Genomic DNA, 122,818 nt, shown 5'->3' with positions numbered 1-122,818 from the left:
TAGCTGGAAACACACTAGTGTATACCACCCATGTGTATGAGCAGCAGTCCATCTTCCAAAAAATAACTACTCACAAAGTTTAATTTCTTTACTTTTTTTCTGATTGCACCAAGTCACCTCTTTAAGTCTCCAAAACTTAACACTGAGCTATTTTCAGGACAATGTATCTTCTCCCAAACTGTCCTTTGCTTTTCTCAATCCAGTTGTTGAGAGAACCCTTTGAGCTCCAGAATGCTTAAGGACTCTCTCCCTAATGGTTTAATGGTATGGAGAAGCGGGAACTCACCTAAAAATAAGCCATGGGGAAGTACACCAGATGTCACCAGTATGGATTCTTGGAGAGGAGACTATTGATTTGGGGTGGCTCTTGTTTTCTCTGTTTGGCAGATCTGCCCCAGATGTGAGCTGTGCCTTTGGAGCACTGTGCATTAGAGCAGAGAAGGGTAGGGTCATGAGCACTATACATGGCCTCCAGGAGGCTTGGGTCTGAACACCCGGGACCCTCTCACCCAAGCGCCTGCATGGCGACCAGAGAACCCAGTGTTAACTAACAATAACTTTGTGTTTGGAGGTCTCAGGGCCCTTACCTTAAGTCAGAATCCTGGAGGCCTATCTGGGGAGAGTCCCATTATTGGGGAGTAGAGGACCCAGTGCCATCAAAGGCAAGGCTGAGCTTATGCACTACTATGTCCCTGCGTCTAGCCTAGCAGTTGTGCATCCACACTGAACACCATGAGGAAGAGCCTAGCTAGCTGTCAGGGTCTCTCCCCAACCACCTGCCCAGGCCTAGGCTGGACATAGAAATATCCATCAATAAGCTCACTTCCTTCAGGTTCCAGATCTATAACACTGGGGATTTTGCTGGGAAGCAAATCTGACCTGAAAGGGCAGCTGGTGGTATGTCTGGGTGGCTAGTGACACATATACTTTCCACTCAGGGGGTGCTCCTGGGGTCCTGGGATTGAGTCCTGCAGCAGGCTCCCCAGTGGAGCCTACTTCTCCCTCTGCTTATGTTTCTGTCTCTCTCTGTATCTCTCATGGGTATATTATGAAATTAAATAAGGAAAGGGCAGGTTGCTTGAAAGATAGCTGTTGCCCAGGTTTCTGCAGCTTGTACCCCACTCATGCTTCTAGCACCACTCATCTCCCATGTCTGCATTTCTTCAGAATATTGGAGAACCAAGCCTCTGAGGGACAGGGAGGAGGGGGAGGCAAATGAGCCAGATAGAAGTCCACCCTTTGCAGTGTGAATTCCACCACAGAGCCTGAAGAGCGATGCTTCTGTATTTCCAACCTGGCCTATCCTGCCATGTTCATCCTCACTGCCATGGGAACCAGTCAGAGCATCATATCCTGGTTGTCACTGGAGACCATCCTGGCCTGAAATCAGGAGGGAAAACATTCTTGTCCTTGCATCATTGTAAGGAGGACATGAGCCTGTCTTAACTTCTGCCTTGCTTGACCTCATATAGAGAAAGTCTCCTTCCTCTGTGCCCCATCCCTTGGCCTTCTTCCTCAGGTTCAGGTGTATGTTGCTCACCAGGTCCTCGATGGAATATCTGGGGAGATGCCCAAAATCCAGCCTAGCCCTGGGAACTCTGCTTGGGGATCCCAGGGTGCTGCTACAATAGACCCACTCCTCCCACCACATATGGTCAGACACACAGCATTCCACTCACACTGCCTTCCCTGAGGTTTTGCCCCAGGTTTGGCGAGTGTGAGAACCCATGGATCTAATGTAACTTGAGAAGGAGGCTCTGGGCCCATTTCTCTGCAAACCTGGAACAGGTGGATTCCCCCTGACACCTACGGTTCTTCTGCTTCCCCCTTGTTTTCCTCCTGTAACCCTCGTCTGTCTTCTGCGTGTTTTATAAACAAAGCCTCTGTTCTTTTTCTTTCACATAATTCACAAGAATGCCCTTGCATATAATCCAGCGTGGAGAGAGTGGATGTGGTAGAGTGTCCAAGACCAATCATCAAGGACATATGGGGCTCAAACGGATCCCTGGAAAGAAATATTTTTCTCATGTGCTCTCTTGGCCTCCGTAGGGAGACACCAGGAGCTATGGACTCATTCCAGGGAGACTCCCTCCATCAGTCTTGGGAACAGCAATGACCATAGAAGCAAGTAACCTCTGCCCTCTGGCTGCAGTTTATTGGAGCAGATGTAGTCAGGTGACCCAGCACAGCCTCAACTCAATGGTTGTGCTAGGCCATTCAGAATTGGGGGGTCCACATTCTAGAGGCTCCTATTTCTGGAGCATTTTCTAAATTTTGGGAATGACACCAAGTAACTTGGTGTCCATCTCATCCTCACAACAGGTTAGTGTGATCATTGTTATCCCCATTTATATACAAGCAAAAAGGCCAGGAATTATAAGGGTCAAGATGAAGGTTACACAGTGAGGAAGTAGCAGGGATGAGGTTCAGTTATGTGTATGTCTGACCAGAGACTGTGATCTTAACCACCACGTGGTGCTGCCTTTCTTACTGGGCTCCACATCTCCCTAGACCACCCCAGTACCCCATACCCCAATATTCAAGTCTTTCCACAACAACATGCAATTCTCCAAATGCATCATGCTGGTGGTCGCATCTGAGCTCCTTGTGTGTTTTTCCTTCTGCTTTTGTGTCCTCCCTGGCTCTGTAACCTCAGATATGTCAGTCCTTACTCCATTTCATGGACCTAAGTTTCCTTGTGTGCAGAATGGGAAACACACGGATTGTCACACACAAAACACACTTTGTGGACCTCACAAAGTCCACATCAGGTGCAATTGATGACTGTGAGAGCAGTTGGTAGACTTTCCATTCTGGTAGCACATCAGTGAGTGCAGTACAAAACTGGACAACTAAAAAAAAAAAAAACTGGACAACTGAGGTCCCAGACAAGAAAGATAAAATGGGCTGCTGTGTTGAACTAGTAGCACGGTACTTACCTGTAGTGTAGTGTCAGAAATAAGCTTTATAAAACTAAAAAAAAAAAAAAAGAGCAAGGGATGCCGGGGTTGCTCAGCAGTTGAGCATCTATCTTTGATTCAGGGTGTGATCCTGGAGTCCCAGTATCGAATGCCCCATAGGGAAATTTTTTTCTGTTCTATTTAGTCTATTAGTCTATTGTATTTATTCTCTAATCTATTGTTACAAAATCATCCAGTATGTGAGAGATTTAAAAACTGAATTTATATAATTTACAAATAGTCATAGTTGTGAAGAAGAGTACAGGGGACAGACTTCCACGTCCATTAAAAAAGAGAGAGGGTGAAAGGAATATGATCAGTGGAATGGTAATAGTGCTCTATGGGGACACATGGTATCTATGTTTGGGGTGAGTGCATTTTCAATAAACATAAGTGACAATTACAGGAGGTACACCTAAAACTAATGTAACCTAGTGGGTCATCTTCACCTGAATTAAAATCAGTAATATGTGGTCAGGAGGGTGGCTCCTTTGGATCAGCAACTACCTTTGGCTCAGGTCATGTTCCCAGGATCCTGAGTTACATACTACTATGCATGTGTCAAAACATTCCCTAATGCAGAGCAGTCCTTAATATGAGTGGTCAATGTTGATAATATCTTTACACCAGTTTGTTAAATGTGATAAATGCTCCACACAGGTGTAGGTGTGAATAATTGTGGAGATTATGTGCCAAGGCATAGGGTGATAGGGTTATTTTAATATTATATGCTGCATTATGACATCACCCTAACCGCAATGTCAGTAACACGGTCTATTTATTAAAATACAATAAGAGGTTTATTTGCAAACATTTAACACGGATTAAGTATGCAAATGTTAGCTTCACAACACCTACCATTATGTCTGACCAACATAGAGTTCTTTACTATTTTGGGTATAAACTAATGACTGACCATTTAAATTAAGATTTTCAAACAAAAAATATAAAGAATATGGCTTGGTATATTTGTCTTTATAATAGCACCCTGAGCAAAATTGCATAATGGTTCTTTTTTTCTGTAAAGAAAGCAAAAGAGAAAGTGTAAGGAGGAGAGGGGCAGAGGGAAAGGAAGAGAGAATACCAAGCAGGCTCCATGCTGAATATGGGTTAATATGATGACCTTGAGATCATGACCAGAGGTGAAAACCAGGAGGAGGAAATTTAACTGACATAAACACCTAGATGCCCCAATGACAATATTTCTTGAGTCAATTTAATGAATGAATTTTCATTGTATCTTCCATTGATGTCTTTTATGGGTGAATTTTTCTGTTTCTGAAAACTTGAAATATTTTTGCTTACTTCTCAGTTCAGATGTATCCAGCTGGTTTCATAAATAGTTTTGGGTTTTGGTTTTTAACTCTAGATCCTGGGAAATGGATGACCATAGTAAGAGCTGTTGATATCTTTATGTGAGAAGACCATCCAAAAAGAGTGATAAGATTATCAAAATTCAAAATTTGATTCCAATACTGGTCATTTGCCTTGCAGAGAAACCTGAGTCACAGTGGGGTGCAGAAAATCTTCAGAGAAGCCATATTCTTAAAGTATCCAACTGAGAGTCTAAACAGATAAAGTAAAAAATAATAATAATAAAAAAATAAACAGATAAAGCCACGATGAAAAAACATGGAGTCCCCCCTCTAATATTTAAAAAGATCTGTTATATAATCTAGTAATCTGAGTTTTGGCAAATATGTCTCAAAGAGTTGAAATCTGACTGTCACAGAGTTATCTGCACATGATCTGCAACATCATTCACAACACCCAAGAAAAAAAGAAAGGATTTCACTTCCATTGATGAACAAAAGGATAAAAAAATTAGTCTATCTCCACAAGGAAATATTATTTCTTATCACACTTTCCCACTAAAGTGGTAAATATTATCCCACTTTAAAAGGAAGGAAATCACAATAATAATGATAACATGGATGGGCCTGGAGGCCCTTATATTAAGAGGAATAAGCAGGTAGTGTGAGACAAATACTGAATGATACTTATGTTCCTAACCTAGGAAAGCCAATACACGGCATAAGAGAAAAGAGTAGGAGCCTGAAGGAGGGACAAAGGGGGAAATGTTGCAGGTAGGGTCCAAAGTTTCAGTGATACAAATTCAATGTGTTCTGAAATTCCATCTGCAGACAAGGGCCTGTGATAAGCAACACTGTATTATATGTTTGAAAATCATGAAGAGATTAGATGATATCAAATGCACTTAATGTCAGAAAACAAGAAAATAGCTAGCAGACACTATGTGGGGACATACCTTTCTTTAGGTGAGACAATATAGAAAGACAGAACAACACAGTCTTTGAGAGCACAAGACATGATGTTGATTATGCCAAGAGTTACATAACTGATGAATAAGGGGACTGAGACATGACGTGAGTTGGATCGCAGTGGAGAGAGGTCTGTGAATTGCCTAAGGTCCCAAAGATCATGCTCTGCACGCCTGAACCAAGGGCTGCCTCAGTCTCTTTCTCAAATCCTCCTGCCCTAAGTTCTCTGTGCATGACATTTCATAACATGGAGATGGCCTGAGCGAATAGTAAAGTACAAATCCTATCTAAATCATCCAATCCTGGTTTCAATCCCTGACCAAAAACACAAAGCAGTTGTCCCCAAGTCAAGCTCTGGAATGGCAATGGGAACCCAAAATGTGGTCAACCTCCTCAAGCATTCATACTGCCAGTTGTCTCAAGTGGAGCCTTCCTGGACACCAGGGGACTAGCCCCAATTACAAGTGGACTGCTCACAAGGTGATTCAGAACCCGGGAGCTTCCAAGCATACTGTCCCATGAGGGCTCTGCCAAGACGCAGCTTCCCTTAAACTAACCAGCCATGATGAACAGTTATTGTTAATTCATGTCATTCAGGCATGTTTTAGGTCTCAGGTTGAATGTATTTTCAGACATATTACCATATGTGTCCGATACTGTTTTTTTTCTTAATAAGGCACCATGCCCAACATAGACAAGGGCACATGACTCTAGATCAAGAGTCGCATTCTTCATCAATGAGCCATCCAGGCACTCGCCATTCTGATTCCAATTCTTAGTATTTTTGGGCCACATCCTGAAGTCAGACCGTGCCATGACACTGATTGGCCAGGCATTGATCAGCATTGTATCTCACCTGTACAAGTGAATGGCAAAGGTGTGATGATAGCAAGCTAACCATAAACTGGCCCTTTTGTCTATCTTTCATTGTCCCAGGAGTAGGCTTACAGGATTTCAGCATTACTAGCCTCACCATACAGACAAAGCCATCATGAAAGAAACTCCTCAATTCTGAGCAGATTGAGGTCATGTGCTGAGGGACAGCTCAACAATGACAGACTTCTCTTCCTGACCAGGGTTTCTAATGGTGCCTCCAAACCCTCAGAATCTGCAAACCAAACCATGGCTTGAATTGACACTATCATAGCTTTAAACGGACCATAATAATGCTTTGAACTGACCAGATCTGTGACTTAGGACTGACCAGGCTTCTGTGCACGTTCCTATTAGTGACTATGGAAAGATCTCTCCCACTACAGCTCAAGAGCTTCCCTGAGCTATATAACTACTGAAATGACCTCATAATGGTGAAAATTTTGGGATTTCCCTTGGCACAGGTTGTTCCTGATATACACACAGAAGCTAAAGCTCCTTTACACAGTAACCAATAATCCTATGACTGAGTAATCACTGCAATGTAATTCAATAATAAAAGTATGAGATTTCACACTACAAGCTTGGATTCATATCCTAGCTCCTGAATTCAGAGTTCATGAAACTCATTACTGTGCCTCTATTTATCCACCTGAGGAGGATGGAGTCAACAAAACATTACATATGTGTTTGATGAGCATTGAATGAATAAATGTATGGATAGTGATCACGAAGTCTAAGTAGAAGCTAAATATCATGTCTGAGATCTCACATTTCACAACTTCCAGAGCTGGATTAAAATCTAAGAATATGACTTCCCAGACTATTGTCTTTTACGCAAAGTGGCTTTGCCTAAATACAAGTATTTTACCTTAAAACAATGTATTATTGACAGAATTAAGGTCTCAAAAAATAAAGAAAGGGAAATTGTTTGCTACCTCCCCAAATATACTCTTGGGACCCTTGATCAAAATATACATGACTATCCTGTAGAACGTTCCAATTCTTGAGTCATGATCAGCACATCAAATGTGATGAATAGTAGTTGCAGGAAAGTAGACTCACTAGTATCAAGTCCTGTGTTTTAAAACCTATGAAACAATGTCATTATGCATTATTTATTCCTCACTCACATATACGTGCTTCAAAACTGTGCCTGAGACCTTGACATGTCCTAGAATAAACCATAGCTTAGCTTTGGACAGAGTTCTGGAGGGCAGTTCAGGAGAACTGCGTAATACTTTACATAAAAACCACTCTAATGAACTCTCCTGTTTTCTACTGGCCTTCCAAATGTAAATACTTGCCATTCTCCACTTCTGTAAGATGTCCTTTCTCTACTCATATGTGTACATCACCTATTTTTTAGTATGACTAATAAATGTTTACATGTTTATCTCTTAATCATTAATTTATTAACCAATTATCCAATCTTCAGTGCAAATAGAAAGACTGACTATTTGCAGCATAATCGAGAAAACTATCACTATACTCTCACCATGCTTACACCTGAAGAGGGGAGGAATTATTTGATTAGGGTTAGGATAAAATTGATATCTCTATAAAGTCTTATTTTGGATAATGCCCAAAGTGTAAAAGGAAATGTGTATTAGAGGACATACATTGAAACATAGACACACATATTCACAGAGTGACTTTTGGGCAACCATTCAGATGAAGGTAGCAACATGTCCCTGCAAATACAGAATTTGATCCCCAATTTGGGAGAAACAGTAAGGAAGACATTGTGAACCATTGATAAAACAATGACAAATATCCTCCATATCAACCTTTCTGGATTCACACTGAATTATTAAAATGAATAAATTGAATATATAAATTTGGACACTAACAAATCCTGAAAATAAACATAACCATATTTCCCCCTGTGAGGATCTTTGTAGTGACAAATGAGGGATGCAAGATATAATAGTGAGTAAGACATTTTTTTTTAAATGGAGGCCAAATTTTCAAGGCAACTAGTTTGGTAGAATAATCAAAAATAGAAATGAGGGACTAGAACAAATGAAAACACATAGGTAAAGTCCCCATGACAATACAGGGAGAGGAAACTTCAAACAATGAGAAAAAAAGTTTGAGAAACAGTTAAGTATCCAGTTAGTAACAAAGAGCATTCAGAAGATCTTTATGAACATACCTTCACAGCAGTAACAATTGAGTTTGCCTATTTTCAAATAAGTTAGGTAGAGAGCGGAGAACTCCCTCAATATCAACTTTGATCTACTAAGCTCAAGGGTGTCATTTGGAAAGAGAGGCACAGGTATATTTCTTGTCACCTTGGCAATGTGTGACATCATAGTCCTTTCATAGTGAATGCAGCTGCACAGCAACCAACTTCTGCTGTCTAGACGGGGGTGTATCTGGGGAGACAAGGGAGGTATTTCAGAGCAATTACTTTGTATCAGAAGCTTTTGTAGGACCCTCCAAACTATTTTCCAGAGTGGCTGTTTCAAGTTTCATTCCCATCAGTGTCATCCTTGTCATCGTTAGCTGTAAATTTAGCCATTCTCACCAGTGTGATTTGGTGCCTCATTGTGTTTTTTTTTTTTAAGATTTTATTTATTTATTTATTTATTTATTTATTTATTTATTTATTTATTATCATTTGTTTGTTTTTGTTTGTTTATGAGAGACACAAGAGAGATCGGGAGAGCACAGACACAGGCAGAGGGAGAAGGAGGCTCCACAGAGGGAGCCCAACATGAGACTGTATCCTGAGTCTCCAGAATCACACACCCTGAGCTGAAGGCAGTGCTAAACTGCTGAGCCACAGGCGCTGCCCTCATGGTGGTTTTGATTTTTATTTTACTGTTTACAAGTGAGGGAGGACATTGTTTCACATGCCTTTTGACCACATATCGTCCTCTTCCAAAAAATGCCTGCTCGTATGCTCTGCTTATTTCTCAGGTGATATTAAAATATGTCATTAAAGTTTTAAAAAGAAGAGTTGATAAAACAAGAAAATAGGTGAGATTGTAATAAACTAAAAAATAAAGGACAATTTTATCTTGAAAAAACAAACAAACAAACAAACAAACAAACAATAAACAAACGAATCAAGAATGGAAAACCTTGAGTTGCTATGCAATGTTCCCCCTGGCTGGAGTTTTCTGTTATTTCCATCAGGAAATGTTCTGGTCACCTGTTCTTCCAAATGATGCCCCAAGGAAGGTCCTGCTGCACAGATTCTCAAGGGTCTCTGCCTGGGTGGTGTTGCCCTAACCTTGTCAGGAGGCCAGGCACATTATAAGCTGTTTGTTCCTTAAAACCCCTTATGCCTTTTTTCGGTCTGAGTGGAAAGAAGGCCACACCTCCATCTCCAGGCCTGGAGATGTGTGATGTGGTGATTAACAAACCTGCAGTCTCCGATGGTGCCTGCCTACCCCAATTGTCCCCTAGGGTATCTGGCGGGGGGGACACTGAAATGAGCAATGTTTAGGTTTCCTCAGAGTCTTAGCCACTCTTCTCACCTCCTCTTCCTGGATGAAGGGAAGTTTTGTCCCTTTCTGTGCTTGCTGGGCACCGTAAGTGAACATTCAATCAGCCCAATGGATACCTGCTCTGCCTAAGAGGAAGATGTAGGCTGTGTTCCAGTCCCTTGTATGGACCCAACATGGACTGCAGTTCAGGCCCAGCCTGGGAACCTGGTTGACGGCACCACAAGCTAAGCATGCTCCAACTCTTGCTGATCTAAACCAATTGCCCTGAACCAATACATGGGAACTCTGTTGGCTCAGGCACCCAGTCCTTCTGGCCTCCAGGAAATTGAGACCCCACTCAATTACCTGTGGTTCCTTTCCTTTTTACCAATGAGCTCTTTCAGCCAGGGAAGTCTATTGAGGAGCAGATTTCTAAAGTACCATATTTTGAACTTCAGTGTTCTTTAACTATCCTGCAGCTGGCTAACACATGAACCCACCCCCAACCTGCCCATTATTCTCCCATATATCACTTATGTTTTATTTCTCCATACTCCACCATGCATGTTTTCAACTTTTTATTTGCAGAGACAGCCGTTCTTGCTTATATCTCAGCTTGAATTCAATGTTGTTTGGGATGGCTTGAAAGTTATGTAGGTAAATTTAGGGGACAAGCTGACAGGAATTATACTCCACAATCTTACATCCCTTTGAAAATTAGATTTTTAATGGACCTAATCCAAACTGATTCAGGAGGTTAGCCTATGAAACTGGCTTTCTTTCATTTTTTTTTAAAAAAATATTTATTTATTTATATTTATGAAAGACTCCCAGGGAGGGAGAAAGAGGCAGAGACACAGGAGGAGGGAGAAGCAGGCTCCATTCTGGGGGCCTGATGTGGGACTTGATCCCGGGACTCCAGGTTCATGCCCTGGGCCAAAGGCAGGAGCCAAACTGCTGAGCCACCCAGGGATCCCCTGAAACTGGCTTTCCCCCAAGGTATTCCAGTATGTTTTGCAAATAAATTCAGCTTTATTTAGGATTACTGAAACTAGAGACAGCTAAGCAGTCACTCTTAAAGGAATGAAAAAGAAACTTCAATTTAAACCATACAAAGAAATACTATTCTGTAATAAAAAGCAATTAAGCTCCTAGAGAGCCTATGTGTTTCAGTGTGTTAAGCTTCTGACTCTTGATTATGCCTCAGGTTCATGACCTCTGGTTCATGAGATCAGGCTTCGTGACAGCCATGTGCTGTGCCTGGAGCCTGCTTAAGATCCTCTCTCTCTCTTCCTCTGCTTTCCCCATACATTGCAGTCTATCCCTCTAAAAATATTAATATAAAAATATTTGACCTATTAAGCCACAAAAAGACATGGATGAATGTTAAATAATAGATAAAATTGAAAAATGTAGGGACTTCAAAAACAACAACACTTTTTATGGCTCCATTTCTGAAAAAAGATCTATATGGATGACAAAAGCTAAATGGTTGCTAAGATTTCTACAGAAAGTGCAACAGCATGAATAGTTGAATAATGGGAATTAAGGCAGTGAAACTACAATGCACATGGTGCATGAATGATATTCATTTGTCAAACCCTGCACTATTGGCACAATACAGAGCTGACCTTCATAGAAATGGTAGGCTTCAATGAAAAACAAAATCACTCCACTGATTTCTTCTTCATGACAAATGTTCCACAATGATGCAAGTTTTAATAATTGTGGCAAATCTGTGCCAGGGAATAGGGATATAGGGATACAGTTTATACTACTTGTTCAAGTATTCTGAGTTATTCTAAATAATAAATTATATTCACTAGAAAGTAATGGCCTCAATTTTTGCTAAGATTTAACAACCAACTAATACTCAAATGGTGGCTGCAAAATATCTATCATGGAATGAGATCAAATATGAGTTGGAAATTAAATTTTACTAGTGTGGTTATAAACTAATGAATCGTCATAAAATTAAAATATACACACATGAAACAAAAATAAGATGCCTTGTTCTGTTGCTCTTAATTATGCCATACTGAGTAAACTAGGATAATAATTCATTTTATTATGTTTAAGACAGGAAGAGAGAGAAGGAAAAGAGGAAGGGCAGAAGGAAAAAGAGAACATCTTAGCAGCTGCCATAGCCAATACGGAGTCCGACATAGGACTGGATTTCAAGACCCGTAGATCATGACCTGAGTAAAAATCAATAAACACTTAACTGACAAAGCCATCCAGGTACCCCTTGAATAATTAATCTTGAATCAACTAACTGAATGAATCTCCACGGAATCTTCAATTGAATCATTTGTATAGTATGTCCTTTGTTATCGCAAGATACAGAATTCCTTGGCCCACATCCCCAAGGAGATAACAGATCTCTTTGAACTTTAGGAATGTTGTCCCAAAAAGTGGAGTTTCACTTACAATCTGTCAAGTATCCTGTGGGGTCTTAAGTAGCTAACTGAGTACAGAGCATGATACATCCTAAGTGTATTAGGACTCTGGACTTGCAGTTGTCACCAAATTTCAAACAGCTCTGGTAAATATTGTGTTCTACATACACAGTCTGGAAAATTTGGGACTGACCAGATCGCTTCTCTGTCTCATCCACACTAGGAACCTAAATAGCAAAAATGGTGTTTGACCTTCTTATCATCCATCTCTTGCTCTCCCTCCCTCTCCTTCCACCACTCACCCCAATTCCAAATCGTCTTTTTTCTTAATGCCTCATCTTTTCAGGCCCTCTCCCCTGTATCATGGGAGTATGGTGCCACTTCTCAGCTCCCCAGTGTAAAATTTCTTGTACACCCTTCCTTCAGGGCATCCCATGTCACAGGTTGGGCTATTTTAATGGTGGTTGTTTGTTGTCAAGATAGAACAGTCAAGGACTGTCTAAGGGACAAATAATACTCTGACTAGGAAAATAATGAGAGGAATTATTGGTTGCCTCTTTAGGATGCTTGCTCAAGGTACTGTTATGAATTTCTACTAGTAGGAAAATCTAGATTATCTGCTGGTATCCTTGGAGGGTTGCTGATAACTTCACAACAGAGTCCAAGTTTATCTGTAGTCAGTCCATTGCCAATTTGTGACTTCCATTCACAGTCCCTGATGGTCCTTTTCTCACTTGCGAGGGGTTGACATATTCAGAGAAAACAAGAGATCCCATGCTTTGCTGCTGCACATGGTCTAGTCATCTTCATATTCAACTGAAGTATAAGATCTTCTTGACCATTCATGTCATGTGAGAACATCTCTATTAAAACTGTTAAGTCTCCATATAGAAGACAAAGGATCAGGGCTATGACCATTATGAAATTAAACAAACAAAAAGAAAAGTTAAGAATGAAAAAAATTTACCTCATACTGGGGAACTGCATTTTCTCAACCTAGACCAATATATTTGTTCCTGGAAGCCATGAAAATCAGCCTGAAAAAAAATCAACCTGAAAGCTAGACAGGTTATTCCTATGGCACTGCACATCCTGTTCTGCCCTGTGATTTTATTGGTCCCAGAAGAGAAGGTGTTAACAATGATAGATATGACACTACGCACCCATTAAGAAATCTAGGGCAATGTGACAGTCCGTCACTATTCATGACAATAGGATTTGATGGATCCATATTCCATGTCGGACATATATTGTATCATCAGTAACATGTGACCAATTACCAAAATTGGAGGTCGCTGGTATACAGGCTTTCCGATTTGTGCAATCTTCACACATGGGAATATTTTTCCAATCTTTGGCATAATGGGTAATTCCCCTGAGTACTGTGCCTTAAAAAAAAATTGTGGTCTTATTTGGGAACTCACATATAAGTTGGAAATTCCAGCGTTGGTGATTCATTTCATTAGATGAAATCCACACTTCCCTGAGGGATTTACCACGAGTTTCCCTAGTGGATGACATGTCCAGCAGTCAGAAAGACAGGGAGTCATGGCACCTGTTTGGCTATGTTCTGACCTAACAATGATTATAATTAGCATAAAAAGTATAAGAGAAGATAAGGAGTGAAAGGGGAGATCTGGGTGAAGGGCCAAAAGGGATCTGTGGAAAGAGAAGAATTATTTTTACTGAGTGGATAGAAAACGGAGAAAGATTTAGATAAGAATCTTGGACATTATCTTGGGTGGAAGCTGCCCACTATCTATCATCATTTGCCTATCTTAGAAGTCTTGTATCAACTGCCTTTTCCAAAGACTGACTGTTTCAAAAGATCTCTGAGGAGGTTGAGAGCCTTATTATTTTGTCTAATTCTGAAATTTTTTTTTAATTTATTTTTTATTGGTGTTCAATTTACTAACATACAGAATAACCCCCAGTGCCCATCACCCATTCACTCCCACCCCCCGCCCTCCTCCCCTTCTACCACCCCTAGTTCGTTTCCCAGAGTTAGCAGTCTTTACGTTCTGTCTCCCTTTCTGATATTTCCCACACATTTCTTCCCCCTTCCCTTATATTCCCTTTCACTATTATTTATATTCCCCAAATGAATGAGAACATATAATGTTTGTCCTTCTTCGACTGACTTACTTCACTCAGCATAATACCCTCCAGTTCCATCCACGTTGAAGCAAATGGTGGGTATTTGTCATTTCTAATAGCTGAGTAATATTCCATTGTATACATAAACCACATCTTCTTTATCCATTCATCTTTCGTTGGACACCGAGGCTCCTTCCACAGTTTGGCTATCGTGGCCATTGCTGCTATAAACATCGGGGTGCAGGGGTCCCGGCGTTTCATTGCATTTGTATCATTGGGGTAAATCCCCAACAGTGCAATTGCTGGGTCGTAGGGCAGGTCTATTTTTAACTGTTTGAGGAACCTCCACACAGTTTTCCAGAGTGGCTGCACCAGTTCACATTCCCACCAACAGTGTATGAGGGTTCCCTTTTCTCCGCATCCTCTCCAACATTTGTTGTTTCCTGCCTTGTTAATTTTCCCCATTCTCACTGGTGTGAGGTGGTATCTCATGGTGGTTTTGATTTGTATTTCCCTGATGGCAAGTGATGCAGAGCATTTTCTCATGTGCATGTTGGCCATGTCTATGTCTTCCTCTGTGAGATTTCTGTTCATGTCTTTTGCCCATTTCATGATTGGATTGTTTGTTTCTTTGGTGTTGAGTTTGATAAGTTCTTTATAGATCTTGGAAACCAGCTCTTTATCTGATACGTCATTTGCAAATATCTTCTCCCATTCTGTAGGTTGTCTTTGAGTTTTGTTGACTGTATCCTTTGCTGTGCAAAAGCTTCTTATCTTGATGAAGTCCCAATAGTTCATTTTTGCTTTTGTTTCTTTTGCCTTCGTGGATGTATCTTGCAAGAAGTTACTGTGGCCGAGCTCAAAAAGGGTGTTGCCTGTGTTCTTCTCTAGGATTTTGATGGAATCTTGTCTCACATTTAGATATTTCATCCATTTTGAGTTTATCTTTGTGTATGGTGCAAGAGAGTGGTCTAGTTTCATTCTTCTGCATGTGGATGTCCAATTTTCCCAGCACCATTTATTGAAGAGACTGTCTTTCTTCCAATGGATAGTCTTTCCTCCTTTATCGAATATTAGTTGCCCATAAAGTTCAGGGTCCACTTCTGGATTCTCTATTCTGTTCCACTGATCTATGTGTCTGTTTTTGTGCCAGTACCACACTGTCTTGATGACCACAGCTTTGTAGTACAACCTGAAATCTGGCATTGTGATGCCCCCAGAAATGGTTTTCTTTTTTAAAATTCCCCTGGCTATTCGGGGTCTTTTCTGATTCCACACAAATCTTAAAATAATTTGTTCTAACTCTCTGAAGAAAGTCCATGGTATTTTGATAGGGATTGGATTAAACGTGTATATTGCCCTGGGTAACATTGACATTTTCACAATATTAATTCTGCCAATCCATGAGCATGGAATATTTTTCCATCTTTTTGTGTCTTCCTCAATTTTTTTCAGAAGTGTTCTATAGTTTTGAGGGTATAGATCCTTTACATCTTTGGTTAGGTTTATTCCTAGGTATCTTATGCTTTTGGGTGCAATTGTAAATGGGATTGACTCCTTAATTTCTCTTTCTTCAGTCTCATTGTTAGTGTATAGAAATGCCACTGACTTCTGGGCATTGATTTTGTATCCTGCCACGCTACCGAATTGCTGTATGAGTTCTAGCAATCTTGGGGTGGAGACTTTTGGGTTTTCTATGTAGAGTATCATGTCATCAGCGAAGAGGGAGAGTTTGACTTCTTCTTTGCCAATTTGAATGCCTTTAATGTCTTTTTGTTGTCTGATTGCTGAGGCTAGGACTTCCAGTACTATGTTGAACAGCAGTGGTGAGAGTGGACATCCCTGTCTTGTTCCTGATCTTAGGGGAAAGGCTCCCAGTGCTTCCCCATTGAGAATGATATTTGCTGTGGGCTTTTCATAGATGGCTTTTAAGATGTCGAGGAATGTTCCCTCTATCCCTACACTCTGAAGAGTTTTGATCAGGAATGGATGCTGTATTTTGTCAAATGCTTTCTCTGCATCCAATGAGAGGATCATATGGTTCTTGGTTTTTCTCTTGCTGATATGATGAATCACATTGATTGTTTTACGGGTGTTGAACCAGCCTTGTGTCCCAGGGATAAATCCTACTTGGTCATGGTGAATAATTTTCTTAATGTACTGTTGGATCCTATTGGCCAGTATCTTGTTGAGAATTTTTGCATCCATGTTCCTCAGGTATATTGGTCTGTAATTCTCCTTTTTGGTGGGGTCTTTGTCTGGTTTCAGAATTAAGGTGATGCTGGCCTCATAGAACGAATTTGGAAGTACTCCATCTCTTTCTATCTTTCCAAACAGCTTTAGGAGAATAGGTATGGTTTCTTCTTTAAACGTTTGATAAAATTCCCCTGGGAAGCCATCTGGCCCTGGACTCTTGTGTCTTGGGAGGTTTTTGATGACTGCTTCAATTTCCTCCCTGGTTATTGGCCTGTTCATGTTTTCTATTTCTTCCTGTTCCAGTTTTGGTAGTTTGTGGCTTTCCAGGAATGCGTCCATTTCTTCTAGATTGCCTAATTTATTGGCGTATAGCTGTTCATAATATGTTTTTAAAATCGTTTGTATTTCCTTGGTGTTGGTAGTGATCTCTCCTTTCTCATTCATGATTTTATTAATTTGAGTCTTCTCTCTCTTCTTTTTAATAAGGCTGGCTAATGGTTTATCTATCTTATTAATTCTTTCAAAGAACCAACTCCTGGTTCTGTTGATCTGTTCCACAGTTCTTCTGGTCTCGATTTGGTTGAGTTCTGCTCTAATCTTTATTAACTCCCTTCTTCTCCTGGGTGTAGGATCTATTTGCTGTTTTTTCTCTAGCTCCTTTATGTGTAAGGTTAGCTTTTGTATTTGAGTTCTTTCCAGTTTTTGAATGGATGCTTGTATTGCGATGTATTTCCCCCTTAGGACTGCTTTTGCTGCATCCCAAAGATTTTGAACGGTTGTATCTTCATTCTCATTAGTTTCCATGAATCTTTTTAATTCTTCCTTAATTTCCTGGTTGACCCTTTTATCTTTTAGCAGGATGGTCCTTAACCTCCACGTGTTTGAGGTCCTTCCAAACTTCTTGTTGTGATTTAGTTCTAATTTCAAGGCATTATGGTCTGAGAATATGCAGGGGACGATCCCAATCTTTTGGTATCGGTTCAGACCCGATTTGTGACCCAATATGTGGTCTATTCTGGAGAAAGTTCCATGTGCGCTTGAGAAGAATGTGTATTCAGTTGAGTTTGGATGTAAAGTTCTGTAGATATCTGTGAAATCCATCTGGTCCAGTGTATCATTTAAAGCTCTCGTTTCTTTGGAGATGTTGTGCTTAGAAGACCTATTGAGTATAGAAAGAGCTAGATTGAAGTCACCAAGTATAAGTGTATTATTATCTAAGTATTTCTTCACTTTGGTTAATAATTGATTGATATATTTGGCAGCTCCCACATTCGGGGCATATATATTGAGGATTGTTAAGTCCTCTTGTTGAATAGATCCTTTAAGTATGATATAGTGTCCCTCTTCATCTCTCACTACAGTCTTTGGGGTAAATTTTAGTTTATCTGATATAAGGATGGCTACCCCTGCTTTCTTTTGAGGACCATTCGAATGGTAAATGGTTCTCCAACCTTTTATTTTCAGGCTGTAGGTGTCCTTCTGTCTAAAATGAGTCTCTTGTAGACAGCAAATAGATGGGTCCTGCTTTTTTATCCAGTCTGAAACCCTGCGCCTTTTGATGGGGTCATTAAGCCCGTTCACATTCAGAGTTACTATTGAGAGATAGGAGTTTAGTGTCATCATGATATCTATTCAGTCCTTGTTTTTGTGGACTGTTCCACTGAACTTCTTCTTAAAGGGGAATTTTAAGAGTCCCCCTTAAAATTTCTTGCAGAGCTGGTTTGGAGGTCACATATTCTTTTAGTTGCTGCCTGTCTTGGAAGCTCTTTATCTCTCCTTCCATTTTGAATGAGAGCCTTGCTGGATAAAGGATTCTTGGTTGCATGTTCTTCTCATTTAGGACCCTGAATATATCCTGCCAGCCCTTTCTGGCCTGCCAGGTCTCTGTGGAGAGGTCAGCTGTTACCCTAATACTCCTCCCCATAAAAGTCAGGGATTTCTTGTCTCTTGCTGCTTTAAGGATCTTCTCCTTATCTTTGGAATTTGCAAGCTTCACTATTAAATGTCGAGGTGTTGAACGGTTTTTATTGATTTTAGGGGGGGATCTCTCTATTTCCTGGATCTGAATGCCTGTTTCCCTTCCCAGATTAGGAAAGTTTTCAGCTAGAATTTGTTCAAATACATATTCTGGCCCTCTGTCCCTTTCGGCACCCTCGGGAACACCAATTAAACGTAGGTTTTTCTTCCTCAGGCTGTCGTTTATTTCCCTTATTCTATCCTCATGGTCTTTTAATTGTTTGTCTCTTTTTTCCTCAGTTTCCCTCTTTGCTATCAACTTGTCTTCTATGTCACTCACTCGTTCTTCCACCTCGTTAACCCTCGACGTTAGGACTTCTAGTTTGGATTGCATCTCATTCAATTGATTTTTAATTTCTGCCTGATTAGCTCTAAATTCTGCAGTCATGAAGTCTCTTGAGTCCTTTATACTTTTTTCTAGAGCCACCAGTAGCTGTATAATAGTGCTTCTGAATTGGCTTTCTGACATTGAATTGTAATCCAGATTTTGTAACTCTGTGGGAGAGAGGACTGTTTCTGATTCTTTCTTTTGAGGTGAGGTTTTCCTTCTAGTCATTTTGCTCAGTGCAGAGTGGCCAAAAGCAAGTTGTATTGGGAAAAAGAGAATAGAGAGGAGAGAAAGAAGGAAAGAAAAGAGAAAGAGAAAAAAAGGGGAAGAAAAAAAAACGGAAAAAAAAAGAAGAAAAAGAGAAAGAAAAAGAAAGGAGAAAAAAAAGGGGGTGGGGGAAGGAAACAAATCAAAAAGCAAAACGAAACAAAACAAAACAAAAACAAAAACAAAAACAAAAAAAAAAAGGAACCACCGGGGAGTATCTTCTGATCCTTAAAAGTCCCTTGGCTTCTCCTGGAAGTTGTCAGTCTAGCTGGTGTTCTGGGGGAGGAGCCTGCTGTGCTGATTTTCAGGTGTGAGCACTTGGGGGAGCTGCTGTGCCCCTGCCTGGTGCAGGGCTCAGTGGGGGTTGTTTACCCCGTGAGGCCGCAGGAGGATCAGCCCCAGTGGCGGGGCAGCTCTGGAAACCTGGATTCAGCTCCGGCAGGAACTCCGTCTGCAGGGCCTGGAGGCTCCGGGGCGGGGCCGCTGATCTGCTCAGCTCGGGGCAGGAGCGTCCTCGCTGTCCTGGGCCCTCCCGGCCTCTGCCTGTCCCGGGGGAGGCGGGATCCTGGGCTGTGTCCCGGCGCCCTGTGCTCCGGGGCCTGCGCTGTTGGATTCGCGCTCCCGGGCCACGCAACCCCCTCCGCGGAGCTGCCGCCCGAGCCCCCCCGAGCTGCTCCTGGAACCGCGCAGCCCCCTCCGCACGGAGCCTCTTCCTCTGCCTGAGCCCCTCCGAGCTGCTCCCGGGGCCCCGCAGCCCCCTCCGCGGAGCCGCCCCCGAGCCCCTCCAAGCTGCTCCGGTCCCGCCGGGTCCCGCCGTGCGCGCTGCAGCCCTTAGGGAGCTCGGCGCACTCTCCTGGGCGCGCAGTTGCTCTGTTACTGTCTCAGGGAACCCGAGGGCATCCTCGCCCTCCTGGGTCCTGCTCCACCTCCCCGGGAGCCCCCTTCCGCCCGGGAAGGTTGGTGCAGCTCCTGCTCCTCCGGGATGGGGCTCTCCTGTCCTGGGGACACTCGCCCCGGCCTCAGCCCGGCTCCTCGCGGGGCCCCTCCCCCTTGGAGGCCTTTGTTTCTTTACTTCTTTTTCCCCGTCTTCCTACCTTGATAGAAGCGTGAACTCTTCTCACTGTTGCATTCCAGGTGTTCTCTCTTTAATTCTCAGGCCGAATTCATAGATTTTCAGGATGATTGGAAGGTTTTCTAGGTAATTTGGTGGAGACAGGTGATTTGGGGACCCTACTCTTCCGCCATCTTGCCCCTTCCCTAATTCTGAATTTTTTAAAAATGTAATTAAAGGTGGAATTTCCAAGAATTTTATTGCTTTGTTTTAAATAGGCATGACAAGTTCCCTTTCAGTGATGTGTCAGGGTAGTTTTTGATATTTGTCTCTTCCTTCAGAAACATCTCCTGTTGAGGAGTAGGGAGAGGCTGCTGGGACTATTTGCAGAACATTTGCCTTAACTTGGTGGTGAAAAATGTGGGTAATATCCTAAGAGTTCTTTAAAATGATACCATATTTGCATGTAGTAAGGTAGTGTCTTCAAGTCTGAGTGCTGAAATTCCTAGACTTATGTATCTTCCAACTCCTAATTTACAATAAAAGAACCACTATGGGACAGCTCAGGTGGCTCAGCGGGTTAGTGCTGCCTTCAGTCCAGGGTGTAATCCTGGACACCTGGGATACCTGAGTCTCGCATTGGGCTCCCGGCATGGAGCCCACTACTCCCACTGCCTGTGTTTCTGGCTGTCTCTCTCTCTCTCTCTCACCCTGTGACTGTCATAATAAAAAAAATAAACTCTTTTAGAAAAAGAATCAGTATGTACTGAAGTGAATGTACTGGATAGCCGTCCTTGCTACTGTCAGTTTGCACGAAGGGAACTCACAAGTTTTTGAAATTTTGCCTATTTTAATGGGTCTAAAAATAATTTCCTCTCTTTAAATAAGTTATGTCACGATTAATGAGTTATTTAGCAAAACTGTAATTTCCTTTGAATGTCTATATTTCTTTCTGTGTTGTTTGGGAGCAAATATGTGGATCCTTATTACTTTTTTTTTTCTTGTTCTCTGGACAAAGCAGATGAAGGTCCACTTATTGTATAAGAAAAGAATGACAGGATTGCCTGGGTGGCTCAGTAGTTCACTGGTTGAGCATCTGCCTTTAGCTTAGTTCATGATCACGGGATCCCACATTAGGCTACCTAGAGGGACCCAGCCTCTCCTTTTGCCTATGTCAATGTCTCTGTCTCTCTCATGGATAAATAAATAAGATCTTTAAACATGAAAACAACTGAATTACAAGGGAACCTTAAATTATTTTAAGTCTTGACTAGGCCCAGGGGAAAACCAAAGGGGCCTTCGGTAAACTCCTAGGCCATGATTGTCCAGGAACACCTTTGTGCTGTTCTGGAGAGAGGGAAATGGATTAACCCTCTGATCCAAAGACAAATGGAGAAACGAGACCAAATATTCAGTATAGCGAAGCAAGTAGCTTTGGAAGAATTGATAACAGTTCAGCATCCTGGTGAGGACCTACCAGGAAGAAAAAGTAAATTGTTGATGATCCTGAGGTCTTGAACAAATCACTATCTTTCTTCATTTGGTGCCTTTCCTAACAATACAAAAATGGTACTAGCACAAGTGGAAGGTATATGAAATCTTATTTAAAAGGCTTTTAATTACAAGTCTGATCCTTATTTTCCACATCATAAGTTATTGGGGAAGTTTAGGTAATTGTTATGTTGGATGGCTCTTATCATTTCTATGTTGTGCTTTGTGCTCTGATTCTTTTACTTATGTAGATGTGATTTGTAGCCTGGGAATGTCAGGTACACTGCCAAATCCTTGTGAAAGTTATGTGTTCCCTTCAATGGAGGAGGCAAAATCATATGCAGAGCAGATATATATCAGTTATGAATAGACCCATGGGACCTCAAGTCATTGTCCTCGTGGTGTACATTCAATAATACAATTAAATTTGCAAAGTCTCTCCAAAGTAAATCTGCAGGGCAGGAGACACACAGAATCATAGAATAGTTGTTTCAGTTCAGGGGTCACAGGGTATGGTGACACAGGGGTGATTCAAGGAAAATCTGTGTGCTATTTGATACCTACAACTTACAGGATATATCTACTCCAAAGATGAGCATGAGAAACACGGATAGCATTCAGAAACAACTAGGAGTACCAGGATTTACCAGAAATTGGATGGGAATGACTGTTTATTTCTAGATAATTTATCTTAAATCCATAAGCCAACAGAGGAATCTGAGTGCTTCCTCTTTCCTTGTAACACCTTCATTTCTTTGAAATGGAGGATTTTTCTAAGTGTTGGTGTTCTTTTGCCAGGAAGACGTATCTTTTCTTCAGTATTTATTTTGTTTTCACTGTTTACAGATGACCTGGGTACTTCAATTGGGGTGTGGTACACCAAGATGTGTCACCTGCAGGCCCTTCCAATGCTCCTCTTGTCTCCTTTTTGTAATAAAGACCTTTGCAAATGTTCTATGAGTGTCTTGTGGTCCACGTAAGGGCTCCATTTCCATTTTTATATATGTTTATAAGTAAAGTCTGCAGTTTTGATTTTAGCTCAGTTGACTGCAGGAGATGAAAGAATTGCTATTTCAAGAGCACCTCTCTTTACTCATGAATGAAATGGAAAGCCATTTCCTAGTCTGCCTAGAATTTTTATGCCTGATTATTTAATTAGTTTGCTTTGTATTTTTTTAATTTTGCATGACTGTAGTAAGATACTGCCTTTTTGGAAGTAGTGCATTTTCAGGATATATCCACGTATAAATTAAAAAGGTGGTTTTATAATCTAATGGAGTTTATAAGAAATTCTGACCCCTTCCTCTATGACTTCTTCTTCCTTTATATAAGATCCTAATTTTGTTTTAGGAAAGCAATGTGGTCACCTGAAATATGAACTGACACATGAGTACATTTACTAAGTGCCATGGTTTATTTGGTCTTTAGATGATGGCAAGGGGGAATTCTTTGCTTGGGTTTGCGAGCTGCTTAAATATGGCCCAATATGAGTGGGCACTTCTATTCCTAATCGTGTGTGGGTCCAATACAGGACTGGATTCCAGAACCTGAGTTGATGTACTGAGACAGAGTCAGATGTTAAATTTCCTGAGACACACAGACCTCCAGGAAGGGTCCTGTTCAAAGAATTGGACTTAAAACCCTGACACAGTAGGGTCAAAAGAAGGATGAGAAGTCTGTAGAGGCTGGAATAGGAGAGAAAAGGAAGGAACATGAAAGGGGCCCACTTAGAGCAAGCTCAGCCAATGGCCACTACCTGGCAGTCCTTATTCTTAGCTGCTTATGAAGATACTGAGACCCACAGACAGTGGAACCTTGTGTGGCTTATATTTTATCCATTAAACCACCTAATCTACAGCCAAGTAACCACTTTCCTAATTAATTTATAGTAAGTGCTCATCAAGGGTTCTTCAGTTGAAGGGAAGCCATCTGCAGGCAGAGCTGCCATGTGACAGATGGTTTGGAATGTCATGGATTCTGAATCAGTCTGGAAGATGGGCAGACCACTCACTGGTCTTGGTCACTGAGAGTTGTCAGCTGGTCCCCAGAAGAACTCTATGGGAGAGAGCTGGTAGTGTGAATGCTGGGGAGGCTGGCAACAGGCTGGCAACAGTTGTGAATGCTGGGGAGGCTGGCAACAGCTTGTCTGGCCATTCTAAGAGGTTTTATTTGGGTAGGTGCATGGTGGTTTTGGTCAGCATGTGAGGTGGAACCTGAGTTAGATTTCACCTTCTTTTTGCTCACAGACCTCCCCCAGGATATTGATATCTCCCACAGTGAACCTAGTGCAGGAGGATTTGATGGAGAGACCGACAGAGATCAAGGCTCAGGGGTATTTGGTGTGAACTCAGGTGCCTCAGGGACATGTCAGGTGTTATGAGAACCTTCTTCAAACCGAAACACTTCCATTCTTCCTCTGGGACCCACCAGCCATCAGTTTGTTAACACTTGGTAAGTCACCCACATCATGCTCTTAATGAATCTGTTTTTCCATCATTCTCTATTTTTCAGCTAATAGAAGGTTTTGCTCACACAGTTTCTGCTAGAGCTGCTCTTGTTCAATTTAGGCACCACACCTTTGGAAATATTATCCCAATGACTTTCAGAAATAGTGTGAGCCCTTGTTTAATCAAGAGATCTATGTGGTAAAGAGGCCTTCCTGAACATGTTTAATTTCCTATCCCCAACTTTTTCTCTATATTTCTTTCCCCAAGGGACTGTTTGAATTTCTCCTTCTTTGTCTTTGAGTATTTGAGATTCCAAATACACATGACACCATGCAGTATTTGTCATACAACTCCTGGTTTATTTCATTTAACATAATGGCTTCCAGGGCCATCCATGTTGTCAACAATGTTAAGATTTCCTTCCATGAAGCAGAATAATATCCCACTGCATGCATAGACTCCATTTTCTTTATCCATTTGATCATTAGTAGACATGAGTTTCTTTCTGTAATATTACCTTTTGTGATTAGCACAGAGGAACATGCACAGATATCTGTCTAAAGTTCAGATTTCAATTTTGGGACGTGTTTACCAAAAGTCATTATATTGATGTATACAGAAGTTGATTTTTTAATTTTTTTGAGGGAATTCCATATTTTATGTCCTAGTAACTGCATCAATTTACATTCTCTCTTGGATATTTTAGGTATAGAGCAATTCTGTGTCCTATGTAAAGCCCCAGTGAATCAGATTCCCTGAATCAGGTGGCTCTGCTAGGAAAACAATTAGGAATGGGATCAAACTTTTGAGCTCAGTAAGGTTATCAGTCCTTCTTTTGGTGTTCTGACATTAAGCTGTCAACATATCATTCTATTTCAGTCCATTTCAATGAGTCTATATTCCAGAGCCTCCAAAAGAAACACATAGCCAAAGCTGTAAATCTATGTACCTACTCAGGTGAGCCAGAATATTTCATCTGGGAAAGCAAAAAGACATCGAATAAATGGCCCAATTGAAGGTATTATGGAAAGTCAATCATGGATTCAAATATCACTCTTCTAGGGACACCTGGTTGATTCAGTCATTCAAGTGTCCAACTCTTGATTTTGCACTAGATCATATTCTCATTTCCATGAGAGGTAGCTTTGGCCATAGATTTGTATTGCATATGGAATCTGTAAAGATTCTCTTCCCCCTTTCCTCTCCACCTCCAGTTATCACGCTCTCTCTTTCTCCGTGGCTCAAAAAAAAAAAAAAAAAAGAAGCATTACTCAAGTTTACTCAGTTTCTCATTCTTAGAAGAAAATTATTAAGCCATATTCATTTTGTTTTACATGTGAAAATTCAAATTAACTACTGAGACATTGTCTATAATGAGAATAGTCCATTTGCATTCTCAAATCAAGGTCAGTAAATTTTGTAAGGAATGATTTATTTATTTATTCATTTATCTATTTATTTAAGGGAGAGAAAAGAAAAGGGATGGAAAGAGAGAGGCATGAGAAGGGAGAAGGTTAGAAGGAGAAATAGGCTACCCAAGAGGAAGGAGTACAAAATGGAGCGAATCCTAAACATGGGATCATGCCTTGTCCCCATGGTGTACAAATAAGTGACTGTCTCCACTAATACTTCACAATGTGATTCATCATATCAGCAGAGAAAAAACAAGAAACATATGCTTCTCTCAATAGTTGAAGAGAAAGCATTTGACAAAATACAGCATCCATTCCTGGTCAAAATTATTCAGAGTGTAGGAATAGAGGGAACATTCCTCAACATATTAAAAGCCATCTATGGAAAGCCCACAGCAAATATCATTCTCAATGGGGAAGCACTGGGAGCCTTTCCCCTAAAATCAGGAGCAAGAACAAGACAGGGATGTCCACTCTCACCACTGCTATTCAACATAGTACTGGAAGTCCTAGCCTCAGCAATCAGACAACAAAAAGAAATAAAAGGCAATCAAATTGTCAAAGAAGAAGTCAAACTCTCCCTCTTCACCAATGACATGATACTCTACTTAAAAAACCAAAAAGACTCCACCCCAAGATTGCTAGAACTCCTACAGCAATTTGGCAGTGTGGCAGGATAGAAAATCAACAACCAGAAGTCAGTGGCATTTCTATACACTAACAATGAAACAGAAGAAAGAGAAGTTAAAGAGTCAATCCCATTTACAATTGCACCCAAAAGCATAAGATACCTAGGAATAAATATAACCAAAGAGTTAAACGATCTATACCCTAAAAACTACAGAACACTTTGGAAAGAAATTGAAGAAGGCACAAAGGGATGGAAAAATATTCCATGCTCATGGGTTGGAAGAATTAATATTGTGAAAATGTCACTGTTACCCATGTCAATTTATGGGTTTAATGCAATCCCTATCAAAATACCATGGACTTTCTTCAGAGAGTTGGAACAAATTATTTTAAGATTTGTGTGAAATCAGAAAAGACCCCGAATAGTCAAGGGAATTTTAAAAGAGAAAACCATAGCTGAGGGCATCACAATGCCAGATTTCAGGTTGTACTATAAAGCTGTGGTCATCAAGACAGTGTGGTACTGGCACAAAAACAGACACATAGATCAATGGAACAGAATAGAGAATCCAGGAGTGGACCCTCAACTTTATGGTCAACTAATATTTGACAAAGGAGGAAAGAGTATCCAGTGGAAAAAAGACAGTCTCTTCAAATGGTGATGGGAAAATTGGTCATCCACATGAAGAAGAATGAAACCACTCTCTTTCACCATACACAAAGATAAACTCAAAATGGATGAAAGATCTAAATGTGAGGCAAGATTCCATCAAAATCCTAGAGGAGAACACTGGCAACACCCTTTTTGAACTCGGTCACAGTAACTTCTTGCTAGATACATGCACAAAAGCAAAAGAAACAAAAGCAAAAATGAACTATTGGGACTTCATCAAGATAAGATGTTTTTGCACAGCAAAGGATACAGTCAACAAAACTAGAAGACAACCTACAGAATGGGAGAAGATATTTGCAAATGATGTATCAGATAAAGGGCGAGTTTCCAAGATCTATAAAGAACTTATTAAACTCAACAGCAAAGAAACAAACAGTCCAGTCATTAAATGGGCAAAAAACATGAACAGAAATCTCACAGAGGAAGACAGACGTGGCGAACAAACACGTGAAAAACTGCTCCGCATCACTTGCCATCAGGGAAATACAAATCAAATCACAATGAGGTACCACCTCACACAGGTGAGAATAGGGAAAATTAACAGCAGGAAACCACAAATGTTGGAGCAGATGTAGAGAAAGGGGAACACTCCTGCTCTCTTGGTGGGTATGTGAACTGGTGCAGCCACTCTGGAAAACTGTGTGGAGGTTTCCAAAGAATTTAAAATAGATCTGCTCTACCACCCAGCAATTGCACTGTTGGGGATTTACTCCAAAGATACAGATGCAATGAAATGCCTGGACACCTGCACCCTGATGATTGTAGCAGCAATGTACACAATAGCCAAACTGTGGAAGGAGCCTCGGTGTCCATTGAAAGATGAATGGATAAAGAAGACGTGGTTTATGTGTATTATTGAATATTACACAGCCATTAGGAAAGACAAATACCCACCATTTGCTTAGACGTGGATGGAACTGGAGGTTATGCTGAGTGAGATAAGTCAATCAGAGAAGGACAAACATTATTAGGTCTCATTCATTTGGGGAATATTAAAAATAGTGAAAAGAAATAAAGGGGAAATGAAAAAGAATGAGTGGGAACTATCAGGGAGGGAGACAGAACATGAGAGATTCCTAACTGGGAAATGAACTTGGGGTGGTGAAAGGGGAGGTGGTTGGGGGTTGGGGGTGACTGGGTGTCAGACACTGAGGGGGGCACTTGATGGGATGAGCACTGGGTGTTATTCTATATGTTGGCAAATTGAACACCAATAAAAAGTAAACATAATAAAAAATACCTTAAAAATGAAATGTGATCATTAAAAATAGTTATTTTTAAACTAATATTTGGATGTTAATCTAGGTAAAACACTAGCAAATATAAGTCTCTTACTGTTTTTAATCAATAGTTGGTACCACCTAGAATAAAAGTGATCTTTACTATTCTGAATGACTTTAGGAAGCCAGATGAAATGCAGTGTCTGAGATAATGATGCCAAAGTATGTGAAAGGACACCTGGAGGAAGTTGTTTGTCCCGAAGGATGTGTCTCTCCAGTCCATTCAGGATGATGACTACAACATTCCTCAAACAAGCAGGAGAAACTGCTGTTTAGAGAAAGTAACCCATCACACTCTTTATAACCAGCTTCGGTGTTGCCAAAGGGAGCATCCTCTCAAATATGTTAATTGTTGGCAAGAGGCAAACAGCCCTCCTCCCAGCAGGACTATGTTGTATTTCACCTCAAAAGGACAGTGTCTGAATTTCATCAGAATTTGTGTGGAAAGGAAGCAAGAAAGCAACACTTGTTTCAGTCAAAGATACTCAAGCTCCCTTTGACATTATATATTTGATCTTCTGTGTTGTTCTTGATGAACACTTACATTCAGAAAGGATCATAGGGTGCTTTTGAAAGGACGCAGAGTACCCATCAGTACGTTGGTCATGCTGCTCAGTAATAACTCAGATGGGGGTGCCTGAGCTTGTCAGTCAGTTTAGAGTCTGCCTTTGTTTTAGATCAGGCTGTCTGGGACCTGAAATATAGCCTACCAAGGATTTCCTTTCTCAGTGAGTGTTTTTTTTTTCCTGTCCAACTATCCTTCTTACCTCTCCTGCTCACTGCCCGCTTACCTCTCCAGCTCACTGTCTCTCAAATACATAAAGAAGTATTTTAATAAAATTAAAGAATAATCTGGGGCTGTGAATCACTATGAATAGAGGGCTACTGAACATGATGCATTTGCTTACCAAGCATGGGCTAAACTGCCACAGTTGGAACACTCATCATGTTAGGACTATAAAACATCCTGTACTATGAGATTTTGTATTTTTGAAACCCGAGTTACATCTCTCAAGTTCACTGAATGAGCAACACGAATACCTTAACTCAAGAAGGAATAAATGCATGTGAGAAAAAATTCCACTACCACACAGCTTATAATCTCCCCTTCAAACCCCCATGAAAATGGTCCACACACCTATGAAATACATTGTTCCTTATCATATCTGAATTCCCTCCAAAAGGGAAAAGAAGTCCAATTTCTAATTCAGGAAAACAGGCAAACATTCCATAGAAGAAATTGGAGACTCCTTCATTGATTTCATGAGGGAAATTCTTGCACCAAACACTTGGCAATATTTAGGAGGATGCAGATTACTTGTCAATGCATTGGATGTGGTGTTCAGGAATTACTGAGATATCACTGTTTATATGGATAAATAATAAGACTGTATTGTAGTGAGTTACTAATAAGCATCATATGAGGGTGTGGGGGGCCATCCTTCTTGGTGGATAAAATACCTTCAGTTCAGGCCAAGGTCCCAGTGTTCCAGGATCCATCCCATATTTGGGGACCTGCTCAGCTCGAAATGTGCTTCACCCTTACCCTCTGCCCTTCTCTTTTCTTATGATCTCCCTGTCTCAAATAATTAAATAAAATTTTCCATAAAAGTTAATGACAACTTCAAGGAGACTGGCATACTGCATGAATAGAACTGATCTGCACATCCATTCCATTGATGAGTTCCCATAACTCATGCAGCTTATTGTGAAACCCAACTAAAAGTTCCTACCCTCTGGACATCTGGCAAAATCATTTCTGTGTCTGTAGATCCACATATACTTTCCTGTCTTTTGTAATTTTTTTCACTTGAATTTACCCATAATCTTGGTAGGTTTGTTTCAGTGCTAGAAATTATTCTTTTGTTCTATTTAGTATAGTACTCTACTGTATTTATTCACTAATCAGGTTTTTTTTTAAAAAGATTTTATTTATTTATTCATGAGAGGCACACAGAGAGAGGCAAAGAATAAGAAGAGGGTGAAGCAGGCTACCTTCAGGAACACTGTTGCAAGACATAATCCTAGGACCATGGTATCATGACCCGAGCCAAAGGCAGAGACACTCAACCACTGAGACACCCAGGTGCACCACTATTGAATTTGGATGAAAATACTCCATCTGGGAGAAATTCAGCTACTGGAACCTTACCATTTGCCAATAGCTATAGCAGTGAAAATGTTTGGGAGGGACAGGCTTCCCATTATCCATTAAAGATGTCATAGAAATCAAAAGTACTGCATAGGGATTATGATCAATCGAATTGTAATAGTGCTCTATAGGGAAATATGGTATAAACACTTGTGGTGTGCACAGTAAAGTATATAATACCACACAGTATTATGGTATTATATAGGTTATATATAATATATGTAGTACACATGAAAATAATGTAACCTTGTGTGTCATCTCAATTTCAATTAAAAGTAGTAATAATGTGGACATCTGGCTGGTTCCTTTGGGCATCTACTTTGGGCTCTTGTCCTGATCTAGGGTCCATTATGTATCCAGTGTCTTTGGGTACATAATGGCATGAATTTGTCAAAACACACATGAATGCATAACACGGAGCAGTCATTAATATATGTGGTCAACTTCAGTGATAATGTCTCTACCCTGGCTTGTTCTTTGCGATAAAATTTCCACAATAAATTAGGTGTGTATGATCATAGGAGTTGTGTATCAAGGGATAGGTTGATATGGAAATTTTTAAATGATATCTGGCATTATGATATCAATTTAACCGTAATCTCAGTAATAACACTCTTTATTAAAATATAATCAGAGATCTTACTTTGTTAGTATTTTACACAAACTAGGGTCAAATATTAGCTGCACAAAACCTCCCTTATAATCTGATCAAATTTGGGTGGTAAAATCAGATTTACCCTTTTGGGTATACACTAATGACTGATCATTTAAGTTAAGAATTTCACATGTGAAACAAATAATACAGCTTAGTATAATTCTTTGCACTATGGTGTCCTGATCACAGTAGAAGAATGATTCCTTTATCTTTTTGTAAAGAGAGTAAAAGAGAAAGTTAAGTAGGAGGGAGGTAGAGGAAAAGGAAGAGAGAATATTAGGGAAGCTCCACCATCAGCATGTAGCCCAACCTAGGATAATCTGATAACCTGAGGTCATGACCTGAGATGAATCCAGGAGACAGACACATATCTGAATGATCCAACTCTGTGCCCTGGAATAAGTTTTCTTGATTCAACTTAAGGAATGAATTTCCATGTTACTTTCTTTTTTTTTTCCACATTACTTTCAATTGACTCTTACTGGTTGTATTTTGGTTTTACCCCAAGCATTAAGTCGTTTGGTTCAGGGTTGTGTCCCCATAGATCCACTTTGTTTACACAGCATGGAGTTAGGACAGGAACACGCAGTTGTTGTAAAAGAAGTTATGGGGGCAAATGCCTGAAAATTTCATGAGTCTGTGATTCAGATCTACAAAACTGGGAAAACACTCACCCTGTAATAAATCTGCTATGAAAGGGGAAGAAAAATCTTGAAAGTAGAGGAAAAGGAGACATTAACCATAATAGAATATGAGTTCCAAGGACCATGAGTTCTCAGAGAAGAGAGGTCAAAAGACACAGCAATGGTGACACATAGTGTAGAAAGAAAACATCTCTAAACCAAGGTCATTATGTTCAGGTAAGATAGCATTAAAGAATGCAGCCAAAAGGAAAATGAGAATTAAAACAACAAGTCAGCAGACAAGCAGGTGTAAAAACTGGAAGAATCAATCACTGGTAATGTATATATTTAATTATTTCATTTTTAAAAAGTAGATATTTTTATCGACATTCATATTTATTATTTTTATTTTATATTTATATATTTATTTTTAATGGTGTTCAATTTGCCTACATATAGAATATCAACCGGTGCCCACCCCATCAAGTGTCCCGCTCAGTGCACATCACCCAGTCATCCCCACCCCGGCCCACCTCCCTTCCAACACCGCTAGTTCATTTCCCAGATTTAGGAGACTCTCATGTTCTGTGTCCCTTTCTGATATTTACCACTCTATTTTTCTCATTTCCCCTTTATTCCTTTCACTATTTTTTATATTCCCCAAGTGAATCAGACCTTATAATATTTGTTCTTCTCCTATTGACTTATTTCACTCAGCATAACACATTCCAGTTTCTTCCATGTCGAAACAAATGGTGGGTATTTGTCGATTCCAATGGCTGAGTATTATTCCATTGAATACATAAACCACATCTTCTTTATCAATTTATCTTTCGATGGACACCGAGTCTTCTTCCACAGTCTGGATATTCTGGACATTGCTGCTATAAACATTGGGGTGCTGGTGTCCTGGTGTTTCATTGCATCTGTACCTTTGGGGTAAATCCCAAAGTGCAATTGTTGGGTCATAGGACAGATCTACTTTTAACACTTTGAGGACCCTCCACACAGTTTTCCAGAGTGGTTGCACCAGTTCACATTCCCACCAACAGAACAAGAGGGTTCTCCTTTCTCCACATCCTCTCCAACATTTGTTGTTTGGTGCCTTGGTAATTTTCTCCATTCCACTGGTGTGAGGTGGTATCTCATTAAGGTTTTGATTTGTATTTAACTGATGGCAAGTGATGCAGAGCATTTTCTATGAGCTTATTGGCCATGTCTATGTCTTCCTCTGTGAGATTACTGTTCCTGTCTTTTGCCCATTTCAAGATTGGATTGTTTGCTTCTTTGCTGTTCAGTATAATAAGTTCTTTATAGATCTTGAATACTAGTCCTTTACTGATACGTCATTTGCAAATATCTTCTCCCATTCTGTAGGTTGTCTTTTAGTTTTGTTGACTGTATCCTATGCTGTGCAAAAGCTTCTTATCTTGACAAAGTCCAAATAGTTCATTTTTGTTTCTTTTGCCTTCGTGGATGTATCTTGCAAGAAGTTACTGTGGATGAGTTCAAAAAGGGTGTTGCCCATGTTCTCCTCTAGGATTTTGATGGAATCTTGTCTCCCATTTAGATCTTTCATCAGTTTTGAGTTTATCTTTGTGTATGGTGAAAGAGAGTGGTCTAGTTTCATTCTTCTGCATGTGGATGTCCAATTTTCCCAGCACCATTTATTGAAGAGACTGTCTTTCTTCTAGTGGATAGTCTTTCCTCCTTTAACGAATATTAGTTGACCATAAAGTTGAGGGTCCACTTCTGGATTCTTTATTCTGTTCCATTGATCTATGTGTCTGTTTTTGTGCCAGTACCACACTGTCTTTTTTTAGGGTAGATCCTTTCCTTCTTTGGTTGGGTTTATTCCTAGGTATCTTATGCTTTTGGGTGCAATATCACCCAAAATTGTAAATGGGATTCACTCCTTAATTCCTCTTTCTTCAGTCTAATTGTTAGTGTATAGAAATGCCACTGACTTCTCACCATTGATTTTGTATCCTGCCACGTGACCAAATTGCTGTCTGAGTTCTAGCAATCTTGGTGTGGAGGCTTTTGGGTTTTCTAAGTAGAGTATCATGTCATTAGTGAAGAGGGAGAGTTTGACTTCTTTCCCAGTTTGAATGCCTTTAATGTCTTTTTGTTGTCTGATTGCTGAGGCAATCACTTCCAGTAATATGTTGAATAGCAGTGGTGAGAGTGGACATCCCTGTCTTGTTCCTGATCTTAGGGGAAAGGCTCCCAGTGCTTCCCCATTGAGAATGATATTTGCTGTGGGCTCTTCGCAGATGGCTTTTATTATGTTGAGGAATGTTCCCTCTAACCCTACACTCTGAAGAGTTTTGGTCAGGAATGGACGCTGTATTTTGTCAAATGCTTTCTCTGCATCTATTGAGAGGATCATATGGTTCTTGGTTTTTCTCTTGATGATATGATGAATCACATTGATTGTTTCACGACTGTTGAACCAGCCTTGTGTTCTGGGAATAAATCTTACTTGGTCATGGTGAATAATTTTCTTAATGTACTGTTGGATCCTATTGACTAGTATCTTGTAGAGAATTTTTGCATCCATGTTCATCAGGGATATTGGTCTGTAATTCTCCATTTTTGGTGGGGTCTTTTCTGGGTTTGGAATTAAGGTGATGCTGCCTAATAGAACAATTTTGGAAGTATTCCATCTCTTTCTATCTTTCCAAACACCGTTAGTAGAAAAGGTATGGTTTCTTCTTTAAATGTTTGATAGAATTCCCCTAGGAAGCCATCTGACCCTGGACTTTTGTGCCTTGGGAAGTTTTTGATGACTGCTTCAATTCCCCCCCCCCGCCCCCCCGGTTATTGACCTGTTCAGGTTTTTTATTTCATCCTGTTCCAGTTTGGGTTTTGTAGCTTTCCAGAAATGTGTCCATTTCTTCTAGATTGCCTAATTTATTGGCTTGAGGTTGTTCATAATATGTTTTTAAAACCATTTGTATTTCCTTGCTGTTGGTAGTGATCTTTCCTTTCTCATTCATGAAATTATTAATTTGAGTCATCTCTCTCTTCTTTTTAATAAGGCTGGCTAATGTTTTATCTATCTAATTAATTCTTTCAAAGAACCAAACCCTGGCTTTGTTGATCTGTTCCACAGTTCTTCTGGTTCCGATTTTGTTGAGTTCTGCTCGAATCTTTATTTACTCTCTTCTTCTGCTGGGTGTAGGATCTATTTGCTGTTTTTTCTCTAGCTCCTTTATGTGTAAGGTTAGCTTTTGCATTTGAGTTCTTTCCAGTTTTTGAAACGATGATTGTATTGCAATGTATTTCTCCCTTTGGACTACTTTTGCTGCATCCCAAGTATTTTAAATGGTTGTATCTTCATTCTCATTAGTTTCCATGAATCTTTTTAATTCTTCCTTAATTTCCTGGTTGACCCTTTCATCTTTTAGCAGGATGGTCCTTAACCTCCACGTGTTTGAGGTCCTTCCAAGTTTCTTGTTGTGATTTAGTTCTAATTTCAAGGCATTATGGTATGAGAATATGCAGGGAATGATCCCAGTCTTTCGGTATCAGTTCAGACCTGTTTTGTGACCCAGTGTGTGGTCTATTCTGGAAAAAGTTCCATGTGCACTTTAAAAGAATGTGTATTCAGTTGAGTTTGGATGTACAGTTCGGTAGATATCTGTGTAATCCATCTGGTCCAGTGTATCATTTAAAGCTCTCATTTCTTTGGAGATGTTGTGCTTAGAAGACCTATTGAGTATAGAAAGAGCTAGATTGAAGTCACCAAGTATAAGTGTATTATTATCTAAGTATTTCTTCACTTTGGTTAATAATTGATTTATATATTTGGCAGCTCCCACAATTGAGGCATGTATATTGAGGATTGTTAAGTCCTCTTGTTGGATAGATCCTTTAATATGACATAGTGTCCCTCTTCATCTCTCTCTACAGTCTTCGGGGTAAAGTTTAGATTTTCTGATATAAGGATGGCTACCCCTGCTTTCTTTTGAGGACTATTTGAATGGCAAATGGTTCTCTAACCTTTTATTTTCAGGCTGTAGGTGTCCTTCTGTGTAATTGAGTCTCTTGTAGACAGCAAATAGATGGGTCTTGCTTTTTTATCCAGTCTGAAACACTGCACCTTCTGATGGGGTCATTAAGCCCGTTCACGTTCAGAGTTACTACTGACAGATATGAGTTTATTCTCATCATGATATCTATTCAGTCCTTGTTTTTGTGGATTGTTCCACTGAACTTCTTCTTAAAGGGGAATTTTAAGAGTCCCCTTAAAATTTCTTGCAGAGCTTGTTTGGAGGTCACATATTCTTTCAGTTCCTGCCTGTCTTGGAAGCTCTTTATCTGTCCTTCTATACTGAATGAGAGCCTTGCTGGATAAAGTATTCTTGGTTGCATGTTTTTCTCATTTAGGACCCTGAATATATCCTGCCTGCCCATTTCTGGCCTGCAGGTCTCTGTGGAGAGGTCTACTGTTACCTTATCTCCTCCCCATAAAACTCAGGGATTTCTTGTCTCTTGCTGGTTTAAGGATCTTCCCTTTATCTTTGGAATTTGCAAGCTTAACTATTAAATGTCAACATGTTGAACGGTTTTCGTTGATTTTAGGGGGGGATCTCTCTATTTCCTGGGTCTGAATGCCTGTTTCCCTTCCCAGATTAGGAAAGTTTTCAGCTATGATTTGTCCAAATACGTATTCTGGACTTCTCTCCCTTTCGGTGCCCTCGGGAACCCCAATTAAACGTAGGTTTTTCTTCCTGAAGCTGTCGTTTATTTCCCTTAATCTATCTTCATGATCTTTTAATTGTTTGTCTCTTTTTTCCTCAGTTTCCCTCTTTGCCATCAGCTTGTCTTCTATATCACTCACTCATTCTTCCACCTTGTTAACCCTCATCGTTAGGACTTCTAGTTTGGATTGCATCTCATTCAATTGATTTTAATTTCTGCCTGATTAGATCTAAATTCTGCAGTCATGAAGTCTCTTGAGTCCTTTATGCTTTTTTCTAGAGCCACCAGTAACTGTATGATAATGCTTCTGGTTTGGCTTTCTGACATTGAATTGTATTCCAGATTTTGTAACTGTGTGGGAGAGAGGACTGTTTCTGATTCTTTCGTTTGAGGTGAGGTTTTCCTTCTAGTCTATTTGCTGAGTGCCATGTGGCTGAAAACACGTTGAATTTCTCTCAATAAAAAGAGAGAAAATAAATGAGGAATGAAAAATGAAAACAGAAAGAATAAAGGAAGAAAAAAGGAGGAAAAAGGATAAAAAGAGAGAAGAAAAAGAAAAAAATTGAAAAAAGGGGGGAGCAAACAGAAATCAAAAACCAAAAAAACAAAACAAAACAAAAAAAACGAGGGGGAGTATCCTCTGATATCCTCTGGTTTTGTATCCTGTAAGTCACCTGAATTCCCCTGGAACTTTCCATTGCTGCTTGGTCAATAATTTGTTTTTTCCCTGTTCATCTAGCTTGTCTTCTGGAGGTGTGGCCTGCTGTGGTGATATTTAGGTGTTAGCACTTTGGGGAGCTGCTCAGCTCCATGCCTTTTGCCGGGCTCAGTGAATGATATTTAAGCTGTTTATGCGGTGAGGCCATACTGAGCCTCTGTGGGGGTTGTTTTTCTTGTGAGGCCCCAGGAGGAACAAGCACAGTGGCGGCAGGCAGCTCAGGAGCCCTGGATTCAGCTCCTGAGTAACTATGGAGCCCTCAGTCTGCAGAGGCCTGGATGGTCCAGGAGCGCAGCCGCTGATCTGTTCAACTTGGGGCAAGAGTGTCCTTGCTGTCCTGTGCCCTCTGGGCCTCTGCCTTTCCCAGGGGGTAGCGCCAGATCATGGGCTGTGTAGCTGGTGCCCTGTGCCCTGGGGCCTGTGCTGTTGGAGTCACGCTCTCAGCTGCGCAGCCCCCTCCCCACAGAGTCTCTGCTGGAGCTGCCTCTGAGCTGTTCCTGGGTCGCACAGCCCCCTCCCCGCTGAGCCGCCACCTGAGCCACCTCCAACCTGCTCCCAGGTCCAGCCAGGCACATGCTGCAGCCCTTTAGGGAGCTCAACCATGGGTTGTGGTGCACTCTACCCAGGGCGTAGGTACTCTATTAGTGCCCCTGAGAGCCTGAGGGCATCCCTGCCCCTCTTGGGATCCTGCTCCAACTTCCGGGGAGTGCCTTTCCATCTGGAAAGATTGGTAAACTCCTGCTTCCACAGGCAGGGCTTTCCTCTCCTGGGGACACTTGCCCCGGCCATAGCCTGGCTCCTCATGGGCCCCTCCCACTTGGATGCCTTTTGATTCTTTATTTCTTTTTTTCCCTTCTTCCTACCTTGATAGAAACGTGAACTCTTCTCACTGACCTCAGCTGTTCTCTCTTTAAATCTCAGGCCGAATTCATAGGTTTTCAGGATGATTTGAAGGCTTTCTAGGTAATTTGGTGGGGACAGGTGACTTGGGGACCCTACTCTTTCACCATCTTGCCCTCACTCTCTAATTTTTCCAATTCTGCAGTATGGGAGTACCAGGAGACCTCTTTGCTTTTTTTATGAGCCCCCTTTAGATTTAAAATTGGGTCTCTGAATTTTAATTCTGACATGTACTGTAATAAATATTCCTTAGGTTTGTGGCGGAGAGTTTTACTTCTGGTTCTTTTTGCTTTTGTCAATTCTTTTTCTCCTCTTTTTGTGTAGTGCAGAATGGGTATATGAGTGAGCAGAGTCAAAAATATCAACCAGGACCTATGTAAAGAACACCCAGATAGGGGAGGCCTGGTGGCACAGTGGTTTAGCACTGCCTGTAGCCTAGGGTGTGATCCTGGAGACCCCGGATCGAGTCCCACATTGGGCTCTCTGTATGGTGCCTCCTTCTCCCTCTGCCTGTGTCTCTGCCTCTCTCTATATATCTCTATGAATAAATAAATAAAATCTTAAAAAAAAGAACACCCAGATAATTCCGAAGATGTCTAGGACTGGAAAATAATGGAAAAGAGAAACAAAGCCAAAGGAAACAGAAAGACCACAAAAGTGAAAAACAAATTTAAACAATAGTATATCTTAAAAAACAAATGGTGGGGAGGCCATGGTGCATGGGAGAGAATTTAATCTCACAGAGTGGACCTAGAGGTTGATCTTTTCCATTTTGAGTATATGTTGTTTTATATTATAGTAGGTGTTAAATCCATATTTATATAAATCAGCAAAACTTAAATAGAGAATTAACAGCAACCAGAAAGGCAGAACCAAGATAAATAGAGGGGTGGAATTGAAAGTTAGAGAGAAGGTCAACCCATAGAATAAAAAACACAGGACTCCACATGGCTCTGAGTGTATTTTGGTAGGTATGTTAGAAGGTGCTAACTTATACAAATAATAAATGATCAAGACACCCAAACCCATAACTCATATATCTACAAAAATCAATTAGGTACATTGATCATAATTCGAAGATGGGTACTTGTAGAAATATGAAATACAGAAAGGAAAATCTTAAAACAAAGATTTGTTGTAATATTATAGTTAAGGCAGGAAGAGAGAAAAAATATTGGAGAGTTTTAATCTGAGAGGAATTGAATTATAACGACACATCTTTGAGGTCTCTGTACTATATTCCCTCAGCCCTGGAGTTTTCCAGTGCTATTCAGTAAACTTGCTCTTCCCCTGTTCTTCCAGCTGTCCATCTGGGGAGGGGCCTACTGCAGTGATTCTCATGTGCCTGTGCCTAGGGGCAGATGCCCAGTCCGTTGCCAGGTGGCAGGTTCACCATAGAGCTGTTTGTCCTCTGCCTGTTTCTCTAGCTCTTGTTCGAAGGATTCCTTCATTCCTGAGAGGCTGCAACTCTCAAAGATGAAAGAAAAAAAGAAAAGAATGGCTGTGGCTGGCCACATTTCCAACCCTCAAGCTAGGAGTGCTCCCTGTGTACTGAACTGAAGGCTCCAAGTGCACACTGGCTTAGACCTTCTAGAGTCCAGCATGGGGGCACCGATTTTTCAAACTGAAGGGTGCCTAGCAGCAGGAGAGCTTTCACTGCCTTGAGCCTTCCAGCTTCCACTTGTCCCAGAGGGAAGGGAGGATAGCCTACCTCTGTCTGCTCTGGTGCCCTGTGAGCAACCCCTATCTCCTCAGAGTGAACAAAACCAACAGTGTCTTTTTCCAATCCCCGGACTGGATGGTTTCCTTAGGAGTCAAATGTATATGGATCTTATACAGCCACCTGTGATTGTTCTGTAGAGAGATGTGGGTAATGTATGGGCCCAAACATTCCCTTCCACTCTGTAGCCTTCCAAGCTGAGGACACAGCCCCTAAATGAGTCACTCTCACATCCCATTTTAAAAAATGTATTCTTTTGCCTTCGAAGGCAAAAGAAACAAAAGCAAAAATGAACTATTGGGACTTCATCAAGATAAGAAGCTTTTGCACAGCAAAGGATACAGTCAACAAAACTCAAAGACAACCTACAGAATGGGAGAAGATATTTGCAAATGACATATCAGATAAAGGGCTAGTTTCCAAGATCTATAAAGAACCTATTAAACTCAACACCAAAGAAACAAACAATCCAATCATGAAATGGGCAAAAGACATGAACAGAAATCTCACAGAGGAAGACATAGACATGGCCAACACGCACATGAGAAAATGCTCTGCATCACTTGCCATCAGGGAAATACAAATCAAAACCACAATGAGATACCACCTCACACCAGTGAGAATGGGGAAAATTAACAAGGCAGGAAACAACAAATGTTGGAGAGGATGCGGAGAAAAGGGAACCCTCTTACACTGTTGGTGGGAATGTGAACTGGTGCAGCCACTCTGGAAAACTGTGTGGCTCAGTTAAAAATATACCTGCCCTACGACACAGCAATTGCACTGTTGGGGATTTACCCCAAAGATACAAATGCAATGAAACGCCGGGACCCTTGCACCCCGATGTTTATAGCAGCAATGTCCACAATAGCCAAACTGTGGAAGGAGCCTCGGTGTCCAACGAAAGATGAATGGATAAAGAAGATGTGGTTTATGTATACAATGGAATATTACTCAGCTATTAGAAATGACAAATACCCACCATTTGCTTCAACGTGGATGGAACTGGAGGGTATTATGCTGAGTGAAGTAAGTCAGTCGGAGAAGGACAAACATTATATGTTCTCATTCATTTGGGGAATATAAATAATAGTGAAAGGGAATATAAGGGAAGGGAGAAGAAATGTGTGGGAAATATGAGAAAGGGAGACAGAACGTAAAGACTGCTAACTCTGGGAAACGAACTAGGGGTGGTAGAAGGGGAGAAGGGCGGGGGTGGGAGTGAATGGGTGACGGGCACTGGGGGTTATTCTGTATGTTAGTAAATTGAACACCAATAAAAAATAAATATGCTATTTAGAGTAAAAAAAAATAAATTAAAAAAAATAAATAAAAAAATAAAAAAAATAAAAAATGTATTCTTGAAACTGATGATGCCCATGCTTAAAATGCAACATCTTCATCACACACTACCTCCTCCTTTCAGTAATTTCTTGGTTTGGTCATCACCCCAAATTGGAATGCCTTGAGCAGCCCAGGTCTCAGAGCTGCTCTGTGTTGTCCAAATTTATTATTTCCTTTAGAGGGAAGTCTGAGCTTAGTTTGACCTTGAAATCTGACACATCACCCTGGGTCCTTTTAGATACTAGCGATAATTATGAGCAAGGGATTGCATACATACTATTTCCTTATTATTCAACCTTTCTTACACTTTTCCACTAGCCCAGCTCTGTAGGATTTGGTCCCATCACTCCAAATTCTTTTACTCTACTTTTCATTTTAACTTTGGATGTATGCAAATGACTGAGACACAGCCACTTGTCAGTACCATCTAAGACATTCAGACCACCCAGGAATCAAATATATGTCATACCCACAATCTCATCCCTACTTCTCCTAAACCCATGCGTCAGTGAGCCAGTCCTTGAGCATCCCCGATTTCTGACATGAAGTATTCTGCTGTCTCCCTCTATCTTGACATTCTCATCTAGTTTCTTATTTTGAACACTGTGTTAGCATGAGACTCCAGATGATAAGGGCAAAGGCCCCAGAATATGGTCCTGATAACAGGCATCTGATGCATTGTGGGGATGCCACCCACAGTCTCTGACAGGTTGGCTATATATTCATGGGTTCCTCAAGTTCAGTTCTTCCTAGAACTAATTTATGGAACTAAGGAAAATGCTCTATTTATACTGTCAATGGTATTACAAAGACACATCCAGGTGTGCCCTTGGAGGGTTTCCAACCCTTCTTCTCTCTACAGGACAGTTAGGCTCATGTTACAAGCACCTCTTCCTATACTTGTTCTTTCCCTTACTAGGGGCCCAGGACAAGACACCTCACTGGCATTGAATGGGCAGATTGATCACTTAGGAGACCCATAGGTTTTTGAATCAATGTGCAAGGAACCAAAGGGAGAGACAAAAAAGAATCTGCACTATACTACAGGCATATATGTCAAAATTCATCGAGTTATAAACCTTAATTAAGTGCATTATACTGTCTACCATGTCCACCCCAGAAATCCTAGGAATAGAATACTGTCACATCTCAGAGATATGCACAGTGTTCAAAATGGACAAACTGGAATTTCACTATCCTTTTCCAATGCGGAAGAACGGATTATTTTACCATGAAAATGGGTAGAGTCGGCACTGGCAGAGGACTTGCAACTAGGAACAGGGAAACTATAACAACCCATGGGCAAGCGGGAAGAAAAGAAAAGAGGATCTCTCCCTTAAGGAGGAACTGGGTGTAGGGTGTAGGCAGGCTGTTGGAAATCAAAACCCATTGGATTGACTTGGGAGTTTCAGGTGTAGTGGCCTTTCATTCGCTCAGTCGTCATAATGGATCATTGTCTAGACTGTTGACATGGTAGGAAAACATTTTTCTTCCTGCTGATAGACTTCTTTTTCTTCCTTCTGGGTCTTCAAAAGGGTGAAAGGAGAGGTTCTTCTCTGGCCCACTAATTCCAACTCAAGTGTGGTTTCCTTTTGTCAGATACCCATATTCTTACCATTTCACTAAGCACTCCTTGGGATAATAAAATTCCAGGTTAAATCAGTCTGTATTTTCCCCCCAGTGCAGTATAGTTGATTACATCACAACAAAGACACGGGCTGTATTTATTGGACTTATGTGAAAACCAAGCCTGTGAGTGGTTACAAATAATGCCAAGGTGCTCGACCAGCAGAAGGAGAGTCAGTCTGTGGGATGAGGACATTTAACCACAATTGGAGGCACAACTTCCACATCTCTACACTCTGCTGGGAGACCCTAATTTTCTACATTGGTCTTGGTATCAGGAATAATCTTTTTTTTTTGGTATTTTTTTAAATTGTAGTTCAATTTGCCAACATATAACACCCAGTGTTCATCCTGTCACAATCCCCCCTCCATGCACTTCACCCGGTCTCCGCATCTCACCCGCCTACTTCCCCTTCCACTACTCCTTGTTCCTTTCCCAAACTTATAAGCCTCTCATGCTTTATCACCCTCTCAGATTCTTCCCAATGCTTTTCTCTTCTCTCACCTTGATAACTTTCATTATTTTTTTATATTCCTCATATGAGTGAAACCATATGATGATTATCCTTCTTTGATTGACAAAATTCACTCAGCATAATACCCTCTGGTTCCATCCACGTTGAAGAAAATGTTTGTATTCATCCTTTCTGATGGCTGAGTAATATTGATTGTATACATAGACCACATCTTCTTTATCCATTCATCTTTCAATGGACACCTACGCTTCTTCCACAGTTTGGTTCATGTGGATATTGCTGCTGGACACATTGGAATTCAGGTGTCTTGCCATTTCACTTCACCTGTTTAGTTGGGTAAATCCTCAGCAGTGCAATTGCTGGGTCATAGGGCAGCTCTATTTTTAACTATGAAGAAACTCCACACATTTTCCCAGAGTGGCTGCCCCAGTTCACATTCCCACCAACAGTGCAAGAGGGTTCCCCTTTCTCCACATCCTCCCCATGTTATTGGTATTTCCTGTCCTTTTATTTTTCATTGTTCTCACTAGTTTGAGGTAGTATCTCATTGTGGTTTGGATTTGAATTTCCCTGATGACCAGTAATGAGGAGCAGTATCTCATGTGCTTGTTGGCCATGTCTATGCCTTCCTCTGTGATATTTCTGTTCATGTGTCTTGCCCATTTCATGATTGGATTGTTTGTATCTTGAGTGTTGAGTTTAACAAGTTCTTTATAGATCTTGAATACTAGCCTCTTATTTCATATGCCATTGGCAAATATCTCCTTCCATTCTGTAGGTTATCTTTTAGTTTTGTTGACTGTTTCTTTTGCAGTGCAGAAGCTTCTTACCTTGATGAAGTCCAAGTAGTTCATTTTAGCTTTTGATTCCTTTGCCTTCATAGATGTATCTTGCAAGAAGTTTCTGTGGCCAAGTTCAAAAGAGTTTTGCTTGTGTTGTCCAAAGGATTCTGATTGATTGTTTCACTTTTAGATCACATGTCCATTTTGAGTTTATCTTTCCATAACGTGTAAGAGAATGGTCTAGTTTCATTCTTCAGCACGTGGCTCTCCAATTTTTCCAGCACCATTTGTGGAAGAGACTGTCTTTACCAGTCTCTTCCAAAGAAAGACAGTCTTTCTTGCCTTGTCGGATATTAGTGACCCATCGAATACAAGGAACATTTCTGGGTTCTCTATTCTGCTCCCTTGATTTCTTTGTCTACATTTTTGCCAGTATCACCCTGTCTTAATGATCACAGCTTTGTAGTAAAGCTGGAAATCCGGCAGTCCGATGTCCTCCAGCTCTGGTTTTCTTTCAATATTGCCCTGGCTATTCGGTGTGTTTTCTGATTCTACACAAATCTTAAGATTATATGTTCCAAGTCTATGAAGAAAATCCATGGTATTTTGAATGCGATTGCATTGAATATGTACAATGCCATAGGTAGCAAAGTCATTTTTAAAATATTAATTATTACAATTCATGAACGTGGAATATTTTTCCATCTCTTTGTATCTTCCTGCATTTCCTTCAGAATGGTCTGTAGTGTTTAGGGTGTAGAATTTTACTTCATTGCTGAGGTCTATACCTAGGTGCCTTAGGCTTTTAGGTACAATTGCAAATGGGATTGACTCCTTAATTTCTCTTTCTTCGGTCTCATTGTTAGTGTACAAAAATGCTACTGATTTCTGGACATTGATTTTGTATCCTGCCACAGTGCCGAATTGCTGCATGATATCTAGCAATCTTGGGGTGGAGTCTTTTGGGGTTTCTGTGTACAGTACCATGTCATTTGTAAAGAGAGAGAGTTTGACTTCTTCTTTGCCACTTTGTATGCCATATATTTCTGTTTGCTGAGGATTGCTGAGGCTAGGACTTCTAGTACTATGCTGAATAGAGTGGTAAGAGTGGACATCATGGTCCTGTTCCTAATCTTAGGTAGAGCCTCCAAGTGTTTCCCCATTGAGAATGATATTTGCTGTGGGATTTTCATATATGGCTTTTAAGATGCTGAGGAATGTTCCCTAAATCCCTATACCCTGAAGAGTATAGATCAGGAATGATGTACATTGTCAAATGTTTTTCACAAATTATTGACAGGATCATGTCATTCTTGTTTTTTCTCTTGTTGATATGATCTATCACGTTGATAGTTTTACGAGTGTTGATCCAGCCTTGCATACAGGGGATAAATCTCACTTGGTCATGGTGAACAATCTTCATAATGTACTGTTGGATCCTATTAGCTAGTATCTTGCTGAGAATTTTTGTATCTTTCTTCATCAGGGATATTGGTCTAGAATTCTTTTGGGTGGAGTCTTTGTCTAGTTTTGGAATTAAGGTGATGCAAACTTCATAGAACGATTGTGGAAGTATTCCATCTCTTTCTATCTTTCCGAACAGCTTTAGTAGAATAGGTATTGTTTCTTCTTTAAACGTTTGATAGAATTCTCTTGGGATGCTATCCGCCCCTGGACTATTGTGTCTTGGGAGGTTTTTTTATTATTGCCTCAGTAATAATGCCTTCGCTGGTTATTGTTCTGTCCAGGTTTTCTATTGCTTCCTGTTCCATTTTTGTGCTTCTCCATAAATGCATCCAATACTACTAGATTGCCTAATTTATTGGCATATAGCTGCTCATAATATCGTTAAAATAATTTGTTTTCCCTTGGTATTGTTTGTGATCTCTCTTTCATTCATGATTTTATTAATTTGAGTCTTTTCTCCTTTCTTTTTTAATAATGCTAGTTAATGGTTCATGTATTTATTATCTTTCAAAAACAAACTCCTCAGTTTGTTTATCTGTTCTACAAGACTTCTGGTCTCTATTTCATTGAGTTCTACTCAAATCTTTATTATATGTCATCTTCTGCTTTGTATGGGTTTTATTTGCTGTTCTTTCTCCAGTTCCTTTAGGTGCGAGGTTAATTTGTGTACTTAAATTTTTCCAGGTTTTTTTGAGGGATGATTGTATTGCAATGCATTTCCCTCTTAGGACTGCTTTTGCTGTATCCCAAAGATTTGAACAGTTGTATCTTTATTTTCATTAGTTTCCATGAATATTTTTAATTCATCTCTTATTTCCTGATTGTTCCTTTCATCTTTTAGTAGGATGCTCTTTCACCTCCACGTGTTTGAGTTTCATCTAAAATTTTCCTTGTTGTTGAGTTCTAGTTCCAAAGCACTGTGGTCTGAAAATAGTCAGGGGACAATGCAAATCTTTTGATAGCATTTGAAACGTGATTTGTGAGCCAGTATGTGGTCTATTCTGGAGAAAGCTCCATGTGCACTTAGGAAGAATATGTATTCAGTTGCATTTGGATGGAGAGATCTCATTTATATATGTGATCCTTTGTATCATTTAAAGCTCTTTTTTCTTTTGTGATGTTGTGCATAGAAGTTCTATCATTTGCAGAAAAGTGTCGAGTTGAAGTCCCCTACTTATAGCATGTTATTATATAAGTATGATTTTACTTTGGCTATTAATTGATTGAAATATTTGGCACCTCGCACTTTAGGGGCATACATATTCAACATGTTAGGTGTTTGTGTTGGCTATACCCTTTAAGTATGATACAGTGTCCCTCTTCATTGCTTTTCTACAGTCTATTGGATAATCTTTAATTTATCAAATGTTGGGATTGCTACACCAACTTTCATTTGAATGGCAAATTGTTTTCCACCCTTTCATTTTCAGGATGGAGGTGTCCTTAGGTCTCAAATAAATCTTTTGTAGACAGAAAATAGATGGCTACTGCGTTTTCATCCTGTCTGAAAACCTGTGTATTTGATGGGATCTGTTAGCCAATTCATGCTCAGAGTAACTATTGTAACATATGAATTTAGAGTAATTTTAATACCTCTACAGTCCCTGTTTTGTGGCTTATTTCTTTGGGCTTCCTCTTTCTTTGTATGGTCCACCTTAATATTTCTTACAGAGATCATTTGGTGGTCACATATCCTTTCAGTTTCTGCCTATCTTGGAAGCTCTTTATCTCTCCTTCTATTTGAAATAAGAACCTTGCTGGATAGAGTATTTTGGGCTGCATGTTCTTCTCATTTAGGATGCTGAACATATCCTGCCAGCCCTTTCTGGCCAGCCAGGCTTTGTGGAGAGATCTTCTGTTAATACAATATTTCTCCCCATATAATAGGGATCTCTTGTCTCTTGCTACTTTAAGGATTTTCTCTATTTCTTTGGAAATTGGAAGTTTCCCTATTAAAAGTCAAGATGTAGAACGTTTTTTATTTATTTCAGAAGGGGACCTCTCTATCTCCTGAATCTGAATTCCTGATTCCCTCCTCATGTTAGGGAAGTTCTCAGCTATGAATTGTTTAACTATGCTTTCTGGTCCTCTGTCCCTCTCAGCACTCTCTGGAACCTCAGTTATATGTAATTCTTCCCTCTGAGTATACCATTTCTTTCCCTTAATATTTCCTCATGGTCTTTAATTGTTTTTCTCTTTCTAACTTACTTTGATGCTTGCCATTATCTTATCTTCTATGTCACTCACTCTTTCTTCTACCCCATTAACCCTCATCATTAGGACCTCCAGTTTGGTTTGCATCTTATTTAATTGATTTTTAATTTCAGCCTAATTGGATTAAATTCTGCATTCATAATGTCTCTTGAATCCTTTATGCTTTTTTCCAGTGCCACATTTATCATTTTAATTCAGAATTGGCTTTCTGACAATGAATTATAACCCAAATTCTATAAGTCTATGACAGAGTACTGGTTCAGATTCTTTGTTTTATGGTGAGTTCTTTCTTCTAGTCATTTTTCTGAATGAAAAGTGGCTGTTTGGGAGGGCTGAGTCAAGAATATCAACCATAACCTAAGTAAATTTCACCCTAGATAATTCTGACAAGGTCAGAGACCAGAATTTGAAAACAAAGGTGAGAATGAAATAAAAGAAAAGGACCACTAAAATGGAAAACAAATTTTAAAACAAAGTAGTGGAAAGTAAAGGCCAGGAATCCCAGAGAAGAAGAGGGGGAAAAAAGATGAAAGACAAAAAAGCAAAAGAAAGATGAAAATAAAGAAAAAAGAAAACAAATAGAAGAAATCAAAAAGGAGGTGTGACTCGGAGATGGTGGTGGTGATGAAGTAGCATTTCAGGGAGAATATAGCATCCCTGAGGGGTCCGAGAGTTTGATCCTCTTTGTTCAGTGTATATTTCGTTCTGTATGTTAGAAGATACTCAGTCCCAAATTTAGTAATTGAGATATACTTGTATAGGGCCTCAACATTGACCACCAAAACATAAATGGGATGAAAAGAGGGGAGCAGAATGGGCATCAGGAATCTCACAGAATGAACCAGCACAGTATACCCCTTGGTTCTGGGTGCTGCTGGTTATGATTTAGAAGGTTGGGATCCCTGGGTGGCGCAGCGGTTTGGCGCCTGCCTTTGGCCCAGGGTGCGATCCTGGAGACCCGGGATCGAATCCCATGTCAGGCTCCCGGTGCATGGAGCCTGCTTCTCCCTCGGCCTATGTCTCTGCCTCTCTCTCTCTCTCTCTCTCTCTCGCTGTGACTATCATAAAAAAAATAAAAAATAAAAAATAAAAAAAATAAAATCTGTCAAAATGTCGGTGTCAGAGGCTTAACCGACTAAAACATACAGGCTCCCCAAGAGCTCAAACGCTTCTCATTACAGAATAGTATTTCTTTGAATGGATTGAATTGAAGGTGGTTTTTATTTATTTTTTTTCATTCGTATAAAGATGGACAGCCTAGTTGTCTCTAGCTTGAGTGTTCCTAAATAATGCTGAATATATTTTGAAAATGAACTTGAATTTCTTTAGGAAATACGGGTCTCTTGGACTAACCATCTGAGTCAGATTTGTTTTAAAAAACAAATTTCACATGGATGGAAGATCATGCAGTAGTGGTCCTTGTGTCAGCTGGTCCCCTAAATTTAGCTACATAACTATCAAGCCATCCTGAATACCAGTGAATTCAAGCTGAAATCTCACCAAGAATGGCTAACTCTACAAATAGAAAAATGAAAAATATTTGCCTGGTGGTGTGTGGAGTAGTAAAATGGAATGGATTTATCAGAGGATGTTGGGTGTTGAGGTGGTGGGATATGTGTAAGCCAGCTGCAGAAAAGTGAAAGAGCCCTGAAGTTCAAAAACTGGACCTTTAGAAGTTGGCTCCTCCAGAAACTTCCCTGCCTGAAAGGGATTCATTGGTGAAAGGGTGCAGAACCACAGGAAAGTGAGTGTGGTCTAAATATTCCTGGAGGCCAGAAAGTACCCATGTGCCTGAGTCAGCAGAGTTCCCAAGTATTGGCTCAGGGAAATGGGTTTAAATCAGCAAGCCAGGGAGAATGTTAAGCTTGAGATACCATCAATCTCAATCTCTGCCAGGCCAGGAAACTGGTCTATGTTGGGTCCATAAAGGGGACTGGATTACAGCTTCCACCTTCCTCTGGGACAGGCAGATTGGATGACCATTGACCAGGTTGAATGTTCTCCTTGTGGGGGACCAGCAACCACAGAAAGGAATAAACCTGTACTTCCTACAGGAGTAGGAGGTGGTAGCATGTGTGGCGAAGACTCTTCCTGAGGAAACTTAAACATTGCACATTTCAGCATCCCCCCACATCTGCTAAGGGAGAATTGGAGTCACAGGCAACATTGGAGTCTGCAGATTTGTCGATCACCACTTCCCTCATCTCCCGGGCTGGAGATTGCAGTGTGATCTATTTTCCTTTCACCCCCAAACGAGGTATGAAAGGTTTCAGGGAACCAAATGCTCACAATGCAAACATCTTGCAATGAGCCTGGCCTCCTGACAAGGTGCAGTGCAACACCACGCAGGCAGAGACCCCTGAGAATCTGTGCAGCGGGCCCATCTGGAAGGATCACCTGGAAGAACAGGAGACCATATACATTTCCTGGCCAAACAGAACTGGAGCCACCCACCCTGGGAGGGAAGTAGCATAGCCACTCAAGGTTTTCCTTTTATGATTTGTTTTTCTTTCAAGATAAAATTGTACTCTATTTTGTCATTTAGCCCATCTCCCCTGGTTTCTTGTATTATCAACTTTTTTGAAATCTTTCCTCTTAAACTTTTATATTTTAATGACATATTTTAATATCACTTAAGGACTGGGCACATCATAGGAGCAAATATTTCTCTAAAATTGACATACACGTGGACAAAGGGGACGTGAAAAAATGCTCCCCATCACTTGTAAACATGAAAATACAAATCAAAACAAAAACGAGATACACATTACACTGGTGAAAATGGCTAAATTTAACAATGAATGATGACAATGATGTGGAGAAAGGGGGACCCTCTGAAATTGATAATGGGAATGAGTCATTGAACTGCCATTCTGGAAAACAGGTTGCAGGGCCTTATGGATGATTAAAATAGATTTTCTGATACAAAGTATTTCCTCTCTGTTTTAAAAACATTTTATTTATTTATTTATGAGGGACTCACACACATAGTGACAGAGAGAGAGAGAGAGAGAGAGAGAGAGGCAGAGACACAGGCAGAGGGAGAAGCAGGCTCCATGCAGGGAGCCCAACATGGGACTCCATCCCGGGACTCCATGATCATGCCCTGTGACAAAGACAGTGCTAAACTGCTGAGCCAATCAGGCTTCCCATGTGTTTCCTCTCAAATACCACCCTTATCTCCCCATATACACCCCTATCCAGACAGCAGAAGTTGGTTGCTGTGCAGCTGCATTCACTTTGAAAGCACTATGATGTCACACATTGCCAAGGTGACGAGAAGTATATACCTCTGCCTCTCTTCCCAACTGCAGCTCTGAGCTGAGCAGTTCCAATTTGATATTCCATGACTTCTCAGCTCTCAACCTAGCATCTTTGACGATGGGCAAACTCAATTGCTGCTACTGTGAATGTATGTTCCTAAACATCTTCTGAATGCTCTTTGCTACCAACTGAATAGATAACTCTTTCTCAAACTATTTTTCTCATTGTTTAAAGTTTCCTCTCCCCAAATTGTCATGCAGAGTTATACCTATGTGGTTTTTTTTGTTGTTCTAGTCCTCCATTGTTTTTTTTTTTTTTTTGATTATTCTACCAAACTAGGTACCTTGAATATTGTGCCTCCATTTTGAAAAAATGTCTTATTTCCTACTATATCCTGCACCCCTCATTTGTCACCACAAAGTCTTCACAGGGAGAAATATGGTCACATATATTTTCAAGTTGTGGTACTGTCCTAAATTATATATTCACGTTATTAATTTCAGAAATAAGTGTGAATCCAGAAAGGTTGATATGGAGGATATTTGTTATTGGTTTTCAATGGTTTATAATATCTTCCTTACTGTGTCTTCCAAAATGGGTTTCAAGTTCTGTATTTGTGGGGACATGTTGTTATCTTCCTCTGAATGGTTGCCCAAAGTAACCTTGTGAATATGAGTGTCTATGTTTCAATTATTGTCCCAAACACACATTTCTTTTTACACTCTGGGCATTTTCCCTATTTACTCATTATAGAGATATCAATTTTATCCTAACTCTCATCTCATTCCTCCCCCCTAAGCTGTCAGCTGGAGAAAATATGATATTTTTGTCATTTTTGCAACAAATAGCCAGTCTTTCTACTTGCATTGAAACATGGATAATTAAGTATTTGCTTTAATGACTGAGAGATAAGCATGTAAGCACTTATTGGGCATATTAAAAAAAAGGTGATGTACACACATGAGAGACAGTACATTTTATAGAAGTGGAGAATGGCATGCATTTGCACCTAGCAATGTCACTTGAAAAGAGAAAGAGAATTCATTAGAGTGATTTTCATATAACATGTCTCTCAGTTCTTCTGACCTGCCCTTTAGAGCTCTTTCCAAAGGTAATGCATGGTTGTTTCTATGACATACCAAGTTCTCAGACACTGTTTTGAGGCATGTATGTGTGCGTGAGGAATAAATAATGCACAATGACATTGTTTAACACGTTTTAACACAAGATTTGATTTTAGTGAATCTACTTTCTTGCACGCCACTATTGATCTCATTTGATGTGCTGATCATGACCCAGGGAGTGGAAGGTTGTACAGGACAGTCATGTATATTTTTGATTAAGGGTCCTAAGAGTATTTTGGGGTGAAAACAATAGGTTTTTTTTCTGACACCCTTAATTCTGTCAAAACTAAATTTTCTTAAGGTAAAATATTGTGTTTAGGCAAACCTCTTACATGTTGGAGAGTAATGGTCTAGGAACTCAGACTGCCAGATTTCAATCAATCTCTGGAACTTGTAAAATGTGAGATCTCAGACAGGATATTTAGTTTCTATTTAACTTTCCTGATCATTATCCCTACATTTATTCCTTCAATGTTCAACAAACGTGTATTTGATGTTTTGTTGATTCTCCCTCCTCTTCGGGTAGAGAAAGGCACAGTGTTGAGGGTCATGAATTCCATATTAAGGATCCAGGATATGATTCGAAGCTTGTAGTCCCAGAGCTCATACTCTAATTAGAGAACTAAACTGCAGTGATTAGTCAGGCTTGGGAACATTGGTTACTGTGCAGAGGAGGAGCTTTAGCATCTGAGTCTAATGACCCCATCAAAAAGTGCAGGGTGTGAGACTGGATAAAAAATCAAGACCCATCAATTTGATGTCTTCGAGAGACTCATTTGAGACCTAAGGACACCACAGCCTGAAAATAAAGGGTTGTAGAACCATTTACCATTCAAATGGTCATCAAAAGAAAGCAGGAATGGGCATCTTTATATCAGATCAGTAAAAGTTTATCCCAAAGACTATAGTGAGATGTGAACAGGGACACTATATCAAGTGAGATGTGAACAGGGACACTATATCATACGTAAAGGATCTATCCAACAAGAGGATCTAACAATCAGGAATATTTATGCCCCAAATGTGGGAGCTGCCAAGTATGTCAGTCAATTAATAACCAAAGTTAAGACATACTTAGATAATAATACACTTATACTTGGTAACTTGAATATACTGCTTTCTACAATCAACAGATCTTCTAAGCATAACATCTCCAAGGACACAGCTTAAATATTACACTGGACCAGATGGATTTCGCAGATATTGATAAAGCTTTATATCCAAACGCTAGTGAATACATAGTCTTCTCACGTGTACATGGAACTTTCTCCACAATAGACCACATACTGGGCCACAAATCAGGGCTTAACCTATATCAAAATATTGGGATGGTCCCCTGTATATTTTCAGACCATAATGCTTGAAATTGGAACTAAATCACAAGAAGAAGTTTGGTAGGATTTCAAATACGTGGAGGTTAAGGTCCATCCTGATAAAAGATGAAAGGGTCAACCAGGAAATAAGAAAAGAATTAAAAAGATTCATGAAAACTAAGAAGAATGATGATACAACAATTCAAAATCTTGGGATACAGCAAAAGCAGTCCTGAGGGGGGAACTACATCGCAATACAAGCATCCAACCAAAAAATGAAAAGAACTCAAATACAAAAGCTAACCTTGCACCTAAAGGAGCTGGAGAATAAAACTGAAAATAGGACCTACATCCAGCAGAAGAAGAGCGTTAATAAAGTTTCCAGCAGAACTCAATGAATTAGAGACCAGAACTGTGGAACAGATCAACACAACAAGGAGTTGGTTATTTGAAAGAATAAGATAGATAAACCTTTAGCCAGTCATTAAAAAGAAGAGAGAAAAGACTCAAATTAATAAAATCATGAATGAGAAATGAGAGACCACCACCAATACCAAGGAAATACAAACGATTTTAAAAACATATTATGAGCAATTATACGGCAATAAATTAGGATATCTAGAAGAATTGGACACATTTCTGGAAAACCACAAACTACCAAAACTGGAACAGGAAGAAGTAGGAGGCTTGAACAGGCCAATAGCCATGGAGGAAATTGAAGCAGTCATAAAAAACCTCGCAAAGCACAAAAATCCAGGGACAGATGGCTTCCCAGGGGAATTCTATCAAACATTTTAAGAAGAAACCATACCTATTCTACTAAAGCTGTTTTGACAGATAGAAAGAAATAGAATACTTCCAAAATCCCATTCTATATGACCAGCATCACATTAATTCCAAAATCAGACAAAGATCCCACTAAAAGGAGAATTGTATGCCAATATACATGAAGAAGCTGGATGCAAAAATTCTCAACAAGATGCTAGCCAATAGTATCCAACAATACTAAGAAGATTATTCATCATGACCTACTGGAATTGATCCCCGGGGTAAATCATGGTGTCTTTTCCTGTACCTGCAGGCGGCCTCCTGAACTTGTGAAAGCAGTACATATTCTGGAACCAGGTTTTTCCTGTATTTAGTCAGGAGCAACAATCTGAGTTTGGGTTCCCACAGGAATGAGGATCATAGGTGTAGAGAGAAAAACAAAAAAAATGAGTAGGAGACATCACAGACGAATGCAAAACATGAGAGACTCCTATGCTTGGAAAAAATTGGGGGTACTGGAAGGGGAGTTGGTGGTAGGATGGGGTGACTGGGTGATAGGCATTGAGGGGTGCACTTGATGGGATGAGCTCTGGGTGCTATATCATATGTTGGCAAATCAAACTCCAATATAAATATATAGAAAAATGTAACCACTAGAAAAGCAATCTTCCAGGTGTAGACCCATGTTCATCTTTTTTTCAAGCAAGGATGTATGATTTAGATAATGAGTTTGTGTCCATAGAGATTAGAGGAAGTGGAGGGACATGGACTCCAGTGCTCAGTGAGTTCAACCAGTGGATGGAGGCTGATTACAGAGTCAAGGAGCTCTTTGCTGTTCCCTTTTATGGCCCACTGGACAGCAGTTTGAGCATTTCCCTGAAGTGGTCTTAGATTGTTCAGGTCCAAATTCTGTGCTCTCATACTCAAGGTGACAGAAGCACTGATTCCAATTTGTCACTGCAATGTCATCAGCAAAACCTCCCTCATTTCTTGTCCCCATGCTATTTAGCATTAAGAAGCCCCTGTTCTAAAACCCCTGGGCAGGGATTCAGTTCCAGGTTGCAAAGTACGTGCTTACCTTGTCTGGGTGTTGGGCCCCACACTAAACTAGGTACCTACCCAGGCTCTAGCCTGTATCAGGAAGGAAAGAGCGAGCTTCTGAAGAGGGTGATGTGTCCCCTCTCTGATTCATTCATCTGAATACGACCAGCACAGCTGTGTGGGGTCATTGTGTTGTCCATGCCCACAAGAAGCACGTGCTGGAATTTCTCTAGGACGTGACAGTGGACCATCTTTTCTAAGTGTTGCCAGGACCTCACGTTGTGCCTGCCTGATGTATAGGAGGCCAGAGACCAACAGAAATAAACAGTCATATAAGACTAGCAAATTCCACTTCATGAAATCCGAGGTCACAGAGGTCATAGCTTCCAAAATTTTGGATATACCTGAGCTATCCAAGGAGGCAGTTGATAGCCAGATTTGCCTGCATATGTTGAAATTACTTAAAATCATTGAAGTTACACATTCCATCCTTTATCATACAACCACATTTCCAGTGCCCAGTAGAGTATTTGTAAACACAGATTATTTCGATCATCACAGATGGCTCTCCTGGGCAGCAGCTCTGAGTCTGACACAGTGGCTCTCATGGACTCCGTCTAACCTGGTGTGTGGCCATCACCCATCACAGGTGGATCTCAGGTGGATCCATGTCCAAGTGAGAGCTCTCGTGATCTTCTGGAAATGGGGAAATGCCAGGTGTAGGAGGTTTGTTCCCTCAAGGAAGGATGCAACTGTGGTCGATGTCTTTTTGAAGAGCTCTAACTCCAAAAGCCCAGGGAAGGTCTGAGGATCTGGAGGAAAACAGGTGTTGAGAGTGCTCCCAAAGAGGCCTTAGCTGGAGTAGCAGGAATACGGGGTCCCACTCTCTAATCACTTCCTCATGCTGGTGTCCCTAAAGATTGAGTGGTGGAGAATATCGAGAACATAATTACTTGCAGATGAAGAATCCTTAGGTAGGGAACTACAATGAGGCCGGAATAAATGGAGAGGGTCCCTGGGAGCAGGATTAAATATGCTATTTGTAGACTGAGGTTGGGTGGGATGATATCATAAAGATTAATTATAGTTATTCAATTGTATTTATTTAATATTTATTTACTTGTTTATTTATTTATTTATTTTTTAATTTTTTAAATTTATTTATGATAGTCACACAGAGAGAGAGAGAGAGGCAGAGACACAGGCAGAGGGAGAAGCAGGCTCCATGCACCGGGAGCCCGACGTGGGATTTGATCCCGGGTCTCCAGGATCGCGCCCTGGGCCAAAGGCAGGCGCTAAACTGCTGCGCCACCCAGGGATCCCTATTTATTTATTTATTTAACTATGAGAGAGAGAAGTCAGAGGGAGAGGGAAATTCAGACTTCGCACTGACCAGTGAGTCTAACACAGTCCTCCTCTTAAGATTTTGGGATAATGATCTAAGCTGTAGTCAGACAATTAACTTACTGAGCCACGAAGGTGCTCTTCTTTGGCCTATTGTATCATAAATAGGGTTACTTGGGTAAAATGAGAAGAAACATTCTGTCCTGGGATAGGGTTATGCAGTTGGTCATATTCTTCTTCTTTTTATTTAACTATTATTCCTGAAGACAAGTTCCTGCTCCCTTTGTCACTGGGAAGCATTAAAGCCCTACCTTATGTTTGGTTAGAATTTCTTAGGAAAACAGCAGGAGAGGTTTTGTTTCAGGTTATTGCCTTTTGTCTTGGATGGAGCCAATCTCATGAGATGCACACTGCCATGCAGATCTGAACTTGCACAAAGAGTGCTTCTGTTGGTGCCAAGTGCTGTTAGAGCTGGGGACCCACTCCCTATGCATTTATGTGTCACACCGTAGTAGTGTGGTGCTACCCTCAGTTCTGGCCAGGGTGTAAGGGCACTCTATGGATGGGCATCCTAGAAATAGTCCCTCACAGCACATGCCTCTGGTTCCAGCAGAAGTGAGGTGGGAGGTATGGCCAGAATCGCAGTTCCCCCCTCCCCTCCTTCCACAATCCTCAGTCCTGGGACAAGAACAAAATCTGTACTTGCCTGCCTGTGAGAGAGGCTGGAGTGCAGCCACCCTAGGACTTTGCTGGGTGCACAGAATCTAGAGGACTGTGTGAAAGCCGCTGGGCTGCTGGCACACACTTGTGCTAAAGGTCCAGCAGAGTGAGACACAGGCTCTAGGCAGGGTGGCCAGTGATTCTGTTCCTGTCTGATTTCACTACTGTAACTACAGAGTGCTGAGCCTGCTCCCCATACCAGGGTCTTGGCCCAGCCTCAGACTTTCCCTCATGCCTGCCTGGAGCCCATGGCCCATTCCTTCCAGAATCAGGGCAAATTCTGGCTCAAGCTAGTATGGATGTGGCCTCACCTACTTTAGAAAACCCATTGTCCAAGATTTAGACTAAAGGATATTGCAGAAGATATTTTACCTCTAGTATCACATTCATTTCCTCTATGGGCTACGATATGTATGAGCTGTTCTAAAGATTCAGTGTGTTCCAGATTCTGTGTGAACACAGATGCAGTGTGTTCTCTCAAGGTTTGTGTCACTCTTTAATTTTTCCCACTCAATTCCACTCCTTTCCCTCATAATTCCTTTCACTATTTCTTATATGTCAGGAGGGTATTTGATGGTATGAGCATTGGATACTATACTATACGTTGGCAAATTGAATTTACACAACACTAAATAAATAAACATTTAAAAATATATAAAAAGGTTAAGTTTGTGTCAAATACCTAAGAGCACCCAAAGCACAAAGCAGTCAATATAGCCCAGTGGATGTCACCCTCATGGACACACCCAACCCCTGTGCATAGGCCCGCAGGCCAATTGCAACTACTCCAGAGTTGCCTGGCTTGGCTCTTTGATCAACTGATTAAGGAGGGTCGCATAAAAAGCTGATCATTCCCTGAGCATTCCCATGCCATAGAATATAATTTCTGTTGTAAGTGAATGAGGAGCGAAATGAGCAATTAACGTTTAGGAGAAGGAAGATGTAGTGAAGCAGGAGTGAGCAGAAAGAGGGAGCAAAACGTGGGAAGAGAAATTCATAGAAAATTTGGTGGCTTCTTTGAAGAATGGGATGACAGGCCTTGTTTCCAGGTTCAGGATATGGAACCTGAGACCAGGGAAAACACTCGAGGCCATTCCCATTATAGAGTTGAAAGGGTGCTGTTGCTAGGGGTGTTTAGGTAAGAAGACTAGAGCAGAAGGCAAAATTGAGTTCCGGGGTCGAAGACATAGATCCTATGAGCTGTGATTCATCCTCTTGTCTGCTTAACTGTACCCTATTCTTTCCTCAGGCCACCCATCACCATTCCTATGCTGATCCACAAGGAAGATTATTTTCGTGACTTTGAAGACTCATAACCTTAAATCAACATCATATGTAATTTATTCCTCTCATGGTTTTTAAACTAATTTTTTGTATGTAGTTTGTATGCAGTTTTTACTACATTTTGAGAGGGAGAGTCTCTGTGGGGGGAGGCACAGAAGGTGAGAGAGAATCCCACGAAGATTGCATGCAAATCCTGCTATGAAGCTTAGACCAACACTCTGAGTTCAGGACCTGAGTCAACCCCTTGAATAAGACACTGAACCTACTGAATCACCAGGCACCAACATCCTCTCTCTTAATGATATGCTCCTATTGATGATCCTAATCTTGCAGCGTTTGCTCTCATCCAGGCACTTGACAACTTGGGATCTTTAAATGTATAATCTCTCTCTTTTTCCCTGCCCAACAACTTCCCTAGTATTTCCTGGTAGGTGGTCCCAAGTCTACTTGAAAAATTGAAAGTATAGATCATAGCCAGATAGTTCATTCAGAGAGATTTCTGACCCACAGCCAATCCTTGAGCCCATTATCTTGTAGGCAGTCAAGGGAAAAGGCCTTGGCTATAAAGATTGTATGATGTTTGGAGGTTGTATCCAGCATCTGGTGCATGGTTTACATCATAACCATTGGAGCAACTGTCTCAGCCTTTTATCCCAGAACCCATATACCACTCTCGCCACAGGCTCAGGATTCTTCACCATAACACCTGTCCCACCTAGACCTATGTATGTTATATTTTCTAACACTTGTTTCTAACACTTGTCCCAATTTCCTACCTAGGACCCAGCAATCAGAAAGAATCACCATTCACAATCACATAGGGTGCCTCACTTCTGGACAGCTCACCATAGCCTCTTCATACAATAGCTTCTCATCAAGGCATAATTGAAGCCTTTGTCTAGAATGGGTTTGCAACCTTCCTTCTGATGCTGGGGCTCTGCTCAACCAAAATAATAGCGGCTGATTTCCTTGCTCTAACAAGAACTGAGTCAATATTCTTTGTTATTTTTATTTGGTTGGCCATTGATCATTGTACAGGCAATCACACGGTGTCCACAGGACATCTTCAGAGCCTCCTGTTGTTTGAGCAAGGGTAGTGCTCATAGAGGCCCCCTGTGCCCTGCTCCTGGCAGCTATTGAGTCCATAGGAGGGGCCCTCCCATGAAGAGAGAGCCCGTGATCTGAAATGTGTTCTCTGAGGCAGTTCTAAGGTAGTTTGTACTCAGTATGGCACCTGAATCTTGTTTTGGTTCCCACTTCTTTGGATTCTAATGGAATCAGACTATTCCTTTAGGTCCCCTTATGCTGTCTTTTTCAGTTACCATTTTGTGCTTTGCTGTGCTGTGTAAAACTGGTGTGTGTCATAAGAAGACGTATCTGAGCATAGAAGCAGGAATAGTGCCCTGTGAGTCTTCACTGATCCATCTTCACAGAGCAGTGAGTGTGAAGATCTCACAGGACTAGAGTCCACCCTGAAGAAAAACTTTGCTGAGGGTCAGCAATCCCATCGGTTGAGTTTCTCCAACTGTCTCAGTTTTGTGTCCTGAGAGTATTCACTCTGAGGTTGTGACTGCTGGTGTGGACAGATCATTGGCTGTTTTTTTTCTGCGGTGTCCAGTTGTCATTCTTGGGTACTCATGGCATGAGGTACACAAATGTGATATTTCCATCAAATGTCACCAGCTGTATTGGGATAGTATAAACCTGAACCTTCTCTACCTGAAATCATGTCTATTTCTCCTATGTCTGGTTCTCACAAGACATGGTCAAGTTTTCAACTGTATACTGTTTCAATTCTTGATCTGATATTAATTCTTGATCCGCACCAGCTCACCAATGATGTTTTGGGTCTTCAAGGCCAACTCTGTATTAATGGAACTGAACAAATTCATTCTCTAGGGAATCTCTTAGAAAAGAAGGAAGATGAATGGGCAGTATTGTTGGCTGATACACTGAGGCCTCACAAAGGAATTTGGCCTCAAATTTATTTCATTAACCATTTGGCAAAAGCTAAAGAACAATTTGACAATGCTAGGCAAGAATAAACTAGTAATGTTTAGTAAATGTTCCCACACGCCTTCCTCTAGCTGTTTGTCTCCACTTCTATTCTTATTGCCCTTTGTCTCTTTCTCCTTCACCTCCTTCCCACTCCTCCCTTCTCCAGATACCACATTTTCTATGACAATTCACCTGAAGCACCAAAGTGCTACTTGCCTCTAAAAATCGACCCCTCCCATAGCCAGGTGTGAGGAAACAGCATACAGTTAAAAAGTTGAATCTGAGCTTAATGAAGAGATGCACTTGAAATTTTTTCTAACCCTCTCAAAAAGCAAAGGCATATTCCTATGCAATTTAGAATTCTTTTAGTTGCAGGAATGACCTGCTGCTATCTGTCCATTACCTGCTTATACAAACTCATGGTTAGGACATTCAGATGATGTATTTTGAATGGAAAAGCTGTTTGGACTGATCTGGAAAGTTACCTACAAGATCCTCTTTTCTACAGTAAATTAACAGTCAATGAGATATACAGAGAATGGGGGGAGTGCCAGGCCTTTGACTTTTCCTTGGGTCATGATCTCAGGCTCCTGAGATCAAGTCCCTCCTCAGGCTCCATGCTGAGCAATCCTACTAAGACATTCCCTTCATCCTCATCTAACCATACCCTCATCCAGACATACACTCTTTCCCTCTTTCAAGAGGAAAATAATAAAACAAGAATGAAATAATAATGGACCTTTCAAGCCATTCAAAATACCTCAATGAATGCTATGTGTATTCATCAAAATGAAAGAGGTTAGTCTGAGAAAGCAATATGGTTCATGATTCAAAGTAATGGCATGCAAAAAAAGAAAGATGTAGAATGTGAAATGTAATCATGTATTTGCTCGCAATCTTCACAATAAGTAATATAGAGTTCAAAAGATATTAAAATTTTGCTGGAACACAGTTCATTATTTAAGATATAACCTATTTAAAGAGAGGAAAATATTTTCAGCTATCCATTTAAGTAGGAAACACTTTCAGAATCCTGTGAGTTCCTTGGTGCAAGTACACACTAGCAAGAATGTTAATCCAGTCCATTCCCTTTGGTAATACTGGTTCTTTCACTGTAAATTATGGGCTGAAATACCCATAAATCTAGGAATTTTAGCACCCAGACTAGAAGGCACTAGTTTAGTACATGCAGAGATGGTAACATCTTAAAACACTTAGGTATTACCCAAATTTTTCACCAACAAGGTAAGGCAAATGTTTCTCAAATATTCCTAGCAGCCATGTCTTACTAATCAACTGGACATGTTTCTGAAGGAATAGAGACATGTGTAAATCTGCCCTGACACATCACTAAATGGGACCTTATGAGGTCAATGTAAAAAGAGCAATGAAACTCTAGGAGGTTCAAACTTAAATAACTTTTAAAAAATTCAGAATTGGACATAATAATAAAGGTATTCAAACAGACGCCTTTTTCCAGGAAAATAGTATATTTTTGTCCTTTAAAATCCAAGTTGAGTATGTCATAAAGTAGCATTTATTATTTATTTTTTTGTTGGAGTTCAATTTGCCAACATATATCACAACACCCAGTACTCATCCTGCCAAGTGCTCCCCTCAGTGCCCATAATCCAGTCACCCCAATCCTTCACCCAACTCCTTTCCCCTACCCCTTGTTCACTTCCCAGAATTAGGTATCTCTCATGTTTTGTCAGGAGGGAGAGAGAATCCTAAGCAGGCTCCAGACACAGCAAGTGTCTGTCATGTGGGTTCATCTCAAGAATCTTAGGTCATGATCTGTGGCAAAAATCAAGAGTCACAATCTTAACCAACTGAGACATAGAGGCTCTCCAAGGCTTAATCACTTTTTATTACAGAATAACAATTCCTTGTACGGATTGATTTGAAGATTCATTTTCATTCACTTAAAGAGTGACAGCTTTGTAGTTTCTAGTTTGGATGATACTAAATAAAGCTGAATTTATTTGCAAAAGAACCTTGAATTTCTTGAAAAGAGACAGGTTTCATGGACTAACCATCTGAATTAGTTTGGATTAAGACCTCAAAAATTATTTTCAAAAGAATGATAGATGGTGGAGCAGAGGTCCTCATGTCAGCTACTCCCCTAAACTTAGCTACATAACTATCAAGCCATCCTGAACACTAGTGAATTCAAGCTGAAATCTAAGGAAGTATGGCCGACACTAAAAATAGGAAAGTGAAAAATTTTTGCCCAGGAGATATGGAAAAGCAAAATGGAAGGGATTAATCAGAGGATAATGGGTGGGGTGAGAGGTAGCTTGTGTGAGTCAGTTGCTTGAAAGTGAAAGAGCCCTGAAGTTCAAAATCTGGACCTTTAGATGTGCTCTTCCAGAGACTTCCCTGTCCTGCCATAGGTGAAAGGGCACAGAATCACAGGTAAGTGAGTGGGTCTCAATATTCCTGGAGTCCAGAGAGTACCCAAACACCTGAACCAGCAGAGTCCCATGTATTGGTTCAGGGAAATGGGCTAGATCATCAAACCTGGGAGAATGTTCAGCTTGAGGTGCCATCATCCATGGATTCAGGCTTGGCCAGGAGACCATGTTCCATGTTGAGTCCATACAAGGGACTGGAACACATCCTCTCCTTTCCTCTGGGAGGCATATTATGTGACCAATGGACAGGTTGAACGTTCTCCTTCTTGGGGACCAGCCACCACAGAATGGGACAATCTTCCCTCTCATCCAGGAAAAGGGGATGACAGCAAGAGCAGCAAAGATGCTCCCTGAGGAAACCTAAGCAAATTGCACATTTCGGTGTTCCCCCACATCTGCTAGGGGAGAATTGGAGGAGGCAGGCACCACTGGAGTCTGTAGATTTGTCAATCACCACTTCATTCATCTCCTGGGCTGGAGATCGAAGCGTTGTCTTTTTCCCTCTCACCCTGAAAAGGGGTATGAAAGGTTTCAGGAAATAAAATGCTCACAGAGCAATCAGCTTATATTGATTCTCTGACAAGGTCGGTGCAACACCACCCAGGCACAGACATCTGAGAATCTGTACAGCAGGCCTTTCCTAGGAGGATCACGTGGAAGAACGGGTGACCAGCACATTTCCTGATGAAACAGAACTGGAACTTCCAGCACTGGAGGAACATAGCAAAGCAACTCATCGTTTTCCTTTTAGGATGTTTTTCTTTCAAGATAAAATTGTCCTCTTTTTTTTTGTTTATTCATATCTAACCTAGTTTCTTGTTTTATCACCTCTTCTTTTTGAAATCTATATTTTTAACTACTATAATTTAAAGTCATATTAACATGAATTAGTTCCTATAATCTTATCTTTTGTGTTTACTGCAGAATATGCACTGATGTCTCTCTGAAGTTCAGCTTTCAATCTTTGAGATTTGTTTCTGAAAGTCATTATACTGCTGCATATCTCAGTTTTTAAAAATATTTTTGAGGGATTTCTGTATTATTGGTCATAGTGACTGCATCATTTTACATTCTCTCTTGGATATTTTAAGTATACAGTAATTACATGTCCTATTTAAAGCCCCAGTGAATCAGATCTTCTGAATCAGGTGGCTCTTCTAGGCAAACAATGAAGAATGGGATCAAAGTTTTGAACTGTGAAAAGATTATCAGTCATTCCTCATGGTCTTCTGAAAGTAAGATATTAACATTTCATTCTATTTCATTACATTTCAAAGGGTCTAAGTTCAAGAGCCTCCAAAAATAATACATAGCAAGGGGTGAAAATCTGTGTGCTTCCTCAAGTGAGTCAGAACATTCATCTGTTGAGAAAACAAAGGATCATATAAATGGCCCATTTGAAGTTACCATGGAAATTCCATCATGGATTTAAATATAACTATGCTAATGACACCTGGTTGACTCAGTTATGTAAGTGTCCAACTGTGATTTTGCCCTAGATCATATTCTCGTGCTCATGAGATGTAGCTTTGGAAGTCGCTCTGTGCTGCATATGGAATCTGTTAAGAATCCCTTCATCTTTTCCTCTTCCCTCCAGTGCTCACCCTATCTCTATCACACTGTTGCTCAAAAAAAAAAAAAAAAGAGAATCATTATTCTAGTTTGTTCATTGTCCCATTCTTAACAGAAAAGTACTAAGCCACATTCTTTTGGTTTTACATGACAATAAATCCGATATTCTGGTAAGAGGTTACTCTATAACCAGAATAGTCAACAGGCATTTTCAAAACATGTTCAGTTTTCTTTACTTAGGATATATTAATTAATTAATTTACTGGACAGAAAGACGAAAGTATGGGAATAGACAGAGAATATGAGTCAGGACACGTTAAGAAGGAGAATTTGGCTACCCAGAAGGGAGGAACACAACATTCAGCTGAATCCTTAACATGGGATCATGTACTGTCCCCTGGGAGGAGAATTAATTGATTGTTTCCACTAGCACCCTACAACTCAAATGTGATTGTCATTAATGGTACTTATTTGAATCTAATATTTGGACATTAATCTAGTGTAAAACATTAGCAAATATAAGTCTTTTATTATTTTTAATCAATAGATGGTATTACATAGAATAAATCTGATCTTTACTACTATGAATGACTTTAGGAAGCCAGGTGGAACATAGTGTTTGAGATAATGCACCAAAGAAAGTGAAAGGACACCTGGAGGAAGTTGTTTGTCCCAAAGAATGTGTCTCTCCAGTCAACTCAGGATGTTGACTACAACATTTCTCAACCAAGCAAGAGAAACACTTGTTGAGGGAAAATATGCCATCACACACTTTATAATCAGCTTCAGTGTTGCCAAAGGTAAGCATCCTCTCAAATAAGGTAATGCTTGGCAAGAGACGACTCAGCACTCTTCCCTCCAGGAAGATTATGTATTTCATCTCATATGGAAAGTGTCTGATTTTCATCAGAATTTCTGTGGCTAACAACCAAGAATGAGACATTGGATCATTGGTCCAAGATACTCAAGCTCACGTTGACAATATTTATTTGATCTTCTTCTATGAAATTCTAGATGAACACTCCCATTCAGAAGGGATCATAGGGTGCTTCTAGCAGGACGCATTGTATTCATGAGCACATTGGTCATCGTGCACAGGAATAACTCTGGTAGTGGTGCCTGAGTCAGTCAGTTAAGAGTCTTCCTTTGATTCAAATCAGGCTGTCTGGGATCTGAAATCAGCCTAGTGTGGGTCTCCTATATCAGTAACATGTTTGTCTTGATCTGTCCAGCTATCCCTCTCCCTTCTCCTGCTCACTTTTTCTCTTAGATACATAAGGAAGAATTTTACTAAACTAAAAGAACAATTCTCAGATAGTGGTTCACTATGGATAGAAGCCTACTGAACATGATGGCTTTGGTTATGAAGCTTGCAATGAACTGCCACTATTGGGCCACTAATGATGTTAGGGCTGTAAAATATGCTGTTATGGGATTTTTTATTTTTTTGAGAATGATGAGAGAGGCCATCGTGCAGTGTCATTGGGTCATATGTCCTGGAGAAGTCTCTTATTCTTTCTCCTTCTCTGTTTCTCTGGATTTCAGTGTCTATATCTGTGTCTCATTCTCTCAATTAAGTGTCTCTGTCACACATGCACCCTCATACACAACTCTATTGCACTGCACAGTGTTAAACAAGTCACTCAAGCCTAAGCTTCATGCACTCACAACCACACCAAATAATGAATATAGTAGCTTCCAAGAATTTTAGAATCATAGACATATTTTCTGACCTGGAAAAGCTTCCTATCTCATACACTCCCAAGCTCCAGGAATATGGAACATGGTGGCTGTCCTGAGAACAGCAATGTTGGCCCACGTGCCTTATTATTTAGAGGTTTCATCATCAAGAGACTGATTCCAGAATACAAACTACTTTTGTTGCTTTCTGAGATGATCTGCACTTACAAAAAAGGGAATACCATGAGGAACAGGAATGTGTGTACTTTATCATTGGTTCTCCTGGTGAGTCTTCAACAGCACATGAGCAACAGTAGTAAGGCAAAAGACCTCCAAAGGAAGCACAGGTTTTACCCATGAGAAAGAATGAGATATTCCTGGTGGATAGATCTCTCCAGTTCACTGAGGGATCAAGATTAAATTCTTAACTCAAGAAGGAAAAACTATATGAAAAACAAGTCCCCTTCTACACTGTTTATAACTACCTCATGTAAATGGTCCTTACAACTAAAGAAATACACTATTCCTTGTCATATCTGAATTCACTCCAAAGAAGAAAAAAGCCCCATTTCTACTTCAGGAGAACAGGCAAGCATTCCATAGAAGAAACTGGAGATTCCTTCTTTGACTTCATGTGGAAAAATTCCTGCACCACACACTTAGTGATATTTAGAAGGACACAGAATAACTGTCAATGCATTGGCTGTGGTGATCAAGAATTACTGAGAGATCACTGTTTTTATATGGATACGGGGCAAGACTGTATTGTAGTTAGTGATTAATAAGCATCATATGAGGGTCTGAGGGCCATTCTTCTTGGTGGATGAGGAAAAGCCTTCAGCTCAGGGCAAGGTCACAGTGTCCTGGAATCCATCCCCTATTTGGGGCTTTGCTCAGCTTGAAATGTGCTTCTCCCTTTCCCTCTGCCCTTCTCTTTTCTTATGCTCTGTCAGATAAATAATTAAAATTTTCAAAAAAGTCAGTGGCAACCTCAAATAGCCTGACATACTCAATGCACAAAGAGAACCGATCTGCACATCGATTCCAGTGATGAATTCCCATGGCTCATGTAGCTTGTTGTGAAATGCAACTAAAAGCTCCTATCTTCTGAACATCTGAATAACCATTTCTGTCTCTGTAGATCCACATACTCTCTTGACTTTTGTAACTTTTTTCACTTGATTATGCCCATAATCTTATTATGTTTGATTAAGTTCTATCAATTATTCTATTTTTTTCTATTTACTCTAGTGGTCTCTTGCATTTATTCACTAATCAGGTTTTATTTAAAGATTTTTTCACTTATTTATATGAGAGAGAGAAAGAGGGAGAGAGAGAGAGAAAGAGACAGAGAGAGGCAGAGACACAGGCAGAGCATAAGTAGGTTCCATGCTGGGAGCCCAACACAGGACTCAATCCTGGGACTTGGGCCAAAGGCAGGCACTAAACAACTGAGCCCCCCAAGGGTCCCCTAATCAGTTTTTTTAAAATAGATTTTATTTATTTATTCATGAGAGCCACACAGATAGATGTTGAGATGTGGGCAAGGTGAAGCAGGCAAAATGTGGGAAGCCTGATGTGGGACTTGATAGCAGGCCCATGAGACCATGACCTGAGCTAAAGGCAGATGATCGACCCCTGAGCCATCCAAGTGTACCACCATTCAGATACGAAGAAAATATTCCTCCAGATTTAAATACTGGAAGTATACCATTTACCAACAGCAATAACAATGAAATAGAATAGGAAGGCCAGGCTCCCCATTATCCATTAAAGAAGTTACAGAGATAAAAAATACAGCATGGGAATATGATAAATGGAATTGTAATAGTGCTCCATGGAGACACATATATCTACACTCATGGTGAGCACAGTATTAACCTATAAAAGTATCGAATCCCTATTTGGTGCACCTGAAACTAATGTATCCCTGTGTGCCATCTTGACTTCAATTAAAAAACAGTAATAATGTGAGCACCAGGCTGGTTGCTTTGGTTGGGTGTCTACTTTGGGTTCATATCATGAACCCAGGGTCCTTTGATACATAATATTATGCGTTTGTCAAAACACACACGAATTCATAACACAGAGTAGCCCTTATTATATGCAGTCAACTTCATTGATAATAATGTTTCCACACTGGTTTGTTCTTTGTGCTAAAATTTGCACACTAGAGGAGGCATGTATGATCATGGGAAATGTGTACCAAGGAATAGGGTGATGAGGAAATTTAAATTATAAGCTGCATTATGACATCACTTTAACCCTAATCTCAGTATTAAGTTCTGTTTTTAAAAACATAATCTGGGATCCCTGGGTGGCGCAGCGGTTTAGCGCCTGCCTTTGGCCCAGGGCGCGATCCTGGAGACCCGGGATCGAATCCCACGTCAGGCTCCCGGTGCATGGAGCCTGCTTCTCCCTCTGCCTATGTCTCTGCCCCTCTCTCTCTCTCTCTCTCTGTGTGACTATCATAAATAAATGAAAAAAATAAAAAATAAAAAAAAATAAATAAAAACATAATCAGAGATTTTCTGTTGTTAATATCTACACAGACTAGTGTACAAATATTATCTTCACAACACCTGTCTTTTAATCTGACCAATTTTGAGTGGTAAAAGCAGTTTTACCCTTTTGGCTATAAACTAATGACTGGCCATTTAAATTACAAATTTCACATATGAAACATAAATAATATGGCTTTCATTTTCGTCTTCATTAAGGTAGAAGAAAAATGATTCTTCTTTCTTCTTCTTCATTATTATTATGATTATTATTATTTATTTTTATTCTTATTTTTATTCATATTCTTCTTTTAAAGAAAGCAAAAGAGAAAGTGTAAGGAGGAGAGAAGTAGAGGAAAAGGGAAATAGAATATTAAGAAGGCTTCACCTGCAGCATATAGCCCAAACTAGGATAATCTGATGACCTGAGATCATGACCGGAGATTAATCCGGATACCAGACATATACCTGAATAAACTAACTTGATGTTCCTGGAATACCTTTTCTTGAATCAACTTAAGGAATGAATATCCTAGTTACTCTCAATTGTCTCATTTACGGGTTGAATTTTGGTTTTTCCCCAAGCATGAAATATCATGGTCCAGGTTTGTTTCCCCAGAGACCCAATCATTTGTTGCCTTAGCATTTTGGTTGTAAACATGGGAAACTCATTACTGTAGAAAGAGCTCTGGTCATCTTCCTGTCAGAAGACCAAATGCAAATTTTAAAACTTGACACGCACTATCCAGGTTGAAAATTCACCGGATTAGGCACAGAAATATGATGAAGAAACAAAGTCGACAGTGGACATGAAAACAGATCAGGAGATATTGTACTATCACAAGAGGAATAGGAAAACAAAAGATGAATAAAAATTGATAGAACTTGAACCTGCATACATAGGGTACATTAAAAGTTCTAAGTTCCACAGCATGGAGTTCTTGCAGGAACAAGCAGTTGGTGTAAAAGAAGGTATGGGGGCAAAATTGCTGAAGTTTTAACAACTATGTGTCAGCAGATGGGGATTCAGTCTCTGGGACAAGGCCATTTAAACACAATCCAATGCACCTTGTCCACATTTCTATGTGTGTGGGGAACCTCTAAATTTATTCCTTATGTTTAGTAACAGTAGTAATACATTTAAGCCTTGTTCCTGATCCTCCACATGTGGGACTCTGAACTGGAAACTACTCTGATCCTAGGACCCTTGCTTCATCAGTTCCTTCAGAATGAAAGTGATATTTCTCCACTGATAGTTCCCTCCTGCCTCCAGTTGTTCCCAAACCCATTTGATTAAAGGATTCTGAGAAAGAATCCTCTCCCTTACCCAGAGGGCTGCTGTGCAGGCACAGTTGCAGCTTCGTTCCAAGCCCTTCCCTGGAGGAATCTGAAGAGGTGGAGGGCTATATAGACAGATTTGGAGTAATTCTGTCCACATTTCACCCACTACAGTCTAATAGTTTGCCTCAGAAAATGCTGCCAAAAGTCAGAAATGGCTTCCCTTGAGGAAAGGCTGCCTGCTATCACCAAGCCAGTCATAGTTTCTGGGTGATTTGAGAAGGGATTTTTTGGCAAAAGGGATCATGTATGCCATTATTTATTATATTGTGAACCCAATTATTGTTAGCTCCCTAGGTTGCTTCCCCAAGATACTGTTCTGACTTCCTCTAAGTATGAAAGCCTAGAGAATTGGTTGGTTTTCTTGACACGTGTTGATGAATTCAAGCTAGTGTTCAATATTATCTATGCTCATGCCACTGCCCATTTGTGTCTTCTTTTTGTAGCCCCGCATTTTGGAGATGCAGGAGGGAGAGTGACCAGGGCAACAAGAACAGAAGTGGAGATAGAATAACAGCTGAGGAAGGGAAGAGGGAGCATTTACTAAAGAGGTGGGTCTAGTTTATTGTTGCCTTGCCTTATCAAATTGTTCTTTAGCTTTGGCCACAAATGGTTAATGAAACAACTTTTGATGCTGAAATCGTTTGTGAGGCCTCAGTGTATTAACCAACCATCTTGCCCATTCATCTTATTCTTTTCTAAGAGATTTCTCTAGAGAGATTCCATTGAGTTCCAGTGATCTATAGTTGGCCTTGAAAACCCAAAACATCATTGGTGATGTGGTGAGGATCAAAAATTAAGATGTGAGAAGCAGACATTGGAGGAACATACACTTTTTCAGGTAGAGAAGAGGGTTCAGGTTTAGATGATCTTAATATACCTGTTGACATTTGATGGAAATATCACATTTGTGTACCTCAGGCCATGAGTATGCAAAATGACAACTGGACACCACAGAACAAATCGCCAATGATCTGTCCACCCCAGCAGTCCCAACCTCAGAATGAATACTCTCAGTACACAAAACTTAAATAGTCAGAGAACCTCAACTAATAGGATTCCTGATCCTCAGCAAAGTTCTTCTTCAGGGTGGATGCCAGTCCTGTGAGATCCTCACACTCATTGCTCTGTGAGGCTGGCTCAGAGAAGACTCACAGGGCATGATTCCTGCCTTTATGCTCAGATTTTACTTCTTATGACAGAAACCAGTTTTACACAGCAAAGCACAAAGTGGTAACCAAACAACACAGCATGAGGAGACCTATAGGCATAGTCTGATTCCACTAAAGAGTCCAAAGAAATGGGAACAAAAACAAGTCCCAGATGCCAGACTCATTACAATCTGCCTAGGAACTGCCTCAGAGAACAAATTTCCAATCCAGGGCCCCCTCTTCATATCATCATGGACTCAATAGCTTCAAGGAGCAAGGCACAGGGAGGCTCTTTGAGCACTACCCTTGCTCAAAGCAACAGGAGGCTCTGAAGAAATCTTATGGATCCCTTGTGATTGCCTGTACAATGAACAATGGCCAACCAAATGAAAATAAAGAATATTGACTCGGTTCTTGTTATAGCAGGGAGTCATTCAGTATTATTTGTGTTGAGCAGAGCCCCAGCATCAGAAGGATGGTTGCACACTCACTCAAGGGGGTAAAAGGAAGGCTTAAGTTATGCCTTGATGAGAAGCTATTGTATGGAGAGGCTATAGTGAGCTGTCCAGAAGTGAGGCACCCTATGTGATGGTAAATGGTGATTCTTTCTGATTGGTGGGTCCTAGGTAGGAAATTTGGACAAGTGTTAGGAAAGCTCTCAGTTATACAGGGTTCTAAGTGAGCAGTGGTTATGATGTAAAATCCTGAGCCTATTACAAGAATGATCTAAGAGTTATTCTAGAAGCTTGAACCAGTTGGACTGAAGGTTCTGGTGTAAACCATGCACAGGTGCTGGATACAGTCACCAAAAGTCATATCCTCTAACTTTTATAGACAATTCCTTCTCTCTTGACTGACTGTAAGATAATGGCCTGGTTCCTTGCTTGGCTGTGGGTCATAAATCTCTCTGAATGAACTATCTGGCTATGATTTATACTTTCAAATTTCCTAGTAGACTTGGGACCACCTACCTGGAGAAGGCTGGGGAAGTTGTTGAGCATGGATGAAAAGAGATTATACATTTAAAGATCCAAAGTTTTCAAGTGCTGGATGAGAGCAAATGTGCAAGATGAAGATACTACCAAGGAGCATATCATGAAGGGAGAGGTCAGTGGTGCCTGGTGACTCAGTAGGTTAGATGTCTTATTCAAGACTTTGACACAGGTCCTGAACTCAGGGTGCTGGTTTGAACTCAATAACAGGATTTGCAGGCAATCTTCGTTGCATTATCTCTCACCTTCTGCCCCTCCACCCAAAGAGTCTCTCTCTCTATCAAAATATAATAAATAACTACTTAAATAACAAAATAGTGTAAAAGGAATAAGAGGAAATACATTACATATGATGTTGATTTATGGATCTGAGTTTTTGCAGTCACCATCTTCCTTGCACAACAGCATAGGAATGGGGTGTGGGTGGCCTGGGAACAAAAGAGGGGACAGTAAAGGGGAGAAGATGATGTTAGTCACAGCTCCTAGGATCGATATCCTCTCCCCAAACTAAATTTTGCTTCTGCTCTACTCTCCTCACCTATACAACTCTGGATTCGCGATCCTTTCAACTTTATGGGAGGAATGGCCTCCAGTGTCTCTGTGCCTTCTCTGGTCTCAGATTCCATATCCTCAACCGGGAAAGAAGGCTTGTCATTCCATCCTTCAAAGAAGCTACCATGGGGGATCCCTGGGTGGCTCAGCGGTTTAGCGCCTGCCTTTGGCCCAGGGCGCAATCCTGGAGACCTGGGATCAAATCCCACGTCGGGCTCCCGGTGCATGGAGCCTGCTTCTCCCTCTGCCTATGTCTCTGCCTCTCTCTCTCTCTCTCTGTGCGACTATCATAAATAAATAAAAATAAAAAAAATAAAATAAAAAAAACCAAAGAAGCTACCATGGGCATCCAGGGTGGCTCAGCGCTTTAGTGTCGCCTTCATCCTAGGGCCTGATTCTGGAGACCCAAGTCTAATCCCACATCAACCTCCCTGCATGGAGCCTGCTTCTCCCTCTGCCTGTCTCTCTGCCTCTCTCTCTCTCTCTCTCTTTTTGTGTCTCTCATTAATATAAAAATAAAATCTTTTGAAAAAAGAAGCCACAAAATTGCCTATGCCTTTCTCTTCCCACATTTTCCTCCCTCTTTCTGCTCACTCCTGCTTCACTCTCTTCTATTTCACAAACATTAATTGCTCAAAATTGCTCAACCATTATATTTTGTGGCATGGGAATGCTTGGGGAATGATCTGCTTATTACATGACCCTCCTTAATCAGTTAGTCAAGGAGCCAATCCAAGCAGCACTGGATTAGTTGCAAGGGGCCTGTGGGCTTAGGAGCTGGGGCTGTGTGTGGCCATGGGGGCGACATCCCCCTGAGTTATCATGAGTGCTTTGTGCTTGGGGTTCTCTTAGGTTTTGACACAAACTTAACCTTTATTTTTTAAATGTTTATTTATTTAGTGTTATGTAAATTCAATATGCCAACATATAGTGTACCAACCAGTGCTCCTCCCATCAAATGCCCTTCTCCTGGAATATAAGAAATAGTGAATTGGATTATGAGGGAAAGGAGTGGGATTGAGTGGGAAAAATTAGAGAGTGACACAAACCATGAGAGACTCCTAAATCTGGGACACTCTGAATCTCTAGAACAGCCCATACATATCATAGCCCATAGACAAGATGAATGTGATGCCAGAGGTAAGGAATCTTGCCCAGTTTCCTTTAGTCTAAATCTGGGGTGATAGGTTTGATAAAGCTGGTGAGGCATCATCATTATCACCTCAAGCCAGAATTTGCCCTGGTCCCAAGAATGGCTAGGCCATTGACTCCAGGCAGGCATGAGGGAAAATCTGAGGCTGGGCCCAGACCCTGGTATGGGGAGCAGGCCCTGTACTCTGTAGTTATAGTAGTGTCAACAGACAGGAACAGAAACGCTGGCCACCCTGCTTAAAGCCTGTGTCCTGGGCCTGGTTAGACCATGAGAATAGCTCTAGAGGACCTTTAGCACAAGTGTGTGTCACCAGCCCAGCAGATTTCACACTGTTCCTCTAGATTCCCTGCACCCAGCCAAGGCCTAGGATGGCTGAACTCAAGCCTCTCTCACAGGAAGGGAAGTACAGGTTTTATTCTTTTCCCATCACTAAAGATTATGCAAGAAGAGGAGGAGGGAACTGTGCTTCGGGCTGTCCCTCCCACCTCACTTCTGCTGGAAGAAGAGGCATGTGTTGTGAGGATCCATTTCTGTGATGCCCATCCTTAGAGCTCCCTTACATGCCTGGGCAGAACAAGGGTAGCCCAGCACTAGTGCTGTGTAATATATAGGTGCAGAGTGAGTCCCTGGCTGTGCCAGCACCTGACTCCAACAGATGCAATATTTGTGCAAGTTCTGATGTGTGTCAGACCTATATTTCATGAGATTGGCTCCATCCATGACCAAAGGTCATAACCTGAAACAAAACCTCTCCTGCTCTATTACCAAGAGATACTATCCAAATATAAGGAAGGATGTTCGTGTTTCCCAGTGGCAAAGGGAGCAGGAACTGGTCTTCAGGAATGATAATTAAATAAAAATAAAAAAGAATATGACCAACTGCATAACAGAATCCCAGGTCTGAATGTTTATTACTATTTAATCCAAATAAACCTACTATTAATGATAGAATAGACAAAAGAAGAACACCTTTTGACTGTCTGTCTGCAGCTTGAATCATTTATCCCAAGATCCTAAGTGTAGGCCTATGTCAGGCTCCCTGTTCAGTGTGGGTTGTGAATATCCCTCTCTCTATCCCTCTGCTCTTCTCTATCTCTTTCCCTCTCTCTGTCTGTCTCTCATAATTTATTTTAATAAAAGAAAAAAAGGGACTCCCATCCAAGTACCCAACAGGCCCGACCCTGCTTAGCTTCCGAGATCAGATGAGATCCGGTGTGTTCAGGGTAGTATGGTGCCTTATGACCCAGAAATTGCACTGCTGGGGATTTACCTCAAAGATACAGATGCAATGAAATGCCGGGACAACTTCACCCCGATGTTTATAGCAGCAATGTCCACAATATCCAAACTGTGGAAGGAGACTTGGTGTCCATTGAAAGAAAATGGATAAAGAAGATGTGGTTTATGTATACAATGGAATATTACTGAGGCATTAGAAACGACAGATAACCACCATTTGATTCAACATGATGGAACTGGAGGGGAATTATGCTGAGTGAAATAAGTCAATTGGAGAAGGACATACATTATATGGTCTCATTCATTTGGGGAAGATAAATAATAGTGAAAGGGAATAGAGGGGAAGGGAGTAGAAATGGGTAGGAAATATCAGAAGGGAGACAGAACATGAAGGCTCGTAAATCTGGGAAATGAACTAGGGGTGGTGGAAGGGGATAGGAGGTGGGTAGGGGTGAATGGGTGACAGGTACTTAGGGGGGCACTTGATGGGATGAGCACTGAGTGTTATTCTGTATGTTGGCAAGTTGAACACCAATAAAATATAAATTTATTATTAAATAAAAGAAAAAAGGGAGAAACAATTGTATTCCAATGCTTCATCTTGATATCACCCTGCCCACCCTCATTCTACAAATAACAGGTATAATCCCACTGCTCCCAGGGACCCTACCCTTTGATTCATGCCTCACTCTAGTACCCTACCAAAGGATTCTTCATCTTTAGTAATTGCATCCTCAGTATTCTCCATGTGATTAGAGAGTGGAGGCCCATATTCCTGCTACTCCAGCTAAGGCCTCTTCAGGAAGCCATCTCAACACCTGTTCCTTCTTGAGATCTTCAGACTTCTGTGGGCTTTGGGAGTTAGAGCCCTTCAACAAGACTTTGGCCACAGTTGCAAAGTTTTCTTGAGAGAAAAGACCCCCCTCACATGGCATTTCCTCATTTCCACAAGATCACCATAGGTCTCATTTTGACATGGATTCACCTGAGATCCGCCCATGATAGGTGATGGCCAAACACCAGGTTAGAGGGAGTCCACAAGAGTCACTGTGTCAGACAGAGAACAGCTGCCCAGGAGAGCCATTCGTGAAAATGAAAAAAATCTGTTTTTTAAAAATACTGTACTGGACACCAGACGTGCGGTTGTATGATAAAGAATGGAGGGAATCCCTGGTGGCTCAGCGGTTTGGCACCACCTTCGGCCCAGGGTGTGATCATGGTGACCCAGGATCGAGTCCCATGTTGGGCTACCTGCATGGAGCCTGCTTCTCCCTCTGCCTGTGTCTCTGCCTCTCTATGTCTGTCATGAATAAATAATAATAAATAAATAAAATCTTAAAAAAAAGAATGGAGCTTCACTGACTCTATGTAATTTCAACATATGCAGGCACGTCTGGGTATTAGCTTCCTCCTTGGATAGCTCAGGTCTAGGATCTATAAAGGAGGAAGCTGTGACCTTCGTGCCCTGGGGTTCTTGCAGTGGAATTTGCTGGCCTGACATGACTGTTCATTTCCGTTGGTCTCTGGGCTCCTATCCATGAGGCAGGCACTACATGATATCCTGGCAGTACTCAGACAGGAAGGTCCACATTCATGTCCTACAGGAATCCCAGCAGAGGCCTCTTGTAGAGGAGAGGACTAGGGCCCCAGGCACATGTGCTGCTTCATAGTCAGATGAATGAGGCAGAGGGGGGACACCTCACACTCTTCAGGAGCTCACTCTTTCCTTTCTGATGCAAGCTAGAGCCTGGGTGTGTACCTAGTTGAGTTTGGAGACCAAGACTCCAGACAAGCTGATCAGGATCCTTTCCAACCTGGGGCTTGATCTCTACCCAGGGGTTTTAGAACATGGGCTTCTCAGGGCTAAATACTTTGGGGAAAAGGAATGAGAGAGGCTTTGCTGATGACTTTGCAGTGACCACCAGGGGTTAGTCCTCCTGTCACCTTTATTATGAATACACAGATACAGTTTGGGACTGAGGAACCTAAGATCATCAGGGAAAACCTCAAATTGATGTCCTGTGGACCATAAAATGGAGCTGCACAGAGCACCTTACCTCTGGAATCAGCCTCCATCCCTTGGCTGAACTCACTGAGCACTAGAGTCTATGTCTGTCCACTTCCTCCTATGTCCATGGATACAAACTCCTTACCTGAATTCTATGTGTTTACTTGTAAAAGCATAACCATGTGTCTTCACCTGGAAGACCTGTTTTCTGGTGGTTAATTTCTGTATTTTTTTAATTGTTTGATTTGCCAACATATAGTATAAAACCCAGTTCACATCCCATCAAGTGCCACTCTCAGTGCCTTTCAAATAGACACCCTATTCTACCACCAAACTCCTCTTCACTACCCTCTGTTTGTTTCCCATGGCAGGAATCTCTTATTTTGTCACTCTCTGTGACTTTTCCTACTTAATTTTTCTTCTACGGCTCTGATCCTAATTCCAGTGAGAACTCAGATTCAGGTTGTTGCTCCTGATTATAAACAGGAACAGCCTGGTTCCAGAATATGTACTGCTATCACTAGTTTCTTACGTCACTTGCAGGTACAGAAAAGAAAACATTTGGCTCAGCTCCCATTATATTGTCTGTCTGCATTCATTTTAAAGCTCTCAATGATTTGAGGAAGCCAGATGGAACATAATTTTTGAGATTCTGGTGCCCAAAAGCATCAGAGTATGACTGGAGGAAGTTGCTTTTCCTGAAGGATGTGTCTCTCCAGCCCAGTAGGGATGGTAACTACAACATATTGAAGCAAGCAGGAGAAACTGTTTTTGAAGGAAAGTGCCCTGTCATGCTGTTTATTTCCAGCTTTGGTATGGCCAACCATAAAAATCCTCTCAAAAAATGTAATGCTTGGCTAGAGGCAACCACTCAGCACACTTCCCAGGAGGAAGATTTTTTATTTCACCTCAAATGAACACTATCTGATTTTCATCGGAATTGGTGTGAAAAGCAACCAAGAAAGCAACATTTATTCCTTGGTTAAGGATATTCAAAGTCCGGGATCCCTGGGTGGCTCAGTGGTTTGGCTCCTGCCTTTGGTCCAGGGCATGATCCTGGATTCCCTGGATTGAGTCCTGCATTGGGCTCCCAGCATGGAGCCTGCTTCTCTCCCTGCCTCTCTCTCAATGCCCCCCCTCTCATGAATAAATAAAGTTTAAAAATCATTTGAAAAAAAGATATTCAAGGTCTCCTTGAAAACATTAATTTTCACTTCCACTCTGATCATCTGAGAGAGTGTAATGACCAAAGGATCAGAGGGTGCATCTAGAAAGACACAGAGTACCCCTCAGTACATTTTCATGCCACTGAAGAATAACTCAGGCACGGGTGCCTGAGTTGTTCAGGCATTTAAGAGTCTGCCGTCAGCGAAGGTCAGGCTTTCTGTGACCTGGAATCAAGCCTAGTGTTGGGTTCCCTGCTCAGCAAAGGGTGTGTTTTTCTCTCTCCTTCTGCCCTTATCAACCTCTCCTGCTCTCTTTCTCTCAAATAATAAATTAGATCTTGAAGAAAATTAGGGACAAATATTGGGACTTTTGCACATTATCATGGAGGGCCAGAGAATATGGAGGCATTTGGTTATAAAGCATGGGTTGATCTGTACTGTTGGGCCACCCATGGTCTCAGGACTCTGAAATGTGCTGTTAATGAGGTGTTTTGTTTTGTTTTGTTTTGTTTTGTTTTGTTTTGTTTTGTTTTGTTTTGAGAGTGTTTACTGAGGCTATCGTGATTTGTCAGTACCTCTGTCTCTTTCATTCTCCCTTTCCTGTATTTCTCTGTGTCTCTTTATTTTCTCTCTATGCCTCAATCTCCTTGTCTCTCTCTCTCTTTCTCACACACACATACACACTCACAATCACACTCTTACACACGACATAGAGTCAACAAGTCACCTTCCCCAAACCTTTGCACTCATACACACTCCACTGAAAGAGAATACATTGGTTTCCTAGGAGTGTAGGACCATGGACCTATTTTCTCAAGTGGGAAAGCTGCTTATCTCACACACTCTGAAGCTTCAGCAAGATGGAATCTGGGTGTCTGTCCAGACTCAGTGTAGCAAGGATGCATCATCTGCCCTAATATTTACAGATTTTCCCAAGCAACAGACTGATTCCAGAATACATATCAGTTTGGATGATTTTGGACATGACCTACAGTTACAAAAGTCGGATAAATGGCTGTCAGTTCATGTGAGTACTTTGTCATTGGTTCCTCTGGAAAGTATTGACATGAAATGAGCAACAGTAGTAGTGCCAAAGGCCCCCAAAGGAAAACAGATTGCACCCATGGAGAAAGCATGAGCTTTTCCTGGGGGATAGATGTCTCAAGGTGACTGAAGCAGCAATTCCAAATACAGAATTCAAGGGGGTGAGAAAGTGCTCCTGAGCAAATGTCCCTTACTGCACAGTTAACATGCTCCCCTTCCAACAACGCACCAAATTGGTACTTACTCTGAAAACTATATTGTTCCTTATCATATGTTTATTCACTTCATAAAGAGAAGAACTAAGAGAGGAGCCTTTCTTATTCTGGCAAATGGGGCAGGCTTATAATACAAGTGGGTGGAGAATCATTCACTTAGATTTGATGAAAATATCCAGAACCACAGACTTTGTAACATCTAGAAGGGCAAAGTATAACTATCAGTGCATTGTTGGTGGTGCTCAGATATTTGTGAGATCACTCTTTATATGGATCCAGGAGAAGACTGAATGGTAATGACTGTGTAATAAGCATAATGGAAACACTGCTTAGCCATCGTCATTGGTGGATGAGGAAAAACCTTCAGCTCAGGCCAAGGTCCATGGGCCTGTGATCCCTCTCCTCTTTGGGCACCCTGCTCAGTGGGTTTGTGCTTCTATCTTTTCTCTACCTCACCTAGCATATACTCTCTCTTGCTTTCACTCTGTCTCTCTCTCTCTCATCTCAAATAAACAAAAACTTTATAAAAGGAAATGGCAACTTAAGCAACATGAAATAATCAATGTAAAATAGAACTGGTGTGTACATCGAATCCAAAAATCGGTTCCCTTCACTCATAGACATTGTTGTGAATCCCAACTGAATGTTTCTAACGTCTTATGTCTTCCAAACCTATTTCTACTTCTGTAGATCCACATATGCTTTCATCTCTTTTGGTCGGTTTTGCACTTGATTTCAACCATCTTTGAATTTGATTTCAATCCTTTACAATGTAAGTCAATTTTTATCTTCTGTTTCTTTGAGTCTTTTACTCTATTGTATTTATCCAGGAATCTGTTGTTATAAAAATCATCCAGTATGGGAAAGATTTAAATACTGAATGCATATCATTTACAAATAGCCCTAGTTCTGAAAAGGGGTGGAGGGGACAGGCTTCCACATATTCATTGAGAGTCACAGCGTGAAAGGTACAGCATAAGGTATATGATGAGTGGAATGGCAATAATGCACATACATGTGTACATAGACACATGGTATCTATGCTTGGTGTGAGTGCAGTTTCAATAAACTTAACTGTCAAACATGTGTGGTACACATAAGTTAATGTAAACTAGGGGTCATCTTGACCCAAATGTAAAAACAGTAATAACATGGGCACCATAGTGGTTCCTTTGGTTGAGCTTCTCCATTTGGCTCGGGTCATGATCCAGGGTCCTGGGATACATAATATTATGCATACACCAAAATACACACTAATGCATAACACAGAACCGTCCTTAATAGCAGTGTTCGACGACAATGACAATAATATGTCTACACCAGTTCGTTCTTTGTGATGAATATTTCAAATTGATGTAGGTGTGAATATTTGTGGAAATTGTGTGCCAAAGGATAGGATGATAGGGAAAATTTTATATAATATGTTGCATTGTGACATCAGCCTAACTCTAATATCAGTATTAAGGTCTATTTATTAAATCATAATAGTAGTTTTATTTGCTAATATTTAAGATGAACTAATATATCCAGATGTTAGCTTCTCAACAGCTACCATTTAATCTGACTATATTAGATTTCTCAGTGCAAAACTAAAAGACAACCTACAGAATGGAAGAATATATTTGCAAATGATGTATCAGATAATGGGCTAGTCACCAAGATCTATAAAGAACTTATTAAATTCAACACCAAAGAAACAATCCAATCATGAAATGGGTAAAAGACATGAACAGAAATCTCACAGTGGAAGACATAGACATGGCCAACACGCACATGAGAAAATGCTCTGCATCACTTGCCATCAGGGAAATACAAATCAAAACCACAATGAGATACCACCTCACACGAGTTAGAATGGGGAAAATTAACCAGGCAGGAAACTACAAATGTTGGAGAGGATGTGGAGAAAAGGGAACCCTCTTACACTGCTATTGGAAATATAAACTGGTGCAGCCACTCTGGAAAACTGTGTGGAGGTTCCTCAAAGAGTTAAAAATAGACCTGCCTTATGACCCAGTAATTGCACTGCTGTTGAGCCAGCCTTTCAACCAGAGGATAAATCCCACTCTGTCATGGTGAATAATCTTCTTAATGCATTGATCAATGCTATACGCTAGTATCTTGTTGAGAATTTTTGCATCCATGTTCATCAGGAATATTGGTCTGTAATAATCCTTTTTGGTGGGGTCTTTGTCTGGTTTTGGAATTAAGGTGTTGCTGGCATCAGAGAATCAGTTTGGAAGTATCCATCTCTTTCTATCTTTCCAAACAGCTTTAGTAGAATAGGTATGATTTCTTCTTTAAAAGTTTGATAGAATTCCCCAGGGAATCCATCTGTCCCTGGACTTTTGTGTCTTAGGATGTTTTTGATGACTGCTTCAATTTCCTCCCTGGTTATTGGTCTGTTCATGTTTTCTATTTCTCCCTTGTCCAGTTTTGGTAGTTTGCGTTTTTCCAGAATTGCGTTCATTTCTTGTAGATTACCTAATTGATTGGCGTATAGCTGCCCATAATATGCTTTTAAAATCATTTGTATTGGGGATCCCTGGGTGGCACAGTGGTTTGGCGCCTGCCTTTGGCCCAGGGTGTGATCCTGGAGACCTGGGATCGAATCCTACATTGGGCTCCTAGTGCATGGAGCCTGCTTCTCCCTCTGCCGGTGTCTGCCTCTCTCTCTCTCTCTCGGTGACTATCATAAATAAATAAATTAAAAAAATAAAATAAAATCATTTGTATTTCCTTGATAGTGATCTCTCCTTTTCCATGCATGATTTAATAATTAGAGTCTTTTTTTCTTTTGGTTTTAATAAGGGTGGCTAATGGTTTATCAATGTCATTAATTCTTTCAAGGAACCAACTCCTGTTGTGGTTTATATGTTCGACAGTTCTGGTCTCTATTTCATTGATTTCTTCTCGAAACTTTATTATCTCCTTCTGCTGGGTGTATGTTTTATTTGTTGTTTTTTCTGCAGTTCCTTTAGGTGCAAATTTAACTTCTGTATTTCAGTTTCTTCGAACTTTTTGTGGGATACTTGTTGCAGTGTATTTCCCCCTCAGGACAGCTTCAGTAATAAGGTCTATTCCATAGATTAGATTCCATAGATTCCATAGATTTTGAACGGTTGTATTTTCATTCTCATTGAAATTCTGATTCATTTTCATACTCATTTTCAGTCTCATTTCATTCTAAATTGTTTACATGAATATCTTAATTCTTCTTGAATTTCCTGGGAGACAGAACATAAAGACTCCTAACTCTGGGAAAGGAACTAGGGTTGATGGAAGGGGAGGAGGGCGGGGGGTGGGGGTGAGTGGGTGACGGGCACTGAGGGGGACACTTGACGGATGAGCACTGGGTGTTATTCTGTATGTTGGTAAATTGAACACCAATAAAAAATTATTTTATTTTAAAAAAAAGTTAAAAAAAAGAAACGGTGATCTCACATAAATACCATCAGTGAACAGACACATTGATTGTAGATGTGCTTAAGACACATTTCAGTTATAAATCCTATTTTAATTAAAAAAAAACATTATATGGTCTCATTCATTTGGGGAATATAAAAATTAGTGAAAGGGAATAAAGGAGAAGGAGAAAAAAATGACTGAAAATATCAGTGAGGATGACATAAAATGAGTGACCTAACTCCAGGCAATAAAAAATGGGTAGTGGATGGGGAGGATGGGGGGTTTTGGGGTGAATGGGTGATCGGCACTGAGGGGGCACTTGGTGGGATAAGCACTGGGTGCTATGTTATGTGTTGGCAAATTGAACTCCAATAAAAAATAAATCTCTTGTTGCTTGGAGATGGTGATGGAGATGGTGAGGTCTGTCATTACCATAAACATCATGTTGAAGTCTGCCAGTGTTAGTATATGATTATGTAAGTATGTTTTTATTTGTTTGCTAATTGATTGATATACTTGGCAGTTCCCACATTAGGGGCATAAATATTCATGATTTTTAAGTCCTCTGTTGGATAGACCCTTTCAGTATGATATAGTGTCCCTCTTCATCTCTTACGACAGACAGTCTTTAGAATAAAATTTAATTTATCTGATGTGAGGATTGCTACCCTTGCTTTGTTATTAGGACCATGTTAATGGTGAATGGTTCTGCAACATTTTATTTTCAGGCTGTAGCTGTCCTTGGGCCTCAAATGAGTCTCTTGTAGACAGCAAATAGATGGGTTTTGCTTTTTTATCCAGTCTGAAACCCTGAGCCTTTTGATGGTGTCGTTAAGCCCATTCATGTTAAGAGTTACTTTTGAAAGATATGAATTTAGTGTCATCATAATACCTATTCAATCTCTGTTTCTCTAAATTGTTTCCTTAGACATCCTATTTCTTTTATAGAGTCCCCCTTAATATTTTTTGCAGAGCTGGTTTGGCGGTCATATATCTTTCAGTTCCTGCCTATCTTGGAAGCTCTTGATCTCTTCTTCTATTCTGAATGAGAGCCTTGCTATATAAAGTATTCTTGGCTGCATGGTCTTCTCATTTAGGACCCTGAATATATCCTGCCATCCCTTTCTGGCCTGCCTGGTCTCTGTGGAGAGTCTGCTGTTAATCTAATATTTCTTCCCATAAAAGTTAGAAATTTCTTGTCACTTGCTGCTTTAAGGATCTTCTCTTTATCTTTGGAATTTACAAGTTTCACTATTAAGTATCGAGGCATTGAGCAGTTTGCATTCATTTTAGGGGGGATCTCTCTATGCCCTGGATCTGAATGTCTGTGTCCTTTCCCAAGTTAGGGAAGTTCTCAGCTATGATTTGTTCAAATACACTTTCCAAACCTCTGTCCCTTTTGGCGCCCTCTGGAACCCAATAAAACATAGATTTTTCCTTCTGAGGCTGTCATTTCTTTCCCTTAATGTATCCTCATGATCTTTTAATTGTTTTTTTTTCCTCAGTTTACTTCCTTGCCATCAATGTGTGTTCTGTGTCAGTCACTTGTTCTTCTCCCTTGTTAACCCTCCTCATTATGACCTCCAGTTTGGATTGCATCTCATTCAATTGATTTTTAATTCCGTCCTGATTGTATCTAAATTCTGCAGTCATGAAATCTCGAAATATTTATGCTTTTTTCTACAGCCACCTGTATATTTATAATTGTGCTTCTGAATTGGCTTTCTGACATTGAATTGTAATAAAACATTTGTAACTCTATGGGAGAGAGTACTGTTCTTGATTCTTTCTTTTGTGGTGAGTTTTTACATCTAGTTATTTTGCTTAATGCAGAGTGGCCAAAAACAAGTTGTCCTGGAAAGGGGAGAAAAAGAGAGAGTAAAAAAGGGGGGACCAGCAGAAACAAAAAACAAGGAGTATCCTCTGATTCTATATACTGTAAATCCCTCGACTTCCCCTGGAACTTTCCAGTGCTGCTTGTTCAATAACCTGCTTTTCCTTTGTCCTTCTAAGTGGTTGTCTGGTGGAGGTGTCTGTTGTGCTGATTGCCATGTGTGTGCACCTGACAGATTGCCCATTCCCCTGCCAGGTGCACGTCTCATAGGAAACTTTTTATCCTGTGAGGCTCCTGTTCAGTCCCAGGTACAAGGTGACACCAAGAAGAATAACAACAGTGGAGGCGGCCAGCCTCCAACTCTGGATTCAGATCTCACAGCAACTACTGAAGCACCCAGTCTGCAGGGGTCTGGATACTCTGGGGGTGGGGTGTGCCTATCTGCACAGCTCAGGTTCACCCAGTGGAGGAGCATCCTTTTTGTCCTGTGTCTTCTCATCCTCTGCCTCTCCCTGAGGTGGGGGGGGGGAAGCACCGGATCTTGGGCTTTGTCCCTTGGTGCCCTGAACTCTGGGGACTGCGCTGCTGGAATTGCAATCCCAGGGCCACCGCCTGAGCCGCACCCAAACAGTTCCGAGGGCCCCACAGGTCTGTTTGTGTAGCGACCACCCAAGCTGTCACCTGAGCTGCTCCATGGGCCACACAGCCCCCTCCACATTGAGCCTCTATGGAGCCACCACCTCTGCTGCTCTGGAGGCCCCACTGGGTGCATAAAGGGCTGAAGCTCGGCCCTAGATGTGTGGCGTGCTCCACCCCCCTGGGACGCAGTTCCTCTGTTAGTGTCCCTGGGAGCCTGAGGACATCTCTGCCCCTCCAGGGATCCTGCCTGAGCTCCCTGTGAATGCCTTTCCATCCGGGAAGATTGGTAAAGCTCCTGCTTCTCTGGCGTTGGGCTTCCCTGTCCTGGGGGACTCAATGCAGTTCCTCGCAGTGGCCCCTCCCACTTGGATGCTTTTTTATTTCTTTATTTTTCCCCATCTTCCTACCTTGATAAAAGTGTAAACTCTTCTCACTGTAGAATTCCAGCTCTTCTCTCTTTAAATTTCAGACAGAATTAATAGGTTTCCAGATTATTTGAAATTTATCTTTCAAAGGGTACAGATGACTTGGGGACACTAAACTTCCACAATCTTGCCCCTCTTAATTCTGTGACTTATTTAATGAATAATGGGGAGCCTGTCCCTGCCACTCTATTTCACTGATATCACTATTGGTAAATGGCATACTTCCAGTATTTAAATGTCTCCCTGATGGAATATTTCCATCAAATCCAAATAGCGATATACCTGATGGCTCAGTGGTTGAGTCTCTTTCTTTTGCTCAGGTCATGGTCTTATGGGCCTGAGATCGAATCCCACATCAGCCTCCCCACACAGAGCCTGCTTCACCCTCTGCCTATGTCTCAGCCTCTCTCTGTGTGTCTTTCATTAATAAATAAATAAAATCTTAAAAAACATGATTAGTGAATAAATACAATGGACTACGAGACAAAATAGAAAAAAAGAGAATAATTGCTAGTACTGAATCAAACCTACGAAGATTATGGGTAAAATCAAGGGAAAAAAGTTACAGTAGACAGGAGAGGACCTGTTTATATAGAGACAGAAATGATTTTGCCAGATGTCCAGGAGGTAGGAGCTTTTAGCTGGGTTTCACAACAAGCTACGTGAGCGATGGAATCTCATTATTGGATTCAATGTGCAGATCGGTTCTATTCATGCATTGAGTATGTCAGGCTATTTGAGGTGGTCACTGACATTTTTGAAGATTGTATTTATTTATTTGAGAGAACATAAGAAAAGAGAAGGGCAGAGTGTAAGGGAGAAAGACATTTCAAGCTGAGCAATACCCAACTACTGTATGGATTCCAGGACACTGGGACCTTGACCTGAGCTGAAGGCTTTCCCTCATGCACCAAAAAGGTTACCCCCCAGACCCTCATATGATTCTTATTTATCAATGACTACAATACAGTCATGCCCTGTATCCATATAAACAGTGATCTCTCAGTAATTCCTGAGAACCACACTCAATGCATTGGCAGTTACTCTGTGTCCTTCTAAATATTGCTAAGTGTGTGGTACAGGAATTTTTCCATGAGAAGTCAATGAAGGAATCTCCAGTTTCTTCTATAGAATGCTTTCCTGTTCTCCTGAATTAGAAATGGGACTTTTTTGCTCTTTGGAGTGAATTCAGATATGACAAATATACCTGCCCTACGACCCAGCAATTGCACTGTTGGGGATTTACCCCAAAGAGACAAATGCAATGAAACGCCGGGACACCTGCACCCCGATGTTTATAGCAGCAATGGCCACGATAGCCAAACTGTGGAAGGAGCCTCGGTGTCCAACGAAAGATGAATGGATAAAGAAGATGTGGTTTATGTATACAATGGAATATTACTCAGCTATTAGAAATGACAAATACCCACCATTTGCTTCAACGTGGATGGAACTGGAGGGTATTATGCTGAGTGAAGTAAGCCAGTCGGAGAAGGACAAACATTATATGTTCTCATTCATGTGGGGAATATAAATAATAGTGAAAGGGAATATAAGGGAAGGGAGAAGAAATGTGTGGGAAATATCAGAAAGGGAGACAGAACGTAAAGACTGCTAACTCTGGGAAACGAACTAGGGGTGGTGGAAGGGGAGGAGGGCGGGGGGTGGGAGTGAATGGGTGACGGGCACTGGGGGTTATTCTGTATGTTAGTAAATTGAACACCAATAAAAAATAAATTAAAAAAATTTAAAAAAAAGATATGACAAAGAACAGTGTATTTTTTTAGAAGGACCATTTTCATGGGGTGATGGAAGGGGAGGTTATAAAGAGCGTAGACAGAGACCTGTTTCTCATATACATTTTTTCCATCTTGAGTTAAGAATTTCATGTTGCTCCTTTAGTGAACTGGAGAGATCAATCCCCAAGGAATAGCTCATTCTTTTTCAAGGGTGCAAACTGTGCTTCATTTGAAAGTCTTTTGCCTTACTCTTGTTCATCATATGCTATTAAATACTCATCAGGAGAACCAATGACAAAGTACACACATGACCATTTCCTCATGGTATCCTCTTTTTGTGTAAGTGCAGGTCATCTCAGAAACCAGCAAAAGTGGTTTGTATTCTGGAATCCATCTCTTGCATATGAAAACCTCTAAATAATAAGGCAGATGGGGGCAACCTTGCTTTTTTCAGGACAGCCAACTTGTTCCATGTTCCTGGGGCTTGTCAGTGTATGAGATAGGCAGATTTTCTAGGTCAGAAAATATGTCCATGATTCTACAATACTAGGAAGCTATTATAGTCACTCTGTGGTTTGGTTGTGAGTGCATGAAGCTTAGGGTTCAGAGACTCGTTTAACACTGTGCAATGCAACAGAGTTGTGTATCCGAGTGTGTGTGTGACACAGAGACAGTGAATTGAGAGAATGAGACACAGATATAGACACAGAAATCCAGAGAAAGGGAGGAGAGAGAAAGAATAAGAGAGTTCTTCAGGATGTATGTGCCACTGACACTGAACGATGGCCTCTCTCATTCTCAAAAACAAAAAAATCCAGGCAGCACCAGTGGCCCAGTGGTTTAACGCCACCTTCATCCAATGGTGAGATCATGGAGACCTGGGATAAAGTCCCACGTCAGGTTCCCTGCACAGAGTCTGCAAATCCCTCTGCGCTCCCTCCCTCCCTCTGTCATAAATAAATAAATAAAAATAAATAAAAATAAAAATAAAAATAAAAAATACCATAGCACAGCATATTTCACAATCCTAACACCGTTAGTGTCCCAACAGTGACAGTTCATCACAAGCTTCATAAACAAAGCCATCATGTTCAGTACCCCTCTATCTATAGTGATCCACCATCCGAGAATTGTTTTTTTTTTAGTTTATTAAAATTCTTCTTTATGTATCTTAGAGAAAGAGTGAGCAGGAGAAGTGAGAGGGGTAGTTGGACAGAGAAAGACAGACATGTTACTGATAAAGGAGACCCACGCTAAGCTTATTTCAGGTCCCAGACAGCCTGATCTGAATCAAAGGAAAACTCTTAACTAACTGACTCAGGCATCCCTACCTGTGTTATTCCTGAGCAGTATGACCAATGTGCTGATGGGTATTATATGTCCTGCTAGAAGCACCATATGATCCCTTCTGAATGAGAGTGTTCATCTAGAACTTCATAGAAGATCAAATAAATATTGTCAAAATGAGCATGAGTATCTTTGACCAAGGATCGAATGTCGCATACTTGGTTGCTTTCCACAGAAATTCCGATGAAAACCAGACACCTTCCATATGAGATGAAATACATAATTCCTGGTGGGAGGAGGGCTGAGTCATTGTCTATTCTCAAGCGTTACCTTATTTGAGAGGATGCTTACCATTGGCGACACCGAAGCTGGTGATAAAGTGTGTGATGGGGTATATTCCCTCAACAACAGTTTCTCCTGCTTGTTTGAGAAATGTTTTAATCCCCATCCTGAGTGGACTGGAGCGACACACCCTTCAGGAGAAACAACTTCCTCCAGGTATCCTTTCACTTACTTTAGTGTCATTATTTCAAACACTATGTTCCACCTGGCTTCCTAAAGTCATTCATAGTTAAAGATCAGTTATATTCTATGTAATACCATCTATTGATTAAAAACAATAATGGACTTTCATTTGCTAATGTTTTACACTATATTAATATCCAAATATTAGATTCAAAATAAGTACCATTAACGATGATCACATTTGAGTTGTAGGGTGCTAGTGGAAACCGTCACTTAATTGTCCACCCTTGGGATAATGCATGATCCCTTGTTCAGGATTCAGCTCCATGTTGTTCTACCCCATAACGGGTAGCTAAATTCTCTGTCTAAGCGTGTCCCAACTCATATTCTCTATTTCCATCCTTTTAATATTATCTCCAATAAATTATTTACGTAATAAATCATAAGTAAAAATGACAACCTAACTATAAAGTACATTTTGACTATTCTGATTATAGAGTAATGTCTCACCAGGATATCTCAATTATTCACAGGCAAAACAAAAACAATGTGGTTTAGTACTTTTCTCTTAAGAATGGGACAATGAGCAAACTAAAGTAATGATTTTTTTTTGAGCAACAGAGTGATATAGTGTGAGCACTGGAGGGAGGTGGAAAAGACTAAGGGATTCTTAGCAGATTCTATACGCAGCACAGAGCTACTCCCAAAGCTACATCTCATGAGCATGAGAATATGATCTAGGGCAAAATCAAGAGTTGGACACTTACATGACTGAGTCAACCAGGTGTCCCTAGCATAGCTATATTTAAATCCATGATTGAATTTCCATGGTAACTGCAAGTGAGCCATTTATATCATGTCCGTTGTTTTTTCATGAGATGGAATGTTCTGTCTCTCTTGAGGAGGCACACAGGCTTACAATCCTTGCTATGTATTATTTTTGGAGGCTCTTGAATTTAGACCCTTCAGAATGTGCTTTCAGAAGACCATAAGGAGGGGCTGATAACCTTTTCAGAGTTCAAAACTTTAATCCCATTCTTTATTGTTTGCCTAGAAGAGCCACCTGATTCAGAGGTTCTGATTCACTGGGGCTTTAATATGACATGTAATTGCTCTATACTTAAAAGACCCAATAGAGAATGTAAAATGATGCAGTCATTATGACAAACAATATGGAAATCCTGTAAAAAAATTAAAACTACAATATACAGGAGCATAATGACTTTCAGAAACACATCTTAAAGACTGAAAGCTGAACTTCAGAGAGATATCTGTGCATGCTCTGCACTAAACACAACAGATATGATTATAAAAACAATTTCATGTCCTCTGATAAGCAAATGGATAAAGAAAATGGAGTCCATCCATGAAATGGGATATTACTCTATTTCATGGAAGGAAATCTTAACATTGTTGACAACATGGATGGCCCTGGAAGCCATTATGTTGTGTGAAATGAGTCAGGATTTGTAAGACAAATATTGCATGATGTCATGTATATTTGGAATCTCAAATAGTCAAAGACAAAGAAGAAGAAAGTAAAATAGTGGCTGGGAGAAAGAACAAAAGAGGAAAAGGAGGTGATAGGAAATAAATATATTCAGCAAGGGCTCTTTACAACATAGAGCCCTTGATTAAGCAAGTTGTATAACATTTGCGAAAGTTACTGCAATGATATTTCCAAAGGCAGAGCCTAAACTAATGAAAAAGATGAGCTCTAGTAGATACTGTGTGGGCAAATTCTTCTATATACACAAAGAGAATGAAGGAACAACACATTCATTGGGGGCATGATGTTTGTGACTTACCAAGAGCTATCAAACTGATAGGCAGTGGGTCCAGAAGAAAAATGGAGTTGCTTCGGTTTAGAGAAGTTTCTCTAACATCTGAAATGTCCCTCAGGTACTTGAGTTCATGGAAAATACCCCAGAACCTGGATCTCTGTCAGTCTCCTCCTCAATTTCTCCTATACCAGGTTTACTGCGGGTGATACTACATACCCTGGGGGAGGTCCTAGAGCAAAGAATAAAGTGCAAATACAAATCAGCCTCCCACCTCCCAACCTGACCCCAAACACAATGCACTTCCCTAGGATAACCTCTTAAAATGGCTAGAGAAGCCCAAATGTGGCCATCCTCCTCAGCATTGACACCACCAGCTGTGTCATTAGAGGTCTCTCAGGGACCAGCTGACCACCCTCAGTGACCAGTGAGTGGCCTGTCCATCTCCCAAACTAACTCAGAATCCATGACATTCTAAATGACTGTCAAATGACAACTCTGACTGAAGTTGGATTTCTGTCAATGGAACAAACCTTGATGAGCACCTATTATGAATTCACAAAGAAAGTGGTTACTTAGGCTATAGACAGGTGGCTTAATGGATGACATCTAAGCCACACAAGGTTCCACTGACGGTTGGTCTCAGTAACATTATGATCAGCTAGGGATAAGGAATGACAGGCAGTGGGCTTTGACTGCACTAGTTCTGTGTGGGCCTCTTTCCTTCTCCTTCTTTGTTCCCTTTGTTCCTTCCCTTTGTTCCCTCTCCACTCTCTACAGACTACTCATCCTTCTGTAGCTCCTACTCTATCTACAAGGGTACTAAGTCCCATTCTTTTGTGCAGAACCCTTTCTGGAGGCTTGGGTGTCTCAGATAATTAAGCATCTGACTCTGTCTCAGTACATCAACTCAGGTTCTGGGATCCAGTCCTGTATTGGACCCACACACAATTAAAAATATATGAGCCCACTCATATTGGGACATGTTTAAGCAGAGGGAAAACCCAAGCAAAATGTTCAGTCTTGGCATCATCAAAAGACTAAATTAACCATGGCACTTAGAAAATGTACTCATTTGTCAGTTGGTATTTTAGGTGACCACAATACTTTCCTTTTTTTTTTTTTTTTCCACAATACTTTCCTAAAACAAAAATAGGATCTTATATAAAGGAAGAAGAAGATATAGAGGATGGGGTCAAAATTCATTATCACTCCATCATTATATTATAAAACCACCCCTTTTTTTTCTACCGATGGGGATATCCTGAAAATGCCCTACCATTCGTGAAATAAATACAAAGCAAACTAATTAAATAATGAGGCAGTTAAAAGTTCCAGGTAGAGTAGGCAATGACTTTCAATTTCATTCATGGATTGAAAGAAGTGCTGTTGGAATAGTAACTCTTTCATTTCCTGCTGTCAACTGAGCTAAACTAAAAACTGGAGACCTCCCTCACAAACATACATGAAAAGGGACACGAAGCCCTTACGTGTACCACAACACACTGGCAAGTCTTTTGCAAAGGGCTTTACTACAAAAAGGAGATAAGAGAAGCAGTTGGAGGGCCTGTAGGTGACACAACTTGGCGTAACACACCCTAATTGAAGCACCCAGGATATCTGGAAACAGTCTAAACAAATTAACAGGGTGGAAAAGATAGGTCTTCCTGGAAAACAAAGACCAAGACTTAGAAAAATGCTCCAGTTCAAATAATGAAGATATTGCAAGGAAAGAGGAAGCACTAAGATTCCTCTCTTGGATTTTGGATTCAATATGAATTATCTAGGTATATACACGGTCATTCTCATCAATTCCTGGTGGATTAGAAATGTTTTAATTTCACCCTGGTGCTCCTAGTTGTTTCTTAAATGCTCCTGCTCATTCTTGGAGGAGATATAACCTGTATGCTGTAAGTATCAAATAGCACACATATTTTTCTTCACTCCCCACTTAAGGGTCACCACCTGTGTCCCGTTAACTGAAAACACTAGTTTTTGCTTCTGTATGATTCCAGCCCTGCAGATTTACTTGGGAGAGAATTTGCAAATTTAATTGTACTATTGAATGTATACCGCAAGGTCAATGACTTGAGGTGGACAAAATCTGGCACCACAGTCTTGGGAACATCTAGGAGGACAAAAAATATCAGTGCATTTTTAGTTGTGCTCCAGTATTTGTGAGTGTTTATATAGATACAGGGGAAACTGGAAGCTAATGCCTGGGTAATAAGCATAAAGGGAGTTACTACGAGGCCATCCTCTTTGGTGGATGAGGAAAAACCTTCAGCTCAGGCCAAGGTCCAAGGGCCTGGGTTCCATCTCCTCTTTGGGCACCTTGCTCAGTGAGGTTAGGTTTCTCCACATTCCCTTTCCCTTTCCTTGCACACACTCTCTCTTGCTGTCTCTCTCCCTCTCTCAAATAAATAAAAACTTTTAAAAAGGCATAAGCAACTTTATTTAACAGGAAATAATTAATGTAAAATAGAACTGATGTGCCCATCAAATCCAAAGATAGTTTCCTTTCTCTCATAGTGTTGTTGTGAAGCTGAGCTAAATGTTCCAACCTTCTCAACATCTTCCAAAGCCATTTCTACCTTTGTAGATCAACATATGCTGTCAGCTGTTTTGTACAATTTTGCACTTGATTTCAACCATTTTTGAGGGCTTTTTCAATGTTAGGCAATCGTTATCATCAGTATTTATTTATTTATTTATTTATTTATTTATTTATTTTAATCTGTATTTATTTATGATTGTCACAGAGAGAGAGAGAGAGAGAGAGAGTGACAAAGACATAGGCAGAGGGAAAAGCAGGCTCCATGCACCAGGAGCCCGACGTGGGATTCGATCCCGGGTCTCCAGGATTGCGCCCTGGGCCAAAGACAGGCGCTAAACCACTGCACCACCCAGGGCTCCCTCATCTGTTCTATTTAGCCTATTACTTGATTGTATTTATTCACAAATCTGTTTTTATAAAAATCATCCATTATGGGAAGACATAAACACTGCATATATACCGTTTAAAAATAGCCATAATTATGAGAGCAGACTGGACAGGCTTCCACAGATTAATTTAAAAAGGCAGGGTGAAAGGTACAACATAGGGAATATGAGCAATGGAATGGTAACAATTCTCTGTGGGGTCACATGGTATCAATGCTCGGGGTGAGTGCAGTTTCAATAAACATAAGTGCCAATCATAGGTGGTACACTTCAAACTAATGTATCGTTGTGGGTCTTCTTCACCGAATTTAAATGCAGGAATAACTTAGTAACTAGAGTGGTTCCTTTGTTTAAGTATCTACCTTTGACTCGGGCCCTGAACCCAGGTTCCTGTTTGATTATGCCAAACACACACTATTAAATAACACAGAGCATTCTTTAATATAAGTGCTCAATGTCAATAACAGTAATATGCCTACATTGCTTCGTAATTTGTGATAAATGTTCCACACTGATACAGGTGTGAATAATTGTGAAAATTATATGCCAAAAGATAGAGTGATAAGGAAATTTTTATATTATATGCTACATTGTGAAGTCAGCCTAATTCTCATGTCAATAATAAGATCAAATTTATTAAAAAATAATAAGAATTTTATTTGCTGCAGATCAGAGACCCCACCCCAGAGCATCCAGGTCCCTGCAGACTGAGAGCTCTCTAGATAGTGTCGAAGCTGAATCCAGGGATCCAGAGCTTGCCAACACCACTGTGGTTGTTCCTCCTGGGACCTCACAGGGTAAAAAACCCCAACTGAGCCTCAGTGACCTCAGCGGATAAGCAGCTTAAACATCAGTCCCTGAGATCTGCACCAGGGAGGGGGCTGAGCAGCATCCAGAAGTGCTAACACCTGAAAATCAGCACAACAAGCCCTCCCCAGAAGACCAGCTAGACAGACAGGGGAAAAACAAATTATTGACCAAGCAGCACTGGAAAGTTCCAGGGGAAGTCAAGGGACCTACAGTATGCAGAATCAAAGGATACTCCACCTTGTTTTGGATTTTTTTTTTTTTTTTGCTTTTTGCTTTCTGTTTCCTTCCTCCCCTTTTTTCTTTCTTTTTTTTTCTCTTTTTATCCCTTTCTTTTTTCTTTTTTCTTTTTTCTTTTTTCTTCTTTTTTCTTTTTTCTTTTTTCTTTATATTTTCTTCTTTCTCTTCTCTCTTTTTCTCGTTTCCCCAGTACAACTGGTTTTTGGCCACTCTGCACTAAGCAAAATGACTAGATAGAAAACCTCACCTCAAAAGAAAGAATCAGAAAAGTCTTCTCTCCCAAAGAGTCACAAAATTTGGATTACAATTCAATGTCAGAAAGCCAATACAGAAGCACTATTATAAAGTTACTGTTGGCTCTTGAAAAAAAGCATAAAGAACTCAAGAGACTTCATGACTGCGGAATTTAGATCTAATTAGGCAGAAATTAAAAATCAATTGAATGAGATACAATCCAACCAAGAAGTCCTAACGACGAGGTGGAAGAATGAGTGAGTGACATAGAAGACAAGTTGATGGCAAAGAGGGAAACAGGTAAAAAGAGACAAACAATTAAAAGATCATGAGAATAGATTAAGGGGATTAAGTGACAGCCTGAGAAAGAAAAAATCTACGTTTTTGGGGGGTTCCCGTGGGCGCCAAAGGGGACAGAGGTCCAGAATATGTATTTGAACATATCATAGATGAAAAATTTCCTAATCTGGGAAGGGAAACAGGCTTTCAGATCCAGGAAATACAGAGATCCCCCACTAAAATCAATAAAAACCTTTCAACACCTCGACATTTAATAGTTAAGCTTGCAAATTCCAAACATAAAGAGAAGGTCCTTAAAGTAGCAGGAGACAAGAAATCCATAACTTATATGGGGAGGAGTATTAGGTTAACAGAAGACCTCTCCACAGAGACCTGACAGGCCAGACTTGCAGGATATATTCAGGGTGTTTAATGAGAAGAACATGCAGCCAAGAATACTTTATCCAGCAAGGCTCTCATTAAGAATTTAATAAGAGATAAAGAGATTCCAAGACAGGCAATAACTGAAAGAATATGTGACCTCCAAGCCAGCTCTGCAAGAAATTTTAAGGGCGACTCTTAAAATTCCCCTTTAAGAAGAAGTACAATGGAACAATCCACAAAAACAGGGACTGAATAGATATCATGATGACAGTAAACTCATGTTTCAATAGTAATTCTGAACGTGAATGGGCATAAAGACCCTATCAAAAGGTGCAGGGTTTCAGACTGGATAAAAAAGCAGGACCCATCTATTTGCTGTCTACAAGAGACTCATTTTAGACATAAGGACATCTACAGCCTGAAAATAAAAGGTTCGAGAAACATTTACCATTCAAATGGTCCCCAAAAGAAAGCTAGAGTAGCCATCCTTATATCAGATGACCTAAATTTACCCCGAAGACTGTACTGAGAGAAAAAGACAGACACTATATCACAATTAAAGGATCTATTAAAGAAGAGGACATAACAAACATCAATATATATGCACCGAATGTGGGAGCTGCCAAATATATCAATCAATTAAGAACCAAAATTAAGACATACTTAGATAATAATACACTTATACTTGGTGACTTCAATCTAGCACTTTCTACACTCGATAGGTCTTCTAAGCACAACCTCTCCAGAGAAATGAGAGCTTTCAATGATACACTGGACCAGATGGATTTCACAGATATCTACGAACTTTACATCCAAACTCAACTGAATACAAATTCTTCTCAAGTGCGCATGGAACTTTCTCCAGAATAGACCACATACTGGATAATAAATCAGGTCTGAACCGATACCCACAGATTGGGATTGTCCCCTGCATATTCCAAGACCATAATGCCTTGAAATTAGAACTAAATCACAAGAAGAAGTTTGGAAGGACCTCAAACACGTGGAGGTTAAGGACCATCCTGCTAAAAGAAGAAAGCGTCAACTAGGTAATTAAGTAAGAATTTAAAAGATTCATGGAAACTAATGAGAATGAAGATGCAACTGTTCAAAATCTTGGGATACAGAAAAAACAGTCCTGAGGGGGAAATACATAGCAATACAAGCATCCATCCAAAAACTGGAAAGAACACAAATACAAACGCTAGCCTTACACCTAAAGGAGCTAGAGAAAAACAGCAAATAGATGCTACACCCAGCAGAAGATAGTTAATAAAGATTTGAGCAGAACTCAACGAAATGGAGAGCAGAAAACTGTGGAACAGATCCACAAAACCAGGAGTTCGTTCTTTGAAAGATTAATAAGATAGATAAACCATTAGCCATCCTTATTAAAAGGAAGAGTGAAATTAGTAAAATCATGAATGAGAAAGGAGAGACCACTACCAACACCAAGGAAATACAAATGATTTTAAAAATATATTATGAACAGCTATATGCCAATACATTTGGCCATCTAGAAGTAATGGATGCATTTCTGGAAAGCCACAAAATAGCAAAACTGGAACAGGAAAAATAGGAAACCTGAACTGGCCAATAACCAGGGAGGAAATTGAAGCAGTCATCAAAAACCTCCCAATGGGATCCCTGGGTGGCACAGTGGTTTAGTGCCTGCCTTTGGCCCGGGGCGCGATCCTGGAGGCCCGGGATCGAATCCCACGTCGGGCTCCCGGTGCATGGAGCCTGCTTCTCCCTCGGCCTATGTCTCTGCCTTTCTCTCTCTCTCTCTCTCTCTGTGACTATCATAAATAAATAAACATTAAAAAAAAAGATTTATTTAAAAAAAAAAAAACCTCCCAATACACAAAAGTTCAGGGCCAAATGGCTTCCCTGGGGAATTCTATCAAAAAATTAAGGAAGACATCATACCTATTCTACTAAAGCTGTTTGGAAAGATAGAAAGAGATGGAGTCCTTCCAAATTAATTCTATGAGGCCAGCATCACCTTAAATCTAAAACCAAAGACCACACCAAAAAGGAGAATTATAAACCAATATCCCTGATGAACATGGATACAAAAATTCTCAACAAGACACTAGCCAGTAGGATCCAACAGTACATTAAGAAAATTATTCACTATGAGCAAGTAGGATTTATTCCCAGGACACAAGGTGGTTCAACACTCATAAAACAAACAATGTGATTCCTCACATCAGCAAGAGAAAAACCAAGGACCATATGATATTCTCAATAGATTCAGAGAAAGCATTTGACAAAATACACTTCCATTCCTGATCAAAACTCTTCAGAGTGTAGGGATAGAGGGAACATTTCTCAACATCTTAAAGGCTATCTACGAAAAGCCCACAGCAAATGTCATTCTCAATGGGGAAGCACTGGAAGCCTTTCCCCTAAGATAAGGAAAAAGACAGGGATGTCCACTCTCAGCACTGCTATTCAATATAGTACTAGAAGTCCTAGTCTCAGCAATCAGACAACAAAAAGATATTAAAGGCATTCAAAATGGCAGAGAAGAAGTCAAACTCTCCCTATTTGCTGACGACATGATACTCTACATAGAAATCCCAAAAGACTCCACCCCAAGATTGCTGGAACACATACAGCAATTTTGCACTGTGGAAAGATATAAAATCAATGCCCAGAAGTCAGTGGCATTTCTACACACTAACAATGAGACTGAAGAAAGATAAATTAAGGAGTCAATTTCATTTACAATTGCACCCAAAAACATAAGATACCTAGAAATAATCTTAACCAAATAGGTAAAGGATCTATACCCTTAAACCAAAGAACACTTTTGAAAGAAATTGAGGAAGACACAAAGAGATGGTAAATATACGATGCTCATGGATTGGCAGAATTAATATTGTGAAAATGTCAATGTTACCCACGGCAGTTTACACGTTTAATGCAATACCTATCAAAATACCATGGACTTTCTTCAGAGAGTTAGAATAAATAATTTTAAGATTTGTGTGGAATCAGAAAAGACCCTGAATAGCCAGGGGATTTTTAGAAAAGAAACCAGAGCTGGGGGCATCACAATGCCAGGTTTCAGGTTGTACTACAAAGCTCTGGTCATCAAGACAGTGTGGTACTGGCACAAAAATCAGATACATAGATCAATGGAACAGAATAGAGAATGCAGAAGTGGACCCTCAACTTTATGGTCAACTAATATTCAATAAAGGAGGAAAGACTATCCACTGGAAGAAAGACAGTCTCTTTAATCAATGGTGCTGGGAAACTTGGAAATCCACATGCAGACGAGGGAAACTAGACCACTCACTTGCACCATACACGAAGATAAACTCAAAATGGATGAAAGATCAAGATGTGAGTAAGATTCCATCAAAATCCGGAGAAGAACACAGGCAACACCGTTTTTGAACATGGCCACAGTAACTTCTTGCAAGATTCATCCATGAAGACAAGAGAAACAAAAGCAAAAATGAACTATTGGGACTTCATCAAGATAAGAAGCTTTTGCACAGCAAAGGATACAGTCAACAAAATTAGAATCCAACCTACAGAATGGGAGAAGATATTTGCAAATGACGTATCAGATAAAGGGCTAGTTTCCAAGATCTATAAAGAACTTATTCACCTCAACAGCAAAGAAACAAAGAATCCAATCATGAAATGGGCAAAGGACATGAAGAGACATCTCACAGAGGAAGACATCAACATGTCCATCAAGCACATGAGAAAGTGCTCCGCATCACTTACCATCAGGGAAATACAAATCAAAACCACAATGAGATACCACCTCACACCAGTGAGAATGGGGAAAATTAACAAGGCAGTAAACCACAAAAGTTGGAGAGGATGCAGAGAAAAGGGTACCCTCTTTCACTGTTGGTGGGTATGTGAACTGGTGCAGCCACTCTAGAAAATTGTGTGGAGGTTCCTCAAATCATTCAAAATAGATCTGCCCTATGACCCAGCAATTGCACTGCTGGGGATTTACCCCAAAGATACAGATGCAATGAAATGCTGGGACACCTGCAACTCGATGTTTATAGCAGCAATGTCCAAAATAGCCAAACTATGGAAGGAGCCTCAGTGTCCATCAAAAGATGAATGGATAAAGAAGATGTTTAAAAAAAAGAAGATGTTGTTTATGTATAGAATGTAATATTACTCAGCCATTATAAATGACAAGTACCCACCCCTTTTTTTGATGTGGATGGAACTGGAGGTAATTAGTCAATTTCAGGACAAACATTATATGATCTCATTCATTTGGGAATATAAATATAGTGAAAAAGTATAGAGGGGAAGAGAGGAGAAATGGGTAGGAAACATCAGAAAAGTAGACAGAACATGGAAGAGCCTTAACTCTTGGAAACGAACTAGGGGATTTTGAACAGGAGGAGGGCGGGGGGTGGGTGTGACTGGGTGGTGGGCACTGAGTTGGTCACTTGATGGGATGAGCACAGGGTTTTATTCTGTATGTTGGCAAATGAACATCAATAAAAAATAATTTTATTCTTGCAAAAAAGAATTTTATTTGCTAATAGTAAACATGGACTAATATTTCCAAAAGTTAGCGTTTCAACCGCTACCATTTAATCAGACCAATTGAAAGTTCTCAATGCGTTTTACTATTTTGGGTATGAACTAATGACTGACCACTTAAATTCACATTTTTCACACATGAAACAGAATATGGGTTAGTGTGTTTGTTTTTAGCATGGCACACTGAGCAAAATTTAATATTTTTTTGGAGAGAGAGAGAGAGAGAGAGAGCAAAAGAGAATGTGTAAGATGGAGATGGACAGAAGGAAAGAAGAGACAATACCAAGCAGATTCCATGCTAAATATGGGCGAATCTGAGGACCTTGTGGTAATGACCAGAGTTGGAACAAGGAGCCAGAAACTTACCTGACAGAAATATTCAGTTACCCCCTAGATCAACATTTCTTGAGTGAATTTAATGAATGAATTTTCGTGTCACTTTCCATTGACTCCTTTGATGGGTGAATTCACACTTTCTGCAAATGTGAAATATTGTCACCCACTTTTCAGTCCAGGTGTTCCCAGTTGTTTTCATAAATAGTTTTTATTTTGGATTTTTAACTGTAGATCCTGGGAAATGGATGACCATAGAAAGAGCTGTTGACATCTTGCTGTTAGAAGACCATCAAAAATAAGTGCTAACATTATCACGTCAAGTTCAAACTTTTGATTCCATTCCACATCACTTTGAGGCAGAGTGTGCTCAAGAAAGGTGATATTCTTAAAGTAGCAGTTGTGTATTCTTAATCTAGGCAGCAGAGAAAATAAACTGAAAAAGTCACAATGAAAAACAACTTGGAGTCCCCCATCCGATATTTAAAGACACCTTTCATATAGTCTAGCAATATGTTTTGGCAAATAGGTTACAAAATGTTGAAATCTGAATTTCACAGATATCTGTGCATGATCTACATCCACATTCAGAACACCCAAACAATAAGAAAGGACTTCACGTCATTGAGAAGGATAAAAAAAGTAGTCTATCTGTACAATGAAATATTATCCCACATTAAGAGGAAGCACATCTCAATAATTATGATGACATTCATGCCTATGGAGGAGTTTATGTTAAGAGAAATTAGCAGGCAGTGTAACATAAATAATGCATGATGGCACTTATATGGGGAACCTTGAATAGTCAATACACAACATCAGAGAATAGAGTAGGTGCTAGAAGGAGGAACAAAAGGGAAATGTTGCAAGTAGTGTTCCAGCTTCAATGATATGAATTCAGTATGTTCTGGAATTCTATCTGCAATCAAGGGCCTGTGATAAACAACACTGTAGTATATACTTGAAAATCATGAAGAGGGATCCCTGGGTTGTGCAGCGGTTTAGCGCCTGCGTTTGGCCCAGAGCGCAATCCTGGAGACCCAGGATCAAATCCCACGTCGGCATCCTGGTGCATGGAACCTGCTTCTCCTTCTGCCTGTCTCTGCCTCTCTCTCTCTCTCTCTCTCTCTCTCTCTCTCTGTGTGTGTGTGTGTGTGTGAGTATCATAAATAAATAAAAACTAAAAAAAAAAGAAAAGAAAATCATGAAGAGATAAGATGATATCAAATCACTTAATGTCAAAAAAGGATGAGAAAATCATTAGTAGCAGTGTGTGTGGAGACATACCTTTCTTTAGGTGAGAAAATATACAAACACAGAACAACAGTCATTGAGAGCTGAAAGCATGGTGTTAACGACTTGCCAAGAGTTACAATATGATGAGGAAGGGGTCCAGGACACGACTGGAGTTGGATACCTGTGGAGAGAGGTCCCTGAATACCGGAGACCTTCCAAGGGTCGCAGAGATCATGCTCTGAAACCCTGAACCAAGGGCCGCCTCAGTCTCTCTCTCAAATCCTCTTGCTCTTTGTTCCCTGTTGAAGACATTTCATAATCTGGAGGGCTGCCTGGGCCAAGAGTAAGGTTCACATCCTAACTCAGACATCCACCTCCTGGTTTCAATACCTGACCCAAAACACAAAGGAGTTGCCCCCAAATCAAAATCTGTAATGGCAACTGTACCCCAACTGTGGTCATCCTCCCCCAGCATTCATACTGCCAACCATCTCACATGAAGCCTTCTTGATTACCGGTGGACCATACTCAATTACAAGTGAACACTTGGCAGCCCTTGGTTCAGGGGTGCACAGCATGATATCTGGGACTCTTGGAATATCTCAGGTGTTCAGGGACCTCTCCCCACAGGGATCCAACACAGACCCTGTTCCAGAACCCATCGTCATTATATTGTAACTCTTGACATGTCATCAACACTATGCCTTAGCTCTCAAAGATGCTGTTGTTCTGTATTTCTATATTGTCTCTCCTAAATAAAGGTATGTCCCCACACAGGGTCTGCTAGCAATTCTCTTGTTGTTCTTTGACAATAGTGCATTTGATATCATATAACCTCTTCCTGACTTTCAAGTGAATAATACAGTGTTGTTTATCATAGCTTGTTGGTTGCAGATAGAAATCCAGAACACAATGAATTTGTATCACTGAAGCTTTGTACTCTATCTGCAACATTTCCCTCTTTGTCACTCCTTCTGGCTCCTACTCTATTCTCTGATGCTGTGTACTGACTATTCTAGGTTCCCCCTATAAGTGTTGTCATGCAGCATTTGTCATACACTGCCTGGCATATTTCTCTTAACATAATGGCCTCCCAGATCATCCATGACATCACAATTACTGAGATTTCTTTTCATTGTAGAGATTCACTAATTTTTTTATCCTTTTGTTCATCGATGCACAGGAAGTCATTTTTTCTTGCGTTTTGTAAATGGTGTTGCAGAACATGTGTAGATATCTCTGTGAAATTCAGATTTTAATTCTTTGTGACCTATTTGCCCAAACTCAGATTGCTAGATTATATGACAGATCTTTTTAGATATTGAGGAGGAGGTACTTCGTGTTGTTTTCATTGTGACTTTATTAGCATATATTCTTGGTTGGCTACTTAAGGCTACTGCTACCCCAAGGTCTTTGTACAGACCATTCTGAGTCAGGTGGCTCTGCAAGGGAATGAAGTGTAATGGGATCAAAAGTTTGAACTCTCATAATGTTATCAATCATTTTGGATTGTCTTCTAACATAAAGATGTCAACAGCTCTTCCTATGCTCATCCATTTCCCAGGATGTAAAATTAAAAACCCAAAACAAATAGTTTCACAAACAATTTATGAAATAAACTGTGTACAACTGGACTGAAAAGTGGGCTAAAAATTTTACAGTTGCAGAAACAAAAATTCACAATGGAAGGTACGATAAAAATTCTTTCATTAAAGTGACTCAAGAACTATTGTTCTAGGGGCTGCTGGGTGTTTCTGTCAGCTAAGTTTCTGCCTCCTGGTTTCAGTTCTGGTCATGACCTCAAGATCATCAGATTCACCCATTTTCAACAGGGAGCCTGCTTAGTATTCTCTCTTCCTTTCCCTCTGCACCTCTGCTCCTTAGACTTTCTTTTTTGCTCTCTGAAAAAAATCAGTATTCAATTTTGCTCAGGGTGTAATGCTAATGAGAAATATCCTAAGATATATATATTAAGTGATATTCTTTATGTTTCATGTGTGAAATCTTAATTTAAATGGTCAGTCAGGGATCCCTGGGTGGCGCAGCGGTTTAGCACCTGCCTTTGGCCCAGGGCGCGATCCTGGAGACCCGGGATCGAATCCCACGTCAGGCTCCCGGTGCATGGAGCCTGCTTCTCCTTCTGCCTGTGTCTCTGCCTCTCTCTCTCTCTGTGACTATCATATCATAAATATGTCACAATGCAGCATATAATATAAAAATTTCACTACTATGCTATCCTTTGGCATATAATTTCCACAATTATGGACAAATATACATCAGTATGGAACATTTATCACAAAGAACGACCCAGTGTAGACATATTACTATCACTGACATCAATCATTTATATTAAGGACTGCATTAGTGTGTGTCTTGACATATGCATATTATGTATCTCAGGACCCTGGGATCATGACCCAAGCCAAATGGGGATACTCAACCAAAGGAACCACCCTGGTGACCATGCTGTTACTGCTTTTACATTCGGGTGAAGATGACCACCAAGGGTACATTGGTTTAAGGTGTACCACATATGATTGACAATTATGTTTATTGAAACTGCGCTCACCCCAAGCATAGATACCATGTATTTCCATAAGGAACTATTACCATTCCATTGGTCAGATGGACTTGAGTGTGTACCTTCCTGTCTGGTGTTGCCAGGGTCTCATGTAGTGCCTGAATCATGATAGGAGCCCAGAGTCCAATGGAAATGAACAGTCATGTCAAGGCAGCAAATTCCACTGCAGAATCCCCAGGACAGAGTCACAGTTTCCTCGTTTTGGGATCATAGACCTATGCTATCCAAGGAGGTAGCCAATAGCCAGACATGCCTGCATATGTTGAAGTAACAAACTCAGTGAAGTTACACATTCTGTCCTTCATCATACAACCGCATTTCCAGGCCAAGTAGAGTATTTTTAAAGGACAGATCATTTCCATCATCATGGATGGCTCTCCTGGGCAGTTGCTCTGAGTCAGGCACAGTGGCTGCACATGGACCCCATCGATCCCAGTGTGTGTCCATCAGCAATCACAGGGGGTCTCAGGTAGAACTGTGTTCAAGTGACAGCTATCGTGATCTTGTGCATATAGGGGAAATGCCCGGTAAGTGGGATCCTTTCTATCAAGGAAGGTTTGTAACTGTGGCCAATGTCTTTTTGAAGGGTTCTAACTCCCAAGAGCCCAGGGAAGGTCTGAGTCTCTGGAGGAAGAGCAGGTGTTGACTGGTGCTTCCAAAGTGACCTCAGCTGGAATAGCAGGAAACAGCACCCCACTCTCTAATCTCCTCATCCTCATGCTTATGTCTCTAAAGATTGGGCAGTGCAGAATATTGAGAATGCAATTACTGAAGATGAACAACCCTTAGGTAGGGAACTATAATAAGGTGGGAATCAACTGGGGAGTGGCCCTGGGAGCAGTTGAAATATACCTGCTATTTGTAGTTTGAGGTTGGGCGGGATGATATCAAAAAAAGATTAACTACTGGAATGCAATTGCTTTCTTTCATTTTCTTGTATTTAAATTATTTATTTATTCATTCATTTATTTATTCATTCATTCATTCATTAATTGAAGAGAGAGAGAAGGGCAGAGGGAGAGGGATATTCAGATCCCGCACTGAACAGGGAGCCTGACACATGCCTACTGCTAGGATCCTGGGATAAAGATCCAAGCTAAAGCCAGACACAACCTACTGAGGCACGAAATTGCTCTTCTGTGGCCTATTCTATCATAAATATAGCGTTCTTTGGATAAAATAGTAAGAAACAACATAAATAGTGAGAAACACTCTGTGCTGGTTTTGGGTGGTGCAGTTTGTCATATTCTTCTTTTATTTTTATTTAACTATCATTCCTGAAGACCATTTCCTTTTCCTTTGTCACTGGCAAGCATCATAGCCCTTCTTTTGTTTAGTTAGAATCTCTTGAGAATAGAGCAGGAGAGGTTTTTCTTTCAAGTTATTGCATGTGGTCTTTCATGGAGCCAATCTCTTGAGATCTGCCATGCATAAAACTTACAGAAAGAGTGCATCTGTTGGATTCAGGTGCTGGCACAGCTGGGGACACACTTCCTTTGCCCCTGTGTGTCACACAGTAGTAATGCTGGGCTACCCTCAGTTCTGTCTGGGCCTGTAAGGGCACTATAGGAATGGGCATCACAGAAATGGTAACTTGAAGCACATGCCTCTGGTTTCAATAGAAGTGAGGTGGGAGGGATGGCCAGAAGACAACTTCTGCCACATCTCCTTTCACAATTCTCAGTCCTGGGACAAGAATAAAATCTGCAGTTGCCTCCCTAAGAGAGAGGCTCAAGTGCAGCCACCCAATACCATCGCTAGGTACAGGGAATCTAGAGGAATATGTGAAAGTTGTTGGGTTGGTGGTACACATTTGCGCTTAAGGTACTGCAGAGCTAGTCTCCTGGTCTGACCAGGCCAAGGACACAGGCTCTAAGCAGGGTGGCCAGTGTTTCTGCTCATGTCTGATATCACTATTACAAGCACACAGTGCTGGGCCTGCTCGCCAGCCAGGGTCCTGACCCAGCCTAAGACTTCCCCCCTCATGCCTGCCTGCAGCCCATGGCCCAGCCCTTCCAGGATTCAGGGCAAATGCTGGCCTGAGCTAGTATTGATTAGGCCTTACCCACTTTAGAAAACCCATCATCTCATTTTTACACTAAAGGAAATTTGGCAAGATACTTTACGTCTAGCATAGCATTCATCTCCTCTATGTACTACAGTATGTATGGGCTGTTCAAAAGATTCAGTGTGTCCCAATTTAGGAGTCTCTCATGGTTTGTCTCACTCTCTAATTTTTCCCAGTCAATTCTTCTCCTTTCCCTCATAATCCCTTTCACTATTTCTTGTATTCCAGGAGAAGGGTATTTGATGGGATGAGCCCTGGGTGTTACAGTATATGTTGGCAAATTGAATTTACATACAACTAAATAAAGATTTTAAAAATGAATGAAGTTTAAGTTTGTCTCAAGTACCTAAGATCACTGAAAGCACAAGGGAGTCACATGATAATCCCAGTGGGATGTCACTCTCATGGTCACATACAATTCCAGCCACTGGGCCCCCACCCCATTGCAACTACTCTGGCATTGCCTGGATTGGCTTTTGATCAACTTGTTAAGGTGGTTCACATAAAAAGCTGATCATTACTCCACCATTCCCACATCGTAAAATAAAATGGTTGTTGGAAGTGAAGGAGAAGGGAAATGAGCAATTGATTAAGAGGAAGAAGACGGAGTGAAACATGAGTGATCAGAAAAAGGGACCCAAACATGGGAACAGAAAGTCATAGGTAATTTGGGGGCCTCTTGGAGGAATTGGATGAGACACCTTGTTTCCTGGTTCCAGATATAGAATTTGAGACCGGGGAAGGCACAGATACTCTGGAGGCCATTCACCACATAGAATTGAAGAGATCATGGTTAAAGGGGTGTGAAGGTGAGCGGACTAGAGCAGAGGGCAAAATTAAGTTCCCAGTTTGAAGACATAGGTCCTAGGAGCTGTGACTCATATCCTCCTGTCCCCTAAACTGTTCCCTATTCTTTCCCCAGGCCAACACATTCCTGTTTTTATGCTGCTGCACAAGTAAGGTTATTTTGGTGACTGTGAAGACTCAGATCCTTAAATCAACATTGTATGTAATTTATTTCCTCTCATGATTTTCACACTATATTGTTTAATAATTACTTATTATATTTTGAGAGAGAGACTCTGTGGGTTGAGGGGTGAAAAGTGAGAGAGAATTCCATGTAGATTGCCTACAAATCCTACTATTGAACTCAAACCAGCACTCTGAGACAAGGACCTGAGCCAAAATCTTGAATAGGATACTTACATACTGGGTCACCAAGCACCACTATTCTCTCTCTTAATGCCATGCTCCTTTGTAGGACCGTCATCCTGCAGCATTTGCTTTCATCCAGGCACTTGTCACTTTGAGATGTTTATTTTTTTAAGATATTTAATTTTTTTTTTAATTTATGATAGTCACACACACACACACAGAGAGAGAGAGAGAGAGAGAGAGAGAGATAGGCAGAGGGAGAAGCAGGCTCCATGCACTGGGAGCCCAACGTGGGATTTGATCCCGGGTCTCCAGGATCGCGCCCTGGGCCAAAGGCAGGTGCTAAACCGCTGCACCACACAGAGATCCCTACTTTGAGATCTTTAAATGTATCATCTCACTCTTGAGCCCAGGGAAACAACTTCCCTAGCATTTCCCTGGTGGGTGATTCCAAGTCTACCTGGAAAATTGAAAGTATAGATCATAGTCATACCGTTCATTCAGAGATTTCCTCCCACAGCCAATCCAGGAACCAACCAATTATCTTGCTGTCAGCCAAACGAGAAGTCCTCATCTATATAATATAGAGAGTAGGACATTTGGCGGTGTACACCAGAACCTGTGGGAAAACTGGTTCAAGTTGCTACAGAATAGCCCTTATACGTCTCAAGCTACAGGCTTAGGATTCTACACCATACCCACTCTCCCACCTAGACCTATGTATAACTGAGAGCTTTCATAACACTAGTCCCAATTTCCTCCCTAGGACCCACCAATCAGAAAAAAATCAGCCTTGACAATCACATAGGATGACTCACTTCTGGACAACTCACTCTAGTCTCTCCATAAAATACCTGCCCATCGTGGCATAACTGAAGTCTTCCATTTACCCCACTAGAGTCAGTTTGCAGCCTTCTGTCTGAAGTTGGGGCCCTGCTCAACACTAATAACAGTGGCTGATTCCCTTGCTCTAACAAAAACTTAGTCAATTTTCTTTGCTATTGTCATTTGGTTGGCCGTTGTTCATTATACAGGCAATCACAAGGGGTCCACAACACCTTCACAGCCTCCTGTTGCTTTGAGCAAGGGTTGTGCTCACAGAGTCCTCCTGTGCCTGGATCCTGGCAGCTATAGAGTCCATGGTGACATAGAGAGGAAGCCCTGGATTTGCAATGTGTTCTCTGAGACAGTTCCTAGGCGGTTTGTACTGAGTCGGGCACCTGAGATTTGTTTTTGTTCCCATTTCTTTGGACTATTTTGTGGAATCAGACTATTCTTATAGGTCTCCTTATGCTGTGTGGTTTTGTTACCATTTTCTGCTGTGCTGTGTTAAACTGGTGTGTGTAATAAGAAGAAATATCTGAGCATAGAAGCATAAATAATGCCCAGTGAGTCTTCTCTGAGCTATCCTCCCAGAGCAGTGAGCTTCAGGATCTCACAGGACTGGCATCCACCCTGAAGAACTTTGCTAAGGTTCACCAATCCCATCAGTAGAGCTTCTCTATCTACTTTTGTGTCCTGAGAGTATTCACTCTGAGGTTGTGCCTGCTGGGGTGGACAGATCATTGGCTGTTTGTTCTGCAGTGTCCAGTTGTCCTTTTGGGCACTCACAGCATGAGGTACACAAATGTGATATTTCTATCAACTGTCACCAGCTGTCTTGGGATCATCTAAAACTGAACCCTCCCCTCTACCTGAAAAAGTGTGTTTTGCTTTTACGCCTGCTTCTCAAAATCATAATTCCTGATCCCCACCACTTCACCAATGCTGTTTTGGGTCTTCAAGGCCATCTCTCAATGACCAGAACTGAAAAAATTATTCCCTAGAGAAATCTCTTATAAAAAGGAAGATGAATGGGCAGCACCATTGATTGATACACTGAGGCCCCACAAAGGATTTCGGCATCAAAAGTTGTTTCATTAACCGTTTGTATGGCCAAAGCTAAAGAACAATTTGACAACGCTAGGCAAGAATAAAATAGAGGCACATTTTTAGTAAATGCTCCCCTCTCCCATTCCTCCAGCTATTTGCCTGTCTCCACTTCTATTCTTAGTATCCCGGTTTCTCTCCCACCTGCACCTCCTTCTCACTACCCCCTTCTCCAGATACCTCATTTTTCCTGACAATTCACATGAAGCACCAAAGTGCTATTTGCATAAAATAGCCAGGTGTGCAGGAAAGAACAGATAATTGAAACCTTGAACTTAAGGTTAAAGAAGAGATATACTTACAGATTTTTCTACCCCAAGGAGAGCCAGGACAAATTCCTATACTATTTAGAATTCTATGAGGTGTATATTTGACCTTGTATTATCTGACCAATGTCAGCTCATACACACACACACACACATACACACACACATGGTTTGGTCCCTCAGATCCATTTTGAATGGCAAAGCTGATTGGACTGATCTGGAAAGACACCTACATGGTCACCTTTTCTGCAGTAAATGAAAAGTCAAGAAACAAACAGGAGTTTAGAGGAGTGGCCAGGACATTTTTTTTTGGCTTAGGTCATGAACTCAGGCTCCTGAGTTAAAGTCTTACCTCAGGCTCCATGGATGAAAATCCTGCTTAAGATTCCTTTCCTCATCATCTACCTGCACCCCATCTGGACTTACATTCTTTCCCTCTCTCAAGAAGACAATAATAAAACAAGAATGAAATAAAAAATAATTGAGCTTTCAAGCTATTGAAAAATCCACAATGAATAGTTTCTGTATTCAACAAAATGAAAGAAGTGAGTCTGAAAAACAATATGGTTCATGATTCCAAATATATAACATATTCAAAAAAGAAAGCTGTAGAATGTGAATTGGATCCATGTATTTGTTCCCAATCTTCACAAGAAGTAATATAGAGTTCAAAGAAAATTACAATTTTGCTAGAACACAGTTCACTGTTTAAGATGTAACCTATTTAACAGGGGAAAATATTTTCAGCACTCCATTTAAATAAGAAAAACTTTCATAATCCTGTGAGTTCCCTGGAGTAAGTAGACACTAGCAAGGATGGTTATCCAGTCCATTCCCTTCATTACATACTGGTTCTACCATTGTAAATTAGGATCTGGAAGATACGAAAGCCTTTCAGTATGGAGACTAGAGGGCAGTACCTTACTACATGCAGAGATGGTAAAATGTTAAAGAACTCAGGAAATTACCAAAGTGTTTCACCACTAAGGTAAAGAAAATGTCCCTCAAATTTTCCTAGCAGCATTTTCCTGCTCTTCAACTGGAGATGTTTCTGAAGTAAGGGACAAATGTGAAAAAAAATGCCCATCACTGAAAGTGACCTTATCAGGTCTATGTAAAAAATGAGCAATGACAGTCTAAGATGTTCAAACTTTAACTTTAAAAAAATTCAGAATTGGACAAACTAAGAAAGCTACTCAAACTGCCTCCTCAGACATTTTTTGAAGCAGTCATTGGAAAGGTGCATTGACCCAAGACTTTCAGAATAGGCAAATGATGATAGATATTGGGCAGCTTCCTCCCAAGATAATGGGCCAAGATGCTCATCCAATTCATTTCCATTCCCTTTCCCTCCTCAGGGAAAGCTCAGTTAAAATAATTATTTTCACTTTGCACAAACCACTTGTGGCCCTTCATCCAGAATAACTCATTGCCCCCACCTTTACTTTTTATTATACTTGCTATACTAATTATAATCATAGTTATGTTAGGACATAGCAAAAAGAAGCCATAATTCTCCCTTTCTGACTGCTGGATATGCCATCCATCACTGAAGTTCATGATAAATCCTTCTGGGAAATGTGGATTTCATCCAATGAAATGAATCACCGAAGCTGAAATTTACACCTCATATGTGAGTTCCCACTTAAGATCACTTTTGTTAGTTCAGACAAATTACTTGGAGAAGTTCCTATTCAGGCCAAAGATTAGAAAAATGTTGCCATGGGTGGATATTGCACAAATTAATAAGCCGGAAAAACATTGATCTCTAATTTTGGCAAATGTTCTGATCATAAAATATATGAACCAAAAAACAAAATGTATTACCCAGATGGAATATGGATCAGTGGAATCCTATAGGGATGAATAGTGATGGATGGTCACATTGCCCTAGATTTCTTGTTGGCTGGTGTGGGGGCATTGGTGTCATTGTTAACAACATCTATACTTGGCTGAACAATCAAGTTGTGTAGGCCGAACAAATGTGAGGTCCTTAGGGAAGAATCTGCTTGGCTTTCAGGTTGATTCTCTTGGCTTTCAGGATTTGTTCCTTGGTCTGGTTTAGGCAGATTGGATTCTTTGTTTTGAGGCACTTTTTATGGACTCTTAACTTGTTCTTTGTACATTTGTTTGTTTTCATAGTGGTCATAGCCCTGGTCCATTGCATTCTATCTGGAGCCTCACGAATGGTCAAGAAGACCTTCCAATTCATATTAATATGAAGGTGGCTAGACCATATGCAGCAGCATATGTGGGATCTCTGTTTTCTCTGAGTGGGTCAACCTCCCCCAAGTGAGATAAGGATCAAAATGGGAGACTGCAAATAGGAGACCCAAACGGGCTGTGGCGTGACCACAGATACACTTGAACACTGCTGTGAATTTGTCAGCAACCCTCTAAGGAAACCAACCAATTCTCTAGGCTTTCCCACTTACAGTAAGTCAAAACAATATCTTGGGTAAGAAGCCCAGGGAGCTAAACAATAACCCTTGTCATAATTGCAAGGGATGCCCTGCAATAGGACTCTGAACCATGCTCCCTGCACCACTCATGGCTGATCAGCGACATTCAGTGTTTGAAACCCAGGTCAGGAGTCAGAGTGACACCAATAGATTAGGTAAGGTGATCAGTGTCAGATATTCTATAGAAACTGGAGATGCCAGGCGCAAAGCGTCAGGTTGAGACCGTGTCCTCCATCCAGAATGTTAATCTTCGATGAGAAACACAGAGAGATAGACAGATATACAGGCAGATGCAGAAAAATGCTCCATGCAAGGTGCTAAATGTGGGACTTGATTACAGCTCCTAAGATCATGCCCTGAGATGAAGGAAGACGCTCCACTGCTGAGACAATCAGGTGTCCCCAGAAAGATAATCATCCAAATGTACGATGGGTTAGAGGCACAGAGGTAAATTATGGTTAAGCAAGAAATAGAAAAAATGGAATGCTAGAAGACAGATATGTCAAATGCATATGGCTGGGGCCTGTGTCCTAATCCTCAATCCTATGTGTTCTCCAGAATGATAGTAATCCATGAAAGACAGAGAGGCAGAGACACAGGCAGATGGAGATGCGTGCTCCATGCAAATAGCCCAATGTGGGACGCAATCAGGGGTCTTAGGATGATACCTTGAGAAGAAATCAGGTGCTCTGCTCCTGAGCCACTCAGGTGTCCCGAGAATTACAATCATCCAACTGTAGGATGGGGTAGAGGCACAGAGGGAACTTATGGTTAAGCAAGAAATATAAAAAGTAGGTGCTGGAATCCAGATGTAAGTGTCATGCAGATGGCTGGGGTCTGTGTCCTAATCCTTAGGATCTGAAAGTCAGGTTGCTATGTACATTGTGGAAATGACAGAGACAGGTTGGCATTGAGAATGAGAGAAGAGCACAGGTGTTGAACCAACTTGCAGAATTGTCCCAAAGTTTGTATCCCCAAACCTAAGCACCACTCTGTCCTCAGCACTGCATCCACCAGCGACCAGGATCTGTTTCCCAGGAGAGGATCCATATCTCAGGATGATTTTCTCTCTCAGATTTCATTAGTGAGGCCAACCAGCAGTCTCTGAACCGCCCTGTCCCTCCAAGAATCAGTCACTGTCCCCATGACATTATGTTGGTTATATTGACTGCCTCCCTGCTCAACCCACCCCTCCACTAACACATTCCTGTCACCTGATCCCTGTCCATTTCTCTCCTCTTATTTGGCCTATACATTAGTGTTTCTCTCCAGTATCAAAAAAGAAGAGAGGAGTGGTCATGGATATGTTGCTATACTCCCTTAAAATCAATCTATTAATGAAAACGAATCCTTTCAAATTGAAGGACACCTTCATGATTTGCAAGACTCCTTGGAGAATGAAAACAACTCTGCACAACTTGTAAACAGCCTGTCCATTCTTTGACCTTAGCGTCTTGGGAGACAAGGAGCTTCACCCACCCCTTCCTCTTATGACAACTCTGGCCTTGTAGAGAGGTGAATATGACATTAGAAGTAATCTATCTTGTTCAATGTCCCCAGTCTACAGGTGAGGTGAGAGAAATGCACAGGCTTTCTCCTACCCTTGAGAGGGCTACCAGGCTTTGATCCCAGCATTGAAAGAACTGGAGATACCCCTAGCAGGTGGAAGAACCCAGCATGGGGCCATGACCCTGATGTTGCGAACAGACCTATCACTCAGTAGCTAGTATAGCAAAGTCACACAGGAGTAGAGAACCTGGCCCTTTGGCCCAGAGCCCTCAGTCCTCAATGTTGTATTTAGGAAACCAGCTCTATGGGAACATGAAATGGAGAGCTTGTGGCTACTTTAGCAGGGTCACACAGACCTCTAGAATTCCCAGGCCAGGGAGGATCTCGAGAGGCTAGACGTAGGTCTGTCTAGAAAGCAGAATATAAAGCTACTTCATACTTACCAGGATACAGTGTAGTGCAAATGTAAATCTATGCATTGGAAACAAACCAAAAACTCATTTGACCCACTGTATGGAGACATTTGATGTATTATGTTAGTCTCAACAGAACCTACCCACTCTCAGACATGTGCCTGTATCATAATACAGATGACCATGGATGGTCTTGATTCAAGATGTTATACTCTTGGCCTGACCTTAAAACCTTGGAATTGTTCCCCCTCTACCCTCATGTTGCCTGTTTTCTCTCTTTGGCATCCTTTTGCCTCTCTGTTTCTCCTGTCTTAATGTACAGCCCATGGCCTGAATTCCTTGGTCACCCATGGAATCCATGGGGGACCTGTCTCTGGACCCTAGACCCTCACACTTGGTATCACTCATCAAAAACATTCACCCCTGGGCATGACATGTAGCTGCATCTGGGGCTGCACCTGCCACAACCCTCTGGCTAGGGGAGAGGATTCTTTCTCAGGCACTTTTAGTCAAAATGGTTTTGAAACAAGAGTAGGGGCAGGAGGGGAGCATCAATGGAGAAATATCCCTTTCAATCTCAAGGAAATGATGTGGAAAGGATTCTGGGATCAATGTGGTCTCCAGTCTGCAGAGTCTCACATGTGGAAGATCAGAAACAAGAATTAGATGTGTTACTGATACTGGAATTCCACTGAGATTTAAAGAGAGATCAGCTGGAATGCTACAGATAAGATTTTTTTTTGCTTCTAACAACTTAGGAAGGCAGAAAAAAGAGGAATCAAGCAGGGGAGGGACACTGCCAAGAGCAGAGCTACATCCTGATGGGAAATCCTCAGGGACATGAAGCCCAGCCCCAGAAAAACAGATATTTTATAAATCCTCCCTGGATTCTTCCCAGACACAATGGCACTGAGCAGTGAACTTGGGCAGTATGGCAGGAGGGGCAGTGGAGCCTCCAGGGTCCCAGAGTCACTAACAGAGGAGGTGTGCCCAGGGGACAGTGCTATGCACACTGTGGGCTGACCTTGGCAAAGCACTGGAGTGTGCACCTGGCTGGGTCTCGGGGAGAAGCTGGTCAGTCAGCATGGGGTCAAGACAAATGGGTCTGCACCCTGCTGCCTTTGGGAGCTGTGGCCCTAGAAGCATGATTTGAACAGCTCAGGCCCCGAATCCCACGGAACTGGGGACACAACCCAGGATCACCCACCTGCCCTGGGATAAGCAGAGGTGACGGGAAACAGGACTGCAAGGACACTCATGCCACTGGGTGCCCCCAGGCTGTACTGATCATGGCCCACTGCCCTCCAGAACATCCAGGTCAGTTTAGACTGGGAGACTGTCGCAGTTACTGTGGGGAGCTGACTGCAGACCTGGAGAGCTGCCTGCAGCCAGTCTTCTTGTCCCTCCTAGTGTCACCTTGTGCCTGGGAGAGGCAGGGCCACCATGGACAGAGGCCTCACAGGACAAACAGATCCCACTGAGCCCTGCACCTGGTGGTGGTGGGCCATTTCCTCAAGTACACACATCTGCGAATCAGCACAGCAGGCCCTCTTCCAGAATACCAGCTGATAGGACAGGGGAAGAGCAAGTTATGGACCAAGCAGTGCTGGAAAGCTCCAGGGGATTTCGAGGGATTTACAGTATATAGAACTAGAGGGTACCCCTTTTTCTACCTTTTGCCGTGCAACTCTTTTTTATATCAGACTAAAATTTACTAATTTTTTTCTCTTTCCCACCTTAACTACAATATTTTACTGCCTCTTCATTTTTAAGTTTCTTTCTTTTTGACTCTCATATTTCTAAAATCACATGTTCTAGATAGATTATCCACTTCTAGATTCCCTTCAACATACTCAATTTAATTTTGGGAGATAAAGGAGATTTTTTTGGGGGGGTGTAATTTTTGCTTCCTCTGCTTCATTCTGTTATACAATTGTGGAAGTTAATACTTTCTAAAACATGACTAGCATGCACCCACAATCAAGTGGTATACCATGCTGGTTCATTCTGTAAGATTATATTCTCATTCTGCTGCCCTCACTTATCTCGTTTAAGTTTTGGTGGTCAATGTTGTCGTTTCTTCAAGTATTGCTGGTGTATATAAATTTTGGAATGCGTGTCTTCTAACATACAGAAATAAATGCACTCAGAACCAAAAGGATCTAGGACTGTCTAGGACAACTTAGGTGGAGCAGATTTCTCTCCACTACAATTTCTTCACCATCACCTTTCCCTGTCACCCTCCTGTTTTCCTTTCTTCTCCTTTTTTCTTTTTTTCTCATAACTTTTGCTTTTTCTCTTCATTTTTCTTCTTTCTTTCTTTTCATCTTCTTTGGGATCCTTAGCCTTGTATTATTTTACTACTTTGTATTAAATTAGTTTTTCACTTTAGTGGTCTCTTCGTTTTATTTTGTTCTGATCACTGTTTTCATTTTCTGGTCTCGGACCATGTCAGAGTCGCCTAGAGGTGAAATTTACTTAAGTCGTGGTTGATATTCTTGACTCACTGTTCTCAAACAGCAACTGCACACTGAGCAAAATGACTATAAAGAACACCTCACTAAAAAAGAATGAGTTAGAAACAGTAATCTTGAGCACAGTATTACAGAATTTGGATTACAACTGGATGTCAGAAAGCCAATTCAGAAGCCCAATTATATAGTTACAGGTGGCTCTGGAAAAACGCATAAAGGATTCAAGAGACTTCATGACTGCAGGATTTAGATCTAATCAGGCCAAAATTAAAAATCAATTAAATGACATGCAATCCTATCAAGGAGGGTTAAAGACATAGAAAATAATGAGTGACATAGAAGACAATTTGATGCCAAGGAAGGAAGCTGAGGCAAAAAGGGAAAAATAATTTAAAGAACATGATGAAAGGTTAAGAGAAATAAATAACAGCCTCAGGAGGAATAATTTATGTTTAATTGGGGTTCTAGGGGGCACCAAGAGGGACAGAGGACCAGAAGCATACTTGAAAAAATCATAGCTCAGAACTTGCCTAATTTGGGGAGGGAAGCAGGTTTTCAGATTCAGGAGATAGAGAAGTTCCTCAAAAAAAAAAAAAAAAAAAAAAAGATCAACACCTCGACATTTCATAGTGAAACTTGCAAATTCCAAAAATAAAGAGAAAATCCTTAAAACAGAAATAGCCAAGAGATGCCTAACTTATATGGGGGGGAAATATTATAATAACAGCAGACTTCTCTACAGAGCCCCGGCAGGCCAGAAAGGACTGGTTGGATATATTCAGGGTGCTTAATGAGAAGAACATGGAGCCAAGAATACTTTATTCAACAAGGCTCTCATTCAGAATAGAAGGAGATATCAAGAGCTTCCAAGATAGGCAGAAACTGAAAGAATATGTGACCACCAAACCAGCTCTGCAGAAATATTAAGGAGGACTCTGTAAAAGAGAGAAAGTCCAAGGAAACAAACCAAAAAACAGGGACTGAATAGGTATTATGATGACACAAAATTCATATCTTTTAATAGTAACTCTGAACATGAATGGGCTTAATGATTCCATTAAAAGACACAGGGTTTAAGACTGGATAAAAAAGTAAGACCCATCTATTTGCTGTCTTCATGAGACTCATTTGAGACCTAAGGACACCAACAACCTAATGATAAAAGGTTGCAGAAAAATTTATCATTTAAATGGTCCTAATAGGGATCCCTGGGTGGTGCAGTGGTTTGGCGTCCGCCTTTGGCCTAGGGCACAATCCTGGAGACCCGGGATCAAATCCCACGTTGGGCTCCCAGTGCATGGAGCCTGCTTCTCCTTCTGCCTGTGTCTCTGCCTCTCTCACTCTCTCTCTCTCTCTCTGTGAATATCATAAATAAATAAAAATTAAAAAAATAAACAAACAAACAAATAAATAAATAGTCCTAATAATAAAGCAAGGGTAGCTATCCTCATATCAGATATATTAAAGTTTATCCCAAAGACTGTAGTAAGAGATGAAGAGGGACACTATATCGTACTGAAAGGGTCTATCCAACAAGAATACCTAACAATCACGACTGTTTATGCCCCTAATGTGAGAGCTGCCAAGAATATCAATCAATTATCAAACAAATAAACACATATTTAGATAATCATACACTAATACTGGGAGACTTCAACACGATGCTTACTGCAAATGACAGATCTTCTAAGTACACCACCTCCAAGAAACAAGAGCTTTATCATTTTTATTTTTTATTGGAGATCAATTTTCCAACACATGCATAGCACCAGCGCTCTTCATACCAAGTGCCCCCTCAGTGCCCATCATCCAGTCACCCCAACACCTGCCAACCTCACCTTCCACTACCCCTTCTTCATTTCCCAGAGTTAGGTATCACTCATGTTTTGTCACCTTCACTGATATTTTCACTCATTTTTCTCCTTTTCCTTTATTCTCTTCACTAATTTTTATATTCCCCAAATGAATGAGACCATATAATGTTTGTCCTACTCCGATTGACTTATTTCACTCAGCATACTACCCTCCAGGTCCATCCAGTCAAAGCCAATGGTGGGTATTTGTCATTTCTAATGGCTGAGTAATATTAAATGAAACAACAACTTTAAATAATACACTGGAACACATGGATTTCACAGATATTTTCAGAAGTTTACAACAAAACGCAACTGGATACACATATTCTCAAATGCACATAAAACTTTCCCCAGAATAGAAAATGTACTGGGTCACAAATCAGGTCTGAAGTGATATTAAAAATTAGGGATTGTCCCCTGTCTATTTTCAGATCATAATGTCTTGAAACATGAACTCAATTACAGGAAGAAATTTGGAAGATATTCAAAAACTGGAGGTTAAAGACCATCTTGACAAAGGATGAAAGGGTCAACCAGTAAATTCAAGAAGAGTTAAAAAGCTACACATCTATAGATAGAGACATGATAAATAGCCCTCACGCATCCCAGAGAGAAGTGGCAGAATGCTGTCTGACCTTTTTTTATCAAGTCCCCCCATGTGGGAGGGAGGGGCAAGATGGCAGAAGAGTAGGGTTCCCGTCACCTGTCTCCACCAAATTACCTAAATAACCTTCAAATCACCCTGAAAATGTACAAATTTGGCCTGAGATTTAAAGAGAGAACAGCTGGAATGCTACAGTGAGAAGAATTCACGCTTCTGTCAAGGTAGGAAGACAGGGAAAAAAGAAATAAAGAAACAAAAGGCATCCAAGGGGGAGGGGCTCCGTGAGGAGACAGACTAAGGCCGGGGCGAGTTCCGCCAGGACAGGAAAGCACTGTCCCGGAGAAGCAGGATCTTCACCAATCTTCCCAGACAGAAAAGGGCTCTCAGGGAGTTAGAGCAAGACCCCAGGAGTGCAGGGATGCCCTCAGGCTCCCTGGGACACTAACAGATCACCTGTGCCCCAGGAAGAGTGCGTCCAGCTCCTTAAAGGGTGGCAGCACACATGCGGCTTGACCCGGGATCAGCTCAGAGGGGCTCAGGCAGAGGCTCTGCTTGGAGGGGGCTGAACGGCTCTGGGAGCAACATGGAGGGGCTCTGGTGGGGGCTCTGCAGAGAGGGGGCTGTCAGCACTGGGAGCAGCTCTGAGGGGCTCAGGCGGTGGATCTGCGGAGAGGGGGCTGCACATGCTGGGAGCACAAATCCAACAGCACAGCCACGGGTGCACAATGTGCCGGGGGCAAAGCCAAGTATCTGACCATCCCCCAGACAGGCAGAGGCTAGGAGGGCCCAGGACAGCAAGGACACTCCTGCACAAGCTGAGAAATCAGCGGCCACACCCTTGGAGAATCCAGGCCCCTGCAGACTGAAAGCTCCATAGTTACTGAGGGAGCTGAATTCAGGGCTCCAGGGCTGGCCACTGCCACTGTGCTCGTTCTTCCTGGGGCCTCACGGGATAAACAACACCCACTGAGCCCAGCACCAGGCAAGGGGAAGAACAGCTCTCCAAGTGCTACCACCAGAAAATCAGCACAACAGGCCCCTCCCCCAGAAGATCAGGTAGAGTTAACAGAAGTTCCAGGTGAAGTCAAGGGACTTAAATTATACAGAAACAGAAGACACTCCCCCATGTTTTTTTGTTTGTTTTGTGTTGTTTTGTTTGCTTTTTGATTTCTGTTTGCTTCCCCCACCTATTCTTTCCTTTCTTTCTTTTTCTTTCTCTATTTCTTCTCCTTCTTTCTTTTGTTCTTCCTTTTTTGTTTTTCTTATTCTCTTTTCTTTCCTTCTTTCTCTCCTTTCTTTTTCTCCTTTTCCTAATACAACTTGTTTTTGGCCACTCTGCACTGAGCAAAATGACTAGAAGGAAAACCTCATCTCAAAAGAAAGAATCAGAAACAGTTTTTTCTCCCACAGAGTTACAATATTTGTATTACAATACAATGTCAGAAAGCCAATTCAGAAGCACTATTATACAGCTACTGGTGGCTCTAGAAAAAAGCATAAAGGACTCAAGAGACTTCATGATTGCAGAATTTAGATCTAATCAGGAAGAAATTAAAAATCAATTGAATGAGATGCAATCCAAACGAGAAGTCCTAATGATGAGGGTTAATGATGTGGAAGTACAAGGGAGTGACATAGAAGACAAGTTGATGGGAAAGAGAGAAACTGAGGAAAAAGACAAACAATTAAAAGGCCATGAGGATAGATTAAGGGAAATAAATGACAGCCTGAGAAAGAAAAATCTATGTTTAAGTGAGGTTCCTGAGGGCGGCGAAAGGGACAGAGGTCCAGAATATGTATGTGAACAAATCATAGCTGAAAACTTTCCTACTCTGGGAAGGGAAACAGGCAGTCAGAAACAGGAAATAGAGAGGTCCCCCCAAAAATCAATAAAAACCATCCAACAGCTTGACATTTAATAGTTAAGCTTGCAAATTCCAAAGATAAAGAGAAGATCCTTAAAGCAGCAAGAGACAAGGAATCACTGAATTTTATGGGGAAGAGTATTAGGGTAACAGCAGACCTCTCCACAGAGAGCTGGCAGGCCAGAAAGGGATGTCAGGATATATTCAGGGTCCTAAATGAGAAAAACATGCAACCGAGAATACTTTATCCAGCAAGGCTATCATTCAAAATGGAAGGAGAGATAAAGAGCTTCCAAGACAGGTAAGAACTGAAAGAATATGTGACCTCCAAACCAGCTCTGCAAGAAATTTTAAGGGGGATTCTTAAAATTCCCCTTGAAGAAGAAGTCTTCTAAACACAACATCTCAAAAGAAACAAGACTTTAAATGATACACTGAACTAGATGGATTTCACAGATATCTACAGAACTTTACATCCAAACTCAAGTGATTAAACTTTCTTCTCAAGGGCACAAGGAACTTTCTTCAGAATGGACCACATACTGGGTCACAAATCGAGTCTGAAATGATACCGAAAGATTGGGATAGTCCCCTGCTTATTCTCAGACCATAATGCCTTGAAATTAGAACTAAATCACAAGAAGTTTGGAAGGACTTCAAACATGTGGACGTTAAGGACCATCCTGCTAAACGATAAAAAGTCCTAAATGGATATTAAGGAAGAATTTAAAAAGATTCATGGAAACTAATGAGAATGAAGATACAACCATTCAAAATCTGTGGGATTCAGCAAAAGCAGTCCTGAGAAGGAAATACATTGCAATAAAGCATCCATTCAAAAACTGTAAAGAACTCAAATACAAAAGCTAAACTTACCACTAAAGGGCTAGAGAAAAAACAACAAATAGATCCTACACCTAGCAGAAGAAGAGAGTTAATTAAGATTTGAGCAGAACTCAAAGAAATTGAGACCAGAAAAACTGTGGAACAGATCAACAAAATGAGGAGTTGGTTCTTTGAAAGAATGAATAAGATAGATAAACCATTAGCCAGCCTTATTAAAAAGAAGAAAGAGAAGACTCAAATTTATAAAGAGAGATCGCCATCAACACCAAGGAAATACAAATGATTTTAAAAACATGTTATAAACAGCTATACACCAATAAATTAGGCAATCTAGAAGAAATGGACACATTCCTTGAAAGGCACAAACTACCAAAACTGGAACAGGAAGAAATAGAAAATCTGAACAGACCAATAACCAGGGAGGATATTGAAGCAGTCATCAAAAACCTCCCAAGACACAAAAGTCCAGGGCTAGATGGATTCCCATGGGAATTCTATGAAAAGTTTAAAGAAGAAACCACCTATTCTACTAAAACTGTTTGGAAAGATAGAAAGAGATGGAGTACTTCCAGATTCATTCTATGAGGCCAGCATCACCTTAATTCCAAAACCAGACAAAGATCCCACCAAAAAGGAGAATTATAGACCAATATTCCTGATGAACATGGATGCAAAAATTCTCAACAAGATACTAGCCAATAGGATCCAACAATACATTAAAAACATTATTCACCATGACGAAGTAGGATTTATCCTCGGGACACAAGGCTGGTTCAACACTCGTAAAACAATCAATGTGATTCATCATATCAGCAAGAAAAAAAAAAAACAAGAACCATATGATCCTCTCATTAGATGCAGAGAAAAACATTTGACAAAATACACATCCATTTCTGAACAAAACTCTTCAGAGTGAAGGGATAGATGGAACATTCCTCAACATCTTAAAAGCCATCTATGAAAAGCCCACAGTAAATATCATTCTCAATGGGGAAGCACTGGGAGCCTTTCCCTTAAGATTACGAAAAGACAGAGATGTCCTCTTTCACCACTGCTATTCAACATAGTACTGGAAGTCCTAGCTTCAGCAATCAGACAAAA

At 40.8% G+C, this 122,818-nt stretch overlaps 2 long non-coding RNA genes across 11 annotated transcripts; one reads left to right on the top strand and one right to left on the bottom strand.

Annotated features, from left to right (window-relative positions):
• Positions 1 to 3,774: 3,774 nt before the first annotated feature.
• LOC102156891 lies at positions 3,775 to 13,478 on the bottom strand. The gene is made up of 3 exons (XR_005374002.1): positions 13,379 to 13,478; positions 8,274 to 8,496; positions 3,775 to 4,526 (listed from the first exon to the last, which is right to left on the bottom strand). It is a non-coding gene; the product is annotated as an uncharacterized LOC102156891 (long non-coding RNA).
• Positions 13,479 to 50,486: 37,008 nt separating this feature from the next.
• LOC102156811 lies at positions 50,487 to 107,275 on the top strand. 10 transcript variants are annotated; one of them, XR_005373993.1, is made up of 6 exons: positions 50,489 to 50,641; positions 58,053 to 58,138; positions 63,780 to 63,972; positions 64,672 to 64,874; positions 70,040 to 70,144; positions 71,700 to 72,051. It is a non-coding gene; the product is annotated as an uncharacterized LOC102156811 (long non-coding RNA). The 10 variants fall into 10 exon arrangements; XR_005373999.1 differs by lacking the exon at positions 50,489 to 50,641 and adding an exon at positions 53,965 to 53,979; XR_005373998.1 differs by lacking the exons at positions 58,053 to 58,138; positions 63,780 to 63,972 and adding an exon at positions 107,261 to 107,275 and having other exon boundaries at positions 50,487 to 50,641; positions 71,700 to 71,851.
• The last annotated feature ends 15,543 nt before the right edge of the window (positions 107,276 to 122,818 follow it).

The sequence above is a fragment of the Canis lupus genome, chromosome 19 (assembly GCF_011100685.1).
Source record: "Canis lupus familiaris isolate Mischka breed German Shepherd chromosome 19, alternate assembly UU_Cfam_GSD_1.0, whole genome shotgun sequence".
Lineage (NCBI taxonomy): Eukaryota > Metazoa > Chordata > Mammalia > Carnivora > Canidae > Canis > Canis lupus.
The sequence above is the reverse complement of the archived record's forward strand: the minus strand, read 5'-3'. Positions and strand labels throughout refer to the sequence as shown.